The following is a 144,179-nucleotide window of genomic DNA, read 5'->3' as shown; positions in this document are numbered from 1 at the left end:
CTGCTCCAGTTGCTTCCTGCCCCACCGTCCCCTCCTGTCCAGCCCTTCCCTTTCCCTCCCATGCTGAGTTCACCTTGGGAACGGAGAGCAGAGGCAGCGCAGACGGATAAGCCCCCCTCGCCTCCAACTGCCATATGAGGCGTGCTGCAAAGAGTTCATCAATCACTCCAAGGAGTGTTTAGCTGCAATAGCCCATTGCACATATTGCAACATATCATTACATCCCCATCCTCTACAGAAAGTGAGATAACTGTAATAGTCGCTCAGTATGGCTGTCATTATGTGTAGAGGCAAAGACAGCGAGGCATAGTCAGAGCTAATGCACGCTGCTCAGGAAAGCGATTGAAAATCTGCAAAGACAGAGGGTGCACAAAAACACTGGGTTAATTTGCTGCGTCTGAAGATTTGCTTTTCCCACCCCCAAAACAGTAATAACAATGAAGGGGGAAAAAAAAAAAAAAAAAAAAAAAAGGCAGAGATAAAGATCCTGCAATCTGTCCTTTGCTGGAATAATTCATTATTTAACACTCATCACCCACATTGGTATTAGCTTTCTGTGGGGCTTGGCTTCCTGGCTGAGTTGAAATGGAGAAGAAATCGTGGAGCTGTGTGGGTGTGAGTCTGGCTTTGCAGAATGATGGTGCACATATAACCTTGACAGCTAGGCTGCTGCTGAAATTCACTGCATTAGCCTGGAATAACATAGGAAACAAAAAACCCATCCAGCCTTCCCTCCCATACTATCGCATACGTTCTTTCCTGTCTGCTCTGCTAAAGAATTAAATTCAGCACCCTGGTATTTCAGATGTCAGCTTTTAAGATTTTAGAGAATTTACTCCTGGGCTAATTTTAAGCTTGCATTGCTGCAGTTAATTGTTTTATTTATAACTGCTGAGATTTTCAGTGATAAAGGTGCCACCATCTAAATCCTTTCTCAGCTGTCTCTAATGCAGCCTGGCTGGGACATGTAAGCCATGGTTGGATGATGGGGTGGCAAGTAGCACTTGTGTAGCAATTTGCCACAGTTTCAGTAAAGACCCAGTTGCTTTCCAATTTGTTCTTTCCCAGAGCTCTTTCCATATTTTTAATAATTACCGTATCTTTAATAGCATTTGTATTTGTTGCTAATATCCCTAAATTAAAGGATGGCTTTTCCCTATCCGAACAGTTAGACAACTTAGAAGCAAACAAACAAAACCTTGGATAATATTAAGGGAAACATTTTGCCCAAGGCAGTTTGGGTATATGCAGATGGTACTGAACATTTGGCCCTCGTTCAGCAGAGATTTTAAGCGCGTGCCTAAATTTGAGCCTTTAAGTGTTCCAATGGCTCTTCTGAGTCTATTTAGCGACTGAAAACCAGGCACATGAATAGCAGGTTACTGGATGAAGACCAGGCAGTGAGCACTCTGCCTCTTGGCTTGTACCTGTGGGTTTTCTTGCATTTTGTGTTTTTCTTCCTTTCCTGCATGCTCTGCAGGCACTCTTGCAGACTGGCACCGTGGACAAGGTTTTGTGTGTGCGTTGTACAAGCACATGCCCTTTTTTTAATAGGCAGCAAGGCAGAGGCCGTCAGTGAGGTGCCAGAAACGGGGGCTAGGAGAGCAAGGAGTCACAGCCTGGGATGGAAATATTCCCAGACCTTTTAGTGCAGTGGAGCTGGGGGGCATTGCCGGGACTGTTCAGCTTCCCCACTTCTTGCTTTCACTCATGATCTCCCTTATTTTAAYCCAAACATGGCTTGGCCTGAAGATGCATTTGCATCCGTGCTTGGGTTTTAGAGCCTGTTGAGGTGGTTTCGCAGTTCACTGGGTATTTCCAAGTCAGGATCCAAAGTGGAGCAGCTAAAAGGCAGGATATCCAAACGCACCGTGAGCTGTTCGGATGTAACGTAACTGAGCAGAGTTTATTAGGAGGGCGAGGGGAAGAAATGAAGATGAAGGGTCCATACGAGAAAGAGTTGGTGGTTAATCTATAGTCCTCCCAAGGGACTTGTGTTTATTGGAAAACTGAAATAAATGTTTGGCCATCTTGCTTTTTCAATAGTCTGGTTTGCAGCAAAATGATGCCGCAATTTACTTACCAGTAAGTAGCATTCAACTGCATGTAACACACAAAAAAATTAAAGTAGGAGTATCAGGCATCATCAGAACATAAATCTTTTATGGAAGATTATAGCCGTTATTTATTATTTGAAAGCAAAGGATGGAGAAGCAAGGTGGCAGTTTTCTTTCAGTGATGGGAAATACACGCTCTAATGTCTCCATGAAAAAAAAAATACTGCACCAAAGCGTTTGCATTCAGCTTGATGGCAAAAACACTATTCGTTAGCATCTGTTTTTGCAAGGAAACTCCTGTTAAGAGAGGAATTTAAATATCGGAGGAARCATTTCCAACAACTGTCTGGGTTTACTGAAGATTTTTCAGACAGTGTTATGTTTATGGTGCAGATTTCTGTATGCTAAAGGAAAAGGCAATTCAAAATTTATGAAACAGCTGCTGTGTCTTTTGAGCACCTAAGGGACAGAATGACACAACATACATGTATTTCTGAAGTCATTAAAAGAAAAAGAACTTTCCATTATTCCTTTTGAATCATAACTCAGAGTATCTGCAAGTTTTAAAACAATTTCTTATAATTTTTTAATTAGACACAAATACAGAATTTAACATGCAGGTTTAACATGCTATCAGGAAATCAACCTCTTTCCTCTCTTTCTCTATCCAGCCAGTTGTTAAAATGTCCCCCTCTGCTCCGCTCTTTTTTACCCTCTTGTTCCTAATGAGACTTCCTCCTTCTCCACACGACTCTTTATGTAAGCAACCTTAGCTCTTGATTAATCAGTAATTAGGGAAGGCGTCATACTGATTTCAAGTCTCAAGTATCATACTCTCCAAATGGAATTTAAGGCCAAGATCTCAAGGAAAGCCATAATGTCAATATTATGTCATGTCTGAGCGTGCCATGATAAAATCCTATCAGAGGCAGGCCAGGCACTATCTGTTTATATAGGCACATATCTCTCCTGCTTGATGGGCAGGGTAATGTCATCGCAGTTCTCCCCACAGCTGCTCTCCGTGCACATTCCCCATTGCTGCCTTGCTTCGTCGTGCCCAGCATTCAGTATTTCGGCTTAAAGTTGGCTACRCCAGTGTCATCTTAGCTGTCACTTCGCTATTTCACTTTGCTTTGTGTTTACCGAGCAGATAGGGCCTAATTCAAAGTTTAATGAGCCCTCATTAACCTCCATGAGCTTGGGATCTATCCCTTATAGTCTCTCATAATATATGAGTAATAACACCAGGGTATTATGGAGTTAAAAGCTGCCATACAGTGGTCTGAGGATAAAGTCACGGCAGGCGTGCAGCTTAATGGAGTATTAATTGGATAGAGGGTATTCATGAGCACAGAGCGTGTGTAAGAGCAGGAGAAATGCTGCACGGGACCATCCTAAAGCCAGGAGACCCTTGGTTTCCCTGCRCGTGGGTCTGCGGTGTGATTGTGCGGCCGGTGCTCACGGGGTTAATGCAGACTGGCCCAGGTTAGCGGTGCTCCCGCTTGSGATTCATCAACTTCATCAACTCGTCCTCTTCCCTGTTGTCATCCTCTTCTKCAGCACTGCCGTCGCTGGCTGCACCAAACCGCGGCGCGGGAGCGGGGCCGGCCCCAAAGGTGGTGGCGCTGGAAGAGCTTCATCAAAGGGAGCTGCTAATTGCGCACGGCAGCTTTTGCATTTCTCCCGCTCTCGTCTGGGGTCAGGAACTTGCAGCCCGTCKTTGAACATCGTCTGGAACGTCCTTGTGGTGCCCGCGTGTCCCCAGGGCTGGGATGAGCGAGGCACCAGGGCCAGCCCTGTGCGTGCGGTCTGCTCTTAATAGCGCCTTGAGGCTGCGCCCATGGATCTGCAGCCAGCACGTGAGGGCAGCCCCATCACACAGCTTATTCCCATTTCTTCCTTATGCCTTTCCAGAGAAATCCCTCTACATTCCTGCGCATCGGGAGCTCCGCAGTGACGGAAGCGGTGTCTGATCCACACGCAGCGCTTGGGGAAGAGCGGGCAGAGGCAGGAATTAATCCTGATGGATGCAGATTCCCCAATGGGAACGAGACTGTGGAGCCCCTTAGCAAGTCCTGCGTATGCCTAGGGGCCTTCGCAGCGGGGATCTGTGGAGCTTAGGATCGTTTTCCATTTCTTCCTCTCTACTGGGAGATGGGATAAAGGGAGCATCTGGACTGCTCCTCCTTGGCTTTTTATCCCATTTCAGATTTTCARAGGGAAACGTGTGTCTCCTATCCCTCCATTTCACGTTCTTGTCTCCTGCTGCCTTCCCATTTTCATGTTTACCATTCAGTGTGCCTGGGTTGTCCCCATCCTGGGATGGGGTGGCATCGATCCTGACTGGGAGGTCACCTTACATCTCCGCCACAGCTAGTTCTTGCATCTCCAGCCTCCAATTCTATCCCAAACCTTTCCTCTCAGCCATGAAAGGAAGAAATACTAGGAAAAAAAMCATATTTAGTGTACTTACAGTGACTCCCAGAATTGCAAATGTAAATACAGCTCAACCTGCGCTGCAACCTTGAAAATCCACAGAGTCTTTTGTCCTTGGACTTAAGCGCCACTTAAATGTCACCGCTAAGGTATTTTTTTACAGGTTGCTGCGTTACCTTCTGGGCAGCGTGGGTGGAAGTGTGGACGTTTCACAGCTTAGTGTGTTGCTTTGGGGATTGACTCTAAAGTGTGGGAGATTTCATTAATTTTTTTCCATTCAGACTTTCTAGCCATGCTTTTATTTCTAATCATATATCTGATTGAGAAAGATGTTTTGCCATTCAATTTGCTGGTGAGTGATGAAGAGGAAGGTCTGGACAGGATGCTTTTAGAGCCTTTCAGCCCTTCAGTTGTATCCACTTACACTGATAGCTAGCACTGGAAAATGGAACGTGAATCAGAGAAAACATGGGAAATAATAGGAGGAAAATGCAGAAGCCATTTCTGATGAGTTATATTAAACCCAAAGATCTTCCACTTCATAGAGAAATTATTTAAGTTTCATGCAGCTTTTGAGATTATGACAAGCTGAACAACTTGTTCTGGCTTGGTGCTCAAGCGCCATATGGTACTACTTCAGCAATTTGATGTGATATTATGAAAAAGAGTGCATGAGTAGTGAAATGTTTGGGGTTTTTGTATCATATTGGCCTTCTGCMGTAGACGTTAAAAATGAATCCCATTTAGAGTGAGGGAAGAAAAAGCCCAGACCTGCAGGTTTCAATAGCGTAATTGCAGCAAGCAAAGGGAGAATGAATTTGTGGTGATTAGGCAGCCAGTTGCTTACAGAATCCCTTGGACAGGTGGAAGCTATCAATAATCTAAAAGCCAGGCTTTCTTTTTAGGTTGGATCTGATATAATGCTAGTATCAGCTTTAAGGAAAGTTCCTTCTATGGTCGTTCTCTGCATTCAAGACTAGTGGTTTGCAAATAATAATTGCTGTGAAAGTGGAAATTTACTGCGTGTGTGTGTGAGTATAAAAATAAAGTTTTAGGTTAAGCATGTAATCTCAGACAAATATATAAAAATGYTGCAGTCAGCAAAGGATAATAATAAAACCCCAGTGTATTTGTTCGAAGAAGGAACATCACTGTTCCTTATGCCACTTTTCTCCTAGTGATGGGAAGTTCCTTCCTGTCATTGTGTTGCCAAAAGCATTTTGTGGGCAGCAGAAAGTGAAGGATTTTGCAGAATTCTGGAAGCTGAAGTAACATGCACAAAAATATCTTTCAGAACACTTTACTRAAGTGAGCTRTCTTGTATTTACTTGCTCTTTCGASWTCTGTAGTGTGKATATGTGATACAGTTTATGCATCGACTCCTCATGAGGTTAGGTAATGCTGTAAATTTTGCTTGCAAGTACCCATACAGTGCATAATTGATGAGGCTTTAATAATATTCGGTATTCTCAGAGCTCCTTTTCGTTCAGAATTTCAGGAATCTTCAAAACCTGCTGGAGGTGCTACTAAGTAGAGGGAACGTCATAGTTTCCTACTTAAAATTTAGTCTTGCTTTTCTTTATAAAGCAACTCTTTCCCAAAGAGGATCCAAAGGGTTGTACCGTGGGTTATTACTGCGCTTCAACCTGCAGGTAAAATGAGGTTCGGGTGAAATGAGGGGCTTTTCCTGAGGCCACAGGTGCTAGTGGCCAACTTAGATGGAGGTGGGAAGTGCGGTCGAGGCCCGAGGAGCAGCAGGAGCCACCGTGGATGGGCGGGCAGGACGTGAGATTTTTATTGCTGTTCTTGTAGCTAAAGGTCTTGACCAGCTGGGAGAGATGGAAGGAGAAGCTTTGACCTTGCAGCTTGGGGGATGCTGCTGATAGATAATTTTATCTCCTTGCTGTTTTCAAGTGTACTTTCAAGCAGACCAAAAGCAATTCCCTGGCCTGTCCGGAGCAGAGACCCTCGCGGAGTGGCTGCGTGTCAACCGTGATCAGGTGCTGGCTGAAGAAAGATGAGCCCGGGGCTATTGCTGTTGCTCTTGAAGTGCTTGTCCTTGAAGCCAGCGAAAGCTCTCCTGACCCYGGGGTGCAGAGGAGCATTTCTGACRTTCACAGAGACCTTCATCCCCCGCTAAACCTGAGGAAGAAGAGGTCTGCTCCGTGGACAGCGGGAATGCTGCCGTGCTAGGCTGTGGGAACTGGCTCCCTGCAGCTGGTTGCACAGAAGGTTGCTGCCGGGACCCATGTCCATGGAGCTCTGGGTCTTTCCTCGTGCGTGTCCTGGGCAGGCGCGTCCCTGCTGTGTGCAGGTATGGGCACAGCCCTCGCGTGCCCGGCTGCTTCTGCTCTGTCCTAACCCCTGCAGGAGAAGCCTCCCTTGGGTCCATGCCCTGATGCTGCAGCCTCCTTAATGTGCAGTTAATAAGAGCTTTTCTGTTGTGATTTTTTTAAAAAAGGACAGCAGAGAGCGGATTCTGAAACCAATGCATGCACCAGGGTGAAAATGAGTGTGCGGCTGTGCTGCACGGTGGGTCTCAAGATGTGGTCAGTGACTGGGCYGAGGAGCAGTTAGACAAGTGGAGAGTTGGTCGCTTGTCCAGGTTTCAGACAGTAATTTCAGGATGTTTTTCTGAGTTTCTTTTTCAGAAGCTGCTGTTTCAAAACCGAGCTTGAGTTTACAACGTATATATTGCCTGCATGCCACACAGTTGACTGCTTTCCACTAGCTGCTTTGCATTGGTTTTTCTACTCCGAGGAGTCCTTTCTTCTTGTTCTTAATATATTCCCAGTTGGAATTTGCTTTCTGAAGTAATTCTGCCTTGCTGTGGTGATTTTTAGCGCTKGTATCCTTTTATGCATCGTTCTCACACAGTGCGAACATTTTAACCTTTTCTTAATTATTAGCATTTCCATTCCCGCTGTTCATTAATCTACACTGGGCAAGGACCACGACGTGTCACCTGAGGATGCTGCTCTGCTGGCCGCCGTGCTCGGGCTCGCTGGAAGCCTTTGCCTACAGAGATTTGAGTGAGGCAGCTGCCGTTTGCCTTTTGAAGTCTGGAGTTAAAACTGATTTATTTATTTTGTAATGGATAGGTTGGCTTGCCGTCCTGGAGAGTTATCTCCTTTTGTTAAGCTCTTTGAAGCYCTAGATATGCTAAGATGTTATATAAATCCGAGTAGCTGTTACTGCTCTTGAGTAGTAAGCGGTGCATAGCATATTCATAATACAAGTACACAAAACCAATTGCAGCTGAATTATGGCTGACACCTGGTAAAATATAAAACCAAGAATTGATAGGAATTAAGCAGTAAATTCTCCAACAAGGCTGAGGTCCTGCCTCTCCATGGCTCCAATTTTCACTTGCAAATTGAATTGTGGCTGAATACAGGGTTTTAGCTACCTGGCTTTTATTCTCATGTGCTACATGTCTCAGGTGGAAATTCACAGCTGAATTGCAGGCACAAACCCCACTGGTGCTGAGAGAGGCTAAATGACATGGGCAAAGTCAGGAAGGAAACGCAGGGTGTATTTGAGAACAGAACCCTGTCCCCTTCCCTGGCCGTCCCCCGCTGTCCCCCTGCCYGGCCTTCCTTGTATTTGCTCCGGCGTTGTTAAAGTGTTGCCGATGGGAAACTTCTAAGTAGRGCTGAAGGAAAATCCTTATCAAATCTAGTTGTAAAAATAAATTTAAGCCAAATGGGAACTTGCTCTTGGGTCGTTCGCATTTCATACCATCATCACCACTATTACACTTTTCCTAAAAGACCATATTTTTACTGAATCATTAAGATTGTTATTTTTATGTAGGTTTTTGTTTTGTTTTCCATTGTGTTGTACAGATCACCAAAAAGCCCACTTTCTTTACTTTCGGATAAATTCAGGCTGCACTTCTGAAATACGAGATAAGTTGCTGTCTCTCGAATCCTTTTGACCTAGGGGCTTCAAACTTTTTATCCTGGTAATTTAACCACTTTTCCTTTCCATGGGAGCTTAATACTTGACCCAACACTTGGCCAACTGCGCCCCTTTTGCTATTGATGGCAAGGCTTCATTTGCTTCATTTGGCTTCTGATTTTCTCGTCTTCTGTAAAACAACRTCTCCAAACTAATCAGGAATATTTTCACATACAAAGCTAGACAACCTGGAGTTTGATTAAGAGAGAGCAATTTGCTGTGTTCCAACCAGAATGATTAAAGTTTCCATACTCAGCGAACAGCAGTTTAGCACTTGTATTTTCTCGGCCTGTGTGAAGATTGTGCCAAATGTCACAACTTTGTGGTGCCTCCCCGTGCACAGAAGCCGCGAAGGCTCCTCCAGAATCCAAATTCCGTAATTTCCATAGGGTTCCTCCGCAGCCAGGCCGTGTTTGGAGCACGTTGTTGTGCTCAAGTGGCAGGAGGTTGTGCAAAGAGATTGCCCTGCGTATGCTACGGTAGCGAGTGTGTGGCAGGAAAGCAAAATTAGTACAAAATTTCTCAATAATGGAGAAGGAGAGGGGGAAAAATGTGAATTTTGCACCATTTCTGCTGCTTGTGCTGCTAGGAGTGCACCTGCCAGCAGGCGCTAATAGGGCTTAGCTCACYTGACTGAGCACTACTTGGGGAGAGCTTGGGCCAAGCTCCCCTTCTTGCCAACAGTTTCCTTCCCCGCTTTAATCCATTAATTAGCAGCTCTACCTGTTTACATAATGAAGTGTGGGAGAGCTTTTATCAGTGTGCCGCTGTATGAAATGTCATTACGTTCTCTTTATCAGACTGGAAGTGTTGTCTGACCGGAAAGTCTCCTGCATTTCCTGTCACTTGGTGTGACTCATGGAATTCAGCAATTAATGGTGGTGCTATGGAAAAAGGCAGCCAATGCACGTTTGCTACGGTGAGATTTCCCCACGCGTAGTTATTTGAAAGTCAGGGGGAAAAAAATTAATACTTTTATGCATGCAGCATTTAAATTTGTGTTCTCAAATGAGATATTTTAATTCAGCTGCTSAGTTTTACTTGGAAAGCTGGCGCAGTTGCTTGATTGCCCATGGAGGTGGCAGGCGGGTGGCAGTGACGAGGACACCTGTCCTGCCTGGAGGGGCAGAGGTGCTGCCGGAGCACAGGGACACCTGRGGACACGTCGCGTGTGGCACCTCGCAGGTTGATGTGAAGTTGGCACCAACAAGGGTGGAACTCAGGCAGGTGCAGGCTGGACCCTCATGCTTGGACACTAATTCCAGTGGATATTTGCATTTATCTTTTTAATCGTTTTTTACTGGGTGTGTGTTTCATTTCCAGCRGTCAAGACGGAGGTTTATTGGAAGGAATGGGGAATAGGGAGGCTGTATTTCCCTCTTCGGCAGCCTGAGCTCTGGGTGGTTTGTCTGGMTCTCGCTTTCAGCACAGAGCATTTACAGGCAAGAACTCCCCTCTGGGTCTGCGGAAGGGTAAAATCCAGCTTCTCCTGTGGTGTGTTTCAAAGCGCTTCGTTAGGAAACAAGAGCATTTTACATTCACATATCCTAACCAGAGCTCATTTTGAAGACACTTGAAGGCAGTGACAAATAGAAGGGTTTTATAACGTGTAGCTCAGCTGAACTGCTACCGTTCTGCAGAGACATCCTTTGTGCAAAGCAAAACATGTCACRGGGCGAGAATGAAGCCAAATTCCGAGATTTTCCTTTAAATATATACTTCAAATATATACAATAGATCTGTGCTTTTGAATAGCTCAGACCTATCCCCTACAGATTAATTAGCAGCCCAGCACTTCATTTTTAAAAAAAAAAAAAAAAAGGAGAAGACAGTGAAAGTGCCTGAATTAAAAACTTGCCAAATGTCTCGAGAACGCGCGCGAGGAGCCGGGTGGCCGGGAGCATCACCCTCCCAATGTCAACCACAGCCCCACTCCCTGCAGCCTCTTTCTCTCATTTTGGGTATCTCAGGTATGTCCCTCTCTTTCTTTCTTTCCATCCGGACTGTGATACCCCTTGGCCATTGCAGGGCCCGTGAGGTGGGGACACCCGGTCTGTGCCCTCTGGCCACAGCCTCCCYGGGCAGGCAGCCCCATTGGGAGCTCGGATGCATCCCTGCGGGTCCGAGCTCTCCATCCGGAGGAAGGAAATGCTCTCAGACCAAACACGCCGCGTTGCAGAGGCTTAACGTGCTCTCACAGTGACCTCATGTGGAGCAAACCCGGCCGGGGCACCCGTGCCCTTATATTCCAGCACTCTTCCCTATATGTCTCAAGGAAGGGAGACTGATTTCTTTCCAGCTGGAAGGAATTGCTGCCTGTATGAGAAACCCCTTGGTTTTTGTTGCAGAACYGTGAGCTGCTTGTTCTGAGCGCTCCAGAGAACCCAGACCCGGGCTCGCGCTCCGCGGTTCAAGTATCAAATCTTGTTCTCTRCATAATGGCTTTAATAAATGTTATATCAGTTTTAATATCGTGGGTATTTCATTTACAAGGTGATGATGTGTTTGTAGAGCATGCAGTGCATTTCATTTAGCAGTTACATGCACTGAGGGATGCATTGAATTAAATATTACTTTAAAATTAAATGATTTCTTTAGTTCTATATACAGGCTCTCGCAGTCGATGCATATTACATCTGATTCAAATGGTGATGTAACTTCTGTAACCCAGTTCTTCAGGCAGGGTAATTTTTTCCATTGTGTTGTCCGGTGAATTTTTTGAATGTTACTTGTTAATGTGCTCATTTTTCTGCTRTTTAAATAAGAAAGCAAAGAATTCCAGCACAGCAACTGATCCAAGCCRTGAAATTAGTTTTTGAGAGCAAACCTTAAAGAGGAATAGGGGTGTGTGGCTGTTCCCTGTACGGGCTGGGCTGTCGCGGGGGTACCTGCTGTCACGGAGCTGTTCCTAGGGCTGGGAGCTGCAGGCTGACACCATGAAACACCACGAAAGCCACATCCTGGGGGTTATTAACACCCAGAAACCCCATCGTGGGGATTATTAACACCCAGAAACCCCATCGTGGGGGTTATTACCACTGCGAAAGCCGCATGTGGGGTTTCTTAGCATGAGGAAAGCGGCATTGCGGGGTCCCAGGCTCTGCCAGCGCGCCGGTGCCACCCGCTGCGAGGCCTCTCCGCTACCTATGGGCACAGTTTCCAAGCCCCTGAAACATTCATTGCCATGTTGTTTGATATGTTATCCAACAGAATAAAATATTTCCAGTTAATGTTTTAAACATGCGCCACACTAAGCAGGTAGCGTGGAGCCCGCCAGCCGGCACAGCTGGGACGGACTGCATCCCAAGCTCGTCCTCCTTCAGATTTACCAGTGGAGAACTGCAGGAAATGGTCGTCCGCTCCTTTTCTGCTTCTCTGGCTCTTGTGGGAGATGGAGAGGGAAGGAGAAAGAACATGGAAGGGGAGCTAAAGCCACCAGCCCCTCGCTTGGTGTTTGCCCCAGGGCTCTGGTTGATGAATTCTCCATCCAGAAAATGGTTCTTCTCTCTTTAAAATCCTGGTAATTGTGCTGAGAAATTAGAGATGGGCCCCATGTGGGTGCTCAGAGACAGCGGTCTGAGCTTTATTGGGCATCAGATCTCAGTCCCCACATCCAGGTCTCCTTCCCATGTGTGGTTTGGTCTGTGTCAGAACCAAAACTGCAGGTGGGAGGGGGATCCTCGGAGCTTAAGTCTGGATGAGCCTGAAGTCCAGTTAAGCCTCGCAGATTGTCACATTTTGGGTGCAGATCGCTAGGGGACCAAACTAGCAAGGTTCAGTCTTGGAAAAATGCAGTCATCCCTTGTGTGTCTTGAACCCAGAAGGTAGAGAGGTGCTACCGATCTCTGACTAATGCTGCAGTTCCTCCCTTTGGGAGCAGCTTTCATCCATACTTTTTGACGTCACATTGTCATGGTCTTTGATTTAGAAATTAAAAAAAAAAAAAAAAAAAAAGGAAGACTTTTCTTGGAAACCAGACAGCATCTCTGATTTCAGAGGGAAAAATTATTGCCTGAATATAATTGTCTGAGTAGTAAGCCTATCTTACTATTTTAAGCAAATGATACTTCGTTATGTCCTTGTAGAAGGGTTTCTGTGTGATGCAGCAGCAGGTGTGGAGCAGGTTTCAGCGAGATTATTCGTGTTCTGTAAATCAGGCTGCTCTGGTGAAGTGAGGGGAGATGATGGCAAAAATTGACYGCGGTGAAGTCTTTGGAGTTGCCTCTTCTGCTAATGGTGTTCCTTGCGTTCCCAGGGATCTYCTTGGCTCTTTTCCTTGTATTTAAATCAAGTAGAACTTTTTTTCCCCCCTGTTTTCCCCCAAAATTTTCCATTTTGGCGCCCTCAGCCCCCTCCCCAGCAGGGCTGCTTATCTAATCAGCCACCAGTGTTTCTCTGACAGTCTCGCAGCTGTGGTGACACTTAGTCTCAGTCACATCAAACAAGTAAATGACTTTCATTCGCAGCACCTTTTGTCTGATCAAATAGGTAATTACTATGTGAAATTAAAGGCTTCTTTAACCAAAAAGTTCCGTATTGTTCCTAACTGACAGAAGCGATAGAAAAAAGAAAGTGCTGGGACGCGAATACCATGGTGACACCAGCCCCGTCTTTGAAGCAATCAAAGGCATTATTTATACACACTCTTCTCATTTGCCTGGCAATAAAATCGAGGCAGAGCCAGACTGACAGTCTTCCTTTAATCTTCGCTACCCCCCACAACTCTTTCCATCTTTCTCCTTGTCTTTTTTCTGTCACGTTAGGAGAGTATCAGATTATGCAAATAGTAAATACGGCGGGAGGATCCAGATGTTGGAAATGTGTTAGCAGGTTGAGTGAGATTCCCCACTGGTGGCAAGCAGGCTACCGGCGCCGATTGCCAAATGATACCAGGCAACACAAGCCGTGGCTTGTGGGGCTGTCGTTGTTGATTTCCTTGAAGCAGAAAACAAAACAGAGCCCGTCTTTGAATATTGACGTTTGAGTTTCAGTATTTCCCCGCAGCATCTCCCTAAAGGCACCATTTCACCCTCGGCACTCTGGTGCTTTCACTTCCTCCATCCCTTAATCACTGTCTCTCTCTGCTCCTGCATTTTACCTCTGGGAGAGGTGGATTTACCACCCAGGTGCTTTCAACCCAGCTTTTGCAACGGGCTGTGGATGGAAAACAGGATGGATATGGTTCCTTCAGATGCTTCTCTTTGATGAAGGCCATGAGGTTGCTGCATTTAGCAGAACTGATCGGGGCGCCTCGTTCTGCAGCATTAGCTGGTGGAGCAGAGTGARGAGGAAGGTAAACATAAGGTAAATATGCTTGCTTGTCTATCAGTTATTAGTAGCAGGCGMCCACCAGAGACTGAGTCAAGGTCATGTTTGAGCAGGTATCTGTGACAGGAGATTGCAGTTCTGAATTACGCCAACRGGGAGATACAGTTTAATGCACTCGCCTCGTGTGTCATAGGCCAAGTGGGTAAACTTTAAATGTAATCTGCTTGTTTTCCCCCCATGTTTCAGAGGGAAACTTGAATTTATGGAGCTCATTTTCAGCTCGGAGATAAGAGATAAGCGGCAGCGAGACCCGTGCCACGCACACGTGCTCGTACAGAGGCAGTGCCAAGCGGGRCCGGTTCGTGCAGCCTCAGACTCAGCCTGGCCGCTGTGCTCCTATCCGTGCGGTGAGTCACGCYGTAGTCAGGCTGCTCCCGTCGATCCCAGGGTATTAATCACAGAGCCGCGTGCTAACAGAGTTGTGTATTAACCTGACAGATGATGGGAACCCAGACAGTTAAAAATAGGCGATGAATACGGCTTGTAGTAGACTGAAGACGCGTACGCTCCGTTATGTGTGCCTAAGCCAAGGATCTGCTTTGTACCCATGTCGGATCCACACTTTCCAGAAGAGAGATGACAGCACAGATGAAGTTTTTCAGCAACACTCACAGATCTTGGAAAGAATAGATTCCCCTGATCTGCACAAGTAGCACTGAGCTAGCTGAAAGCCGATGCTGCGCAGTGCCGGCAGGAATTGCTGGCCACAAACCACTTTGGATCAAACTGCAGGTCATAAATCCAGCTGGTTCACAGACTCATTTGCCATTCTGCAGGCCTCCATCCTCCATGCCCTCCGCTCTTCGCTGCAGGGTCCCCACTGAGCACAATTGAGTGTGGAGTTTCATTAGAGGCAGGGCTGCTTGGGGAAGATCAAACAGCAATTGTAGCCAAAAATAGGACTTTTCTCATCTGTCTCTAGCTAGGAATAGGAGACCAATCCTTTCTCTGTGGCCCGTGCTGTACATGAGGTTATTCATTAGGACTAGTCAGGAGCTCAAATTAGAGCCCGGCTGGCAGTTGTTCGGTAGTTCATCATGCAGGGAGCAGACAACTTGGTGCCTTCCACAATTGCGTGGGAGTCAAATGAACCTCAAGAGGCTGGTTTCAACCAACAAATTGCAGAATAGTCAGAGTGCAGATTACTTGAAGGATGGTGAGCTACTTGACCACGGCTTGCCCGAGCATTCCTCATCCCTGGAATTCCCTTCCTCCTTGCTCCAGCGGCACCCGGCCACGTTAACATCTGGGGATGCTGAGCACCAATCCATTCTCATCAGCCTCAGGGGAGAGCAGAAGTGAGAAGTGCAGGGATGTGCAGGGCAAAGTGGCCCTGCATGATATTGGCTGGAAATACCTTTTGGAGGAGTTGATTCAATCCAGATTTCAAAGCCAGAAAGCATGTGCATGTGCAGAACATCTGCTTGGGCTTGGGATTTCTGAAGCAGAGGAAGAACATCAGTGTGTGGATGTGAGTTTCCTCTGTCCTTGCCCTGAATGGCGAGAAAAAGATAGCTAAGGTTTAGCAGCATGGGGTATTTTTGCCTGTAAATGGCATGCATATTGCTTCTGCTGATTGACAAAAGTGCCTGTGGTCTTTGTTGCTCTATAGCAAAATGCAGCTGAAAAGCTTAAGGGAAAAGGTGTCTAGCAGACTGCTGAATGGGTGTTAGGAAACATGCTAGGGAGTGTACGGAATAGAAAACTGTAAAAAATTACTTTGTAATGTCCGTTTAATGATAGTTTGGGACTGGAATGAATAGATAAAAAGGCGGTAGGGAATAAAGGCAGCAATACACTTCACTTAACGTAGCCATGGAGGTTCGGTCTGCATAGCTCCCAGTGTCAGAGCGTCGCCCGTTACCAGGAAATGTGCACTTTAGCAATGGAAAGTTTGATTTCTAACCTTAAAGATACAATCTGTTTTCTTGGATTTGTTTCAAACTCTGCAGTGCCAGCTGCATAAAATACCACTAAGCTTTTGCACAAAGAGACATTTATAATCACTTTAGCCTGYAGCAGAAAAAAAAGTCTCCATTTAGACACTCATTTTGAGTTCATAGGCACATTAAGGACAAACTTTAGATCTTAATGAGGTGTAGGAGGGTTTTTTCCCCCTTTGGTTCTGTTTTTTTTGTTCTCTTATATATCATACTATATTTTGGAGCATTAGGAAAGGAGATGCTGAATCTTTAATGTGATGTGAAACAAAAGAAAAATTCCGAACTGCGACAGAGATGAACTTCAGAGCTGTAATCTCTTTAAATCATGATCCAGCTCTCACTGAAGGCAATGGAAAGACTTTTATTGATTGCAGCTTCTAACACTCCGTGGGTTATGTTGGTTTTTGCCTTGTTAGTATAACAACTTGCCCTTCTTTCTTTGGATTTTTATTCTGGTAAGTTTATAAACGTAAGAGCCTTCCCAAAGCCACTTCGATAGAATTGCATTGGTTGTGGTTCATGCCAGCTGGGCCGTGATGCCCAAAGAATGGGTTAAACCTGAGACCTCCATGACCTGGTCTAGTCCTTCCTGGACCACTTCACCCCACTACGTAGTTTTCCAGTTTCCTTGGGATGTCCCAAGCTCAGCAGGGAGCTGAGCTGCAGCACCAGTGGCTCAGAAGTAGCCCAGGGATGTGCAGTGCTCCATGTGCGTGGCCACCATTGGAAGCTGAAGCAGCTCTTTGGGTCCAAGGGTTCCCAGAGCTCCTGATTTTGTGTTTGTTTTGCAAAGGGAAGAAATCAGACATCGTTACTTTGAGGAAACTGAGTTGGAGGGAAGCACTCCCTTCTTAAGCAAGGTCACATTATTTGGGAGTTATATTTTTAGGTTGTTTTTTTCTTGTGTTTTTATCTCTGGTGAGAAGTGACTAGAAAATTTGGTACTGCAGGCGCTTTTCTGTAAGTAAAATGATATAACTGGAATATTTTCATATAACTGGAATATTTTCACGTCAACAAAGACACATCTTTCAACAAAGATACCAATTGTGGAAAAGCACGGTCCTAATTTTGCCTAAGCAATGCAGATCTGCTTAACTATATTAGACTATCTAGAGCATGAATATAAATATTAACCAAAGGCTCTGTATAATTCAATATTTATTTGTCAGCCTATGTCTCCCTGTCTGACTTTTACAACTCGGTACCAAAAGTTTTGCTTTTCCTCCTAGAATTTTGTACTTAGCAGCCGAGAAGCTTGTTGGATTATTAAAAAATGCACAGCTCAAACTTTTATTTGCATCTGAGTATTTTGGCTGTGGTCTTTATGTTGCTGGTTGGCTTTCACTCGCCTTAAAGTTTTGCAAGTAGGAAGAGAATAAAGAACATGAACAAAAAGCTTTTAAGGATATATCCTGCTGGAAAGCAACCTAGAAGTCATGACCACAAAGAGGAAACCTAGTACAGCAGCTTTTATGTATGCTGTCTTTTACTTTTGCAGCTCTTCTTATCTTAAATGTGATTTCTCATTGTGTTTCCTGACAGATTTTACCATTGACTATAGAAATAGAAAAGTTATATGCCTGACACTTGTGTTCGGAAGTTAAGATGGGAATGAAAAAGGGAGGTCACTGCTGACATTGGACCATATCAAACAGAGCAGGTCCTTTAGAACGAAAATCAATCAAATCCCATCATAGCTGGTTTATGCAGCAATTAGCCTTTTCAAATAAAAATAGTTCCTGCTGATACCCATGGGAGAAGTCATATTAAATAAATACCCAGTTAGGACCCAGTGCTACATGTAATTTGTTCATTTGAGAATTGCCTGTGATTTCAGCTGTCTGGTAATGAAGGTTGAACAATTGGAAAATTGTTGGAATCCTTTAGGATTGTCTAAAGAACAGTGCTATTCTGTGAGCATGAGGGAACATACAGTAAAATAAATAGGTTCTAAAGGTGTATCTAGCTTATAGTGCTGGGTAGGTTTAGCTGGTAGACACAAGCTTCTTAGCCACTGTGCAAACATGTATTTTGTTCGTGTGCATCCCAACATCAGGGGCAGTTTTAAGTGTGCAACAGCAGAGGAACAGGTAGATGAATCTGAGGCTGGAGCTGCTGGGAGCTGCACCGTGCGCTGGGTAGGACTGAGAGCGTTTCATCCGGGCAAGAGTAATTGATGGTTTTTGGAAGCTGGCTACCAAAATGTGCCACGCTGTGCAGTATGTAGGGAGTGAGGGCTCTGCTTGGCAGGTCAACAGGGAAGATTGATTCCCTAAGGAATACTTSGGAAACAGCCTGCTGGCTTGCCCGCCCTACCTGCCTCATAGGGCGCTAGCAGGGGCATGCTAAAAATGAGATGTTCAGCTGCATCTGGGGACAAGTTCTGGCACACAAAGCACAAGGCTGCACAGGGAGGTGTAGTCCTGGTCCCTGTAGATATAATCTCGTTGGAAGATGGGCTGGRCTCATGTCCAGGCTCCAGATCCTCTCCATTCCATGGGAACTCGCAGGGTAGAAGCGACAGTCACTGCACAGGGAAAGCAGAGTCCRCTTCCCCACATGGCTGCTGTAGTCACTCGACTCTTGTTTAGCAAGGATATAATATCTTTGCAAAACACATTTACAGTGTTAAAGCTGCTCATAATTATGACCTTCATGAATTTATAACTCTGTATGTTCCAGCAATGGAAAAGCGCCTACATTTGAGTGATGAGATTTTGATAAAACAGGATTTGAATATTCTATTACCAGAAATGTTATATTAAATGATGAGGAAGCATTCAAATATTGCCTGACTGGTGCCACGTGACTGTGAACTACATTGTGCTCGGGTCAATTAGGCTGTTTTAAAGCCTTGGCTTCCTTGCATTAATCCTGCTCATGGGAAGGCAGAGTTGCCTCTGAATTTCAGCATTCCTCCTCGTACCGCTGGGATTATCCGCGATTCCCTAGAAAGAGTTTCTTGGGACTCGCGGCTCAGCCTCCTCCCCGTGTCCAGGGTGAAGTTGTCGTGTCTTTGGCCTCAGCCTTCCCACCTAGCTCCGAGCACCGCATTGGGCAGCAGGTCGGGCCCAGGGGGTCTATAGGGGCCACTAGGGCAACTAGAGATGCCGGGAGGCTACGGCGGTACAGGCAGGAGGGAGGGAACTCATCAACGTCTCGTTTGTCTGTGTGGTTTGTGGTGCTTGAGGGGCTCGGGTGGTTCTGAGTTGTGCACAGCCGGCCGCACACCCGCAGGCCCCCGTCACGCTGTAGTTGTGTGTGTGTCACCCGTCCCGCGCGGTGACTCGCGCCCCGTCAGTGACGCGGCACTAAAGCACAGTCGCATCAGTGCATCTGGAAAGGGATAAATCCGGGAATATTAAACTCTCATAGTTGTACAGTAGATTACAGTATCTCTCCCTAGTCAAATATTTTGACATGTGCTGAGGCCACATAATTCTTAATCTATTTTTTATTCATTTTTCACCGAGAAAAAAACCTGCAAGACCTGAAAAGATTGCTCAGTGATCCGCCACTCAGTGATGTTTTAGGGCACAGTTGGCGAGCGTACAAAGGCATTGGATCAGAGTCAAGACAGAATTAAATTTAATCTCAAGAAACTTTGTTCTAGGTTTTGATTCTCAGAGCTGCTAATCCTAAATTATCATGAGAAAACATGTGAAAAAAGAGACATAAAGACATCAGGCTAGCTGAGGTTTCAAATGGAAAGTCAAGTCAAATGTGCTGTCTGCACCCACTTTGCTGGTTATAAATGGAACATTGTAATTGCATTATGATCGAGTATAATTCTGTTTACCTAAACCTGTGATTTTTTTTCTACTTGCAGAAGTCATAAGAAAGCTATTTCTCTTAGCCCTTGCAAAAAATAACATCAAATAGAATAAATCATCTAAAAAAAAAACCCTACACAAATCAGTTCTTGGGGCAAACTATTTCTGGGAGTTTTCTCACATCTGGTTGTTGTAAATGGTATTCCATGTAGCATGAATACCAAAAGCTAAAACCATCCCACAAAACCCTAGTTGGGATGCCAAAGCGGAAAAGTAGAAGCCTAATGAAATCCAGACAGGCAGCAAGAAAAAGAAGTGCAAATATAAGGAAGTAGGAGAGAAAGCGTTACAAAATTAGGTGACTTTTTTTTTTAACCTCTCCTATTGACATCTCAAGTAATTGTCTGGAATGAACGTTTGTTAGTTTATCCGTACAGAATAGCTGAAGGTCACTCATGAACTAGTCTGCACACCGGCCAGAAAATAAGATGGGCTGTATATGCAATTTGACCAGGCAAGAATAGCCATCGTTACGAGCTAAAAAATCAATGTTTGGATGACATCATGACTTGCAGTTAGTCCCAGTGTATTTAAAATACATGTTTTTAAAAAGCCATAACACATGGAGTGCAAATTGATGATGAAAACTTTTTAAAGGCTGTTCTGTTCCTGCAGGAATGAAAAGAACATTGAGTTCTCCAGCGTGCTGAATTGAGCCTGCCCCGGTGCATGTGTTTAAGCAGTTGTTGTATATCATTGCTTATAATGTAAACAGATAAAGTCCCCTTTATAGCGTGGGTCAAGCTTGTAAAAAGCCTTAAATTGCCATTTCAGGCTTCAGTCTATATACCTACACACGTGCATGATCATGAACAGACAACAGTGTGCACTAAATATTACTTTCCATCTCCATTAGCATTTCTTTGTGTAATTATTATTGTTTGCATTGCAGCAAACAACAAATGTCATCTGATTTCTAAAAAAAAACCAAAAGAAGGCTACCACTAGATCTCTCGAAAGTTCGAGTATTTCATTAGATGGTATTGTGTTCGATATATAACTATGCTGGYGATAATACAGTGTAATGGTAATATAATAGAAGCTACAAATAACATTTTATGACTATTTTGTTCTCTATCCCACTAGTGTAAGTGATTTCCCTTACAAGCCAAGCAGAAGGTGTTTTATAACAGTGTCTTAAAACCTCCTAATTAGCAGCAGTTTTAAGATACACAGTTCCTGGCAATCTTCAGGGGATCGATCGCGAATCRCTGCAGCCGACTTTAAATCTTCTGCCTGGAAAGATTATCCTAATTCTTTTTCTAATTCCTCTGTCCTGGGGCACCGGGACTAAAGGTTTCCTAACACAACATGGCCATGCCTGGCAGGTAGGTCGGGCGCTCCAGGAGCATCATAGTCCACGTCATTCATCCCACATGCTGGTTTCATAGTCTTCTCTTCCACAAACCCGTCTTCTTATCATACCCCAGAAGCTTTGAACCTTGATGTTTAACCACACAATAAAAATAGCAATAATAATAATAACATAATAGTAATAGTAATCTGTGCAATATGCAGTGCTCCAGTTCCTTTGCAATACGTTCTTTTCTCCAGAAGAAAATTTCCACGTGTATTCGCCGTCCACAGAGCCTTTTAACGCAGTAATTTATCATGTCTTCTCAAAATACATCATTAAGGTGATCATGTGCATTTACAGAGGCAGCAAAGCTGTAGATGGAAACTCATTTCAGGCTGACATTGTAGTCCCTTTTTCTGTGGAACTGTTCTGCCGTGATTTAGTACTTCTGTATATCAGTCACAGGGAAGTGTCACATTTGATGTCCTCAGTTTGGTTTTTTTTTCCGTTCTGTGCTGATTGGTATAATTTCTATGAATACTTTAAGCCCCCCACGGTGTGCAGTCTACTTGGAATGCACGTGTAATTACAAACTCATCTTGCAGCTTTGTTTGGCTCTGTGCATGTGCAAGTATTTTGAAGTCTATTTTAGTGCTGCCGATGCATATGCAGCACCCCMTACACACRCACATATTTTGGGTGCGTGGTTGCTTGGTCTGAACAATGGGCTGTGCCTTCTTGCTAAGACCTTCTCCAGAAGTGCACAAAACTTTGTGGCCCCTCCTGTTTTCATGGKTACAGGAATGCAGGAGTATCTACAAAGGCGTCACTTTGGGCAGTGGTTTGTTCCTCTAGTTGCGAATGTCCAAAGCAAACATCAAAATGTAAATTTAAAAAACCATAGCCTTAGATTTTAAAAAGGTCTCCTATTTGCTTTGGTGGATTTATTTTCAGKCTGTCAATACTGCATTCCGTGTTGGAAGGCTACAAACTCCACTTCTAGCACAGGGSCTGGGTTTGCAGCACAACTTGTCAACAGTCAAATCTCTTCGGCCCCATTCCACTTGAAAAGAGGCTTAAAAACAGGGAATTGGTGTCCTTCAGAATCTACTTGCAACACTAATTTATAGAGGATCAATATACAAATGTTCAAGCTCTAGTTCTCTGTTTCAGGGTTACTCGTTTTTTCTGCTCATAGTACATCAGCCTTTAATCCCCCCAAGTGGCCTTCCCTGTTGCATAAACTGCTAAATTTGCATTTGTTTTGAAGAGTTAGTTTGCGTGCAGAGGTTGCAAAAGCTTGAAAATCCAAATGTAGCCCTTGGTCTCTAGATRTTATGAATTCTGCAGTTTATTTTGCTGTTTGAGAGGCTAATAATGCAGATTTCCTTTGCCACATGGTGCATGGTTTCCATAAAGGCTGCGTGCTCCAAGGAGCTGCTTCGGCAGCCTGCACGTCAGCATTGCCCATGGAGGCTCTTCCAAAGAGATGGCCGATGATGCCTCTTATCCACTTGTCCAGCCCCTCTCCCTGTCTCCCTCCCATTATTTTCCTTCGCTGAAAAGCTCTTGGCGGCAACCCCTGTCTGTCCCATGGCTGGAGTCCCTCTCAGGTGTGTGCACCTGCATGGGGACACGAGGCAGGCGGGTGGCCTCGCGTCTGGTCTTCTCTGTGCAGGTACAAATCAAGCGTGAGCTCCRGAGACCATCATGTTTCTGTGGACACTCCGTGGGATACATGTTCCTTAAAGCACTTGAAATCGGTTTGCCACTTCTGGGTTGCAACAGGTGTAAATCTATTCAAGAAAGTGGAGAAATGGGAGTAAAATCGGAGGTCTGTTTAGCAATCAAAGATATCAGCCTGTATTACATGATTTAGGATTACCCGGTGAAAAGCTTTGAGGATGTAAAATAAGGTATCTGACCTTGAGAGCATTTTCAAGCAAGAGCCTGACATAAATTTGACCTCCATGGATGGGTTGGGCTGTTGGGCGAATTCGGGCTCGCTGTGATAGGTCCCCTTCAGGTCAGATCAGCAAGTGCTGAGTGGGATTAGTGGAGACCAGGAATGGGCGGCACTGCTGTTGTTTTCTTCCTTCTTAATGAGGAAATAGTCAGCATTACTTTAAATCCTCATTAGAATTCAAACAGCCCCTAACATCGCCAACTCTGGTTTAGGATTAGAATTTGTTAATTAATTTAATCCTTTCCCCTTCCTCCTCGTGCGCATTCTGCATTAGCAGAGGGTAAATCCTCCAGCCGTCCGTCAGGAGGAAAGGGTTAAAATTCCAAGGCTGGATTAGGCAGGAYGGCACAGAGCAAGGAAACAATTCTCAGTATCTTTGGATTTGCTGCCTTCCCGGGAACAAGTTGATGAAGCGCAAGGTAGACAGAGTCTCTGGGTATTAACTGTATTTAGTTACAGTAGGGAAGATTTGGGGCTTGCATTTCCCGAGCATGTCGCTGCAATAACTCACTTGTTTGTTACAACTGTGTTTTCCAAAATCACAGGATTGTTCCCTAATGTGTTGGTGAATAACGTGTTTATTATTCTTGTCTGCAGTAAAGGGCATCTCAGTGCCTGAAAAATCACTCATGTAATAAAACCGCTGCCATTTTATCATTTTAATAGAATAACAATTTTGTATAATGTTGCAAATATTACTGTCCAATATACGATGGTGGCAGCAACAACGGAAGACAGGCACTTTTATAGCGCAAAATTATTACCTTGTTTAGATTATCGGATAAAATTTTTACCGTCGCATTAAACTGAGAACGAAATGAGCGCCGATAAAGCAAAAGCGGGCGCCGTCAATGGGGAGGGCTCGTGGCCAAAGAGCCGCGCGGGGAGGTCGCCAGGGACGTTACAGGGAGAAAWTTCCCGCTGCACATGGTGCTGCTTCCAGCTCAGGATAACTCCCTTGGATTGCGCTTAGGTATAGGTGTGAAGAGGAGGAGTGTGAGGAAGGTTCCCTGCTGCCTCGTTGGGAACAAGGGTGGAAAATAAGGGCCACGCCTTTTGAATGTGGCTTTCAGGAAACGCACCCTTGCGTGGAGCGATGCAGTTCTCACCTGTTCAGTTCCACGCAGGGGCAACTGCTGGAAAAGCAGCGTGTGCTCCAAGCAAGGGACCCTGCAGGAGGACAGGAGCAGCCAGGAGAGATGGAGATGTTCAGGAGGGGGCTGTCGCTTCAGTCCCTCGTCGTCCACCCCRGCCAAGAAAAGACAAGCAAGAATCAGCTGGGGGAATAAGCAGAAACACAGCAGCCTGCGTTTTTAAAATCAAATTTGTGCCTGCCTCTGAAGGTCAGCACAGATTAAATTGTCACTCGTGGTCCAAGAGCTATAAACCACCATTTTTAGTATCCTTATTCTCTTGCCGTGTGTGCCTTCTTTTGATACCTCCTATTAGTTTTGTCTGATGCTCATTTAAGGTCTTTCCCACTGGTTTGCAGGCTTTTTTTTTGCGCTATGTTCTTCAGATAGGGTGAGATCCTACTGCTTTTTCATGCTCAGCAGGTGATTTCTTTCCCATCTCTTCTTCCTATAGTCTCCTTTGCTTTACTTTTCTCCTATTTTTCCCTGTCACAAATGTGTAGTATGGTTCAGAATTAAAATTGCATTGTGGTTTTGCTCCATGAGCTCGTCTTGATGTTATTCCAGACTTGCAATGAGGAGGCAAGAGCTGCTCCAGTGGTGGAGCCCGTATAGTTCATGTCTTGAGGAATATCGTGCAGTACTCAGCTTCCAAAAGCAAAATTCGTTTGTTAAATTCTTCAGTCCTGGCTTCAACAGTTTAGTCCTTCCTAATGTGATACCTATATCTGAAATGCATTTGAAATCTAAAAATGCTATGTATTTCTTTAGCCTACATTTCTTTCCTGCAGWACTTAGGGTGTTGCGTTCAGCTCATCTGTCCTTTGCAAATGGTGTTTGTGGCTGTAAGTTGTGTTAGTGTCAATGATATCACAGACAAAGACCTAAACTGGAGCTTTATTAATAGTTCCCAAAACAGCAGGGCAGGTAAATATTCCTTGTTGAAAGACATTAGCAAGTTCAAGGTAAATGCTTCCAAGCAGAAGTGATTTTGCCTGCTAAGTATATTTGGCAAATCTCCCAGCACGTCCCAATCAATGCAGACCAAGGTCTATCGAGTGTTACAGAGAACTGCATATATAATATATATATGCAGATAGGCTCAAAATAAATCGCTGTGCGTGATGATGAAGGGGTGAGACACTTCACGACCAGGAGCACGTGGACGCGGTGCTGGCGCCGAGGTCCCAGCGCGGCTCCTGGGTCCCTGAGCTGTGTCCTGCCTCCCGGCCAGGTAGGCGAGCAGGTAGCCCTGGGTCCTGGTCGGAGAACGAGACCTCGGAATAATTCATCTCTTTTGTGTGGGCAGCTCTTGATTTGCCAGCGGCCCTAGCAGGAGGCAGAGATGCCTCTGGAACGGGCAGCGCAGGCGGAGATGCCCCATGGTCCCTCCCCAGGCCCTTGCTTGTTGTTGGGCCAAGCAAGGCACGATCTACCTATGCCAGCAATCTGTGTCCACAAAACTACCCATTTCCACCCTCCTTCCTTATGGCTTTGCTCTGTTAATTCCTAAAAYTATGTGTTTTTGCATGAAAGGCTTCTTTCTAACTTGCAGCCCYGTTTCCCGGGGCAGAGGGCAAAACTCGGCGCCTGCGCTGGGGCCTGTAGCCCCATTGATGCCAGCAGAAATTCCCCGCTTGCCTCCGTCCTGAATTCAGCCCGGAGTGGGGCTTTTGTAGCATCAGAGGGCTTTGTGCGCGCCCGGCTCCGTGGCCGCGCCGCGAGATCAGAGCGGCTCTGGGACAATTGGCATGTGGGTAATTGGTACGTTCCTGCAAGAGAAAATGGTTCATGATCCTTGCAAAGGAAAATAAAATAAAGTAATGTTATTCCCTACTGACATATTAAGTGAATTGATAGTGTTTGAAAAGGCAGGTATTAAATCTGGAAGCAGCATGAGTGTTATGAAGTAGCTAGCAGTTTTATCCCAGCAATTTAAAATTCCTATCGCTCAGCTCTTACCAATTTAAAAGTCGCACGTTTATTTTAGATTGTAGCCATGAATTTCCTGGGAATTACCTGGCATGAAAGCATGGAAGAGTCGCTTGATATGAACTGACAAGACAATATCAAAGAAAACATCTTGATACATTTAATCTGATTGCTAGTGACTATATAAAAGTTTTTTTCATCCAACCGTATTATTCATTAGTGGCATCTCAGTATTTGGAACACMATTAAGTTGGATAAAAACCGAGACATCCTGTAGGACCATAACCTAAAGCATCCCCCGAGATCCGATTTGAGACTCCAAATGGATTCGGTCTCTTGCTCTCCTTGTGCTCCTAGCAGACAGTTTGCTCRGGAATGGGAACAGCCAGGCTCTTAATACCCTGGCTGTGCTGTTAATGTGGAACACGTTACATAAACGTTCAGCATGTCAGCATAAAAACCTGTTACTAAGAGAGCCTGGTGCAAAAATAGTATATTGAAAGTGAAGACAGAGGTTTTTGAGTTTGGGCTGTATCTGTCCTGTTCTGCCTGTGTCTGGTGGGGACCCAGCTTTCACAATGACTAAAAATTCCCCAGCCGACCTGCACTGTGAATTAGTTCAAAATAAAGAGGTGGGCGATGAAGCTGGCAACAAGGAAACCCACGAGCACTAGGCACAGGCTGGCACCGCCAACAGCTAATGCAGAGGGCCAGATGTTCCGGGGCACAGGAGACACCTCGGCTTTTCCTTGGAGCTCGGTCACGGTGTCACTGCCCGAGCTGCTCCGGTGCCCGCGGCTCCCGAGCCGCCTCCTCCCGGTAGGCCACCGGCTGCCCTTGAAGCCGTGACCCTTTTCCCCGGTGTGTGCGGGGACCCCATCAAACACTGCCAGGCTTCATCTGCTCAATTTACTCCTCCATCCTTACAAAACGCTGGTGCCCCCGTATGCCACGTACAAGTGCGGTGGATTAAGGGCTGCCTGGTTACTGGTGGGTATCGATGGTTTATCTGCCCTTCCCGAGGAGACAAAAGCTATATTTCTGTCTTTTCTCTTCTTCCTTTTCTCTGTTGACTTCAACTTTATGGTCTACATCTATCGCTTATGAGCAGAGGGAGCTCTGGAGTGCTGACCAGCCCTTTTCCCAACTCTTTAAATAACCAGAAAGCCACACAAAAGTAATAAAAGGAGAAGAGGAGATGAGGATCCATATTAAAGACATTAATAACTTGAGCAAAAGTCACTATTTAGATAATGTTTCTGAAACATACTGTCAAATGTTTGTTTACCTTCTGGGCACTTGCAAACCAGCTTCCCTTCCCTGAAGACCAAGGGATTGAAAGATGGCCCAAGTCACGCGAGCGCGGCCAGGGTTGCAGAACGTGTTCATGGATGTCCCAGGAGATCCTCACGCTGATCTGCCAGCACTGCCTATGACAACTTTCAAGACCCTGATACAAGTGTGTTATCCAGGATTTAATTGCTAGCATCATGAGAGCTTGTTCTCTGGCAGAACTTCTTGCAGATGTGCTTCAGTATGCGTCTGCTCCTACAAGGGTGGAATGGGAAGGGGGTCGAGGGGTTGGCATTGGTCTTGTCAGGGTTCGTGGCTGTGCGTGTACTGCCTACCTTGCCACGCTGCTTCCGAAGGACATCTGAATTCCTTCTTTTGAAAATGAGATTGCAGCAGCACATYTTTCCAAGAAAGAACAAACGTGTTTGCAGAGGAAGCCCAAGATCTAACTCCTGGTAAGCAGAATTCTTTTCAAGCAGAACAATCTTACAAGCACTTTCCAGGAATTCTAAGTTGAATACTGGGTATACTTGAATATTGTATATGTGGTATCTTACAGACCTTACTGAAGGAACAAGGGTTTTGAAGGTATCTGCTCTGCAAAAAGAAAGAGCCCTTAACTTCATCAATGACAATTGTATATGTTCTCTCTTATTTCAGAGCTGTGGCAAAACATTATCATTGTATTAGTGCCTCTGTACCACGCCTGTATTTGCAGCATCCAGCAACCTGATGAGAACATCACATAGAAGTAGAGTTTTCTTAATCAAATCTATCTGCCAGTTTCCAAGGGAAACACGCAGCTTTTCCCCCATGCATATTTTCCTACTTTCACACATCATGCACACAATGTTGCTGCTAATTTAAGAATTATGACAGTTCGCCCCTTTTTCCCTTCACATCGTAGCACCAATATCGTCTGAGTCACATCACTAGCATTCCTGCTGACCAAGATTATAGCTCAGTAGGAAAACAAGTCATTGCAAATTGTCTTCTGGCATAAACATTTTAGATCATTTTTATATTATGACTGAAAGGGTGGGGGCAAATCTTGGGTTTCAGACTTTTTTGTATTCTTGTCWTATGAAAAATGACAGGGTTGCTATTTTTACAAGGAGCATTACTTTTGCTGCTTCTCCTGCTTCAGCAGTCGCAACTTTTAAGAAAAGAAATATCACATATGAATATGCTGTTATTACACACTTACCTACAGATTAAAGGCTCCTGAGATACCTATCGATACAATAGATAGAATAGCTCCTTTGGAATCATTTCGATTAATCAACCCCATTGGTGATCGAGTCGTTGGTGATCTACACATAACTGGACATTAAGAGATGTTTCAACCATATCTTTCAATCCCAGGTGCAGTAGTTGGAAGCAGCATGGAGATAAGTGCATGTTGGCTGGTGCTCCTGGCACATGTCCTAAGGTGGCCGCGGAGGTGACGCTGGCCAAGCGTCCTGGCTCTGGGTGGTGATGTAGCTGGCAGAAAAGTCGCAGGGATTTCCAGGGAAATCTCTTCCATGATTTCCATTTGTGTGAGGTGTGTGCAGAAAGCCTTGCAGCTAGAGTCGCTGATGGACCGTGTTCTGTCTCCTTTCCTACAAAAAGACTTGGTGTTCTGGTAGCTCAGCGTTTGTTGGATATTTTTTTTCTTCTGCCTTCGATAGTGGTGAGGCTCAAATCTTCATCTGTCCAAAAAAAACCACAAGATCAGGTTCTGATACCTGTACTGACAGATTTAAGCAAATTACCCCATTGAATGCTGACAGAATAAGGAGCTAGTCAAGATGAAATATCAGCTTCCAGAACACAAATATTCCTTCCTTGAACTTCTGCCTCAATTTTCCTTAACGACTGTGTGATGATGAAAACCAGTTTAGCCTTCGCTGCCATTCACAAAGAGCACAGGAGACTTCAAGTGGGATTATTTGTTTACCTGCTAAACCTCTCGAATGAATGAAAGCCCAGAAAGTGTAATTSTGGAGCTGAGAACAGTATGGTGCTGCTAGACCCTGCAAACTCTTTAAAGCTTTCTCTCAGTTTAGCTTTTTAATAGGTAGGAAACTTCTTTCTGCCACAGACTCAGTACTTGATTACACAAACACTGGGAAGAACCTAATATTATGAAGGGCAGTAAAGTCATGACCCGATCTTCAGGTGTGATTTTCTSCTACGCAAAACTTAAAACAAAAAAATAAATCCCTTTTATACCTTTTAGACCTTAAGATTTGTGGGTTTAAATGGAATGTCTGGCTGTCACCTCAATATATAGCTTTAAAGAGAACCAAATGTTCTAAGCAGTAAGAGGAAGGGTTGTTTAAAGAAATTGCTTGTCATGATTTCACCTTTATCTATCACAGAAGATGATGAGGTAGTATGAAGACAAAAGGATAGATAGTATATTTTAGCCAGAAATTAAACATTATTTTTCTACTTAGAAAAATAAGTCTTTCTTCCTTTCTAAGAGAAAAAAAAATTAGTGGAAAGTAAATTGAAATTAGTACATGTATCTATACATATATAAAATTGGGGAAGCTTTTTTCCCCTTTACTGTAGTAAAAGGACTTCCTTGTTGGTTGGGAGAGCTAGAATTTCTGTTTGAAGGTCTGTGGTACGCAGAGCTGACCCATTGCTGCTCCAAACCTGCTCCCTTACTTTTCTCATATCTCTGAATTTTGACTGTTTGAGATGTGCCATGTTTGTCTTGGGGAGAATAGTTTGGAAAAGTTTCTGCTAAAACAGTTCTTTCGTCTGATCAGGTTAGGCTAAAATGCTTTGTTTTCTTCGATACTTGCTTGTTTGCTGTGTAACGGGCTGCTCTGGAGTCCTTTGAAGTCAATGGAAACATGTCCATTAACTTCAATAGCCTCCAGTTTGTCCTTAATCAATAGTAATTTGATTAAAATAGCTCCAAATGTTCAGGATCCCAGCGGCCATGGCAGTTGTTATTTAGGTGGCAGTAGTCCCCAGTTTGTCCAGCACAGGCAGTTCTCTTTGCCGGGAGATTCTGTTGGGTATTTTTTGTGCTTAGTCCATGGTGCTTTATTAAGTTCAGTGCCTTTCCTTTCCTTTACCTGCCTTGGAAGATCTTCCTTGGAAGATGCTCCTGCTCCGCACGGTTTACTCACCATCAGCTCGGGGTGATGGCTGAAGTTAGGACCTGAAATATTGGCTCTTCTTACATTGCAACAGCATCTTTTTTCCTTTGAAATTCTTCTCTCTGAGTGAATGTTCACAACCTCCCATTGCTGTTTATCCTGTGSTGGTGCACAAATTCCTCTTCTTAACCCTTGTGTCTTTTAAACTCAGTATGGAAGTGAAGGAGCAGAAAGAAAAGGCAAGGAAGCTCTGCACTGAAAATGGGGTTCCCAGACTGACACGGGTGCAGTGAGTCCACCAAGTGGAAGAGGATTGATGGGCATCACCCAGGCAAGTTCCCCGGCTCCATCACAACCTGAGCAATGGCAAAATTAAGATCAGTCTGTCAGTTTAATTGCTGCCAAATGCAGCCACCACCTGATTCTGCCCCACACGCTGCAGCCAGAGCCGGCTGCAGGAAAGCAGCAAAGATCCTGAGTCGTGGGGACGCGGGATCAAGGCGCTGTGGAGACGTGTGGCAAGTCACAGGGCGGCTGATGCAGGGCACAGCGTGGACAGCAGCACATGTCGGCCCTTAATTAGAGGAAAAATCCCGTCCTGCAGAAGTGGCCTCTAACCCGGAGCAGTGGGATAAGGAGGGGGCATCCTGTGAATAAAGAGATGAGCAAGAGCACAGGGTCCTGGGAACGGGGCCATGGAGAGCAGGAATGAGATGCCCTTCCAAAGCAGCTTCTTTTTTGTTCGTCTTATTTAAAAAATGAGAAGATAAGCGGCACCCGTGATGCTCAATCCGGTGGTTTAGAAGGTCACGTGCTTTCCAAGCGTATCCCGCTAAGCCCCAGCTATGGTTCATTTGGAATTTGTTAATTAATACTGGCATGGAATTGTCGCCTGCTGCTGCCCAGCTTCTTGCTTGGGAGAACTTTTTCTTTTTAAAGGAGGTATTTTAGCTTGGAACAGTAAGGTGCCTTTTCAGATGTGAAGTCTGTAGAGGTAGGACAGGAAGGGGGTGAAATCTGCAGGATTTGCCCATTGCTCTCACCAAGTTATTTCATCATCAGTAGCACAACCTGAAGATGATGACCAGCAGTAACAGCATGAGAAGTGTTAGCGCTTTTCCTACTCTGATCTTTAAGCACTAAAAGCTGGGGAAGGGTAAATCATCACTTAAACTGTGGATATTGCAGCAGGCAAAATGATTTTTGCCTTTTCTCTTTCTATAAACTAATGCATGGGGAATCTTTCAGAAAATAAACCATCTCTTCTTAATAAAGCTCTGCACATAGATATTTAGCAGCTAAGCACTAAATCCATGGATAGGGGGAAAGTGCAGTAGTAGTGGATTAATATATAAAAGGATGCTTTTTCCCCTTCAAAGCCTCCTTAAGTGCTGAGTGATGGAATAAACCCTGAAAACTTTCTCTGTGCTAATTGTCATGTTCCTTGGCTTGCATCCCATTTGCCGTCCTTCATCCTCGGCAGTTTAAGAAGTTTCACATAAGAGCTTTCTTCTTCTGTTTACAGGCATACCATGGCGCTTATTCAAAACCAGGCATCGTTCAGAGGGTCAGGAAAACTTCCTCCTGCTTCTTATTAAAAAGGAAGGGGAAAAAAAAACAGATTTAGGGAGTTTGTGAAAACATCATTCCCCCACATATATTCAGCTTCTCAAAGGCACAAGGGCCAACTTTGAGCTTTCCTGGAAATAAATATGAAGAAATATCCCACCCTAATGGCCACCAAAACACTGGGTCAGCTTGTCAGCCCGTGGAAATCAGTGTAAACCCATCGGGTTGGAAGAGTCTACGCTGATTTACTCTAGTTTGAAGGGCAGGACTTAAGAAACATCCTCATGATTTTGGTAGGTGACAGACTTTTCTTTTAATTTCCTCTGTTGAAAAAAAAATATGAAATAATAATTATCTGTTCCTCTTTGCTCTCACCTTTTGATTATGTATGGGATTGGTAGCTGAAGATGACCCATAATTCTCTCCCAGTTAAGTGCTGAACRTCAGCAGTTCACAATTTTCTCATTGGTGAATTATTTTCAACCCTCCTATTTCCCACAGGACCRATTCCCTGCCCCATTACCAACTTTTTTTTAGATTGAAAGTATTACCAAGGCAATTTCCTGCCACCAGGCGCTTTCACTTCACTTGCTCGGGGCCCTGCACTTTGAGAGCAACTGCTACGACTAAATCTGCCAGTGAAGAAAAGAAATTGTATGGTGTGACCTGAATTAAAAAAAAAAAAACCTGAAATGCCCCAAAATATTCTATTAAAAAAATGCCTTTTTTTCCTATACTGGCTACTGATCATTTTAAAGGTTGTTCTGGAGAAGAAAGAGGAAGTGTATCCAGAAATAATAACCACATGCTCAAGTGTCAGCCTCTTCTGCTGGGACCATCGCTGGTATCACGCATGAGGCTCAGGCTGGGGAATCATCTACAATTGCTGCCTTTGCTTTGGGGATGTGCCAAGAAAAAAACTCCTTTCAGGGCTTGTACACCAGGACTCGGAGGGTGCAAATGATCTGTGGGATGCACTTTGGGAAACCCATGGCTAGATCTGCTAAAGATACAACACTATGTGGGTACCCAGGGAGCAGGTGAAGTGATTTGACCTTCATCTAAAGTGCTTTGCTGGGAATACAACTGCCCTGAGCATGTGGCCCCAATTTGCAGGCGTTAAGTAACCTGAAGCTGGAGCTGTTAAATACACAGAGCTAAGGCCATCTCCTTCTCATCAGTTTTAGTTATTGTAGCACTAGGTGTTAGTGGTGTTGACTAAGAGGTGCAATTTGGGGCTCATGGTCCCCCTTTAAATAAACACCAGCATGCAAACTTTTGCATTTCCTACATTATTAATCTGTTCTCCATCATCATGGTTAGTTCTTATTCTCGCTATTGCCAGAGATATCTCTATTACACAGCTTGGAAAACAAACAGAAGGTTGGGCTGGTTTTCTGTGCTTGCAGTCRCTCTCTATTTTCCTCTCCTGGCTGAGATTGATGGACCTAGCAGCGTGGAACAATCATTCCTGCAGTAATTAAGCACCGCTGGTGGATGTGCAGGTAACACTCAGCCGTGGGCTTGCACGGGAGCCTTAGCGGCAAACCAGAAATGCCCATAATTAAGGAATATATWGGTGATATACAGGCACGTGTCCCTTTCTGGTGTGCGTTACCTCGCTGAACTCACTGTGGCTCCTCACAGGCATATTTGGGATCTCTGGTTAAGAAATGGAATTAGTCCCTGCTGGTTGCATTTACTGTATTTTGCTAATCTATTCCTTCAGACGCCACAAATAGCTTATTTCATTGTGCTGCTTTATTGATCGAGGGAAAGATGCAATTTGACAGCAGTTTCAGAAAAGCCTTCAAGTTGTCCAAGATGTGGTAGAATTATTAACTATCCTAAGCTGACATATGGTAATTTAGCGTTTAATGTTTGCCCTGATATGCTAAGGAATCTTCATGCCAAGTTCCCAGCTGATGCCCAAAAGTTTATGAGTACATAAATAATAGCTGAAAGAGTTTTCTGGAGCTGTGTTTAGCTTCAGACACTCATACTTTGATCCAGTATGTGCTATACTTAAACTTTCTTTCGCGAGGAGGTGGAATCCCCCTGTAAACCCACTACCCTTGGAATAAATTAATAGGATTTTGCAGCTTTTTGCAGCTGTATTTGTACAACTTCATCTTGAAATAATTTTAATTTCTGTGACTAGGCTTATAATTTTTTCAAGCGTGTTACACAGTTGGCTGTACATAATTATGTCTTACAGCCATAAGCACTAGCAATCTGCTTACCTAAACCATTCTGCTCCAGGCTTGTCATTGTAACTGATGGTGAAGAAACTGCATGTTATTCACCACATGAGAAATTAAATTATCAATTAATAAATAATAACACGGGGGGRAAAAAAGAAAAAGGCAAGAAATGCACTATGGCCATCACACGCAGCCTTAATGGAGTGAATAGGTTCAGAGTAAATGCTGAAGTCTAAGCCTACATTGATGCTCATTAATGGTGTTCCTGTAATATATAGGCATGACTTCACTTTCAGCCTCCTCATAGCTGTTGGTTCCAGCATCCTAACCATTGATATAACTCTTCCATATGTGCTCTACAGTGTAATCTACCTGACAGACCAAACGAATGAGCTTGCTTAAACTTATTAGAGGTTCTTACAAAACTGCGGAGCTCTACAGTCCTGCCTGGCAAGCATCCCAAAGTAGTGCCTGAAGTAGTAGCCTCAGCAGATTTTGTTTTCTGGAATATACACATTAAAGGGGTTTATTGTTGTTTCTCATTGTTAGCTATTTGCAGATAGATCTAAAAGCTTAATTTTATGCTGAGAATAGCATTTGTAATCATACTACAGCCCCACTTGCCTATGATCCGTAATATCTACAGGTGTTTCGCAGCATGGCTATATAAGGGCAGGAAAATGGAAAAATGGGGGAAAACTAGAACTTATTACAACAGTAAAGGTCGTACTAGGACCAATTATATCCCTTGAAATACTCGTTTAAGGCAGGTACAAGCATGTCCGTTGCCCAGTGCTGGCTTTTTCCCTGMGTCCCCGCTTGCAGGCTCATAAAGAGTGTGGCCTGGGCTCCTACAAAAGGATCCTTGCTCTTAGGATACACAGCTCAGTTTCTAAACTGCGGAGCACATTTTCAGCTGGAGTGAATTAGCGTGCCCCTGTTTGAAGCCAGCGAGTCCACACTGATTTATAGCAGCTGAGGACTTCAGTCATTAGTTACAGGGATCAGGTTGCCCCGCTGAGGTCCCTGTTTGTTGGCCCTGTGTCCTGCAGGGAGCACTTCTGTTTTGTGCTCCGTTTTACTCCCAGGAAGGTGCCGAGTCCTCTCTGCCAGGCCAACCTTGTAAGGGAGGCTGCACAAGGCTCAGAGAGGGAGCAGCTTCAGAAAGATGAGCACAGAGTCCCACTGATCTGTATTTTTTCTTTATTTTTATTTGACTTAGTCTTTGTTTAGGCCTAGCTGTAGCAGCGGGCGATAGGGCCAGCTGCAGTAAGGYACCTAAGTATGGGATACAGTGTGTATTCCTCCATAAATAGGTCATGAATAATGTTCTTCACGCATCTGGAAGTCGTGACTCTTTCTCAGCCTCTGTTTTTGACCTCTGGGAGTTTTGCTTGACCTTTCGTCRTGGAATATCTCCTACAGCAGAGGAGGACTTGTCCATGTGGGTCACATCCCCTAGTAAGCAACAACCGCTCGTGTCTCGCACGCTGTGAGCCAGCCTTGGCTCGCAGGGCCACAAGTCACCCGCRCGTGGCACTGACGAATCTCTCCGCTTGTAACCCCAGATAAGGGAGAGACGAGTCAAAATGTGGTTTGTTGCCTCTGCCAGCAGTTCTCTGGCAGTGACAGAACGTCGTTCACGTTGTGATACTCTGCCAATCTTGAAATAATCTTCTCGACCCGTCGTAGCCTCTCCTCCCTCGCTCGCCTTGCTGCACGCTGAAGCGCTGCCATAGAGGAGGGCTGGAAAACTGGGCCTGCTGCAGGGAGGCTGCGGAAGAGCCCGTGTTGCCTTAGAAATTACTCTGCCCTATCACTTATCATTAGATGTGGAAGATCCATTAGCATGGGCCAGTTTCTGATACAGGCACGTTAGCTTCTTGACCTTCATAAGGACGAGTAATGAAAATTGCRTTATTATTTAATGATGAAGACCATGCAACAAATTGCAGTTTACTGAGGTTTTTGCAAGTGAAGACAGAGACCTGGCAGGGCTGGCGTCCTGAGAGCGGCTGCCCCCTCCACCCGGTGTTAAGGTACAGACTAAGATGGGCTTCTTTGAAGGGAGCTGAGGAATTTCAGAGGCTCTTTYGTTCTTTTCCTTATTTCTAGGAATTGGCTTGGGATCATTGGCAGGGGTGATAAAAGGCGACAGAAGTTAATAAATATCACCTTAACCTAATTGGGTCTCTAAGTCTGTCTTTATCTTTCCCTGTCTGCTTGAATTSGGCACGTGCTTATTGAAAAAATACGTGATTCAGTAAGCAATGTGCAGTAATCTGTTCGGAAACACGAGGCTGGAGATCTTTCCCTTTACTGGCTTGTAAACCAACTGGTAAATGAAAATTAGGGACTTTTATACAAGTGACTCTTAAATATACTGCAAATTCAGTTAAAAATAAGTAAATCCTTAGTAGGGATTTCAATAAGCAGTAAGATGTAGCTGAATTAAAATATTTCCACTAAAATTAATGAGCCAGTGCTGGGATGCTTAGACTGACTCTTAAGTGTGCTCATTTAAAGACTTCGAATATGTTTGCCTGTCTGAAGTTCTATGGAGCATTTTGAATGCATGATGGATTRTAGTTTTCAGTTATTTTAATTTGGTTTTCTTAATGGGCAAAATAGCTAAGAGCTTAATAATAAAAGACACTTATTGCTTGTCATTTACRTTATTTTATGTGTTCATTAATAATGGATTTTATTTAAAAAAAAAAAAAAAAATCAGGTCCAGAGCTCCCCAGGTCATGTTAGTGCAGATGTTTCAAAATACTTCATGGGAAATTTGGGAAATGAAGTATTTTCTTCAAGGGCATTCTGTAAAACCATGTCATTAAAGAACAAGTTAGAGAACTTAGAAGGAGATTTATTTTTTTTAGCTTGCTCTGTGAATGGAAAGTGCAGCATCGTATAAATTTTCTGTCTTGTTTTCTGTAGATACATTTCTGTAGCTACATTTCCAGTTACTTCCATATACTGGCAGTGGTGGGCASAGCTGAGACCACTGACACCTGCCTGTGATTTTAAAGGGCTCATGTTTAATAGATTATATAAAAAGAATTGCTGTGTACACCAGAAAGCGTTATATGGCACCAAGATACACCAGCACTGAGCTTGAATGTCTGATAAATTTATCTTCAGGAGACCAAGAGTTAATTCCCACCAAGTGAGCATTAAGAGAAAGGGCCACCCATGCCCTTGCTCCCTGCTCTTACATGGAAATGACTTGGCAGTTTATCCTGGGATTTATTTTAGCAGTTTATCTAGCTTGCAGATTAGTTTTTGCTACATTGCAACAAAAATGCTGACACGGGATTTCATTTTACTAATCCACGTGAATTTATACARCCCCGTTTACTCGTAGGCACCTAAACCTCCAGGAGGGCTTCAGTTCCACATTTACAAGTGTGGAAACAGCTTAAGAAATAGGTTAGCCTGCATGTTACTGCTTCCCCATCATTTGGGACCAGATCATAGGGGAAGAAATTCAACTAAGTCCATTCTGTCCATTTCCAAGAGTAAAATACACATTCCTTCCCTTGCTGCTGCGCCCATGCAAGCTCTTCCTTATGTCGTTTTAGCTAAACTGGCTTTAGTTAATGCACAGAGATGCAGAAACCCTAGGATTTCAGCAGCAGGAGTGGGAGGCGATCCCGCGTCGCAGGCAGGCTGCTTTTCGAGCCCATTTAAATGCAACACTACTACGAGGCAGGAAGCCAGCTTGGCTCCGTGAGTATTATCTCAAGTTTTGCAGCGTTCGTTTTCACACTTTTCGCTTATTGTACCAGAACCTTCAGTGGARAATGCCCATCTGTGAAATCGAATGAATTTCTTGTTTTCCTGGGATGTCCCTGTAGAAACGAGAGCTGAACCAGGGGTTGCTGCCCTCTCTTGGGTAGAGTTACCGTCAGTTGGAGCTGATTTTTATCTGCCAACACAGGGCAGGGTTTCCGCATCCTGGGAATGCGGTCGGAGGGTGCCTGGCGCTGGAGAAGCTCCACGGCTCCTCCGAGGGAAAGATGTATAAATACAAGCGAGGAGAACCATCTTCCTCCCATCTGTTCCCTAACCCAGAACCAAGCATAGCTGGGGACTGCGGTGTAAAATGAAAGATAAATGAATAAAATCCGTGTGCATGTTCTGCAGGCAGAATATTATAATRCAGATATGTTCCCGCCCTCGTGCTTGCCAGGCATAAGTGAATGAGAAAGCAACTCTCTCCTGAGCGAGTAAATTCCCCCAAACAGTAATTTTTTCTCCTGATCTAGTGAGTTCTGTGGGAATAGAGCTTTTCTATCATTATTATTATTATTATTATGGTAAACTGCTGCAGTAATGGTTTCAACAAAAGAAGTAAACCTTACATTGTATTCAAATAATGTTCTTAACTTCTCAATAAGATTTACTAAATTGCACCCCGGGAATTATGCAAATTAAACCTTTGGTCAAAATGTTACAGGATTATTGTTTTTTAAAAAAGAGAGAGAATTCTTTTAAAAAAAAAAAAAAAACTCATTAAGCGTGCCAGAATTACACGTTCCCATATCGAGGGCTCGTGCCTTTGTGACTGTCTCCCTGGTAGGAGTATGTGCTGTGCTTCCCTGTCAATGGTCCCTGTGCCTTTCCATGACAAATGCCACTTCGCCACTRGTGCTTTCTTGTTCCTGTTCCTTGCTGGAAATGGAATTAAGTACCGGTAACTAGCAGAGCATTGTAGTGCATTGGCAATTAACAGCAAATAATGAGTCATCAACGAATATTTGCACCATATTTTCCCCGTGTCTTTATTTTGCTCGATGCAGTATAATTATCTCACGGATTTTTYGTAGTATAATTGGGTAGGTCATGTGGATCTTATGATATATTTCATCTCCTAGATCTGCAATGATTTACATACAGAGAGCTTGGACCTTATTAATGCTAATAAAAGTGCTGCAAGGACAACCCATAGCATACACTTTATTAAACTGTACATGGTTTTCTTAGAGAGCTTCTGTTTATCTGTGTTTCCTGAAAATACAATGCCTTCAGCACTGAATATTTAAATCCAACCTCATTTTCCATGTTTCTGTCTGTCTCTATGCATTTCTAATGCTTCTATCATAACGAAATCTGGGTACTATATGCAACAGGAAATAGAGCATAAAAATGCCCGTAAAGAACTAACCATCTCCCCATCCACAATTCCAGTCAAAATTGCTTCCAGCTGGATTTTGTGGAGGGGGCTGGTGCTCCGGTCCTGGCGGTGGCTGGGGGGACACCCTGCTCTCCTGCTGGTCTTTCCCTCCTGGAAAGCAAGGACCAGTTTCCGAGCTCAAATGACACTGTCAAAATCAAGGTGCCAAAATGCTTTTCCACAGCAAATAGTCCAGTGGAGCAGCAACATTCCCAGCTCCGTTCCTTGACTGCCGTGGGAGCATCCATGTGCACGGGTGGAGGTAACGCGGGAGGCTGGAGACAGCGCTTTCCAAAGCTGGTCATGGCTGGGAGGTGCCCACTGTTCCTGACCGATTTGGGCATTTTACAGGGCCTGGATTTTCAGGAATTTTCTGTGAAAGCACGTGCTTCCACACCTGAGCCAAAACAGTCCAAATTTCAATAATTCCTGGAAAATCATTATGAGTAAAAGACAAAAATGGCTAAAAATCTGTGGTATGCTCTTTTGCTGGCATTTTCCCAAACTTTTGCTGTATGGCTCCYTTGCCAAATTTGACAGCAGCATCACATTTCTGCATCTCTCAGACTCAGATCTGTAGAGTTGTTTAAATTTCCTCACGGCTTTTGTCTCTAACTTACGACTGCTGCCTTTGCTCTTTCATCCAGATCCGTTCGGACAAGGACAAGGAGATCCACATCAGATACAGCATCACGGGTGTGGGCGCCGACCAGCCGCCCATGGAGGTGTTCAGCATCGACCCCGTGTCGGGCAGGATGTACGTGACCCGGCCCATGGACCGAGAAGAACGGGCTTCCTACCACGTAAGTGTGAGATGCCAGGAGAAACAGAAAAACACCTTGAGTTCTGGCTCTGAGGTCGCAAACTCAAAGCAAAAGTGCTCGAAGGGGCATGAAACTAATGTCCTTTCTGGAAACAAAAAAAATCACGATCATTTATTTGAAATGATGCAGCTTCGCACTCATTATATCCCTGGGAATTTATGTGGACTGGACCCCCTCCCCAGAACCATGAGAAACCAATCTCTACTCTAGCATGTCTTGGGAAATTACTGATTTATGAATCATTACCGCAGCTAAACATGCAATAATTGGCATAGTCATTTTTCATTTTAAATCACTAGGAGACATTCAGGCAGTATGATGGGGGTGTGTCAGATACATTTTTAAATAGGGAGATAGACTAATACTAAATATGAGGGAATTAATTAAGATTAATTACACTCAAAGTGCTTCCATACGCTATCCTAGCTTGTAAAATGCTCTACCTGCAGAATACTTACAGTGTAATTGGTCATTAGGTTTTGATCTAAATCGTAGTCTCTATATTGCTCACGATAATTGCACAACAGATACAGTCCCACAAATAGCCTAAAAAAATATTGTTTYTTGCATGAGAGACCTGCAAATTTTCACTGCTTTCTGCATCTGGGCTTTAGTTCTTTCCTGGTGTGGTYGCAGGAGGACATTTCATGGAGTGCTTTGTGTCAGCATTAAGTGCATCCATTGGTGCYGTAATAGCCATTCCCAGGGATGCTCTAATGCCAGCGCCGTGTACGAGTCACTTCTGTTGACACCGTATTCCCAACTGCTCCCTCGGAGCTGCCTGGTCTGCCAGCTTTATCCGGTGTCCAGCTAACCGTGTTGACACAGCTTCTGGGCTGGGATGGAAGGATAAAGAAAATGGATTATCACTTTAGTTGGGTAGAAAAGGAGATTTCCCCTGGGTGAGAGAGAACCATAAGGAAAAATGTTTTAACCTCCATGAACAAGAACAGTTATTTTGCTTGTTGTGCCTAGGAAAATATGAAGATAAACTGTTCTGAAAAGGGAATATTTGAGATACAGTGCATGCCATTTCAGTGTTGATACCGTTTCAGCAGTGCCAGATTATTATAGCAGTGTCTTCAGTAATACAATTCACAAGTTAACACCTTTGATGGAGACACTATGATGTCTAATGTTAGACTCAGTCCAAAATAGAGGATGGACAGGATTTGTTCCCCATAATAACAAATCATATGCTGCTTAATACCAGGCTTGCCCTGCCAATTGCGCTGAGTTCAGTGCCCTGTGCTCTGACCTTGGCAAAGGTGACTGGGGTAAGTCAGCTTCTTACTGCAGGATTCCGAGTCCTTCCAGTTTCCCACCTGGAATTTGTAACCTCCAGACATAAATAAGCATCTTCACACTCTGCAGGTTACACAAACATATAATTTACAGGAAACAGGTAGCTGGTAAATGAGCACTTTGTTAGGAGCACCTTATAGATGACACTGGGCAGCAGAAGGTGATAGAGATCGCTTAAGGCATGGCAGAAAGCAACCCCTAGATCCTCTGGGATCTGTAACGATTGATCCAGGATGGATTGAACCATCAGCTGCTCATTCAAAAACCCTTCACAAAGCATGTATAAATGTATCACGCATAAAACAAGGACATAAATGGGTCTTTACATTGTTCTGGTGCCTACTGTAGAGTTTTTCTTTAGCTCAGACTAGCAGAGCTCTGGAGCTGAGATCTCGRCTGGTGTTGGTGGAGCTGCTCTGTCCCTGGTCCCTGTCCTCAGGGAGCCCTGCATGGGCCGAATGGGGGACATTGGTGCAGCTGCAGCTTCCCTGCAGTCTTAAGCAGAAAAGGAAGCCTTTCCAGCACCTCGCTCACCATTGGGTGTTGCCCTTACTGCTTTCATTTCTAGGTAATCTAAAAACTAATTATAAAAAAATAATAATAATTTGTAAGTGTTTGTGAGGCTACATATCAGAGTTCTATTTCATTAACTCCCACATTTTCAACACATTTTCTTAGGCATAATTACCTGGATTGCTTCGGGACTACCTTTTTTTAAAATACTAGTATTTCAGCTCTCCGCGTTTAGCAAGTTGTTCATCTGATGAAACCTACCTTTCTCCCTGGGGTGAAATAGATTTTTTTTTTTTTTTTTTTAAATTGGTTTAGAAGCTCTGCAGCACAACGTCTCCCCGAGTCTTGGGCTCTCCTGAACTGTCTGGGAGGATCCTTCCAAAGGGGCCTCTCTGGGACTCGCTGTGTGTGTGCAGCTGGAACCCTCCTGCATCAGCTTGACCCCCACACGTGGCAGCAGCAGTGATGGAAGTCCAGACGTGTTTTGGCCTCGTCTCCTTTTGGTCCCACTCAGCAAACCAGAGTGCAAACTCTGCAGGGACCTTCCAGATGTCCCAAGCACAGATCAGCTGCAACTGGGATCAGAGAGGTGCAAAGTTTCAGTGCGTGGTAGTATTTACTGGACATGAATTTTTGGCCTTATTTAACTGAGTTTCCAAAGTCCTGTATCTACTGGTGGCAGGATTAGTGACTCTGAGTGTTTTTTTTCTGGTTCAGACCCCAGTTTCTTACCAAACTGCAGGTAGCTCTGACAAGTGCCAGCAGTGAGTAAATTGTCGGGTTCTTTTTTCAAGACCTTTTTCAAGCTTTGTTATATAGGCCGTCACTATCAACTTGTCAAGAGGTGGTCGGTGCTCGAGCAGGATGCAGTGTGTGGAGTGTGAATGCAGTCCCTGACCCACACATACACCCAGACTGCTGAAATGTTCTCTCAGAAATGGCTGGAGCAGGACAGGCTGCTTGTACTCTGAGAAGGAATCAATGAGGTGCAGAGGGGCAAAAAACATTACTAGAAATTAAGGTAGAAAAGAGCTAATGCCAGTATTTTGCAGCAAATCCTAATGAGCGTTGCCAGCCCTTTGTGTCACAGTACTTTAATTTGTACTTTTAATCAAAATTAAGAACACACAAATTAGGTGTGACATTGTAGGTTATTGTTTAAAGGCTCTGTCACTGATTGATAATGTATATTTGTATTAATAGTATTAGTGCATAAGTAATATTCATATTTAACAGTTTGCTGTGTTGACTTTGAGTAACTACATTCAGATACCACCAGCCTCCAGTGTAATCAATAATGGTGATACCAAATCRTTTGTATCTCAACAGCTACATTTACACTGGAAATTCAGTAGCAAAACCTCCAGAGACCTGTGGTAGCTGCTGCTAAATATGACAGCAGTGAATGTCAAACCTTAAAAAAATACTTGTTAAAGACTATCTAGGCAGGTCTTTGGCTGATGCACAGTGGAAGGATGCACTAGTTAGAGGTTTAACCTCTGTTAGTTTTGTAAAATCCTCTGGAAAGGGTTTCTTTTAAAATGATACTGGTTATTCCTTCTCTACCTCTTCTCCAAGGTCATGTTCTCCCTCCTGGAGGCAAGGTAGATACTGAGAGCCAGCTTTGTAAGTGCTGCTTGTCTCTGCTGTTTGGATAGTTCTGTGCAACCTGTGTCTTGTGGTCCTGGTTGACACCATGTACCTGGTGTGTCCCATCATAGAGATGTTCCYGTGGAGCCCATCTGAGTTTAGTGGGTGGAGGAAAGCACGTTCTGAGGTTCCTGCTGGGGTTCCTGCTGGGCGCAGGTGAACACGGTGGTGTGCMAGGCTTGGGAAGGTCATGACTCAGCCTGAGTCATGATGCTCCTGATACTGCTGTTGGACCCAAGGCCTCCCAAGCCCCRCTGCAGGTTTAACGGGATTGCTGTTAGGAACCTGCAGGAACCTGCTGTGTGTGCCTGGCAGGTAGAAACGTGGTGCTGGGCAAGGCTGTATTCCTGGGGCTTTCAAACAAAAGCTATCAAATGTAATTAAAACTTTGCAGAGGGAGAGGCAGATCCGAGGGGAAAGATAGCAGCKTTGCTCTCAGCTTTATCTCCAAATGGAACTGTTTCCGCTCCTGAAAATACGGCAAGGAGCCCAACGCTGCCGCAGTTTGAAGATAATAACTTTAATTTTAGCTCCGAATTATTTTATTTCAAAGGCAGTCTGACCTTTGACTTGTGAAGTTATTGAATGGCTACATCTGACATGATGAAGGATAACTCAAGAGGCGGGAATCAGAGCAGTTTGTATGCAGGCAAGGGATGCAGATATTAAGAGCATTGCAAATCCTGAAATACGAATGGTACATCCTGGCTGAAAATGAAGCCAGATTCCTTCAGTCATTAAAGAAAAGGTGTTATTTAACTTCCTTTAAAATGTATTTTTCTACTAGCTTATTTCACCTGGCAGTTTGCGCTCTTTGCTTGATTAAACGTTAATCCAACCCRTCATAACAGAGCGCAGCTGCTTTTTATAAGCCCTGAACTTCAGAACACCTACATGAAGGAGAGAGCGGCATCAATCACGGGCGCTGCAGAAGCAGAGGACCGAAGCGAGCACTAATGCAATTAGCACGTTTATTTGTCACGCGTCGTGCGCCAGAGCCCTCCTCGGCAGCGCGGAGCATCCCGAGCCRGGCCGCAACACTCCAGAGGCCGGGAAGCTTCCCGGGGCGGCTGACAGGTCACTGGTGCTTCCCAGCACCCAAGGGACAGGGTCCGTCTGTGGTGTCCCCTCCGTGGTGTCCCCAAGCTTCATGCCCAGCACCCATGGGGCAGGACGGGGCTCTGCGCAGCCCTTGCCCAGCGTGGCCGCCTCCATGCAGCGCACGCTGCCATCTGTTCCTTCTAATGAAAGAGCTATCCATTTGTTTCACCTGATTACTGAGCGCTCCAGACTATTGTTGATTGCTTTGTTTTATTAATTACTCATTTTGACATGCCGTAGCTGTCCGCTTTGTTCGGAAAACAGATGCTCTTGTTTTCCAGCCCYGTTACTGATGGTTTTTGCTAATACAATCGAGCCGCAGCCCCCACTTCAAATGAGGACAGAGTGCTGTGGCTCTGGTTATTGTAATGCTTGAAAATCAGTSTAGCTATAGAGCCTAGATGGAAACCACACTGCTGCTTTCTGCTGGAAATATCTGGAATTCAGATATTGCCAGCTCCGATTTCAGAACTCAGATTTTTCAAGTTATTGGGAAAGTATTTGTGGAGTTGGTTCTTAACAAAACGCAGTGTCTTATTCTGTGTCAGATCCTGCTGCTCACATGATGTTTTCCTTGTGCTTATTCCCAGCTCCGAGCTCACGCAGTGGATATGAATGGGAACAAGGTGGAGAATCCTATTGACCTTTACATCTATGTGATTGATATGAATGACAACAGGCCGGAGTTTATCAACCAGGTCTATAATGGATCTGTTGATGAAGGCTCTAAACCAGGTACGGCTGAAGAAATTCTTAAGAGTTGTAAGCTTTCAAACATGAATCTGACCCAGTAGCTTTGCTTCCTTCTGAAATACAGGACTTGTAGGATTGGTTTTGTGTTTCTGGCCCTTTGCTTTGACACTGATGGAAATTACAGTTATTCAGCTGAAATCTCTTTGGGTAGAGAAAGTGCAGACTTGRGATTAGAAGAAACCTAAACTTTTATAATCTTTTCCTGTACGTGTAATTTGCAGCAGCAACAGTTCTGTAGAGCAGTTCTTAGTGTTGCCCCTGTCAGGTGCATGTCGCGTTTGTTCTGTGCTGTTAACTSTAGCTACAAAATCCTGAAATAAGGAGCAAGTTCTCAAAAGAAACCAGCCCAGCGGTGACCTCTGCCTGGCCGGGTGCCCRAGATGCTCGATATCTCACTGCTTGGTATTTAATCCAGTCGTTTGCAAGCTCAATATCTGGCACCTGGTCAAACTCCAATAAAGGCTGTATTGCAAAGTGTGAAGAAGTTATTTTCTTGCTTGGGGCCTGGTGCAAACCTACAAAGGCAGCTGGGTTATTCCARTTGAAATTGCTGTCTTATCCCCCATTCCCATAGATATTTTCTTACGAAAGGTGAATGGGCAAAAACCTAGAAATGTTCAGAAAATGTACAGGTGAAAAGATGTGTGTGTCATGCACAGAATTCAAGTTACATTAACTTGCTTATATTTTTGGAAAAAGGCAGTTGTTGGGACCTTTAATGTTTTCTTTCCAACTATATTGCTGAATGGTTCTTGGAGTGCAGCTCAAACTATTCCATTTGCGTTACACCAAGGAGGTTGTTTTAGCTTATTGCTGAACACAACTAATATGAATGTATCATTATGGAAGTAGAAATTAGATTGTGAAAATTGAATGAGATTTTTCCTAGATCATTTTGGGTCCAGTTGTTTGCCAGTTGGAGGTTAAGGACCATGTCATTTTTGTTTCGTGCGAGCAGACATTTATCACGGCCTCTCTGCTGCCAGAGGTGTCATAGAAAAGTCTCGAGTGGCCCCTATTTTTAACAGTGAATCACAGTCGTGATTGATGGTCTTCTGGCATTGTGAGGAATGGGCTGCTCTGGTGACATGTATTGGAGATGCAGCATGACATTATTCTGGAGGAAGATATAGGTGCACCTTCCTTCTGGATATGCTTTACCTCTCCCAAGAGGATTCTTCCTTCTTTCAGTTCAAGGCCACTTTGGAGCACATCAAGGTTTGAAGCCTGAAACGCCTTTTCCATAACAAATCAAATTTTTTTTACATCTTATTCTAGTCTAAATCAATATTCAAAGTGTTCCCAAATGTTTTAACTAGCTCTGCTCGTTTGTGTGATAGAAGCAGTAAATTGCATCCTCTTCTTGTCTGAAATCCAGATAAGCCTTTGAGCTATTAAATCAGAACAGGATACATTTGCCTACAAAATGCTTGTGCGTCTGCTTCTACCAGTGCTTTTTGGTATTCTGCATCCCAGACTGGAGTGCCTGCCTTTAAGGCAGGTAGGTAGAAACCAATCTGTTTTTATTCAAAAGCAATTACATTTGTCTTTGATGTATTTGTTTTCTCTCCCCTTCCTGTTTAATCAGTATTCTTTTAAAGGTTTATATTAGTATTGAATTTCTATTCCTTGCTTCTGTRGAGCCTCCTGGGAACACAGGTATCGGAGGCCCTCGTTCCGTGTACACGGCAATAATCAGGATGTTACATCTTGGAGAAAATGATAGGAAGGTCACAGAGTTACTGCATGTGCCTGTGTGCTCATTTGCTTCCGAGTAATGTATCCCTGTTTTATGTAGAGACAAGTCGAGATAATGTATTTAGCTAAGCATCGATCTCGCAGAGATTTGGAAGCTTCCTTTATAGTCCAAGCTGCTTCCGAATATTATAGTACTGAGGAGGTGCTGCAGCAGTCTTTGCAAGAGACAAATATGCAGCCAGAATTCATAATTATTTGTTGCAATGATCGACAAATGACAGCGCTGGTATAGTCTGAGAGGTAGCAGATAGCACGTATTGATGCAGTAAGTTTTATATATATCTATGTCTATGTACACATTTAGAAATATATGTGTGTGTGTATCTGTATAAAGTACAAATTTGCCTCAAGCCRACTAAAAAGCTGGCTCTATGATACAGGAGTTCAGCATCCAGCTTCAYCTCTTTGCAGGGACTTCCCTGGGAACTGGGAGTCCCTCCCTGGATCCCATCCCATAGGATTGTTATTTCACACATACACACCCCTGTAGAAAGGCTGTGGTGAAAGAGACAGTGTTTTGCAATTACCACGGTGTCTGTGATACTTCTAATTATTTTGTTTGCTTCTTTTGAGGAAAGTCACTAGAGTATCCCAAAGAAATGGTAGCTCTGAGGGCAGCCAGTGCCCATTTGAAGGGAGCAGGAATTTTGCCTGCTGGGAAAGAGGACAGAATGGGGGAGAACATAAAGAGCTTGGGCTCTACCCATGGAAATTTCCCAGAGCAAAACCATCAGAAGTCTGCCGTTGAGCACGGAGCGAGCAGAGCGCCCTGACCTTGAGATGCCCATGTGAGGCTGTTGAAGAGGATCAATAGAGCAGATCACGTTCAAAGGGAAYGAGAAAGGGCCCCGCGGGGCCGGGTCCTTGCGGTGACAGGCTGGCCAAGCAAGKTGTGACCTGCAGACCCCAGAGCCAAGACCCATGGGGACGTGCCGTGAACCAAGCAAACGGGAGCGCAGGGAGGGCCGGGTGCTCCGCGCTGGGGCCGGAGGAGAGGGGCACTGCTGGGCACTTAGCCTCCCGAGGAAGAAGGAAGCTTATTTTAGCCCACAAGTAACCTTCAATGGGCTGTTTCCAAGAGCAGAAAGATTTGGCAGCAGGGTGAGGAGACTCGCTGGAGACAGTCGGATACTCGTTTAGGAGAAGCAGCTTCTCAGCCCACGGAGCACTCCAAGTGCCCGTGCAAGGAGAGCTCTGCACATGCAAGTCACCTTGAAACCAGCCCTGGATAGGAAGAAGAAAACAAACATCAGGTATTATTGTTATTATTATAGTAGATTGTTGCTGCTAGCCAGGATTATAATAATTGAAGTAGCTTCTCACACCTGTGTATAGTGTTTTTGAAATCATGGGCTCATCCCTGCGGAGTGGAGTTCTCCTTAATGTGAACATATGTGTCTGGCCCCTGTGCGCYTTTAAATAGGGGCTGGCTGTGGGGTGGAACTGCTTTGCTTTTTTTCCTTTCTTGATACTCTCTGGAAAACTTTTTGTTGTATTTCCAGTGTATCTAGCTTAAGGTTATGCAACTGGACAGTTCAGATGTTCAGACTCAGGCCTTTCCAAAAATGAAGAGCATCAGCAGTGATGCAGGATTTTCTCTTCCCCGGGTCCAATCTTCCCTCTTTCTTCCCCCTACAACTTGTTTTGATTTAATGTGCTGCTGTTTGAAAGTGTATCTTAAAAGGCCGTGTTTTACTCGCACTGAATAAYGTTCTGCTTCTTTGAACTTTGCCTCTAGATGAGGAGCAGAGCCACGTTTTAAAAATGCAGCTGCAAGCTGGAGCTGAAATCCCCCTGCTCCCCCCGGCAGCCTTAATCAGCAGAGTTCTCTGCTCACTGCAGAACTTTCCTGACAAAGAGCTCGGGATCACAGGGCTTCCTTGCTGAACCCCATCYGTGTTGCTGCCGGCCCTGAGGGTTTATGGCAGAAATGTGTTAGGTTTTGGGGTGTTTTTTATCTTTTTGCCCCATTGTGCAGCGCTGTTTGCTGCCTGCCCTGGCCCTAGCCAGTGCAGCTGGGCTGGTAACATCCCGGGTGTAGCCCTGGGGAGGAGCAKGAGGGCTGAATCCACAGAAATTCTCTATAATTCCCCCCAAAATACACTACAAAATAGAATAAAACCACTTAAATATATATATATATTAAAAAATGATAGATTTCTAAAAAAAAAAAAATACAGGAAAAAATATTTTGGTTGCTTCAAAAGTTTGGTCTTGGTAAACCCAGCACAAAGTTTACCTTGCGTTTGAATATGGATGTATCACTTAACTGATAAAGCCTTTTGGCTCTGAAAAGGTCACTGTGAAGCACTCCGTGATGACCGGAGTGCTTTGCTCTGGGTTGTATCTGCTTTGTTTTAACTGAAAGATTGTCAAAAATTAACACATCTCTCCAAAACCATTTGTTCCTGTCAGATTGGCCTTTTCCATTCGCATCCATCCTTTCCGCTTCACTAACTCTCTGGATACATCTCGAACCTTTTCAAGTCAGTAGCAAATTCCAAGTGACTTCTTTTAAACTAAGATTTCAGCCATCTCCTTTCTTCTCAGGGTATTGTGTAGGCAGGAGAGTTTTTTCCTGCCGCCCTCAAAGTGAGCGGTGTGGAAGAGTTCTATGTATGGCCAAAATAAATCCTCCAAAATAAAGGAATATTAGCATTTCATGTATGAAAAATGGGGTAATTTAAAACTGCTCCATCTCCTCCTGATTCCATGGAATTCACGTAGAATAATTGTTGGTAGTGATGCCACTTAAAAAATGAAATAGCTGGGAGCCAAATCTATATGTGGCAAATTGAGTTAAAGAAATCTCATAAAAATAAGCAGTATATATAATACCAGGGATTTTAAAAGCCGATTATTCTATTAGTGTCCCAGTTTGTTTATTTTATTTCTATGCCAGCAAAGATTTCCTTAGAGATTAAGACCATGGACTAACGCACAGATGGGGCCAGAAACTTGAAAGTCATCTGAATATTAAGAATTTAAATCTTTAGCCTCAGTGATTTGAACAGAAAGCCAATTATGAGGCTGAATTAGTTTTTAAATTAAACTGCAATTTAAGGCTTGTGAAATTAATCTTTTAAGGCGTATCGTTGCGTTTGTATATACATTCACGTGAAGAATTTGGATTCTGCATTTCTGACTCCTTCCTCTTTTTTAAGCTGGTAGTACAGTTAATAAAGAGATACTTGGGGTCCTGTAGGTAGTTCTTTCAGTGGAATTGMGAGGGGGAGCGTTGTTGCAGGATTGGAAAATTGCAGGCAAGGGAGGAAATGGAAACGGCAATGCCTGAATTCTGGAATCACTGGAAGAGCTCTGGAAGAGCTTCACTTTCAAAAATGAGTAGGACTCTGTGAGTGAAAACCACTTTCTTCCATTGTGAAACATTCCAAAGAAGCCACAGTGATGCTCGTAATTAAAACATTTAAGATTGTTTTACCAGCTTAGAGGTAAACTGGAGCTCGTACGCTTTGCTGGGCAAGACCCTCATTCAAATAGGCGCCCACACAGGCTCACAAGTCTCGGCTAACTCAGGTTGTCCAAGGGGCAGCTCTCCTGGCACAGTCCATGGTGAGGGCCAGAYAGTCTTCCTGATAGTGCTAGAACCTACTGGGTGTAGAAATAACGTGGATCTCATCTGCTGCAGAGAGACTGTGCAAGGATAGAGTCTCCCTGTGCCAGGCTCCATTCCCACGGTTTCCAAGGGTCTTTCCAGAGCTCCTCATAATTTGGATGTGTTCCTTCTGCAGTGGTCACAAGCCAGCGTACGTAGCTCAGCATGGTGCCATCGTCTGGAGCACACATGGATGTTGGCCTTCTCCTGGTGCCTTGCATCCTGTGAAAAASGGCCCTGTCCAACCCGACACGGCGTTCTCATTCATTACATGAAGAGTACTTGTAATATTCAGGTTCAAGTTCCTTTGCTCAGCCAAGTACAGTTTAAGGATAAGAAACCATTCTGCAGACGCTTGCTGTTAGTGCTTTCCGTTGTGTCTGGAGGTAGATGGATGAAGACTTTGCTCCTCTTCATTTCTATTACAGAAGCACCCAGTCCCAATAGCAGGGATGTGAATTATAGGTCTGTGAGATAAAAAATGCAAATCCCAACTGATAYTTTTTCCTTCCAGGAAGAATGGCCAATTTGATGTAAAAAAAAATGTGGCAAATAATGTTCAGAGACCACTCTAAAAGTGAGTTATAGCACTACAATAGTCCACAAGACAAGGGAAATTTTTTGGACAACTTTGGAAGGGGATGAAGGGGCATCAAGCAAAAGTCCCTCTTTTCTCTAGGACATCCTGTGATGCTTTCTGGCATTTCACAGTGAATCAGGAAAGCGAGTCAGTGCTGATATGCCCCAACTCCGTGTTTTCTTGTTGTCTTCTTCCTCTCCTCGTTCTGCGCTGTACCAAATACTGCTTAGGATAAATTCTAAATAGTTGATTTCATTAACAGTCTACAGATGTCCCTCAAGATTTCACACTGTGCATTGAAAACGCTGTGAAGCTGTGCTATGTATCTGCATGGCTCTTACTCCAGCATTCAGTGGTTGAATTCAGGCCTTGTGAAAGTTGCATTAAGCCTCAGATTTTGTGCAGCCCAGTCTGCATAATTTCACTACTTGCATGTATCTTCAGTTATGCAGAAGACCTAACCRTATTTTTAGGCGCAGTTTATTGGTGGTGTTCAGAATATCTTGTCCTAAACCTTAGTTTCTCCTCTTTTTATTTTTTATTTTTCAAGTTGCCTGTGGGAATCAAGAGGATTCATCTCCGGGAGCTCGGCTGAGCTGAGACTCATCGATTTGCTCGGAGGCTGAATCTGCTTTTGCCTATCTTCAAGTTTTGCTTCTGTTATTTCTCAGAGGTGCTCAGGGTCTCAGCAGGCTGCAGCTGCTGTGCAAGCGTTATCTGCAAAGCTGGGCATGCCCCTACATAAGCCACGTCTGCTGCCTTCATTTATTTTCTGTCCTGAGATGTTGATTTTATTCTTAACCATAAGAACATGCCATTTCAGTTCCAGGTGACAGCAGTCTCTCCAACTTGTTCAGCCGTCTCTCCAGACCCGGTTGCTCTCTTTATTCTCATTAGGGTGTCTCTTGCCTTGTTTGAGGCTGAGATTCTGATGTCTCTACTAATTAAGAAGTGACATCCTTTATGAATTAGGTTAGCCGCTTGAAAGGTCAAAATTTGCCAATGATTATAAAAATAACAGTGAAGAGAGTGACAGAAGCAATCACTTAGTATGGAAGAAGTATCATTTAGAAGGGGAGTCCTGTTTCTCCTTTAGTCTTCTATCTGAAGTGCATGGGATGCAGTTTAATTCAAACATATTTGCATTTTATTACATGTACAAGAGTGTTTTGAGCATTGCTGACATCTTGGTATCTTGTGCACATTTCTATTTACTAAACCGAATCCAATGAACACTTTGGGGAGTCGACTTCTCATTTGTCATTTCAAAGCCTGATTATGGGCAAATGCTTCCAGTCACCTATCGAATACATTTCTTTTTCTGTTTGAAGATGCAAGTTTGTTCATTGATACGTTTGAGTCTTTGATGCTACGRCAGCTCTCTAAATGCTCTTCTAAGTTCAGTTATTTGCAAGGTGAATTTACCCCCGAGGAGCTCTGTGCTCTGACATCTGTATTACAGCAGCACCCCGACCCTGGTCTCTTCTCCCGTCTCAAATGGGAGAATCCCACTCATTTTATCTTTCAAATAAAAAGAGAAATAGCATATGTACACATCTTCATGTTTATTAGCAGCAAAAATCACGTTTTGAAGTGTTTGCTGCCTGCCATACAGAGGCGATACACAATTAATTATATGTATAATTATAGTACTTGGAGACTTGTAGAGGATCCCCTTGTACTTCCCTTTGTAATTGGGTTTTGCCATCTTTCCTTGCTGTCCTTCTGTCCCTGAGACCTTCCTTCCTTCAATGACTGAAATCACGTAAGGGTGAAGTGCTCCTGGTGTGAGTAGGACTGTGAGATTCCTGTCCTCTCTGTAGAAGACAGCTAATACCAAGAAACTGTGTTGAACCGCAATTTTTTGTTTTTAGGAAACGTTGTAAGTTTTGCAGCATTCTTAGATATTCAATTTTCCCATCAAGAATTACCAGCTTCTCTCTCTCTCTACCATCGGATGTGGAATAGGCACTAAGTGAACTTTTCAATTTGGAAAAAAAAAATATGAGGAAGGGGAGGTTTCCATTAGTACAGAGTCATTATTAACTTGGGTTAATGAAGATCTAATGTAATATGGCCATCACTACATGTCTGCGCATAATGAGTCAATCTTTTTCTATGGGGGAATGATTAAATTAAGTATCTTGTAGGTCAAAATTAGACTGAGAARGTTAACCAACCTTTAATGATTCTGCAACCATTTACCAGCCATTACAAAACATAAATTGTGAGATAAAGCTCAATGGAGAACCACTGCTATCAGTGAAAACTAGATGAAGATTTAGCATTTCTGTTTATATCTCAGGAGCAGATAGAAAGGATTGTGTATTTTATAACAGTATGCGGTTATAAAGGCCAGAGCGAAAGGTTTCTTGTCTTTCCTTGCTTTAATTTGGATTCATGATAATTGCCCATTAGCTCCTTCTTTTAACATGCATTAAATATAACTAATGGATATCAAAGCGACTTAAAATATGGCAATTATAAAGCAAAAGTTAACAAAGAGCTTGGGAGCGCAGCGGAGCTGAGGTGTTGTTTGTAGGCCATGAAATCCTGGTTTCATTGGGAGATGAGGCTGCAGAGACGTGAGAGCAGCGAGTGCAGGCTGCGAGCAGCCTTTGGTGTGCTCTGGTGCCATCTGAGCTCCAAAGAATCACCCGGTTCTCGGGTTCCAGAGTGATTTGGGGGAAAATTTTCTCTGTGACTCTGTATTTGTTTGCTCACGTGTAGATAGGGCAGCTGTCTTCCATCTTGGTTGGCGGGGAAGATGTGGGGTTTTTTTTAACTCACTATAACTCACATAAACTGTGACTTCAGATCCAGTAAGATACAGTGAATCCAAGCAGATTGCTATTTTCCACTCTTCTACMAGAAAACACAGTTATTTTATAATTGATCAAGAATCAAAATCCTCATATACAAATAAATATGATTCCCTGTGCTTACTTTTCCCCAGGTTCTTTCGGTGATTTTTTTCCTTGCCAATCCTGTAGAAAACCTGACTAATCCGGTAGGAATATTTTGCAGCAGGGATGCATTCAAGCATCTCGCTCGTATGTCTTGACCATCGTTAGTTTGAAACAAAAATGTTGCGTTTGACAAAATAACATATAGTCTTTGGAAAATAACATGGAATGCATTGTCAAGTTCATGCTCTTGCTGTCTTGTCTTTTATTGATAGATCTGCTTTGTTGTGCCATACATTAATTTTAACACAGGTGATATATGAATTTGGCACATTAGTTAATGAAAAGCTAATGCACAGTAATCTTGTCATCACTAGCTGTGCATGATAATTCAATCTGTTTCTTGGAAGAGCTGTTCAGCGTGCAACAAATTTGATTTAGCATTGACATGATGTACTAGGTTAGGTGTTTTATTTAACGTACCATGTGCTTGATTTGATGAGGAGTGCTTTCCTTTCAACAGGTTATCTACCTGAGTTAGTAGGCCAGATTTGTGATTTAATGCAGTTACATCAAAGACCCCTTCTGGATGGCATATTTGTTATATGATGCACTGCGTAGACTTGGTCAAATTCTTGACTTTCAGTGCTTCACACATTCATTATGGTTAATATTTAGATTTCCCCTGGATCTATACACATCTTTCAAGTGAGTCTGGGTGGTCTGTACAGTGTTGCCTCCTTTTTTCTTATACCCTAACAAAACCAGATGCACTTCTCAAGTGCATGAGAGCTGTACACTCCGCCACTGTAAATGTGCCTAATTTGTGTAGTAATGGAGCAAGAGATAAGGATGTGTTTTCTTTATTTTAACATGAAATATTTGGAAAGGAATCCTCATACATAGGAGATAGATACCTGGTGTTATTTACCTTAATAATAGGTAAGTCATCACTGATTGACTTAGTGCAGTGGGGGACTTTCTGTAGTACCCAGAAGATGCTGGATGCAGCAGATCCACATTGCTCTGCTTAAATATTCTGCTGCCTGGATATATGTGTTTATACCAACCACTGCAGCACACAGGCATCTGGCAGGATCTGCGCTTTGCTTAAAGACAGCCTAAATCTGTGTAAAGTGACTGGACCATGCACGGTTAGTCCGGCCAACCCCGCAGCGTGGTCCTCAGGGACTCGCAGCACGGGTAAGAGCACGTCCAGTACGGCTGTTATTCCTGGTTCAACACTGTGGGCTGGGAATCGTGCAAGTGAAGGAGCAGGGATGCACATAGCGATTCTTCCCAGCTGCCTTCCAGATTGCGGAGGGGAAGAAATAATCTGCAACTGGCTCAGAGCAGGCTGCGGTCGGGCCCTGGCCCCGGGGAGCAGTGGGAGCCATGGAAAGAAGCCACTTCTTAAATGGCACAGCGTGCTGCAGAGCGCCAYGGCTGCTCACGTCCCTTTGCAGGGGACACTCTGTTAAGTTACTCGCTAGTAACTAGTGGTGCAATCCCCAAACCTCTCTCTCTCTGCTCTGAAGTTGGGTTTCATAATCAGAATTGTAGGCATTAGAGACAGACAGGGAGGAGTTGCCACTTGAGATGCAGCAGCCTGATGCCGAGGTCACAACTTGAGAGACATTTGGCCAATCCCATCTTCCCTCAGGTCAAAGTCCTTATTCCTAGAGTGGCTGTCCTCATTCCAGCAGTCAGAATGCTCCGCTGCAGAGAGCCAGCCGGAGCAGCAGGGAAGCACTGGGAAGATCCCATGTACACCGTGTGCCCTGGGCACTCTAAGCTCAGCCTTACCCGCCACCCCTGCAGCCCCTTCCCAAGCTGGGAAGCAGCTGGTTTCATTTGGAAAGGTCCTGGAAAGTCCTGCATGGGTGGGGACCTGTGAGGTGCTGCAGAAGGGGCTTGTCCTCCTTCCCATGTTGTATCCGGCAACATCCAGAGTTCATCAGTGGAGGCTGGGACACCTGGCAAGTCTGCGTGGAGCCGTCCGCGCTTTTGTAAGGAGCTGGTTTTTCTCCCATCTGAACTTAGTCCCACTCACTTTGCTTTCAGAGCTGTTCCTTGGACTAAAACTGAATCATGAAATACCACCTGGTATTTGGAGTATGTCCTAAGACTGCACATACCCTAAAATAGATTCTGTTTTCCTCTTCCACTTCTGTTTCCATTAGCCCCAGGTTTTGACATTCTGTTCAGAGATATTTTCAGTAAAGAATGCATTAAGATAACATAAATTCCAAATCAAGCATCTCCTCATTCAGCATATTTCCTATTTAATTTTCTCCTGTACATTTCTCCTGTACTTATCTGAGGGATGGCTTCTTTATTTGTATCGGTCGTCCTGTGATAACTGGTTTTGCACAAAAGGAATGCTGCAGGAGAAAGGAAAAACCTTGCACAACCTTGTTTCAATTCAGTGTTCCTTCTCTCTGCTGAAGTTTATTGATTGGAAAAATGTTGAAGTTGTTGAATAGTTTGTTTTCGTTTTGCAAATGTGAATCAGGATTATTGCAGAAAGATAGGAATGCATTCATCATTAGAATTTGCCTTACACATTCATTTATTTTTTAATCTATAATTCTTATTGAACTAAGGAGACTCTGAGAACAAAAAGAGGCTGATTGAGCCAGATAAGAGGAGTTGAGCAAAGATTTTTCCACAATGCAAAAAAGACAAATTTATGAGGCCATTTCTTGAGAATGCTGAAAAATGTCGCTTTCCTGAAGTCGGGGGAGATGCTGGTGAGGTTGCCTACGTGCCAGCGTTCTCCTTGGGATGCTTCAGTCTCCTCCAGCCGGCTCATGAGTCCCCTCATCCTCTCCAGAGCTCCCCAAGGGGCCAGACACAGGCAGCACCTTCCAGCCTTGCCTTGGTGCTCATGAGCTGTGTTGGTCATCAAGGCAAGGCCGTGCCAGCTTTCACTGCCTCTCCTTGCTGCCAACTCCTCCTTTTTGAGTCTCATCTCATTAGCTGTAGACACTCTTGCAAATGGCTTTTTGTAAGCAGTGTGTGTCTGCCCTTCTAGCCCTTCTTTCCTCCCAGTATAACAAGTGCAAAGCTGGGCCCAGCGAGCTCTGGGGGTCACAGGACCACGCAGCTGCAGGAGTCCATCCAATCAAGGAACATCTTTCGCCTCATAATGATAATTTCCCACTTTAGCAAAACACCCTGCTGCCAAACTCCAGTGATAATGAGCCTGTCAGCGCATCAATGCACTCCCAACAGTATCTAGAAAGTAGAGATCTTTTTTATTATTTTTTTTTGCAAGGCAAATGAAGACCCTGATGATTAGGAAGAAACAAACCAATGATTCAATACATTGCTGGCCACACATACCAAATCATTGATTTTCTGTCCTGCTGGGCAGCAGCTGTTCCATTTGCTCGGCAGGAATGTTTTTTTCTCCACGAGGAGCTGAGGGGTGGACGTCTCTACAAGACCCGGAGGCAGCAGATTGCTCGCTGCACTGGGCACGGGCTTGTTGATGGGGCCCTTCTGAAGCCACTGAGAACTCGGAAGGGCTTCTCGCTATTAAGTTCTGCAAATACCATTGGATGCCTTTAAATGCAAGGACTGGTAGATGGGAAGAGAATCGCCTGTGAGAATTTTCATGAAATTGCGCTAAAACTTACTGTCCCTGAAAGAATTAGAAGTTAACTGCAGATATGCACATATTATTTGTCTATATACCAGTTCCGTGTAACCAGTATCCTTATGATTTGTTGCTGTTTTCATAATCCTCGCCCTGTCCCCCTGGCATCAAGGGGACATTGAGCTCACGATGTTGCATGGCCTCGAGTCCGTGTGCTGCCATCCGCAGTGCCCTCTTGCTCATATTTTGCCTTCTCTTGCTCCAAGGAACCTATGTGATGACGGTGACAGCGAACGACGCAGACGACAGTACCACGGCCAATGGGATGGTGAGGTACCGAATAGTGACTCAGACCCCGCAAAGCCCCTCGCAGAATATGTTCACCATTAACAGCGAGACTGGAGACATTGTCACGGTGGCCGCAGGACTGGACAGAGAGGTGAGTCTGAAACACAGAATGCAGTTTCCAGTTGCTAGTTCCTAGCCTGTGATGGCCAAATTCTGTCTCAATACAAACCCTCCCCAAGCCTGAGTTATAAGGAACATTCGTGGTCTTTGCTGCTCCAATCGAGTGCAGATTTTTTGCCCCAATTCTCATCAATCAGTGAATCTCTGGGAGAATCTCCTCACTTGTGGTGCTGATACTTTCCTGGTGTAAATTTATACAATTTGAAGTACTTGAAAATACCTCAGAAGGCAGGGAAGGAGGTCGTGGATTTGTATTATTTTCAGAGACATCAATTGGGAACAAGGTGGGATGCAGGTTTTAATCAAATCAGAAGCAAAAAACAGCAGGCAGTATATATAGGGGAAGAGATAGGGCAGAATCATAATCTTTTTTCATATATTTCTCATTGTGAAATAATTTTAAAACTCGTAGGGAAACCATATACGTCATGTTAGTTCCATTGTTGCATCTGGAATCAAGGCAAGTTAGCACTTCATATAGAGGAACATGATGTTGGCTGTCACAGAGCTTGGGGACAACCACCTGGGCAAGGGACAAGGAACAGGTGGATTGAGGCCAAGCAACCAACTCTGGACATAATCAGAGTGTGGCTGCCCTGAGMCTGCAGGACATGACTATTCCCAGAGCTTTCCGGAGCTTTTCAGGCTTGCATCTGGATTTGGAAAAAAGTTTCTGTTTTATTAATATAGAATTATACTAGGTAGGTCTAAACTGAAAATGTGTTTAAGCACTTGTGTAACTGTACCACAGATTGGCTTTTTGTTTTTATTTGTTTTTCCTGAAATCTGGAAGAAGCTTTTGAGGAGTAAATTTGGTTTTGCTCCTGACATTTCCTTTTTGTTAGGAAAAGGAGCCGAAGAGCAGGATTTGGAATGCAGATTTGTGTAAATTAAAATGTTAACAAATCTGACCTCTTCAGCTGAAACTACTACAACCAAGATAAATTCCCTGCAGACAAGTTATTCCTCCAAATGCTTATTGACACACTTATCAGGGCCTGTGACACCGTTAAGCTAAATCGCRTTGAACCAGAACCAGGTTTTCATTTCGAGTTGGAGTTTTCCACCTTGCTGCAGTGCTGGACAGGTGCCTCAAAGCGGGTGTGAAAGGATCTGTCAAAGCTTTYCTGTAGCAGAGACAGGTCCATATTCCTGAGCCAGCATTTGTYTTAGAGGGGAGGAAAGGCAGTTGAGAATGGGCCGGTTTTAGTTCAGCTTTGCTGTTTTATTTGCCCTTAGCATGGCTTCCCCATGACCTCAGCATCTCCACTTAACTTTTGGTTTCTTACCTTATGCCCAATTCATGGAGCATCCAATAAACTGGACGAAGCTTTCCAGCTTAGCTGTGTCATGAGAGCTGTTTCAGTTAACTTGCAGGAAACCTATTCTGAGACAAATTTGTGTAGTTTATTGCTGTTCCYAAACCCTCATTTCCATAAACCAAGGAGGAAATTAAAAACAGCCTCTAAAATGGTGCTGGTTTTTCTAAATGTGCCTGACATTGAAGACAGCAAAATGAAAAGCCAAGGTATTAAAATATTGATGGCTTTAAAGTTATCTTACCTGGTTCCCATTAATCTGGATGTAAATATGGTTACAATGCGCTCTGTCCATTCACTCATTACAACAGCGCTTAATTGAATGGATCCCCAAGGAAGATAAAGATAATTGGACTGCACTTCATAAAAATTATTAAAGGAGGACAGTTTAGCAACAGTCTGATTTAAGCTCCTGCCTACATAAGGCTGAAAAATGCCAAGGGTGGAACAAAGGAACATCTATCCCTTGAGCTAATAGGGAAAAATGATAGGGATTTAGCCCATGCTGGAGTTTCAAAGGTGTGTTCAAACAGCAGGCTGAGATGAAAAGGTTAAAAGTAGATACTTSCTCTAGAACAGGGAAATGGGGGGGRAAATGCAGGGAATTTGTAGTTSAATTAATAAAACCAGGAGGAAGAAAAACAGATAGTGGCTGAAGCAGAAAATGTATGGATTGATAAGGATGACTGTGAACGGGAGGAGGACAGATTATAATGAAGTTCTGGGGAGGAAAACCATGCTAATTTATCTAATTTATGGCAGACTGCTGCAGAAATGGGTGGTGTTACTAAGAACCACTGGCCAACTGCTAGTCRTGATGCCCGCTGAATTTAGCAGTATATCCACATTCCAGATTGTTCTTTCTTTCTGCCTGGGARTGAATATCAGAGGTGAAAAACGGGTCAATTGTCCCCAGCTGGGGCTATTAAACAGGCCGAACTTCTGTATTTCTGTTCCTCATTCTAAAAAGCATCATTTCTCCTTGTCACCATGCAGAAGTGACCAGAAATGTCCTGCTTGTTGGGTCATTTTGTCCCAACYCTCTGTGTGGAGGCAACCAGGGAGCTCTTGGTGCAGGGATTCGATGCGATCGGCTGCTTTGATTTCTGCAGTGGCAGCGTGTCTGTCTCAGCAGCAGGAAACCTGCACGGGGGCTATCACATAGGCAAGATCTTCCTCTGAAGAGCTTCCACTAAATATTTTATGAACAAGGACTTTGAGCAAGGAAGAAGGGGAGGGAAAAAAAAAAAAGGGAAAGAAATGAGAGGGAAGGAAGTCGTTGATTCCACACACTGCAGGCCAATAAGTGTCGAGACATCTCAAATGTCGTCCAGGCTTATTTAAGATAATAAGTATTTTGCCTGTGCAGGGTTTGCAGTGTGATGTTGCTGACTTTTGAGCACTCCTTTAGAAAGGAGGCCCTAGCCARCGCGTTCATCTCATGTTAAAACAGATAAATAAGTAAATGAAGCAAGTCAGGAACTCTCGAGTTGTTTCTTCCGAATTTCTGTGGGTTTGTGTTTCTTTTAGAAGGGATTGGAGGGCAGCTGCTGCAAATGCTTTTAAAAATACATGAAATCCAATTCTGTGATTACTACATTCGCCTTTCTGAAAACGTGATGTAGCTCGTTTTTCTCAAGTGAAGGGAAGATAAAAGGCAGTGCTTGCCAACAACCAAGTTAGTGGCTTATTTTATTTATGAATGAAATGGCAGAGTTTTAGTGGGGAAGTGCAGAAGTTCTTCTCTGTGGCGGGGACAAGTCTCTCTTTTCCAGCACTGTAGTTTTGCTGCAAGTGTTTTGTTTCTGAGAGTGCAGGATTTTCAAGTGTTCTGTTAAGAAAAAACTGCAGTATTCTGTTCTCCCAGAAAGTATGATTTATTTGTGCCATCAGTAATAACTATTTTGAGTGCATTTCTCTCTTGGTAACTACAGGTGTCAGTTGGAAACCTCCTAATTCCTTCATTTCCAAATGTTGGGGCTGGCTGAGAGTAAGGCAGGCATTACACTGGTGACGGCTGRGAATTAATTTAACTATTGCTCCTGCTATGATTTGTCCTTCCCGAATAGTCACATGGATGCCAATACACTAGTCTGAGAATACACAAACCCAGTGTATTCAGTCTGAGATGTTTTTAATATTTTTTTTTTTCCCCAAGCAGGTAGCACACTTTAAGTATAGCAGTCAGATGACGTASACCTAGCCTTGCTTTTGCACCAGGACATTTTCCTCCGAGAGGACAGTCCAGCGGCCTCCAGTCCTTTTTTTACGCCCCTGCAACGTAACAAAAGGAATTTATTCTGTTCTGAATTATGRTTCCCTATGTTAATTATTTCCCCTTGACTGCGTATCAATGCGAAGCGCCGCGGAGCTGCGGAGCGGGCTGCAGCAGCAGCTGTTGCGATGGGACTCTGAAGGATCCTGACATGATACRAGTGATAGATGAGTGAATCTGCGCCGATTATCAGTCGTGTATGTGTGCTGACAAAATACAAAGGATGAGCGAAAGTGACATCTAAATGGCTTGACTGCATCATAAGAATTTCTGTTCCCCATTTTCCTCGCTCAAATTAGCCATCTCCAGGGAGCAGCGAGGACTAACGCAGAATTGGTACGAGTATGTCACCTTCTGACAGGCACAGTCTTGCATGCACAGCGTTWGCTGTTTGTATTTATTAAGGAGTTCTGTAGATTGAGAGGGATTTGAGGTTTTAGGGTCTCTCTTATTTTCTGAAGAACTGAAACAAGGTTATTTGGTGCTGCTGAGCACCAGCACCGTGTGTGTAAAGACAGAGTTCTAGTGTCGCTGCATTAAAACATATGCAGAAAGATGCTTCCCAGGCCAWCCTCATGGGAGGAGGAAGAGAGTGGGGGATTTGTCATTATTTTGCAGCAAGGCACATGCGTTTCTGTGAATTTGGACCACAAGCCTCTGTGTTCAGCTTCTAGACTCAGGCTCCCAAGGTATTTTTCTAAGATTGAGATGATTAACTACTGGAACAGGCTTCCAAGGATAAGTGGATTTTCCACTTCTCTCGGTCTTCAAATAATGCTTGGAAGCCTGTTTGCAGCACGTCTTGTAGTCAGACATAATTTATTCCCCTAACAGGGGCAAGCAGGTAAGATGCTACCGCGTGTCCTGTGCCGCAGATCAGGCCGTGTGTTTTGCTCATCCCTTCCAGTTTTAGCATTTGCAGAAGAATTTTGCTTTGRTGCTATGGAGTTGTCCATGGCACAGCAGCCTGCCCGCGTTGGCTGCCGGGCTGCTGTCCTCCATCCCAGAGATTTGTGGAGCACGGAGTTGTTCTGGGGGATCAAAGCCACTCCATAAATGCCATTTGTCACTGGATAGAGTATTAGTCCTGATACCTTATAATTTTTTCAGGTCCATATAACAGAAATGTAAATACTGAAGCTTTATATATTAATATGCCTAAAATCATTACTTAAGGCTAAAACTGGTTAAATTATTCAGTTATAAAATTATCCCATTTCCACAGCAGCCTTTCCTGTCAAAAAAAAAAAAGAGCTGATTAGCCATAAGCTGAATGTAACCAGTAGATTTATGCTTGATTCTGGTTTATGTTTCCACATTGTACGTAGAACTCATCTGAGCTTGCTCCATCATTCCAGCATGCATTTCATTTTCTCATTATAGGCTCAAATGACCTTTTTCAGTAAATTCTGGCGAGGAGCACTACTACTCATCAATGAAGAAGGTTCATTAGCCCCATGTGCCACATTTGGAAATGTGCTATGCACTCGGCAGTGGGGAGGGCTCGAATCTTCTCCAAGTGCTTTTGGTCCCACCTTGCTCAGCACATTCCTTGGTTGCCTTGTTGCAATGTGGAAACAAAAGTTTTTAGAGCTAGCATATAAGGATAATTATATATTAATTGTTTTCCCTTGCTAGTTCTCTGATATCTAGATAGGATGGAGCGATGAAGCACTTAAGGACATTGTTTAGCAGGTATGGTGTTGAAGAGGTTGGACTCAATCTGGAAGGTCTTTTCCAACCATAATGACTCTGATTCTMTGACTGATATGTCCAGGGTGCTGAGCAGGGCTGGAAGACAGTGGCATGAGGATGTGTTTTGATTCAAAAAAAAAAAGGAAATTTGGAGATGGCAGGAGAAACTGCTAAAGACCAGAAGGGCTTAGAAACTTTGGGAGCCCAGTGAGCAGAGTGGAAAAKAGCCATGGTATTTACCTCTCAAAAGAATCACCAGCAAGATGAACAGGGCACAGATGCAACGGGCTGAAGACCACCTGATTGTACAAATTGCGAAGGTCTTTTGGCACAGTTTGAGTTGGAGTTTGTGTAGCCGATAGCTCAGTCTGGCTCCAGTTCCGTCTAGGCACATTCACTCATTATCCTCCCCGTGCTTAAACGCTAATGGCCCTGTCATCACTGGGGGGTTGGAGAAGTAAATAACATTGACAAACCAAGATAAACACTAATAAAGAAAGTAAGTCAGAGCAACGCRCACACATTTAATCACGCAAGCTGGACAGGCAGAGGGTGTTTTATGCTAGGCGGTGTTGTTAATCCTTGGCTGACGGATGGATGACATTTAATCCTTGACATCTCTGCTGCTGGGGAGAGATGCGCGCTGGAGAGCGCTTTGCTTGCTCCAAAACGATGGGGCAGAACAGTCCCTTTTTAGCAAAGGGCTGTAAAGGGATGTGTAGATGTAGGGGTTGRTAGTTTCCATGAAACCTCATCATGTCCGTCCTAATATTTCAGTGTATGCAACAGAATCTTTGAGGGATTCAGAAAATGGTGGTCAGCTTGTCACCAGAAGAGCAGTCCTGCAGGGCGCACCAATGGTTGCGTTATTGCTGGTTTTGAGCTCAGTGCTGAGGAACTTCTGCCTCGTGGCAGGTAGTGCTGAGGTGCCTTGTTCACATCATTAGGGCACGTTGTGTCTTTGTTGCCACTCCAGAGAGGAGAGCACTGCCCTTGAGGGATGAGGAGGGACACTTGGCTTTGTGGCCGTCCGTCTGAGATGGCCTGGCATTGGGCAACCAGTTGTTGAGGAGGTCTCATCTTCTCAGATGAGGAGTTTTATGCRCAAGGTTGACAGTCCCATTGGTCCAGGGAAATGTAGCTGTCATAGGAGCTGACAGGGAGTTTCTCTGCAGTGAATGTTCATCAGGACAACCTGCCATATGTGGCTCACATGCATCCTTGTGCCTGTTCCTGTCCTGGGGCATTTCATCCTCCATCAGGCAACGCTTTTAATAAAGAGGATCAAATAGAGAAAAACTGGGGCTTTTTATGTAGCTGATTATGCTGTGAAGAGGTGCTTCAGCTCAAGTCCCCGTGCATTTTGTCCTCCCTGAAGATGAGTATAGGAGAATGGTCTGRCCACACAGTAGAGGTTACTGGTGTTCAAGAGTGTAGCCAGAGCCAGTTTACATCCCCATGTAAACTGTAAATCATCCCCATGTAAATCAATCTACCAAGATTGATTCCCACAGTTTGCCTCAAATGCAAAGTCCGTTTGCTTGGGCTCTTATATCTACCTGGCTTCCTTGAAGTATTTCTCAAGTATTCCTGTAAGTGTGGCATTGAGATGCTACAGGCTGTGAAGGAGAATATATGGATTCACATGTTAAACTGTAATGACATTTTCTTACTCGTATTTGGGCAAGCTATCAAAGAGATGTTACCAAATTGAAAAGCTACATGATTTGGGTTTGACCTGCTGAGATAAAATAAACCTTTGAGTTTAATTGGTCCAATTAGAGAGTCTCRACGAGAATAGGACTGATTCCCAACTTAATCAGTTCTCTTTCTTAAATGCGAACATCTTTAGAGCCACTCCTGTAAGAAAATCTCCCCCACACTAATAGTCTATAGCTGCTTTTCTTTCTTCAGACACATTTTAGTATGTTCAGAGAGTTCTGGTACGGTCTGGTTGCACTTGTTTCAAGTTGCTTGTGAAATCCCACCTCTGACTGCAGTGGGTTGGTTTATACATTATTCAATAGTAAAATCCCAGCTGAATAGAGAGAAAAAAAAAAAGTTAAGTATCGGAGTGGAAAGCTCACCAGGTCCTTAGCATAATCTCTCTGGCTCAGACCTGCATTTCTTTTTTCATTTGAGCTTGTCTTACAGTGGAGAATAGTGTATCATTCCAATTTTAGTTAGAAGACTACCTGCTCAGCTCAGATTTAAAGTTTTTCCTCTGGTACATCACATACTTTCCAGCAGCCCCATCCCCTCTCTAAAGGGATTATTGTATAAAGCTGCACCAGGTCAAGAGAAATAATTAARCACAAGCTGGCTCTGCTAATTAACTTATCCCTAGACCACTGTCTGTTATTAGCGTTTTAAAGAGAGACTTACTTAACTCTTTTCTTTCTAGACCCAATAGTATTTTTTTTAATAATACAGCCTCTCCCTATGCTTAAGGCTATAGACATCGCAATGTTTAAGGATACGTAATTAAAATAGAATCTTTGGATATATTTTGCACTAAAATCTTATCATGGACACATTTCCTAGAGCATGAGTGAATTTACCACGTGTTTAGGTTTGCAGCAGCTGCTTTCCTTAGCAGGGCCTAAGAAAAAAGCAGCATAAATTCTGGAGGAATGTAGCTGCAAGACAGGATTTGAAGAATGCTGTATGCTGGAATACTCAAAATGGAAGGTTATCAGGGAAAACAACAGAGATGTTCCTATGTGCTTTGTGAAGCATAGTTAAAATGATGATCTATCTGGTGTCTTTGTAATGTGCATCTCATCAGGAATTGGGATAAGCACTGGGATCATGGCAGGTGTTGTTCCTGGGGATGTGGTGCTTGCAAACAGGCAGAAGTGTGTGCGCAGGGAAGAGGTGTGAGAGCTTTGCTGTTCTGCTCTGTCAAATTCCTGGAGTCCTATGCTAAGTGGTATCTAAGAGGAGAACAACTGTTCTTGTTAGACACTTACAAGCAATACTGGCCTGGCTAGAAATAATAAACAAGTATTCAGATATTGAGACCTGAAACTCTCTCCATTGACCACAGGAGGGTCTCTTGGGTAAGCCCAGCAAGTTTCATGTGTGGGTAAGGAGCTGTGGGCTACTTAGAGCAAAGTATCTGGGTCCTTGCAGTAACACAGGAACGAGAGACTTTGTTCTTTTGTCTTATTAACTTCACAGTCTTTTTTTTTCCTAATTTGTAGGCTCTTTTCATTGTTCTTCTGTTATTCCAGCTTTTAAAACTTGCATAGGTTTAATGTAGGAAATGCTGATAGTAGAGTATGTGTCTATTCAATAATGTTTTATTCAAGCTGCTCTTTTTTTTTTCATTTAAAATGCTTTCTGTTTCAAATGCTTTTCTGGAAAAAATGCTTGTATTTTCAGTTAAAGTAAACAAATTGTATAGAATAACCTCAGATCTGAATCCTCAGATATAAAAGGGGAAATGACTGGATAAAATGGGGTAACTCGTTATCCAGGCATTTAGTAAGTTAGCTTTTCCAGTCTTGATTGGTACACCTCTATTAAAAATAAATAGATTGCATTTCACATTCATATCAATGTGGAATGCATCTCTGTAAGAAGAACCTCCCTTGGTTAAACCTTCCTAAAACACAGGTGCTGTGACCTGACTGATTCCTGTTGCCTGAGGCCCTGGGGCAGGGTTTGGAAATCAATAGCTTGTGAGTCTCGTGGAATCGGGAAAGCTTTTCTGGGAGCTTCATGCTTTTCTTAAGGGAGGATTTGATACCCCCAAGCAAACGTGTGCCAAAAGCCTGCTTGGAAAGCCTTGTCTTCACCTTCTGAAGGTGAATTTCCGTGACATAAAAAGAGGAGTTGTGCATCCTTCTTTCTTTAACGCTTTGCAAACCTGCGGTTTGTTTGCCCAGCCATGGAGATCTGCAGGGTTTCAAACACCACACAATATATTGTATGTTGTAAGCCTGCGGCAGAGCTTGTGCTGAGGTGAGGTAGCAGATGGGAGGATACTCCACGCATTGCTCATTCTGGAAGTGGTTTGTTTTAGAGATGTGCCTCTTTCTGCAATTATTTTGGCCATTAAACTTCAGCCCTGCAAAATGCTTTCATCTTGGCCGATTCCATCTTCCTGTGGCCGTGGCAATGCAGAGGAGCACGGCGGGAAATGCATTATTAGGTTTGTAAATGATGTGCATTCCCCCCCACCGCCACTCACCTTGATGTGYGATATCAGAAAATGTTATGTTTGGCAGAAAACATAATGAACAGTATTTGCTTGTAAATCAGCAGCAAGGTGTGTTTCGAATGATACGTATTTGAGCATTAAGAGAAAATCTGAAAGAGCTCCTGAGTCTCAGAAATGGGCCCTGTGGATGACAGGCAGGCAGCTTCCCCCTGCATGGGTTGGAGAGGCACCAGGTGACTGCAGAACTCCAACATACCATCTCTTCACAAAGAAATCCTCCCTTTGCCCCCAGCTCATATAGACATATCTAAGCTAGCTTTGCACCAAGTAGCTTCACTAGTGCTAATAAAATTGCTTGAAGACGGGGGAAATCTGCAGCGCATGGGATGTATCCTTGGGAAGTTGGCCCACCTGAAGCTGCCTTTGTCATGGCAGCCTTTCTGTAGACACACGGGCTGGAAAGCTCAAAGGTATCTCAGCTATATCCGTGTGAGTAGAACATGAAACGACAGCAGTCAAATGTGTAGATGATCCCGAGGAGGCAGGAAATGACCCACAAGAGTTTCAAAGTCCTAGATTAAGACAAAATAATGAATTTTGCAAAGCATAATTACCCATCAGAAAAAAAAATGGAGAGAATCAACATTTTTATTTCAATAGTTGCAAAAATGTCACACTGTTGTTAGCCTGCAAGAGTGATTCTTAGTATTCTAGAAGATCCACTTAAAAAAAAACAAGTTATCTCAAACATTTTAAAAGGCAGTGTTTGACTATATTGAAATTTAAAAATAAATTCCGAGAGAGAGGTTTCAAATCCCCTTCCTTGGAAGCAGTTTCACTGTTAGCATCTTCTGATGAAAAACCACTTTGTCATAATACTCTGCACCAGTTTTAGTCCCCAGGCCCCTTCAGCTCTATATGGTCTCTGCCACTACTGTCATTCTACCGTAGCAAAACGGGTATTTAGGGATGTTCCACCAAAAGCTAATTCCACTGTTCGCAGTAAGAAGCTGTTAATGTAACTCCGAGTGACCATTGCCTGCAGGATTCACATCTTCAAAGGCTGCCTGGCAGATGGGAGAAACGGGGTTTGCGTTTTTGTGCCCACCGCGGGAGCGGTGCCGGCGCCGGCCCGGAGCGGCACGCGGGCGCCCGGCATTGCTCACCGTGTCCCTTGGGAAGAAGGTGGACTGGATTACGTAGCTAATCCCGGGTGTGCAAGGGAACATCCAGGGAAAACTCATGGAAACATCTTGAGAAAACCCACTTAAAGTTATATACATTATTGTTTGTGTTTTAGTGGGCAGTTACTTTCAAGTCTAACCAGCTGTGTCAGGCTGGAGTGGCCCTAAATAAACAGATCACTGCATAAGCACGTRGTTTGTTTGGGGATGTTTTTCTGGTGAGGTCCAGCCCCTGTTTGCTTCTCAGTTTTGCAGACTATGAGAAGGAGGTGTYTGAATTTCAGTGGGATACTCTGCCTCCAGAAAATCCCATTTTTAATACGTTTTGTGTTTCTAGACGTTAACAGTGACAGGTACCGTAAAAGAAGACACAGTAAATAATAYAGTACCTATCTGCTAGACATAAGTGAATGTAAGCAGACAGTCCAAGGAGGTGATTACATTTCATTTAACATTTTTCACCCCCTTTCAGCACAGCGAAAGGGAAGCCGAGCCCGGCGCGCGGTGATGCGCAGTACGTACATTTTGCTGACAGGAGCACGCGGGTGCGCCGCTCGTTCRGCAAGCTGGATTATTGCTGTGCAAGGGGAGCTGTGTCCTGGTCCCAGTGACAATGCTGCTGCTCGTGCACAGTCGCCTCACAGGATGCCATTACCTGGTAAACGGGGATGCATTTTGCAGCAGGGCACTGGTTAGGCTCGCCTGGAAGCTCAGTGCACCCAGTTGGCGCTGGACTAGATGATCTCTAGAGGTGCCTTCCAACCTTAACCATTCCGTSAGTTAATCTAGTGTTTGGAGGTTCTCAAGTGCCACTAAAATGTGCTGCAGCAGGGCCCTGGCTTTTATCAATAACAGACTAGTTGTTTTTGTGCCACCTCTCTTCCAAGCGAGAATAAAACATGAAAGGCTAATGTGAAAGACACAATGATTTTTTATTGAAGGAWTAATCACAGAGTCACTTATCAGAATCAGGAAACCTGCTTTATCCTTTGTTGCATTATAAATAAGAATTATGTTTGTTCTTGAGGAATCACATCTAAAGCACACGGCAACTYGTTATTGTGAGTGAAGTGCGGAGAGCACCTGCATAAACACAGTCTGTCTGCTCTATTAGCTGGGTTTGTTCAGCTCCTTATGCTTCTCCTCCCTTCCTACCGGGAATGAGCAGCTTTATCCTTTAGAAGTGCAATCCATCTGTATATGGGGTCGCTCCTATTTGTGCTGGGGATTCAGGGTGCTGCAGGGAGGACCCCGGCGTCCACACGATGCTGGGGAGGAGGCGGGATGTGACGGGAGGCCGKGAGCCCCCGACTGTTCCCAGAGTGCCTGGACCTGCTCCCTGCRGAGGCCAAACATGCAGCCCAGTGCCCTGCACCACTGGGAATGCTCGGCCACCAGCAGCTCTCATAATCACAGAAGGGTTGAGGTTGGAAGGGACCTCTGGAGATCATCTAGTCCAACTCCCTGCTCCAGCAGGGACACTAATTTTCCCTTTTTTTCTACTGTTTTTGTGAACGCCACCAGGGATTGTAAGCTCTAGCTTTAGAAGGGATATAGAAAATGCCATTCGAGGTGGGACAGTCCACGTAGCTCAGCATCCTCTAGAGATACAGACACCTCAGAGCTTTGGGTGTGAGCTCTTTGAACTGCGTGTGATGTCTCACGCCAGTTGATTAGATGTAAAATTACACAGTATCAACCTAACTTGGAACACAAAACCACTTCCCTGCTCTGTCTTGACTTTTCATACGTTTCTTGGCAGAAGCTCGTGCAGACACCAGCTTTCAGTCCTTTCAAATTAAATGTCAGCTGATGGCGGCGGCGTTGTCAGCAGGAGCTTCCTGCTAATTCTGCGCTTTCCCGGCTCTGAAGAGCAGCTCGGCACCTCGTGAGCTCACTGATGAGCAGCTCATCTGGGAGCAGTTTCAAAGTAGATCTTTGACTTTCTTTGGCTTCCCAGAGGAATTCATAATTATTTCCTACTTTATCATAGAGTGCAGCTGTAGACTCCCGCTCCATTAGAATTGCCCGGGTAATTTAACCGTATGAAATTTACAGCAAACAAGGGACATCAACGTTAAATAAATTTATGCAACAGCAACCCTCACCCAAGTCATTAAAAGTGTGTGCAATTTTTAACGGGTGGTTCAGTGTGGCATTTGATAAGTKTGTTCATTTCTTTTTCCCGGTCCTTAACACATGCGTCTGCCTGCCCGTGCAGGAACCTTCTCCTGACAGGAGTCCCAATAGACACTGGCCGTGGCCTCGGGTGTCACCTCCTTGCAGCCGCTCTCACGTGGCTCCCATTCCACCAAGAGGCKGTCGCTGGAGAGCGGATTTGTGTGGGTGGGGATCTGTGCACAACTCAAATAATCCAATTGAACTCTGTAGTGATTCTGAATTATGTCTATTTGAAAAGACAGGATATCATAAAGACTGCTAATATGGYGGAAAATTATATTAAGCTGAGACAAGACAAAGTTGATTATGTGYGAGGCTTGTGCAGATGTGCCTGGCGTTAGTCGTTTATGCATATTGATTGATCTTAAATATAGCAGAGCGGGCGGTGGGAGTGGGGTTTGTATGGATATTGATTTGGTTTCAACTCCTTGGGCTGTCATCGTAAGCCTTCAGATCCAGCTATCTTGACTGATAGACCTCCTGATTAGAGAGCTCGATAAGAAAGCAGGCAGTAGGTAAATGTCCTAGCCAAAGAAATGTATCTGTTGTGTGTTTTTAGAAGCAGACTGCTGGCCTTATTTCRTGCAGATATTCAGAAACATGATGAATTTCTATATGAGCTCTCTCTTTAGAGCCTGTTTGGGAAATTCAGTGGGCAAGTGGGCTTCAGTGGCAGTGGTTTTGGACTGACCTTCGATTTGATGGCTGTGTTGATCTGGGCTGCACATTAAGCAGGCTGAAAAAGCTCACGTGGGTCAGTTTGCTGCTAGATAGGCTGTTCTTCAGTTGGCCGCGAGGAAGTTATTTGCTTTCTTAGCTGATTCTTTCCTTTCCAAAGCTGCTGCTGCAGACCCGTGGGTTCTGCAGCTCTGCCGCGCTGCCAGCAGCCGAGCTGCTAGCACGAGGCTTCCAGCACCTCGTGCTGTCCATCCCCGCGAGTCCTGCTCTGTTCCTTCCTGTTCGAAGGAATCCCGTAGAGGCCACTGGCCTCTGCCACCCCAAAACCTGGCATCCGGGGGCTACGTGTTTCCATGAGGCTTGAAACATGTCCAAGTAGGTGCCGTTTTTCTGATAAACTAAGTGTTTGGGAGGGGAGAGAGAATTAGACCTTAAGTGGTCAATAAAATGGATTTGTGGCTGTTTACTCTGGGAATATTTTTACTACCCCAGTCCTGAGCATTTGTGTATTGAGAGTCTGTGTATCTGAGCGGTCGTGTCTCTGTTCTTAGAGGACCCTGGAGCTCCATGCAGAGGAGGAGGCTGCCAGCACGGCCGAGCTGGCAGGATTGTGGCTTCCTTCCGAACGGGAAATTGGGAAGCGTGCTGCTGAGCGCACATCCGTTATTTTGATTTATGTTTGAGCGAAGGTGGAAGAACTCTATCCATGATTATAGACATCAAAGACAATATATTGAAATTCAGTTATTATAATGTACACACCATTTATCAGATCTCTGCCCAATAATGCCAGCAATTGCTGTACAGAAAATATAGCTTGATGGATTGCTTGCCTCTCGCCGTCTTTCTGAAGGCCGAGGAAGGCAGGCACAGAATTACTTTAGAAGTGTCGGAGTCGGGCTCAGGCTCTTGCTGGCTGGAGAGAAGGAACCAAATCCAAAATCCCCAGGGCAATCCAGATAATATATAGGCAGGGTGGGAATTTCAGAGCCCTTGCAGTCCTCAAGAGGAGGTGACTCTTTGATTGCTGCTTTCGCCAGTACCAGGGGCAGGGATGTTGCTCTCACCACATGCAGAGCCTGTATCACCTTTTGCAGAATTTGGCCTGTTTTCATGCCTGCTCTTGAACTGCTGCTGATCTAAAAAAGAAGAAGCTCATTTTTACATCTAAAGCAGCAATGATCTGCATTTGGATCCAAAATAGTCAGTTCTTTCCTGGGATCTAAAAAAAAAGGCTTTAGATTTTAAATATTCAATTTGAAAATGGCAGAAAAACAACTGCAGAAAATACTTATTTCTCACTGAGCTTCTATTGAATTCCTGCTTCCTGTTTGACAGCGTAACTTATACTTGGGCAGGAAAAAAAGGAAGCCCGCAAACATAATTGCAACCATGTCTAATTAGGCAGAGCTATGTAAATTTAGCGTTTCTACATGATTATAAATGTCAGGAGAGCCTTAGATAAGACATGAGAGTTTTGAGTATCTCTTGTGTACCTAGTCTAAAATGTCCTTATTGCTAATCCTATTCATCTGGAGTCGCTTCCTAATTAGAATATTTATGGGCTAATAAGGAGGTGAACAAGACACTCCAGTTCTGTTCCAAAGGTGAGAGTAGGGATTCATTAGACGCAGCGTCTCTGTTTTGATTGCTGTACAATGTAATTAACATTGTGCTAGACAATCATTTTAGATTTGCCTTAACAACAAATATTTAAGAAGATTCCTGTTGTTGTTCTCTCTTTGAGTCTAGGTCTGCTGAAATCAGGAGCAGTTCATGTTGTCAGCTCTGCCTTAGAGGAGATTCTAAGGTTCCAAGATGGATTTTTTCCATTTTATTTTGCAAACCGGTTTGACCTCTGCCTGTCAGTTATCGATGCTGCTGAATGTCCTGCTATGCAGGCTGAAACGGAAGGTCTGGTTTGCATATCTTATGAATGTGCATTATGTCACTTTTAGATATATTTTACTGGAAATGCCTATTTCCCTTTTTTTTTTTTTTTTTCCAGGATTTTCAGTTGCATGTCTCTATCCAGGGACTTGATTCAAAAATAGTTTTTTGAAGTCCAGGACAGCTTAGGAGCTTTTTGGTTACACTGCGGTGGTGGGAGGGCGTTTCCTCACAGGGCCTTCCTGCCAGGAGCTCTGCTGAGCGCCCAACAGCAGAAATCCTTCCCCCATCCCAGTCCAGGTGGACCTGAGATCACCAGGGTGATCTCAGCAATTCTAGCCTGTGGGGTACAGGCCTGCAGGATCTGCTGCTGGAGCAGAGTGAGGATCTGGATTCCTGTCTGCCCTCCTGGGTTGCAGAGAGCATCTTCTAGCCTTGCTTCTATCTTGCTTTTGCATTAAAATGTCTTTTTGCTGCCAAAGTTCCCATTTTGAAGGACTCCTGCACATAGCCCAAGGAGAGACATTCTTCTCCTGAAGCGGTAAAGACCATTGATACCAAACTGTGGTCAAGAGATGAGGTGGGGGAAGCCAGGGTGCAGAACCTCAAGCACAGAGGTATCTCCCGTTAGGTTTTGGAAAGGACCAAGTGACAGAGCTTCCATCCTTCCTCATCTCCCTTCCTTTGAAGTCCTTCTTATGGCTGCCTTGGACATAAGTTCTGCAAAGAGTGTCCATAATGTACAGAAATGCTAAAGTCTTCCCGAAAAGACTTTTGCCAAGCTGTGGTCCATCTGAAAATCAACTGCTTTTCAAGACTAAGTGCTCAAACAAGGTCTAATGGTCTTGAACTGCTCTCCGGTCTTCCCTCCACGTTCTGGGAAGCAGAGTCAGTTGCCAGAGAAAACAACATCCTTTGACTTTAAAGGTATTTTTGGAAAAGTTGTTAAGACGGCAGGTCACGTTACCGCAAGTCTTCTCTGTATAAATTACAGTTAGGTATAAGGATCTCCTAGATAATGATAAATATAGCATCATTCTGCTGCTGATGGAGATCATTATCAGCCATTATCAACTTTAATTAATATATTCACATTATTCAAATACGAGTAGGAGACGTTCTTGGGTGTCAAGGCTGCGACGGTGAGGCTGGTGGCGTCGGTGCCGTTGGGGACGYGCCTGGGGAGAAGCCCTGGGGAGGGCTGGGGACGAGGGTCCCCCATGCCAGGTCTCGTGGGGGTCCCCGGGGGCCCTGCTGTGGAACAGGCGCCGCACGATGCTCACTGGAACAAATGTGCTTTGCGATGAAGGATGATTGAAAGCAAACAGAAAATATGGGCTAAATAAACGTTGGCGAGTTGGAAATGGAGTGTTGCTCGGAAATTTCCATTAGACCTTCGCAGCTCTCTGAATAAATAACCACCCCGTCCCCTTCCATCTGAGAGCTTCCATCTGTTGATTTTGTTTGTTTGTGTCTTGCCTTTACGCACAGAAATACCAGGGCCTGATCCCGCCTCGTGCTGGGTGCTCAGCACCGCGGAGCAGCCGGGGCAGCTCAGGCTCCCCTTCCTCCAAAGAACTAAAATCAACGTGAGATCTGGAGAGCCTCGGAGGCCAAGTCGCTTTGCAGGAAGCCTGTCTAGACCCCAGGGCTTTCCAGGAGAGGCAGAGGGATTTCCTGCAAGCAGTTGTGCCCTGGGAATAGGCTGAGAGCCCCCATGGAGCTGAGGATGCCGTGCTTGGTCTCATATATAGAGTGGAAGGAAGGAGAAAGGGACAAAGCGAAAGGGAGGAGCAGGGGCATCCTCCACCTGGGATTCTCTGTCCCGCTGCACCAGCCTGTTGGAAGCAGGATCTCRGGGCTGGGCATGGTGTTTTCCACCCCTGCTCCTCCAAAGTGACAGCACTTGCTGCGTATGGGACAAGCGCCATCATCAAAATCGATGACTCCATGGGCTCATGGTTTTGTGCGAGACCCTCCGGACTCCAGGCAGGGACCTGTTACAGCTCCTTTGAGTTAGCACTTTGTTTCTGCTGTCAGATAATACGTTTCTAAACCTAGACTGCTCTGACATTTGCTACAAAGAGAAATAAAAAATCCATACAGCTCCCATTAACCAAGAATAAGGTAAACACTGCAGTTGGTGGGATGAGATAAAACCTTTTCACCTCTGGGATACAAATGCAAGCGCAGCTTATGATAAAATTAAATACATTTCGTGATCTCACCTTAGTCCTCATGGGGAGTTAATCCATCTCATAAAATCTCGACGCGTAGTTTATCACGACCTGCAGCTTTCTCTGAGGAGAGGCCATGGAGCGGAGTCCGAAATCCCACACACCGGCCCGGAGAGGATGGTCCCAGCAGGTCAGCACRGAGCCCGGTGCAAGAGCTTCTTGCTTGCAGTCAGGTCCATCAGCATCCAAGCCCTTTATTTTCACAACAGTTCTGCCTGAGAGGTGGAGGAAATGAAGTGCACAGCTAACACTTGTGTAAGTTATACTTACTATGAGGTTGTACAGCACCTCCACAACCTGGGGTGAGAAGCTCCATAGAAGGTTAGCATTATATACTGTCACAAGAGCAGCGGCAGAACCTGCTTTCTTTACCAAACGTGTTAGTCTCACCAGTACCTAGGAGAGCATTAAACTTACAGTGCAGTCCGTCCTTCCTAAATCTGCCACAGAGGTAAGATTTTAAACTAGATTCTGAAGAAAATACTGATGCAGTTTTGGAGACACTTCCCTCATATCATACAAGGGATTGAGATTATACGGCATGATCCTGTTTCCATATCCCAGCCAAAGTACTTAATTTGGAGGCAAAGATGCTATTGTCTTTTATTTGACAAAAAATACCAACACTGGAGTAGGAAAGTAAGCTTGGAAAAGCAGCAGCTTCTCAATGATAACCCAGAGCAGGATGAGTCCAGCTCATCTCAAGTCTGAGTCTCATCTCAAGGATGAGATAGCTTRTTGCAAGTTCACGAATGCATGGAAGCAGGTACTAAGGAATGGCTGAGGCTCTGTAAAGCCAGACCTCAGCTTCTCGCAGAATGAATTTTTTATGCACTTATATCCTTAGTCTGCAGTTAAGTTTTGCTGGGCTAGTTCTGTCAGTTAAGAGAATCAAACAATGAATTGCTGCCAAAAAAAACGTGCAGTAGACTGGTTACAACAGCAAAAAGAATCCTTTTCTGCCATAACTAATTTGCCCTGGAAGCTGGTACTTCTCAGCAAAGCAACTTTCTTGCACGTATAAACAGGTCTCTGCTGGAGGGTGGGGAAAAGGAAATAACATTGCCCATATGGGTTTGATCAATACAGCTTGTGTGGATAAAAAAGGCTTTAGACTGTATCCAGCCTCTCAAACTGGACTCCCCTAAATAATGAATGACTCCTCTTACTTTCTCTCTGTTTGTTCCCCACTTAAGAACTGCGGATAATTCCCAGTTCACAGAAGTTTAATGAGGAGGAATTTGTCAATATTTATGCCTATAAAGAAAATAAATTATGCTGGCTGTATTTTTAGCATTTCAGTAAGCTCGTCAGCGCAGCATCATACATGATCAGGTCATGGATTAACAGGGATTAATTATCTTGGCAGAGTTATGCTTTACAGTCATTTCAGCCYGTTACTTTTGAATATCTTAGAATTTATGCAGCAAAATTCAACTTTAAAATTCAGGKTCATCTTCCTTCTGATATGAAATTTAGCTTTTCCATAACTAAATGTTTTTTAAATTGAAATACAGCCAGAACTGGAGAAAAAAATGAAATACTGAAACTCCCTCTTGCAGCTGGTAGCCAGGGAACCACTACAATTCTCTATTTTTATAACTATGAAAGTCGTATTTTAATCACATCAAGATGGTAAGCTAGTTCCCCTCTCACACCTAGTGGCAAAATGAAGTTAATTCCCTATCTCAGGAATCTAGGGGGTTGTCAGAGGGGTCCCTACAGTGCTGACTTCTTTATAAAATGTCCCCTGCTAAGAGTGAAAGCTGCTGCTGGTCACTTAGGAGCCTTTGGCACTTACAAAGATCCAGTGCATCCCTTAAATGGCAAAAAGCTTGGAAACGAAAATCTGCTTGATTAAGGCTTTGATCTGAGCAAATTAAATTCTGCCTTCAGTTATTGCAATGACTCATGGCTACTGCTTACTCCAAGTTTAAAATAGTCACCAAAAAGGGCCTCATTTACCTTGCCAGGAGTCTCCCTATGTGGTTGGGACATTTTAGGACTGAAGAGAATCCTTCTCAGTCGAGTCTCCCTTATTTCAAATTAATATACATGCCCTCTTCGCTTGGCACTTTGTATGACAAGAGGCTTCTTGTGCGGTACTTACCCAAACCTCTTGGGACCAGACTTTATTTCCAGCAATTGGAGTGCAGGAGTTTGGGGGCTGTGTTGATTGCTCTTCTCGTAGTCTCACCTGGACATACATTGACCCCGCTAAAGGAGATCTGATTAAGGCTGACAGGCCCAATATGGGAAAAGAAAACATCCTGCTCGTCACGAAGATTTCTCACAGTTGCAAGGAGCCAGGGCGGCATTTTCATCATTTTTTGGCACCAGGAAGCTTTTTCTTTGCATCAGTTTTCAGAAGGGCAAAAACTGACTCAGCCAGCAGTGTAGACCRTCCACAGCAGTCCAGGTCTCTCCAAGGTGCCTGTGAGAGCATTTTTGGGGGCAGAAAACAAGCTTGCGCCTCAGGTACAGTGTTAATGATGACTGAAGTATTTGCCTGCAGGAACTGGAAGGGCATATCCCTCTTAAAAGACAAGGAAACAAAATCATCTGCATTCCAAGCCCTTGCTCCACAGAAGTCCCCATTAGCGTTTCTGACTTTGCAACCAGTCTGAGTTCCCTTTCCAGCAATCCCRTCAATCACGTTCCCGCTCCGCAAATTGGCATGACACGACCCTGCCCATACTGCATAAAACGGCTCTTAGGAGAAACACAGTGGGAGCATCTCGCATTCCTCTCTTCTCAGTTATTTGACTGTTTTCCACCAACCTTTCATTCTGCCAAATGTGATTAAACGGGATGCTTTTCCCGACTCCGGCCCRTTCCCTCGCTGTTCTGGATGTTCCCACTGACGCACACACGATACGCCACTAACCGGAGCCTCGTGGAGCTGCTCGCTCCGAGGGAGGGAATTCTTCCCCACCAGGGATAACAAGTGACACGAGATGAGCTTCTTTTGCCCSTGCGGTCAACGCGCTCCAAATCCCCTTGTGCTCCTGACTTCTAAACCCAGCGATCCTGGCACCATTCCCGCTTTGTTGCACAGGATGCTGTGCAGGTATCTAGARGGAACAGTTTGGAAAAAGGGTTTTGATTTCTTTTTATGGCTTCCTCAAAAGGCTTTAGCAACCCGGCTGCTCCTAAAAATAAAGGGCCTGACTCTAGCATTGGTGCCACGAGCGGGTTATTTGCAGCCTCTCTGCAAAACCCGAGGGGAAGTATAAATTATGAGCAATATTGTGAATATTTATTGACCTACACTGATGGCCTTGATGATCTTTTTCAATCATCCAGCCCCACTGAGCTGAAAGAAGGAGGCAGTTTTACCTGAATTATGGAAGGTTTCTCTTCCTGGGTTTAATCAAGCCAGATACAGCAGAAAACAAATCAGGCCGATAAAAACAGGAGTCAACCCTATGAGGAAAACAGCTGTAACAGCTAAATGGCTTAAAGCAGAGAAAGTAGGAAAACAGCATGTGGGGCTAATGATGGGTGGTTTTCAGGTTTCAGAATACATTAAGGCATTCTCTCTGTTTATTAAATTGCTCTGGCAGCATTTGACAGCAAAGGTTTTGCAGATTATAAGAGCACAACGGACAGAACTAGGATTTTTTTTCCCCTAAAGCCTGGCCTTTGGGTAATCACCGAGAAGTTACACACCATAAAGAAGATTCAGTTTGCACAGGTCCAGAGAAGGTCAGCTTTTTAATTTAAAAAAAAAAATCCTTTTCTTTCTTGAGTAGTTGTTGACTTTCCCTTCTCTGTGGGCTCTGATGGGCATTTTTGGTTCTCCCCTTTTCTCTCTCTCAACCCTGACTACTTTTGTCAGGAAGTGACAGACACAAACCAGAAGCGGCATCAATTTAATGCCGGCATATTTACCGAAGGGCACGTCTCGGCACTGACAGCTGCTCAGTGACCACCTACATGTCAAGCTTTTACTTGGCAAAGAAAAGCCCGACATAATTTCATGCTTTTTCCAAAATTGCCTCAGCCCAAAGTTGGGAGGCGTTCTCCTCGGCACTGCTTTCAAGTGCTTTGTAAGATGACCTAGAATTTCTGGGGCAAAAAGCCTACAAACTGTTGACATCAATAGAGATTGGTGGCCGGGTGTGAGATGCCTCTGCTGAGATCCTGAGGAAGACTCCGGTCTGCATCGGAAGGCTGCCGGTGATGGGTTCTTGTGCTGTCCTCACTGCACCCAGGTTCTCTGGCAGCTAATGGATTTTATTCTCACGATATCACTGTGAGATAAGAAAGTGTTTTCATTTCGTTTTGAAGTGTTATTTTCAATTTCTTTGTGGCACGGAAAAATTAAATGACCTACCAGAGGTCACTTGGGAAATGTTTGGGAAAATGCTAAAGAAATCTGGGTTGTCTAACCTGCAGCCTCCAGCCTTAATCACAAACTTGCTCTTTTTTGGCACTGACTCATTGGATGTAGTCATAATCAAAATATATTATCCACGATTCATCATATCTCTTTTTTAATGAAATGTACTCTCTTTTTTAATGAAATGTACCTATAGCTCATGCCACCTCAGTGACACGTCCATCTGTAGTGACAATCAGAAGCATATATTTCATTTTCCATATTCCTGTTCTGCTTCATTGTGGACCTACCTCTGACCTATAATTTTCATCATGGAAGAAGGAGATATAACACGTTTCTAATGAGCCTGGATTCCCATTTTGTCATTATATAAGAGAACCATCCAAGAAGCTTCTTTGCTAACAGTCTTATCTAAACAGAGAAGACGGTGCTGTCTGGAACTAAAGTGTTCTCATATTCTCTTTAAACTCATTCAATCAAATTTGGAGTTGATCTTCCTCTTTCTGCACGACTTKGATGTCCATCCATAGTGCCTGGGTAGCCTGAATGGTCTGTGCACATCCCAGGTGCCTTTATGAGAGTCCTTGAGGTATGGAAACCTGTTAGGTCCATCAGTACATATAACCTTGGCACCTAACACGTGCTGTATAGCTCCCTGGCTTCTATTTGCTGCTACTACTGCATTCATACTTACCTGCTGAAAACAGCCTGGCCTTTATTTTCTCCTTGGTACAGGCTTGGTGTCTTATTTGCCAGGACTCAGTCAATAACAAAGAACTTGCAATGTTACAACTGTGTCATAAAACCTCTGGAAACTAGAAAATACTGTCACAGTCTTAAATACAGGGGCACAGTCTTTTTGTGTGAACTTGAAAGAATGAGTTTAATTTTAAAGCACTCTTTCAGATAGGAAAAGAATTCTTCGGGCTCCAAAGTTCCTCAAGCAGCTAAATGCAAGTTCTGACATGGTCTTGTGCAAAATTCAACTGAAAAAATGGTGACCTCTGATCCCCGCCCTTTGCACCTCATAATCTAGAGCAAGTACCAGGTAAAAAGAACATACTTCACTATTAACCTTGTATACAGCAGTCTCCAAAACATGTTGTTGCCTGAAGTGGTGGCCAGCCGGGGTCAGAGCACGACAAACACTCGCAGGGCATGTTTGGGTGACTGATTTCTCTTGTTCTTGTGTTTGTCGGAGAGTCCCCTTCCTTGGGCAGAGGTTGCTTCTCTGGAATTGCTAACGTGTCCTGCTGCGATGGGGTTTCAGCTTACCTGCTTTTTGAATACCATGAGAACCTAGGTTCAGGGGGTGATACCTAAGAGATAAAACTCATTCACCCACCAAAAAAATAAAACATGTAGTTGCAGTATATGACATTTAAAAGCATTTCTGCCTCTGTTTGATACCCTTCTTCCTATGCAAAGCGTTGCTGCCATCGGGCATTAAGAATGTGAAAAGCTCATGAAGATGATCCACAAGGCTCAGAAGTCTGTTGTGAGAAAACCCCTTTCAAGTTATTTTGATTTGTCTGCTGTTTTCTTCTGTTCTTGTGTTGTTGGTGGTGGTTTTAATGTTTGCTGGAGCAAAGTCATGACTCACAGTGAAATTAGGTGGATGAGCAATTCTGTTCAGCTCTCAYATCTTCAGCCTGGGAGGCTACAGGGAGGCAGAGCGAGGAGGYTGCGAGGCCACAGGAGCTGCCCTGCACCCAGTGAGTGCTCAGAAAGGTTTCCACTTTCACAGCTTTCCCTGAAAAACGCACAAAAACCGACCAGGGACAAGAGGCACTGAACCATTTTGTCTCGCAGTACTAAGACAGAGCGGCCTTTCTTGCCTTCTTTCATTTTATAACCTTTCTGGGATAAAAAGATTGCATTCACTCCCCTTCGGAGAACTTTTCAATACTCCTCCTGCTTTTGTAGCAAAGCCAAGTTAACTATTGCAGCAGCAGTTGTTCTGCTGTCAAGATCTACCCCATACCCCAAAAGCACTCACTGATCTGGAGCAGCCCAGATGTGCACTGGCACGGGAGATTTGACACCCCCCCGGGGAAAGAGATATTTGCTTGTTCTGAAGGGGTTAAAAGCAAATCCTAGCACATTAAATTACTTAAAGTGCAGTAGCTTAAGAGAGAGAAGGGTGAGGAGGGTAAGTGCAAGATCACACACGCTTTTGGGGTCTCAGGTGCTGAAAGGGAGTGTTAAAGTGTCGGGATTGCCTGGGTGGTAGCAGTGCAGGAGAGAAGCCGGCGCAGTGCGGGTGGCAGCTGGGGTCAGCGCGTGGCCTGGGCACCTTCAGCCCTCTCATTTGGCCGGGTTGCACTGGTTTATTARGATCTGTGAAGCACTTCTTGCAGTGTGGTTTTTGTGGGCAAAAACCTTCTTTGCTTTGGCCAGTGATTCAGAGCAAACATTTGAGTTGTTCCCGGAGTGCTTCCTAAGTAAATATTTTCCTTCTCCCTGTTTATGGGTTGCACAAGCTCATTGGTGCTGGCAGAAACCCTCCTCCATGCAGAGGGAGAAGCAGGAGAAGCTTCTTTMAATTGCATTTAAGTTAGGGAGGTAAGTGCTGTGTGAGCCCAGGATGTCCCTGGCCCGGGGACGTGTTTCACCCTCCGTGAGCAGCGGAGAAAGGGAATACACTGAAGTGCTTTGCACATCCCCACATCCTCCTCTTTGCTAGGCACYGAGTCCTGCTGTACCAGGAACCCACGTGCTCCAACCTGCGTGTCAGGAGTCCAGGATATTCCCACTGACACCTTTTTTAAGGTGAAAACTCGCTTAATTAACACATACCRGTTTCCAGGAGAGCAAACTGTGCATTGCTAGAGGAAGAGCGACCCAAGGTGCTGCCACGCTCCAGAGTGCAGCTGTAGCACAGAGCAGAGAAAATAAAATACACCAGGAGAGAACATGCTTTGCTGGGAAAGGAAACAAATAGAACTCCAGAAAATAAACTGGTTGCCTCAGGGCTTTGCTGTTCAGGCTCGTGTGGCTCTAAGTGGCAGGGTTTGTTTTCAAAGCAGCTTTGAACCTGTCCCTGGTTGCAGATGTGTCCCAATGATCCCTGGTGCCCTGGGATCACTGGGATGGGTGTGATGTCTGCTGCGGTGCCAGGATGCTGCACTGGGTAAGGGATGGAAAGGTTCGGGATATCAGAGGCTCTGCTCCGGGCTGGTGCACGAGCGACACGCGCCCAGCTGTGACCTGGAGCAGCAGGCAAAGGGTGGCTGCTGTGGTGGTCAGAATGGGAAGTTCTTCTGAAAATCTGTTTTTATTTCAATGCAGGTAAGCAGGGAATAATATGGGTTAAGTGTTTTAAAAGCATTCCTTCCAACTTTGCTTGAATGATGGTCTGTTCAAATGAAATATTTCCACTGGAGCACATAAATGGCAGGATGAGGATGCATGTGTCTATTGGTTTGCAATTGGACTCTCCTGACCCTCGTGCAGTATTTATATTACCAGCATCTTCATGGGCAGCCAGGTGACCTGAACTGTCTTCTTCCAACAAAAGTGAACATCGTAACTTCATTGGCCTGTAAAGAAATGATTTAGGAAATGAGGAGGAGGAACTTCCCATGCCTTTCTCATTGGCATTCACCACTACTGCTGAAGTGAGGGGAGATAGCCAAACACATAAATATAAAAAAGAAGATAGAAGCATAGCCATGAGAAGAAAGAGGATTTTTTAACAGCGTTAGATTTTCTATCATCTCCTTTGCYAATAGATTCCCAGTCAATGCATCCTACACCAACATCTCTGTAGCCCTATTTGCTTTAACAGGAATGATGCTAAATTTAGCTAGTCATACATTTCTCAGGAAGTGGTAATTAATTGGACAATATTTGTACAGAGCTTTGAAAATGTAGGACCTAATTTTGCAAACCCTTTGTCCATAATGCAGATTAATTTAATCACGTAATTACCGCGTTTCTGGAYTTTGGCATGCAGTTACCCAGTTCATATGTGAGTTATAATAATTTTCTGTGTAAACCAGGAACAGTTGTATTCCTAAAAATACTGTGTGCGCACATTTGAAAATTGGGATCACAGATAGCACCTCATTACTACAGTTTGATTTAAAAGGTATCTTGCACTTTTAGACCTTCTTTCTGAACGTGATCTACTTTTGCTTATAACCTTTCAGCAGGAATTTGCACAGCTCAGTTGGGTGTTTGGAAGGGTCTCCTAACGTGTTAATCTCTCTCTTGATGGGGGGAGCTTTTTGCAATAACTAATTTTATTTGGGGCAGCTGCTGCTTTCTTTGTGGCTGTGTAACTTGCTGGCTCAGTGTTATTGATCTGTGTTAAGTCTTACGCCATCTTCATAGGAACACACTTTGCTATGTGAACTGAAAGGGCTTTTATTCTTCCTCAAAAATTGTTTGGGCATAACTAGRCCAAAAAGATTTTATACTTAATTTAATTTATTATTTCAAATATTTTCCTCCCTAGGCCCTGCATTAGTTAGTTGCTCCAGCACCTTGCAGCTTTAGCAGTGAAGGACCTACTAATTTCAGCCTAAATTTATTTATGGCCACTTCATACCCATTTGTTCTTGTGTCAACATTGTCCTTTAGTTTAAATTGCTCTTTTGCCTTGCTGTGTTGATGCTGCTGCTGTATTTATAGCAGCAATCATAACTGCTCTGAGCCTTTCTGTGCTGGACTAACCAGTCAAGCCCAACCATCCTCCGTCAGAGCAAACATCTAGTAACTATTTATCGTAGCAATTTCATTTCTCTGCTTTGGTCCATTTTTTGTTTCCCTACTGTAGTTTCTGCCCCTGCTATTTAAAATGTGACTTTTATTAAAGAAAAAAGAAAGGGGAATAAAAAGGAGAATATGAGAATTATTCTGCACGATGAAAACCCCATCAAGAAAAATGTMTCTTATGCTTGAGGGCGTGGGGCTGCTTGGTTTTTTATAAATGGTCATAATGATAGCAATAATAGTAGGATAACAAACTAAGATGCCCCTGGAGATGTTGTGACAAATTGGAGAGACATGTTGAAATTAAAATTGATTGAGTAGTTCAATAAAATCAGCTTAATGCACAAAAGCAAAAAGGTTAGCTGGAGAAAAGCAAAAAAAAAAACCCAGTAATTTCGTATCTGTTGGGGCCAATCTGAGTGAAGATGGAATTAGATAAAAACCAAAACAAAATACATCGAGGTGCAGCTCTTACATGCCCAGGCTTGGCGTTCAGTTGAAATTGGACATGGATGCCAACTGCGTGCCATAATGGCTTGACAAATCCCCATCTCCTCTCTTGAAGGTGTTTCTCTGTTTTATACAACTTTACATTACAGTCAAGGTAATGCAAAGTCTCCATTTCAGTTTGCATTGTGAATAAGCCTTTTGTGGCTGGTATCATTTGTACATAACTGATTTGGGATMTTTTCATTCTTGGCTGTGTTTGCAACAGGCTGCCTTTTATGCTCTTCCTTAAATTTAAGAGAATTGTAAATTCTGGCTTGGTTTGGGGCATTTGATTAACACTGGGCCAAGATACTCAGTGAAATGCCTTTGTTAAATAAACATTACAGCCCCGACGAGATTAATAAGTTGGGGTCTTTGCATGCCCACACATGCACAGGCATGTGTGCCGTTTTTATATATAAAACCTCATATTTGTTTGGTTATTTATTTACGGAGAAAAGTAGTGCAATTAACACAACTTTCAAACGAGGCTTCCTCGTGCTCATGCTGCTCTTGTCCAAGATGATCCATTTCCCACTGCGAAGGAGCCCCATGTAGATGGAGCTYGACCTTCCGCCAGGTCTGCACTCCCTGGAATCACTTATATCGCTCTCCTAAAGCCCTAAATCCTCTAGAGGTAGAGATTGTGTTCATTAATAAAGGTACATCAGCCTTATGATTTGCCTGTGCTTTACAAATAAAGTAATGAGTAGTATCTTTTTGTGTGGTGGAAACGGGATAATGATCGTTTCCTCTCTCATGTTTTACTATRGAAGGTGACAGGAGACATAAGGGAAGTGCATTTCCGTAATATATTCTGAATGCAAGTCGCTGATGGAGTTTTATGTCTGATGCCATGTCATTTAGCAGGTTAAAATCTGTCAATTAAAAGTCCTGGAACCAAGATAAAGCAAAAACTGAGGAATCAGTGTTATTCCAGCAACTCAGCAAGTATTAAACTATTCACCRCACTATGAGAATATTTATATAGGAGAACGAGATCTAATTGACCCAATTCTCACATTTTGAAATGTCAAAGGAGCTACACGTAGCGTCGGGAGAGGAAAGGAGCAGCTTATTCTCTGGTGTCTGAGCAGGATGCCAAAAGCCAGATGCAACACAGCGCACCGGCGGCTCCAGCAAAGCCTTTCCTCCCATTTAACCCACCGGCCATGCTTTAGTAAAGCTTTTCCTACATCACATTTCTGCCTCTACTTCCACATCCTTCAGACTGGCCCTGCCAGGTGCCCTGCTCTTCCTTCTCCGGCCCTTCCTTGCCCTAAATCGGACTGATTTTGCTGGACCCCTCCTTGGTTCTTTGCACATCACGTTGGCTGCTCTTATTTCAGGACAGGAGCTGTGATTTCCCTCCTGCCTTTTAAGTGCCTGGTGTGCTATTAGTGTGAGGCGGGCAGGCATCAACACTAAATTCTGCAGATCCAGATGAAAATTTATGGTCAGGGCCAGTTAGGAGATTTTTCTCAGTGCAGGCAGATATTCATAAGTAAAGAGGCATCCCAGGGAGATTTACACACATGCAAGCTGAGATGTTGCTCTCTCCTATTTTATTCAAATGTATTTTCTGGCTGCATGGACATACAGCATAAGTGTCTTTTATAAGAGCTTTAGTGTCTGCTGGTTTGGCTTTCTTTGTGAGACTTTTTTCTTTGATAGCCAACTTGGTTGGGACATTCAGGAATTTAAAATAGTTCAGCTGAGCTTTTGTCTRTTATATTTGAAATTCTTTTTCATACTGGACTTTCAGCATTGAAACATGGGGAGTGTTACAAGCATCAAAATGCTTTCTGGGCATCAARCTGCGTGAGCAGAGCTAGCTGAAAGACTGCTAGGCAACGTTGCTAGCAATTTGTGAGTGCATTGCTTTTGGTGCTGTTTTCAGTGAAAACAAATTAGTCTTTTTTTACCGATTTGAGGAAGATGGAAACTAATGTAGATTAAAATGCTTAAAAGCTGGCCATAAAGTCTTCTTCAGCCAAAGATTTTTGCCCATAATATTTTTATTTCATGTAAAACCGGTGATACCTGCATTCCATGCAAAAATGCCTTGCAGACTATGATAAACAATTTTATCTGTCTTTGCCATTAACATTTTGAATCTGAGTAACTTCCTAGTCTGCCTTAAGATTGGATAGAGGGAAAAAAAAACAGATTTTTTTACCAAATTCATTTTAGTTTCTCCTTTTTTTTTCTTTTTTCCAGAAAGTCCAGCAGTATATAGTGATCGTTCAAGCCACGGATATGGAAGGCAATCTTAACTATGGTCTCTCGAACACGGCCACTGCGATCATCACGGTGACGGACGTGAATGACAACCCGCCCGAATTCACCACGAGCACCGTAAGTCTCGACACATGAACCGGCCGTGCGCAGACACACGGGGTGTTTGCAGCACAGCAGTGTTTGTATCACCCCTCTCTCTCGGCCGCCTTGTCAGGCAACGGGAACTTGATGGATAACTCTGGAACAAGGGTTTTCAGGGAGAAAAAAAAGGAAAAAAAATGATTCATGAACTAACAAAACTTTTTGGTGACCARTTTCACTGAGGAGCTAAAATAATGTGGCAAACAGACTATGTCTGATTGCACCAAAGAGGATACAGTTGTTTCACAGCAATTGACTGTAGACATATTTGAGTTATTATTACTTACGAGCAAGATCCTGAGCAGTAAGAGATTTGGGGAGTTTAGTAGCCTGGATACAATTTCAAAGAAGCAGTAAATACTCTAAATGRGAACGGTTACTCAGTAAAATTTATATTTCACTGATCACTCTAACAGATGTATTTGTGTGCGCCGGCAGTAAATGTGTAGGCATACTTCACTACATGTGTTTTTAATCAGTTTAAGGTCTTTCTAATATGAGTACAATATTTCTCTCCTCCATTCTCATGTGCTCCAAGTCTTTATCACTGGGGAAGAAGGAGAGAAAACATAAAAGGTTGCAAATGACAAACTCTGGAGCTGATGAAGGTGATTATGAAAAGACAGAAGGTGAAATGATGTGGGTTGTTTCTTTGCAGCCACATAATCCACAGAAGTAGAGCATCCTAAATGTAAATGATACTTCTGTATACCATTAAACAGGAATCTATATGATGATAAATGACAGCTCGTTGGGTATCCACAGTCCTTATTTACATAAAGGTTAACATGGAAAGGGAAATGATGTATTTAAAACTGCTACCAAACCTCTAGAAATGCAGAAAGTCAAACTGCATTATGTTTGCCACTGAATATCCCTTCAGAAATATGTTGTTACTTACGTTACTCCAAATTTTCGTTCCATATTAAAGGTTATACAAGTCCTTATTCCTATAGTGGCAGATTTCCCCTTGGTTATGCCCTTTGCATCAAAGAATATTCAATAAGACTCAAGGAACTGATGAAAAATCCAACTTATACCCCATGGCTCATGGGGCCCTGGGCTCTGTCTTGGGACATGCCAGCTCCTGAGCACTGCCAGCACCTTGGATCTAGATTCTCAGAAAGARGGAAGTCCTGAATTCATCCCAAATCAGATAGAAAAGGGCATTTGTGAATTGGGACCTCAGTACAATTGAGSTGGATTGCTCTTCCAGAGGGCTTACCTTGCATTTTACAGCCACATGTGTGCTCTCTAGCGCTCACGGTGCCTACACTGAGCTTTACATTCTACATTGTCCTTAAATATCTCCCAAAGTACGATCCTAGAAAGACATTAAAATCTGATAGGAGCCATGGTCCATATGGTCCTTTCTCCTGCCAGCTCAGGATATTCCTCTGTCCTGAAAAATTTGTAGTGGTTGGTCCAAGTCTCCAAGCCCTGACACCTTCTACTGCCTGCAGTCCATCTATGTGCTCCAAATTGGGGGGACCTGTTTTCTGCCAGGTAAATGCTTCTTCAGCCTTCACGTGAGTGAAAAAGTMATGACATCTAGTGGCCATGTCATTTAAGCACAGGTTCCTTGGGGTGACCCTGGTTTCCTGGTCCTTGTCCCCAAATGGAGCTGGAAGGGGAGGCTGGAGATACAGCACTGGGATGGGTAGGTTGGGTTGAGCACACGCTCCCCCATGAGCTTCCAGGGGTATGGTATATTTTTAAATCTTTCACATTTTCCCAATGTGAAAATGTGGGATCTGAGGGAAGGTGAGATCCAGCAAATTTGCTTTCAGGTGAATTCTGAATATTTAATGCCTCGGAACGTGGTAGAGCTAGAAGGAATAAAATCCACCAAGACAATTACCTACAGAATCAAGTTAAATGGATCAGAAAATGCTACTCTTCCTCTAAGCAGGGTTGATGTTTTCCATTATTTCTCTTAATTTCAATCACTGAGGAAGATTTTTTGCAAGGGCCAAAGGGCTTTATATAGTAGCACATGGGACTTTGAAACCCAAGGACATTTTCCAGCATTATTTTCTGGTTCTATGGAAACAACTATCTTTGCTATACTCCCAGGTACATCCACAATGCAATTTTACGTGAGTGTGAATGTATAATATAGTTTTTCCTGTGATGGGCRTAGAGAACAGCATCAGACTAATCAGTCTCTTTAAACTAAATCTTCTTGTTGTCCCCAAATAGTCTGATCTGCATTTKAACACCTTTAGAGAATAGCCAAAAAAAATTATTTCCAAGAAACCCAGAGTTCCTTGCAGGGTAAGAAAGCAAAGGTTCTCTTGAAAGACTCAGAGCTGTTGGAGGGATGCGGTGTATTGCTATTTAAAATATTTCTGTATTGAAATGCCCTTGTAAAAACAAAGCCAGCTGAATAAGTGAAATAGTGGTTTTTTGGAAAGTTTCCAGGTRAAAGGAGCAATACCCAAGCACAGGAACATACACACGCTATCGTGTGCCTAAATTACCTGCCATTCAATCAGAGTGAGTTTAGACTTAATAGTTTCTGGATATAAATATAGCTCAGGAGGACACCGCACCATGCTGGTGCCACAGCTCGTGTGTTGAGCAGCAGGAATTAATGGTACTGGGTAAAACTTAACAACTGGACAAGAGAGGAAAAAACAGCCACAGGGAGGGACAATAATGTCCGATGGGCCCCGTAGTCAGCGCCCTGCTCGTCCATCAGGCTGGTGAGACAGTGCATGGAGCAAATGAAAGCTCACAGACAGGGAGATGATGGTGCCAGAATTTCCTGTCAAGGGTTGTGGGTGACCCRTGGAGATGTTTTGGTTAACAGGCGTCCAAAATATCAGATTTTCCTGTGATAAAAATTCARTGCTAGATGAGAAATGAAAAAGGAGCAATAAAAGCACAGGAAGATCCTTAAATGTACCGACTGAAGGTACTCCAATAAAACTCAGAAATGACTGTTTGCTAACATGACAGCAGATCGATAYGTTTTTCATATTCTTTAGTACCTCACTTGAAAGCCCGGGGAAGGATCCTGTACCAATAACAGGCGAAGAAGAAACTCTTCAGAAACAAAGGGTTCTGAAATGATATTAAAAATATCACAGTCTCTAGAGGAAACAGCATTTTCAGCTAAAGTCAGCATTAAGTCTCCGCACAGAGTCCTGCCTGCACGGAGAGGCCACCATCAGGCTGGGCTTTTCTGCATCGAGCTCGCTGGGTGCGGTGGCCTCCTCCAGCCTGCCCAGGCCTGGCTTTCGTGCTGGGAATATGCCCTGTTTGATGGGCAAATAGGCTATTTGGTGGTGCTGGGAAGCATCAGAGAGCCACCAGTGGTGAAATGTCCCTTCCAAGCAGTAAACGAGCCCATCTGCACAAAAAGAGCAAAGTGTGAAACATTGTTAGCATCACAGACTGTTCTTTTGGGCAATTTGGATGATTGAGTGTAGGGCTGTGGCCCAGGGARCATTCTCCTGGCTAGTTAAGGGTCTGAGCAACTCTCATCACTGGATATAAAACCATGAAGTTTTGACTGAACTATTTCACAAAAGTCTTGTAGGGAGTTTTAGTAGAAAACTGGCCCAGAGACTGTTACAAGATACTGGAATCAGCAAATCAACGTGCCCCCTGTTATCCATAGCCCCAGTTACTCCTACCAGGGTCATGTCCTCCCCCATTTCTTCATCATGTGAAAATTCCTCTACCCCCCAAATACTTATCTGCTGTGCACAGACAAGTTGAAAGGTTTTTTTTCCATATTAATATAGATCTGTAGCTGAGCTGCTATCCAGATGCTCACCTCAGATAGRGAGGCACACACCAAAATTAATATCAGTGTTTCCAAGATTAAAAGTCAGCCGAGAYAGGGCAGTGTGGCTGGTCTCAGGTGGGGCTCTTGGCCAAGTGGAGGCTCCTCTTTGCTCTCTGAAGAGCTGCCTTTAATTCCAGGGCAATCTTTGGCTCCTCTCAAGCAGGATGCCCTTTCCAGCCTGACCCATGATACTGTTAATAGCCATCCAAGGGTTTCCACTTTATCTAAGGAAATGCATAATCAGAGGGGAGGAGAAGTAGAAGAAATCCATGCCTACACTTGACTCATATAAAGTCTATTTTTATCGTATTCAATCAGGAACAATCAGGCACAGAGAGGAGACGCAGATGAATTTGCATGATCAGACTTCTGTGTCTTAAATGTTAATTAAAAGTTATTTTAAATTTGCCTACTGTGCAGAACTTGTTTTTATAGTAGCCCATGCAAGGGAAATATTATTTCGCAGGACTGAAGTGCCCATGATTAGTTGAGCTTGTGGGTTCTTGGGAAAACCTGCCTAGCAATCAACCTTTCCTTTAAAAAAATGAAAGAAAAGGGGGGAAAAAAAGAAAAAGAAAAAGAAAACTGGGCTATTCAAGTTCTTTAAGCTTCTGAGCCTTAGGAGGTCTTATTTAAAGCTACTTTAAAATTTGCCCTTTGGCACCGCTTTGAGAATCTCTTCTTCCGAGGCTGAATCCAGTGGAACACATTTTAAAGAGCCAGCTCGAGGAGCGCCTGGCAGATGGCTGCAAAGTCGGAGCAAATCCGCTGCCGCAGAATAACCTCGGCGAAGGTAGATGCCCTTCTTCTGGAAGACCTTCAGGAATGGCAGTTCCCATTCAAATTCCTTCCTTTTGCCCAGATTTGTATATAGTAATCCAGATGGGATTGATGTTGTCTTGAACAAGAAAACTGCTATTTTGAGGGTTCATTTTTGCCTTTTTCCCAGCCACCGACTGCAGTCCCCGTGGTTTACTTGCTCTGCAGACTTTCCAAAATGCTGTGCAAGGATATGCCAAACTTTTGTTCCTTACTCTGGGTTTGTTCTCAGTGTTTGAGGACAAGAGKCAGCTGTGCATCAGGCAGGGAGAGCACACAGCTTCCCAGCGCTGCAGAAATTACTTCAGCTGTGAAAATATGGTGACTTTTTTTGCAAGTAGCAAGGATTTGGGTGAATGCTTCACTCGGCCTCTAACTGCCTGAGTCGAATCCTGCTGAGCTGCGTTTCTAGGAGTGAGCTCAGAAGAGCAAATGTCAGGGAAAACCAGCAGCTTTTCGGTCAGACTGGCGAATAGTGACTTTGAGATGGTTACGATGCAAAAATGAAAATAGGCCCCATTTTGGGAGTCGGTCTGGAATGGTCGTAGGAAACCAAAGCCGGAAACCAAGCGATCTCGCTCGTGGTTTGGGGTTTCCTAAGCACATTTACAGCCAGATGTATCAAGAAGMATTCACTACATGTGAGTATTATGGGAAATCCCTTTTACCTGCATGTGAATGTTTTACAAATTAATTTTAGATAGTGARGGGAGAAGCCACCAGGAATAGGACTTTAATAGACTCTTTCAGACAGAAGAATTCCCATGGAGAAGGATAACTATYGAGGACTGCCCCTGAAAGAGCTCTTTAAGATGGCTAAGAAAAATCATTGGAAGTGGATAGCTTGCTGCCTTTTGGATTCTGGGCACATGTCCAGAGCTGGAAAAGCAGGGGCTTCAACTTTGGACACTTACATAGTCGTGAAATAGTCCCTTTGCCCATTCACAGCACTTTCCCTGTCATTATACTCAACGGTTCAAAATGCCTGTAATTACATTTCAGTATTGATTAGCCTGGGCTCCATAGTGTTTTAAAATCATTGAAATGCCCAGGCCGTAATTCTTAGAGGCCGTTGTCACAAGAGCTGGAAATGAAGGTGCCAGCGTGGGGCAGAGCTGGCAAGGGGAAAGCCCTCGCACCAGTGGGAGGACAGTTACAGGACTATGTTATTCTACCACCAAAGACACACCCAGGAGTCCTGTACGGTCCTGCGGACAGGATTTAGCATTTGAAATCAGCTGTGCCTTCATGGAAGGTCCCAGGTGAGTGTGCTGCCTTGCTCATTTTCAAGTCAAAATGAAGCTGAACCAAGCTGCACAGTGAAACTTGGGCAGTTATAGAGCTGTCAGCTTCTAACCTGGATAAATTATTATATTCAAGTGACTCCAGTACGCCTGATAGTGCTTGAGTAAGTGAGCATCCACCTAATTCTGTGTGCGTTCCAATTAAATGTATAGTCGGGGAAGTCCAGAGACTACAAATCAGTTTGGTTTGCCTAAGTAAGGATTCATTGTTTATAAATTGAAATGGGCTTTCCGCCTTTCATTATATTGCAGGTCCTGATGAAAACCTCTGTCATAAGCAGTGAATTAGAATAAGGATGTTAGGTCAAGAAGTAGCAGTAATAAGTAGAGCAAGCACAAGTGCAGAAACCGTTTTCTTGTCTGCTTGTCTCARCCTTGCTGAGGACCCTCCACGCTAATGCCAGGTGGCTTTGCTGCCACAGGCGAGCAGATTAGCCTTCGTTTGCATGTTATTTACATCTTGATGGRAATTATTTACTTCTTGATCTGTCTCTGGAAACAGACTGGCCTGTATGAGAGAGGGAAGGTGCAGTTGGATCTGGATCTCTACTTAAACAAACACTGARTCCATCCAGCAAAGCCACAGAGCTGTGAAACCTCCACGGGTTGGAGCCTCATGAAGCCCTTTCAAGGCCATCTTATGGAAAGCAGGGTGATTGCTAGCTTCTTGTAGATATGTCACTTTAGTATTTGATTTTATCAGCRCTTTCATCTAAATAGAAGTCATTTCCCAGCTTATGATAAGAAAATAATTCTTCATGTCTTAATGAAGAGCCTCTCTTCTGTCATTCCTATTCACTCTTTACACCCGTGGAAAGGATGAAATACATCCAAGGCTGTTTGACGGGCTGCTCAGGGCTGCAGGCTGGATAGGTCGATACAAAGATATACATATATTCAAAGTTAGATATCTAGATAGATGCGACGCAGAGGTAGACATTGATATAATGCAAACAGCCATCAAAAAATACACAAATCACTGCTCCTAAATAAGCTGTAGTTATCTGAATTACTCCATTGCTTTTGTGTCTGWGTATATATTTATTAAAACTACAAGGGGTCTGCTTGATAAAAGTCTCTTGCTAATAGCCCCCATTAATCAAATCCTAAATTTACAGTAGCTTCTCCTTTGTTTATTTCCTTTCAGTACATTCATTTTCAAATTATCACCAAATTAATCATCTACCGTGTTTTAAACCAACTGCCATTCAATGAAGCAGCTCTGGTTCCTATCCATTACACTGAGCATTAGTTATCAAGGCGTAGTTCAAGGCTCTGTTTAGCCTGATTCTGTCCTGTATCTAATTGGAATCAGCTAGATCATTCTTTGTAAATGGGTCAGTCACACAGAAAAAAAAACATCAAATGTAATCTTGAGATTGCAAAAGAAAGAAGAAAGAATGTAATTTTATTTCTCTTCATTGATACCTGCCGGATGGTTAAAGGAAGGATTAAAATGAGGTCATTAAACTTTCCTTGGAGACAAACCCCAGACCTCAGTGGTAATATGATTAATCAAATATAAAAGTGAAGCTACCCTGAATGAATAACTCATTTTTATAAAATATCTAATTACTGAAATGTCGTCTGCTGCAGAAAAAGAAGGGGGGAAATTAATTGCAATAACAATTCAAGAAGATAAAGTTTTTCTGAATTAGGTCTACACAAGAAGCTAAATTGAGTTGATTAAGTAATTTTGGTCTCAGGAACACCCTTGATGGAAGTTAGTAGTAATGAATTTTTCAGACTTCGGAGTTTAAAATTGCCCAAGACCAATGCATTTAAAATATGGGGGGACGATAGTTTCATTACAGATTTCAATTTTATGTCACACACAAAAGAAAGAGAACATTGGGGGGAAAAAAATGCCCTATCGGTCTCTCGCCAATCAGACACATGGAAGGAATGGTTTAAAACCAAACTCATGCAATTTTGTGTTTGCTCATGGAGAGCCCAGTCCCTGCCCATTATTGCAGGGCAGGCAGCCAGGAGGTTGAGCCCGGGGACCTTCCTGCATCTCCCAATTCCAGATTGCTGGAATCCGCAGTGTCGGCCCAGCCGCCCGGTCCCGACCACGTGCCCACCTGAAGGACAGCCCRGAGCGCTCCCGCATGGAGCTGGCTCCGTGATGGGATGAGTGTCCCGTCCGGCTCCGATGCCAGAAGCTCCATAACGTGTCTTGGCGTCAGGTCTCGGCGCCTGCCGTGCTAAGCTGGGTCRTGTAGTCAGGTCAATGTTGTCAGAATTGGGGTAGTGCTGGCGAGAACACACTCGGGTGCTCAGGATAATGCCACGCACCGCTCTGCTGTCACCCTGCCGTAACCCATTTGTCGTGAGTCATTGCCTTTGCAACATCTGGCAGCCTTATATCTCCTAGCGTGATGTCTCATTTAACAGTGACTTCTCTCCTCCTCTTTCTTCTCAGTTTAGTATATATGGGATCTGGAGAGAGAAGCTGCAAGTGGCAGCGTGGAGGAAATGGAAATGGCCGGTGCAGCAAACGTGCTGCAAAGCTTGAGCTGCACGTGTGCAACAAGACGTGACACATCCAGATGTTGCTGATGCAATGTCCATAGCTAAATATAATGTCCACAGTAAAATGCCCACCCTTGCTGTGCTGTGGTGTGCTGCAGTGGGGATAAAGTGGTCCCCATCCACCTGATAGTGTGTCTGTATGGGAGACACCACTCCTGTAAAACGTGGTGCATTTGCTTACTTTCAAGAAGAACATGATCTATTAATGCTCACGTATCTACCTGGCCCAGCATTTCTTCTGTAACACCCAGCTGGAGCATTTCTCTCAAATCGGGGGAGTTTATGAAGATTAGATACCTCGCTCTGCGTTTGCATCCATGCTTAGGATCCTAGTGCTCCATGAGGACACCCCAGAGCCTGTGCCCTTCCCACGGGATCCAGCACTCACAATGAAGAACCCCAAGACCCCACTGCCTCCAACCCACTGCTCTGCCATGTGCTCAGGACAAGCACCTCCTTGTGCTGGATTATTTCATTATCTTAAAAGTCCACAGGCTCTCGAGCATTGATGGGAGGCAGAGAAATTCAGATGCAGGCGGTAACTCCCTTATTGCCAGGCGTGGAGATAAAGCTTTGCCTGAAATTTGCTGCCTAGCTTGGGAGGGCAAGGTTTTAATTCCTTGCCATGCTCCTGCCTTAAAAACAGTTGCTTCCAAAGGATGGCTTTTTAAGGGGATATGGATCTGAACTGTCATTAAGCACATTTCAGTTAGGAAATCTGCGGTGACATACTATAAAAAAAGAAGAAAAAGAGAGGGACTTAGCAGAGGATTTAGTAGTGCTGTGAATTTTCTCTTATCAAATATGACTAACTGTCCAGGATGCCTTAACGCCTCTGGTTGTAGAAGAAAGGGTCAGGATGCTGCATGCAGCCAGAACTAGAAATGCAGAGATTTCATGTAGTTTTAAAGGCTCTGCATCATTTTTTTTCAARCATGATGGAATTTTTCAAACCCTTCGGCTTAGAGCAATAGTGTTTTAATAGCCAAAAAGCAGTGGAGAAGCAATAATGTTCCCCCTGCATGGCGTGGTGTGGCCCAGGGTACCTCTTTCACATCTCAGTGCTGGGATATTCAGTCGCAGAACCCTTCAAACGCTCCCTTTCCCAAATATCCGTCTTCAGATCCCAGAGGCACTCGAGCAGCTTTTATATGCCTTAAAATCGGGAAAAATTAAATTAAAAACTCATTATGTGAAGTGGGCAGTTAATAAGAAAAATCCTAAAGCAGATTTATCAGCTTAAGGCCGTTTCTCTGTGAAACTTTATTACATTTCAGCCTCTTCGGTACATGTTTCACCATGAAACCACAGGGGAAGCTTTTGCCAGCAACGGACTCGTGCTCTGTCACACACTTTTTGTTGTTCTTACTGGTTCCTATGAAAAACATTCCGCTGGGGCCCGTGCAAGCCCATCCTCCCAGCACCGCATCGATGCATCAATGTACATATAGAGAGAAATACAACTTTCTTCAAGAATTAAGCTTTAGTAAGTATTAAAGAATAAGGCTTTGCAGGCAGTTCCAGACAGTTTCAAACCTATGCCTTTCTTTAAGAGATAACATTGCTAATTACAGCCGACGATCAAATCGGCAGCAGAAATGTATCGGCTGCCTCCTCCTGCTGTTTGTTCTGGAGGCAAGAAACAAAGGTAGGTTAGACAAGAGAGCAAATGAAATGTTCAAAGGATTCTTGTTGAAAACCTGAAAATAAAAGGCTGCGCTATCAGATCGGAATTTTAACATACACTGTTTGCATTGGCTCCTGCGATAAAATCTTTTATTGTGGAGTATAACCGTTGTTAAAGGTCACTGTTGCAAAGGCTACACCATTTAGACGAGATGAGATCCCATTTTGGATAAATTCACAATTTTTCTTCCTAACAAGGAGATAGGATCAGGATTTGAATGTACAAGAGTGCCAGGTTACAGATTAAAGGCTTTTGTGTTCTAGAAACCACACTATGCCAGATTTCATGAGTTTCAGTGAGACGTGCAAGTCCCCAAAGTCAAGTAGGTTGATTAAAGTGGTTCTTTATAGGCTTTGAAATACAGATAAAGTACATCATTCCTGCACGGGGTTAATGTAGATTTTTTTTTCCTTGGCAAGACTATATTCCTTTCCAAGGACATAATTTTAATCTCTTCTTAAACCTTTCATATGAATGTCGTAAAAAGCTTCTTTGTGTTGTAATGCATTTTTATAAAATACCTAAGTTTCTATGCAAACTTCAAACCTCATTTCAGGAGATATATTTATCTGGAAATGGTTATCTTGCAGCAAAGTAGTACTTCATGTCATCASTTCTGTGGCATCTTTTCATCCCGTCACAAGAATGTAACATCTGATAGTGAAAAAAAATCAGCGCTCATTGTCAGACTTGCAAACTCCTTTTTTTTTAATATCCTTTTACCTTTACGTCTCTTGCCTCTGAATCCTGGCAAGTTCTCTGAGAGTCTTTGGACCAAGGTTAAGGCTAGATCTGCACATTTCTTTCTTGAACCTCTGAAGCAAGAGAGTTTTCTGTTACTGGTTCTGGAAGAAAAAATATTCTTCTCTGCTAAGAAAGAATATTCTTTTTCTCTGATGTTGCATTGCCTTCTTATTCCAAGAGTAAATCTTGCATCTTAATCCAAGCTAGCTATTACTTGAGATTTTGAGAAATACTAACTGTAAAGAAAAAAAGAGCAAAGCCCGAATGGTTGTCATCAGCTGCAGGAACAAAGCGGATGCTGCCTGCACCCAGTCGTAAAATGAGCTTTGGAAAAGGAGAAGTTCCAGGTTTTTGCTGGTTTTCCACCGCCTCCTGGCAAGGAGCAAAATCATCAGCAAAGGGCCTTGCTTGGAGATACTAGCTGGAAAAAAAGGCAAGCAAGGCTTTGGTGAGCTGCATACGGAGGGAGTGTGGCCACCGGTGCTGGGAAGATGATCATCGTTCGAGCGCACAGGAGAGTGAGTAGTTMTTTAATAAAACACAATAAAGAAATTAGTATTTCTAAATCTGATTTGCACACAAAACAGGATCGACTTTGTGTATTTGAAGAAATTTTTTTGCAACGTGGAGATTTGAGCAAGCTGGTGATTGATGTTTGTTGCACAGCGGTGCAGGTGGAGGGAGATGCAGTGTTTTACTGACAGCCAAAGCTGACCCCGACCACTTGGATTGGGTAGGATAACTTACAGACTGAGTACAGTCATCCATACAGCAAATGATATTGGAAATTAAAGGTCAGAGAATTGATGGTAAGGCTTAAGAAAACAACAATTAGGCTGCTAGGAAGAAAAGCTAAATTACCGGTAGTAGGAGTAGGAAAAAAAATAGAGAATTATTGATCTAAATATCAAGTTGGCAGATACACAAAGTACAATCTAGAGGTTTTTTACACCTCTGGGCTTATTCAGCTTCCACAATAAAAAATGCAGGCCTATAAAGATGGAATAAGAAGCAATCAATTAGGATGGCATTTGGTTGTTCTGCGCTGCAGCTGCGCAGGCACATCACAATTAATGATTTATTAGGAGATTTTTGCCTTTTTTTTCCCCCATTTACACAGATTGCTGCAACCAGACTGCAGTTGTTTATTAATTTGCTCTCTAGTCAAGCATCTTTGTTAAATATTGGGTGGAAAAGGTAAACATTTGGCTCGCATGCCAGCACTTCATTGCGAGTATGCCCTTAAGCGTGGAAAAGCTGTGATTTGCTGCGAATTCGGGGTGAGTGGCTGCTCACACTGTTGACAAGGGCAAATGCAGCGCGACGTGCAGCACTGGGTGCCCTGCGTGCACTTGTTTGCCCTCCAGTTTCTCCCTACCTAGAGAGAACACACGGTGCTTTGCAGCAGCCCTAGTTGCTCTGGGTGCAGTAAGTGAATGGAGATGCCCTAGGAAATCCGTACTGGTCAGAGCGCTCTATTTTTCTAGGTAATCCAGCCTCCATAAACTGCTTCTGCCGGTAACAAATTCTGCATCATCATTGTTAGGAAGTCTTAGAGATAATGCCAAGACCCTTCTTGCAGACAGGCATGCGGAAAAGGCTTTCCTTTCACAGCTGGTTATGAAAAATGGCTAAAAAAAAGCATGAAAGCAGGGAAAAAAAAAAGGAACTCCCTTTAGAAATAAGCCTGAGTAATTATCTTTGTGTTCATCTATCTCAATTCAGCACCTCCTTAGGAGTGGCTGCACGAGCTAATTGGTTTTACTCTGCAGCTGCCTGGGCCGAGCTCTGGATTTATGGCACTCCGGAAAGTCACCGTATGGATTCATCATTTGTCCCCTGCATCAATCCCTTTTGCTTTCTGAGTGATATTTGTGCACATGTTTATATGCTCTCAGGGACCGAGTGAGACTCTGAATTAAATGATTTTAGTGTAATGCAATGCAGCTTGAAAATCCAAATGAATTATTATTACCTTTTCAGCAAGATGTAACTTCACACAGGCCCGGTCTAGAGGAATGAGAGGAGTGCTCTCTCCCAAATGCCTTTATGGGAAGGGGAAGCATAAGGACATTTGGGAATTTAAAAATCTAGGAAGATGGCAGGTTCAAAACCAGTGCAAGTCTCCAGAAGGAAACAGAGTTTGCAACAATCAACCCGTAAACTATTTGTGAATGGTCTTAAAAAAGCACTCTGGAAATTGCAGACTTCAAATGCAACAATTGAAAGTGAAATTAAATAAATTACAGAGGAATACAAGTAAATGCTACAAGTGTGGGTCAAGCGCTGCCTTATCAATCTTCTGTTTATTCCAGCAGCTCCTCCGCTACCATTGTTTTACCTTGTTTGAATAGATAATGCTCCTTTTTAYTTGAAAATCAATTGTAATCTTATGAAAGAAAACTTACAGCATGGGGAATGCTGTAAAGCAGCAGGGTAAAAGATGGCAATTGTTCATTATCCCAAATTGCTGCGGAGTAGGGAGGGAAGGACATTAAAGACTGTACTTAGCTTCGAGCTGCCATCCTTCCGTTAGTAGATGGAGTTTAATGTCAGTACTTAATTTTATTTAAGGTAAAAACAACTGTGGACAATACGTGTTACAGCATTTATTTAATATTAATGGTGTTGGAGGAGTGTTAGAAGGAAAGCGGGGCCAGGGTTTGGATTCCTGGTAGCTGCTGATCCGGCGCTGATAAAAAGCTATTCTCTTCTTCATGCTTTATCTCTCAAGATGTGCCCCTTAACAAGCATGTCTTTGTGCAGGTCTTTTGACTTCTGTGCAGCTCTTCCCTTTCCATCAGATAAATATTTGGCTGTACATGCAGAGCAGACAGTCCACCGACTGTACATGCATCCACCGACAGTCCTCGGTGCCGTGCAGGGCCACTCGTTTCCTATTTGTGCCCGGTAGGCAGCACCCCGAGGAGCTCCTGGCCTGCTCGGGCTGTGCACAGCTCTGGAATTTGTCTTCTACTGGAAAAGCTTCCAACAGCTGCTGTGAACCTCCCTCGACCTCATCTTCGCGGCATCGGGTAGGATTTTCCATGTAACCCGAACTCCTCGGCAGCACCTGGGTTATGAGCTACCCAAGGATTTCAGCAGCTTGTAGGACTAGGGTTCTTAAAAGTCTTAAATACAGCTGGTGAGAATTAGCTGAACGAGCTAATTCTGTTGGGTTCTGCAAGAGATCAGTCTCAGATARTAGACAAAACTGTAGTTACACTCGACATTCGAGATGATAGCTGCATAAAACGCTTAACTCCTTTGAAATTACAGTAAATATGATAGTTGTTAGCAATGCAGTCATCTCCTGAAAGAAACTGGGAGCCCATCAGGTTGTTATTGCTGACATGACGTACAAAATTAATCTAATCTAATGGGCGGTAACTCGTGTGGATTTAGCGAGAGACGATCCCGCTTAACTAATCTCCCCGAGTTCTTTGGAGCGGGTTTCAGACAAGATTGATAATAGGAGGGTGCACATGACATAATCTAATGGATTTTTCAAAAGGCCTCTGACAAATTCCCATACGATATTTCCCCTGCTTAAGCTGCATGCGGCCGACATCCCAAATTGAGTGAGAGAATGGGTAAAGAACCAGTGAAATCAGGGGAATTAAAGAGAGAAGAGCTGTAGCATAGACTGCAACTGGAATTATCTAGCAGCTTCCCACTGCGCTTCCACGCTACTCAGCATGGCTGGAAAGAGATGCCATCTGCATGCGCTAATGAAAACTTGTTTAGGACAGGTGCATAACAGAAAGGAGGGCAGAATGCCATTAAAGTTATCACTAAAGGGCAAATTTAAATTTACGTTAGCATAAGGCAGATAAATATTTTTGCTGCCGGCAGTGAAATAATATATACTGGCTGTAGGCACGCAGAGCTGGAAGACTCGAGTGAGTGGATGTTGGTTAGTACTGGAGAGGGACTTTTGAGCTAACAGAGGAATGATTTATTAGCATTTACACAACCTGGCATTTGTGCATCCCAAAAGCCAGGTTTTGCGACGTGCTCTGTGCCTGCAGTTGGGGCCAGGATTTCAGTTGCAGACWCGGAGCCAGCCCCTAGTTTCTCCAGTGTTTAATTTGCCATATGTCAATCAGGGTGTTGATTTGCAAGTGCCGATAATAGGTGATGTTGGGAGATGAGCGCTATTGAAAATTTGGGAATGTGTCTTACTGGCAGCTTTGGAGTCCCTAATGCTGGAAGTATTCAGCAGCCAGGTTCCCTGATCAGTCGTATGATAAATCAAGGGCTCGAAAGCAAAAAAGAATGCAGATAATGCATCAGAATATGCTTAAACTGGACATGCTCCATGAAAATCAATGCTAAATGATAGAATTAAGCACCAGGAAAGGCTATGGCAAAATCACAAGAAACACTTTACATAATGAGGCAAAATCAAATCAAAAGAAAGAAAATGGAATAAAATCACTGAGGAAGCAATAAAATGCCATCACTGAAATCTGAACGAGACAAAATATCCTATGTCAAAGGGACAGAACCATCAGAAAGATGCATGTTTTAGTCTGCCATTTTCACCTGCCCTCGATAAGTAATTCTTAAGAGAGAATGAGAAGCGTTTTTTGGTTTGTTTGCTCTGTGCAAATGTGGCTGGGTGGTAGCTGGGTAGTTCTTGCTTGGGCTGAGGGGTGAAACTAGATGTCAAAAGGGATGAAAAGATATTGCAAGCAAAAACCAGAAGTGAGCAAGGGACATATGTCACCCTTGCAGCCCCAAGGTCCTGTCTGCTGGACAGGTTTCCACATGGCCATGCTGCTCGTGGCGCTGTGGATGTGGCCGTGATCACCACACGTGCTCCTGTCTCTCCTTTGCAGTATTCGGGGGAAGTTCCTGAGAACAGAGTGGAAGTTGTGGTCGCAAATCTGACGGTGATGGACCGGGACCAGCCGCACTCGCCCAACTGGAACGCCATCTACCGCATCATCAGCGGGGACCCCTCTGGCCACTTCACCGTTCGGACGGACCCCGTCACCAATGAAGGCATGGTGACTGTCGTGAAGGTAAGGGGGAAGCCACAGCAGAGCCACRTATGTCACCATTCTTGCTGGCTTGATCCCCAGGGATACTCAGAAGTCTCCAATTATTTTGTGTCTTCCCTACCTGGGAGGGCAAGCTTGAACTCTGAAGGAGTTTGCAGCAGGGATCAAGTTCTCCTTCAAGTCCCAAGCAGCATGACTTTATCTTCATTTGAGAGTTCGTTTCCCATTCAGTTCCCCAAGACCAGCAAGCAGGCAGTGCATGCTGCTGCAGTAATTGCATGCAGTCAGAACATAGCCGAATTCATTCAGCATTCAGAGAATCCCTTCCCGGATAAGATCCCTATGGATGTTCCCACGGACTACCAAGAAAGTGAAGGAATCATGAATAGGCTGCTGCGAGCGGTAGGAGCTTGTGCTGCACGCACTGCGCACGGCACCTGAAAAGAATAATACGTGCTGGGAAGAACAAAGGCTCTATCTTTTGAAAAATCTGACCTTCTCCAACAAAAAAAGTTTTAATCAACTACTTAGGATGAAACACTAACGTTTAAAGAGCAATGTGATTAAAGAAAGCTCTGTGGGGAAAAAGGAAAAAAAAAGAGCCTTTCTCCCTTGTAGCTAATAAGTTGCAGTCRTTTTTAATGCATACAGTTCGGTATTAGGAAAAATGACATTGGTGAAATGCCGTAGAGGTTAGGCTGCTAGCAACGTGTGAGCTCGTCCTGTTCTCTGGCCCTTAGGCTGTCTGTGTGTGCTGCAGATGCCACTTTGTTGAAACTTTAAGGGAAACATCATCTTACCTGCTAGATGCTATTTCAGCAAGATCTTTTTATTTATCACTCTTTATTGCTCTGTAATGACAATTGACAGGCTTACCTGGTGCAACGTTACAAAACCTTGTCAAGCTCAGCTGTAGTTCTAGACACGCACATGTACGGATGCATAGGTAGGGAAGCATGCACAAATCTAAATGTGTGTACTTGATGCTCAAAGAACATTCAGCAGAGTTAAATGAAACAATTGAAGTTTCTTTGCCATCAGCAGCCAATCTGAAATCAAAAAGATACTACTTTTACTAAAAGGGGGAGGGAGGACCCTTTATTCTTAATCTAGTAAAGTGTCATGGCTGTAAATTAAAGCTGCATCAAAGTGCAAAATGGGATTTACATGATAACACAAGGACTTTTGCATAATGAGCCATCCTTATTCAGAACTTGCAGGGAGAAAGGCAGGCAGATTTGTCAAGATCCCACTGATGCTGGTCTTGACTTCCCATTGCCGTGTAACCCAGAGTGATCACAAAGAGGAGAACCACATGAAAATCCTATCTTGTCGTGTTGAGCTCAAAGCCTGAAATTGCACTGAATGCCTTCGCTGTATAACCTCACCTGATCCTCCTGGGTGCCCAGAATTTCTTACCCTTATCAAGCCGGGAGGCTTTCTGGTAGATTTTCAGCAAGGAGAATGAGCAGAATTGCTTGTGATTAAATTTTCATGGTGAAGAAGGGAACACTCTTAGGATTCCACCTTCTTCTTTGAAATATTTTGTTCTCAGTTAATAAGTGATTATGCTTAAAGGTGGGGGAGATGTATGCAAACCAAACTGGGTGGCCATTCAGAGCTCAGTCTTTGCAGTGTGCAAGGAATCACTACCTATTTGATCCCAATAATGATGGAGAACCTATATAACGAATCAAGTTAAGTAATGAACCTGCTATGCACAGCGCCTGCRTGACTGGATTTCATGTGGCCCTTTGAAACTAAGTCATTATGAGACTCCTGCAAGGAATAGGGTTCACAGCTGGGCCTGCAGCAAGCCAGAGACAGGACACAAAGGGACATTTGTGAAGAGTCCCCTTGCTCTRTCAGCAGACAAAAGGACCAGAAATACTTCCAAACCAAACAACCCTTTGGTAGTGAGATGATGCCCATAGCAGCAGTTTAGCAGCTGCTCTCAGCAAACCCACAATTGCCGCTCCAGTCCGACCATCCAAATGTAACGTTTCCTTTTTCTGCTCATGCGTTTTCCAAACCATTTCCATAACAGTGCAGGACCCCAATCTTCAAAGGCGGCCGTGATCAAGGGGAGAGAGTCCTTCCCACTCGGCGGAGCGGAGTCGGACGCTATCTCCGCAAGCAGCAGTGGCTGCCCCTTGGCAGTTGGCTGAGTAAAATGTTATTATAAACTCTGCATGGATCAGAGCCGTGAATTTATTATGGAGGTGCTTCCGAAAGCTTCTGTTAGTATTTGCCTCAACAGTAATGTAAGGCAGATTTGTTCCCTTTTAATTAAAAGTACCTTGAGAAAAGACGGACACCTGACAAGCCCTCTGCTTCCTCCACTGCCTCTGGGTAGGGGAAGCTCGTGATGGAGGAGGACATTGAGCACCTGCAGATCAGGAGAGGTTTCAGAGCCTTTTAGGTCAGCTCAGACACTGAGCAGCCMACCCAGGATGGCTGCAAAGATGCTCCCCATTTGGTTGGAGCAAAACTCACATTGGGGCACCGTGTCTTCGGGATGCCTCAGTAGCAGGTCCAGGCACTGCGCGGCAGACGTGGCCTGATTGCCATGCAAATTATAATAGGCAAAATCAAAAGCTGCATTACAGCAGCCTGTAGATTCCTGACCTAACCTGGAATTAATTAGCAGAGGCAACCCCAGCGGCTGACCCACAGCACCATTAACRTCCCACTGCCCACTTGCCTCGGCTCCAGTTTATGGCTGTAACAGGCATCTCCTGTGGCAGGTTTTTCTGGGCACAACCTGTACAAATGCGTGTGCTTCTTGAACATGAAATAAGAAAGGAGCTGGCACGCCAACACCTCCTCCTCCTAAATGTAACGGCTCCGTGAGCTCCTGCTCCTGCTGTCACCTAATCGATGTGCAGCCTTTCCAGTGACATGACTGGGGACGGGAAGTGTTGGCGCGGGGTGAAGAGCCAGGAACACTGTGTTCTCCCTGCACCTTTACCCTCCRCTTTGGTCTCCTCGGAAGGAGGCAGCTCTAGGGAGCAGAAATGTCAACTCTCCTGCTAGAAATGTGTGAAATAAGCCTGGGTAGGACTGGTCTCCTGTCCCCAGCCCTGCGCTTCGAGTGCAGGCCTGGCTGGCTGTGCACAGCGCTAGCAAATGGGCCAGCATGGAAAAAAAAGTGACAAATGAATGAATATAAATTAGAGGGACAAGAAAGAAATTCAGGAAGTGCATTAGTCAAATTGTCTCAAGGCCTTGAGTAGTATTTAAATGAGAACTTTTACCATGCATCTTTTTTGAATGCATTCTCGTCCATGAGTCAGTGGGTGTACTGGGAGTCTCTGTGCTTCCTTTTATTTATTAAATGTTAGCCCTGCCTGTCAGGAAACCGTTTAGCGCTAGAAACATTTGCACTTCAAACAAATAGAGATTCTACTGTTTTACCTTTTGCCCCTGAAATTTGTTTCTCTCTTGTAGCCTCCTATGATTTGATTTGTCTCCTGATAATACTGTTTTTTAAACAGAACATGGGCCCCCGGTCTTCAGCTGATGCAAATCAGTATCGTGCTGCTGAAGTCCACGTAGCTGTGGCATTTTACACCAGTGAGTGTCYGCCTTGCAGGTTCAGCGCCGGAGAAGGTGTCAGGGAGAGTGGTTATGCTTCTAAAATCATAAATTACAGCAAAGTATTTTTGAACAAGCAGAGGTGTGATCCTGCATAACTCAAGCCTCCCCGCCAGATGATTAGCGACTTCCCTCATAATAATTAGTGGGATGGTTTAGAGATTATTATTACACTGCAGTTCAGTCGGTTGTGCCAACTAAYGCTCTTCACTTCTGCAGCTCCTAAGGCACCCAGGAGAAATCTGTGTGCGCTCAGCAGCAAAACCTACCTGCAGCCATAAGACATGAGGTACCAGGCGAGAGGGCTGGAGGTCCCACCTGAAGGCCCACCTGATTAGCAGAACCAAGCGCTGCTCCTTGCAGCTCAACCCTTGCCTGTAATCTTCCCTAAGAGGAAAAATGAAGGACACTTCAGGCTCAGGAGTCCACGCAGACTGACCCAGTTACTTAGCAGCTCTAAATGCTAATAGCACCGTTAAGTACTTGTGCAGTTCCTCTGAACAGGCTCTGCCTGTTGCATTTGTAGCTGCTCTGGATGGATCTGCTCGTTGAATGCTCAGCTAAAACACAGGCATTTGCTTTTTACTTTTTTTCCACTTAGCACTGGAACAAAATATACATCTAATGCTCCCTAACACTTGCAWTTTTATTTTGTGTTTTTGTTTTCTAGCCTCCCAAACAGCGGAGGACCAAATCCTAGCTAGGTTTCCAGAAGTGTGACTGCACAGTGGCACTATTGATTAAATTGCAACTGGTTCGGATTTATGCCTGCAGGAGAACAGGGTTCAAAAAGAAATGAGATGAGACAATGATATCATCTGCCTTCTAAATCCTCCAACTTTCACCCAGCAGGTGGAATTTATTCTCTGCGTGGATCTATCCTTGCCTGTTTGTTTGTTTTAGGCAGTCGATTATGAGATGAACAGAGCTTTCATGCTGACAGTGATGGTATCAAACCAGGCTCCACTGGCGAGCGGGATCCAGATGTCCTTCCAGTCTACGGCAGGAGTCACCATTTCCGTTATGGATGTCAACGAAGCACCGTATTTCCCAACCAACCACAAGTTAATCAGGCTGGAGGAAGGGGTGCCCACAGGGACGGTCCTGACAACGTTTTCAGCTGTGGATCCTGATCGCTTCATGCAGCAAGCAGTAAGGTGGGAGACCAGGCAGCCAAATGGAGTCCTGTAGGATCAAGAGGGGGATTTCAGCTGCCAAAGTCTGGGGAGTAAAGCAGCTGAAATCCAATTCATAAACTGTCTGATATGATAGCACTAAAATGCTTGGCAGGTATTTGCACCCTTGGCMTTACACTTGCAGGGCACTCTGCAAACGTGGCACGAGCAGCTCCCTCCTTGCAGAGGGCAGGAGCTTCTCTGTTGCAGATTAAACCAGTTGGTAGCAAGGCCTGCTCCCCTCCATAAAGACGAGGATCAGGGCTGGCCTGTGCTGCTGATTTCATCTGTGCCTTGTCAAGGATGCCTCTGCCTATATAGTTTAAGCACTATATAAATACAGCACACAGAGAATTACTGAAAGACCGTTTTGTCATTTCTGTAATACAGAATGGGAATGGAGGCACCTAAAGGGTTAGAGGACATATTTCCAGGGGGAATGACTGGGACTTTTAATCATGCCTGGTGTTGCTTCCAAAGGTTTTAGCCCCAGCTTCAACCTGTCTTAAAAAAAAAAAAAAAAAAGGCACACTGAGAGATTAGCTGTCAGCCTGTTAAGAACAGGGCTCGCTTGTTTACAAGTGGCTGCTAAACAGCTTCTGGGATGCTCTGTAGTTAAAAATTGCCCAAGCAGTCGGACACCCATGGGCAGGGCGTCTCGGCTCGATCCTGGCTTGTGCGAGCCAGGTTTGTGTGACCTTCACCTTGCACCTTCAGAGCCACTGCCAAACTGATGTCCCTGACACCTGCTTTCCTGGTGGATGGGATTCAGCACCCACAGTTTTAGTCTTCTAAAAGTTCAGTGTCCGTTTTAGCAGCCTGAGACCACAGAGGAGTCTGTGCTGGGGCAAGAGGCTCTGTCACTTGCTGGGGTCTATCCCATCCGAAGCTCTGGCCAAGCAGGGGCTGAAGCCACATTTGAGATCAAGCAGTGAATCACAAGCCTCCCCATGCAGAAACACCTTGGCACCTCATTTCCTGCTAATACACAGATATTTCTGTGTCCATAGAGGTTTGTTTTATCCCGAATGTTTCAGGACTGCAGTATTTTTGGCAAACAAGCCAAACGTACTGTTTGTACTGTGTGACCACAGCYGGGGCCACGTAAACTTACATCAGTTGTGACATGTCATGTCAGGAGGAGTTTGAAGTCCTTCACCTGGCACAGAGCTGTCTGCTCTAGAAAATAACTGTTTATTCACTGCCTGGTCTTGTAGTCTTCAGACAGGTACTGCAGCATTTAAGGAGAGAGCCTCTCCTAACTAACAAGCCAGTTTTGCTTAGTTTCTCTGTGAAATACTGCCCTTTGAAGGGGCTTTATTTTCCCTGACACTTGCATTAACGCTGCTTGCAGAGGAAGGAGTAGCTTGTGCTTGATCAGATGCTCCCTCTGATCTGGAGGTGGTTGGACTGCAAGCAGGAATGAATATTAGGGAGAAGGATGGGCTCCACAGGACCATTCCTGCCATCGCACAGTGCCTGCATAGGACAATCTGTAAATATGAGCAGCAAATTACTTGAGTTGCTGTTTTTCCTAGGGCTCCCGGGACACACATTTTTTGAATCCAGCAGCACGTGGTTTCCAAACACAAGTGCAGCGCGCTCTCATCTGCTCTTCATTGGGACAGCCTTTGCAAGAAGCAGTGGGGYGTTGTTAGGCCCCAGAGCAGTCTTTGTGAGCTACACAAAAGAATATTTTGTTTTCTTCTTCCCAGTCGGCGTTGTTGAGATAGGAAAAAAAGATGCACTGAAGGTTAAGCATACAGATCAATGATAAGCAGTTCTCTGAGAACAGGATCCAGCTGCTATATCCTTGCATACGGCTTTCAGAGACTCTCTAAATAGTCTTTGATGAAATACAGTTTTTACAAATGGAAGATAAGGAAGTGGAAGCATCTCTCAGCAAGGCACAGCTTGGCCTGGCCAGTGTCACACCTCAAATATCTTCATTAACTGCAGACATATTCACAAAGCCAGCTTTGAAGCTGGATCCCTGGTCAGTTAGCAGTGAAAGGGTGAAAGATCAGCAGTAATATTAAAAAGGAAAGAAAATGCCCCATATAATCTAGCTCCATGAAGTGTAATTTTTTCCTTTGGTAGGGACTTTTGCAATTTTATTGCTGCTGTCCTGTCCACGTAGATTCACGCAGCTCCAGTTTTGCTTTGAGTTGCGCTTCAAACAGCCTGTTTCTGGAAAGGGATATTCACAAAAAAAMCAGACTTTCTCCTGCATACCAAAAGAAAAAAAGTCATACAAAACTATCACCAGGGTCTGAGATACCCATGAAACAAAAATGAGAAAGATAATCAGAATGTGTTTGGTAGCATGTGGAAGAGGTTTGCCCAAAACTAACTGTACTTCCTCCAGTTTGCTCTGCTGGTTGGAGTAGGGTCCACTGGGCTCTGCCAAAACCTGTGCCGAGGTCCGTGCTTGCTTTTTGAGGATGCTGCCCAGTCTCGAGCCAGGGAGGTGACTTCAGGTATTTAGGGCTTTGACACAACTGTAATGAAACAGTTTGAAAAAGCCTATGAGCAGCTAAGGACTTCCACAACAGCCCTCCCATAAGACAGGGTCAGTGGCCGAGGAGGAGTCAGGGYCAAGAACCACCACAGCCTTCTCCATCCCATGGCCTCCCCAGGTTCTCCATCCCACGGCCTGCCAAATGCTTCCTTTCTTTGCTGTCATGGGCATTGCTGATGCAGGATCTCATGAGATCTCTGTGCTCCAGCGCCTCTCTTCCCGCTTGCAGCCAGTGTCCCTGCTTGGAGCTTGGTGCTGGCCATGCTCGTGTCCCAGCACCGCTAACCACTCACTAACACAGCTCCTACCTGGCCCAACAGCCTCCTCAAACCTCCCCTGTTTATGCCCCTGTCTTTGCTAGTCAGGAACTTATAAAAGTCCTGCAGGAGAGCAGAGCTAAAGCTGCCTCGCTTCTGGCTCGATGCCTTCATACCACTGTGAGCTCCCCTTACGGTTATTACCAAGGCAGTTGCTGCTGAATGCACAATTTTATATAAAAGAGGTGGCTTGGTCAAAGTGATGTTTAACCTGTTTTAAGACTGCCTTTATTTTGCTGTGGAATTTCCTGAAATGTTATTTATTAGGGAAGGATAGTAAAAAGGGAGAGGGCAAATTTGTCCTTCAGTTCAGGCATGGGATTGCAGGGTCATCGCAGCCCCGGCTGCTCCTTCCCTGCAGAGCCCTCGGGCTGTGTCCACTGTCAGGAGCAGGAAGCCGCCGCGTTAGTCTCACTTAATGGGAAGAGAACCCTTTAAAAGGAAGGAAAGGGGAAAATTGAATAATTGTTGAGGTCAAAAACGGGCTACTCAATTAGTATTTTGTTTGTCAACAAAACCAGTTATCCAAAGGTCCTTTGAATCATGCGGTCAGGAGTCCAGAAAAACCCTTATTTCAAACAATATTAAGGATGTGTCAGTGAAAAGACTGCCATGTATTTATTTCCTTTCTCTGTAGATACTCTAAGCTGTCAGATCCTGCAAACTGGCTGAACATTAATGCCACAAATGGTCAGATCACTACTGCTGCTGTCCTTGATCGAGAGTCAGACTACATTAAGAATAATGTCTACGAGGCCACATTCTTGGCGGCTGACAACGGTGAGCCCAGGCTTCACATTGTTCATGCTTCAATAAGACTCTAATGTGATGCATTAAGAGAAATGATGCCCTGACAGAGTTGTCAGTATAAGTTATCTTTTTTTCCAGTTTTTTTATGGTCAAAAATGTGAAAGGGGGACGGGAAATTGCTGGAGTAAATTAAATGTGCACAGTATACGAAGAGTGTTATTAAGGGAAAGGGAGTGCAAATGGAAAATCGATTTGGGGAGTTCAGTGTTGCGGTGTAGGCTGAACTTAAAAAGAAGTAGGAAAGGGAGGTGATCTGTGAGTGCTGGTGTGATCACACCCGTCCTGGTGATCGACCCGAACTGCTGATCAGGGCATGCGGGAAGCCTCCCACCAGGAAAACAGAACTAATCACAGGGGAAGGGAGGAGGATATTAAAAACAAACCAGTCCGTTGAATTGCCACAGCTTTCATAAGAGGCATCTGTCTGTCTGTCATCAGAGCTAATCTCTGTCTGTCCGTTTTCATTTCTGAAACGTCCAGCTGTCATCAGAGCATCTGGATGCTGGTGCACTTCATTACTGAAGTCGCTGAGGCCCGTGCAGATCTGCTCTCTGAGATGCCCCGTTAAGGCTTGCTCTTCTGCAGTCATTAAAGATCACACAGCACTTTTGGTCAAATCAGCCCTGTGAACCTTAGGGCCGACCGTGATTAAGGGCAAGCAATTCATTGATGCCACCCTGGACTTCTCTTCCTAATTCTGATTAGTAAGAGCTGATGACTGTTACAATCGAGGCCTGGATATGTCATTTTACGTGTCGGTTCCTTCAGTTAGAAAATCCTTGGGSATGCTCAGCAGCCTCCATGAGCAAGGGGAACACTTTCCTTCCCCTCTCCCACCCTCACATTCCTCCTGAAGGGTGCTAGGTGCCCACAGAAGCTGTGTACAAACTGGGGCTGTTCTGGAGCATCAGCACGACGTGGCTGTGAGCGCCTCAGTTATTGCTCATACAGCATAGGTGCTTTCAGGACAGTTTGTGCATCAAGCCCTCTGGCTGAAGGGTGCTCTGCATGTGCAAGTAGATACAGTGGTGCCTGCAGYACTAATGAAAACTGCTTTCCTCTTCCTTCAGGCTCTAGCTCTGTCATTGCATCCTGGTTTGCAAGGGCAAGACAGACTCATAGGGGAGCTTTGATGCCAAGTAGCAGTATGTACCAAGGAGCAGATTTCCCCCCTTTCTTCATGCCAGCAGTGGTAGGGTCAAGGTGGTGGTGCCTCCTACTGTCACCCATCATCGGCTTCCCTTGTGGGACCTGGCTGCTCCTTGCAGTGCAGTCCAAGGTGCAAAGTACAACACGAGCGTGGGTTCACCCCTTTCTTTGTCCTTGGTGCTGGTGCTGCAGAGCATCACTGCCTCCACATCCATCTTTCCATGGCTCAGAAAGTGAGGACCTGGGAAAAAACTTTATTTTGAAAAATTAATCTATCTTTGGTATGTCATAGCCATTAGAATGCACACAAAGCAACACCCTATTTAAAAACCCATCTAGAGTGCTGAGGATACCAGCTAAAGTTTCCTCTAAGCTAATAGATTCCTTTTGCATTAATCCCAGTCTCCAGCTTCATCATCACATATGCAAAGCAAGGCTTGGGGCTGGGTTTTGGGGTTGGTTTTGTGTGGATTTTTTGTTTGTTTTTGAAGAAGCAACATTTTGTCGTCTTGTTTCCTTAAATTCTTCTTGCTATTYTCAGGATATGATAAAAGAGCTGTTCTGCTAAACACTCTTTCAGACATTCTSTCTATGGCCTGCACTGCAGAGACGTTCACATAAGAGGAAAACTTGGCTGCAGTGCAGTGGGGAGAGAAAAGGGAATCCTAAAGTGGTTTCTTTAGCCTGTTTTCAGAGGAGAGTGAGCGTCTTGGACCACACTGTGTCTACACGAGTGTGGAGGCTAKTGGGGCCTGAACCCTTCAGCAGGGCTCAGCCAATCCCACAGAGAAGTTTAGATTTCAGGTATATCACATTTCAACAGGTTTCATAGTGTTAGGGTAGAGAAGACATCGGAGAGTCCCCGTGGGGACTAGCGGCTGGGCACGMCGCCGTGGGAGACCTGGCTGCAGCAGTGCGTCTGCTCCTGGTTTCAGTCACCCACTTACTTCTCCCTACTCAAGTGTGGCCTTTAGGGAGATGCCTTTTCATTCTACAGGCACACAGCAAAAAGGCATTACTTGTTAGCCATGAGTTTGCTTGAGCTAGCCCACAAATCTGAAAACTGGCTGGCAAGTGCTACAATAAGTGCTGACCATAGTACACTGTTTTCTTTTTTTTTTTTTTTGCCACCCATGCCTCTTTTCAGCTGATGGTTTTTCCTCTTTAAAAGAGCATTTAGCAAAACTTGGCAATAGCAACTCAGCCCCTTGCATTTCTAGAGCTTGACTAAAGACATTGCTGTAGGCTGCAAGCCTGCAGAATTCAACATCTGCTTTATGCAGGAGAAGAAGACAGAAGAATCATGAGGTTTGGGAAGTTTCAGTAATGTCTGTTAAAGCAGACTATAAAAGTGCAATTTGTCCCCAATAAAGTCTAAAGAGAGAGAAAAAATACTGATTTCTTGAAATTAGAAGGCAGAGAGGCAGGGGACCAGTACCTGGAGTTGTCCTGCCTGCTGTTCCTTGAGTGACGCTCATCAGTCGTGGCTCATGTCTGCCTCTCTCGCCCAGGGATCCCCCCGGCGAGCGGCACCGGCACGCTGCAGATCTACCTAATCGACATCAACGACAACGCTCCAGAGCTCCTGCCAAAGGAGGCACAGATCTGTGAAAAGCCAAACCTGAATGTCATCAACATAACCGCGGCGGACGCTGACATCGATCCAAACGTCGGGCCCTTCGTCTTCGAGCTGCCAAGCGTGCCATCTGCGGTGAGGAAGAACTGGACCATAACACGGCTAAATGGTAAACGGGCAGGCCATCCCGAGGATATTTGGGCTCTGATTCACTAACAGGACCACGTGCAGTTTCAAACTTCCAAACTTTCCTACTTTTTTTTTTTATTCTGATTGGTATTTTTTTAAGCACATTATGGCTGACATTATAGACAAGATAGTTAATCAGAAATGATTTGTATCAGACCTGCAGCATAACTCTAAGAGCCTTGGCACTTGGCTTTTTTTAATGCAGTTCATAATTATGAACAGTTATCAGGACTGAGCAGAGTATAAATCATCCATAATGGCCAAGGGGAAAAAAGCTATTATCAGTCTTCCTTATGTTCCAGTGTAATTGTCATAAGCCACAATCAGGATCAATGTTCATTTCGCTGACCATAATTGCATAAAGGCAGCCTTTTAATTTACCAGGGAACCAGGAGGGCTAGGTAAGTGTGAAGATTACCAGTATGTGAAGGATTTTTATATCACAGCATGCAACCACAATTGGCCCTAATTGGTCCTCTTATTGGTAGTTTCAGCAGAGGATTGGAAGTGTCCCAGGGCTGTTGGCCTTGCTGCAAAGCTGCTCCATCTCACACCCCTCGCCAGGTTCATGCCTTCACCTGCTCAGTCCCTGTACAGTCCCCTCTGCTCCTRTACCTACCAGCTTGGAAGGCAAGGAGTAATGGGCATGGAGCAGCTCCTCACAGGAGATGGGATTCCCATCAGGATGGCTGAACAGGGTGCCTGCAGCATGGCCAGGTGCAATGCAATCCAGAGCAGGGGGTGGGATGCAGCCAGTGCATCCTAAATACCATATGTGATTGCCAACATGTCTCAAATACATTCAGCTGGCTACTCATTTGCTGATAGGATCAAGCTGAGTCAGTGTGGCAGTAAAAAACATGATTTTGGAAAGTGTGCGTTGATTGTTGGCCAAGCTGTAGGAAGTGGGAAGCTGGGGTGTGTTGGCGGTGGCCTCTTCCTTGGGGTTCATCTGCCCAGTGAGACAGAGGAATGGTGCAGATGCAACCATGGGACCCAGGCACGTGTCTGTCACCTGCCTGTCTGTCTCTCTCTCTCCAGGCGATTATGCCCAGCTTAGCTTGCGAATCATGTACCTGGAAGCTGGCGTGTATGACGTCCCCATCATCGTGACGGACTCAGGAAACCCTCCCCTGTATAACACATCCATAATTAAAGTGAAGGTGTGCCCGTGTGACGAGAACGGAGACTGCACCACCATCGGGGCGGTAGCCGCAGCCGGACTGGGCACGGGTGCCATCATAGCCATCTTGATCTGCATCATTATCTTACTCAGTAAGTAGCATGGGAGGTGACACTGCTTGGACATGTCAACCAGAATGGGGCCATTCAAAGCACAAAGGTGCCAGGTGGTCCTTCTCTCAGTTTGCCACCAAAGCTCGCTCGTCGGTGGTGGTTTGGTGGTGCATGGGACTGAYAGCAGGAAAATCAGCCCTAATTCCAGGAGTGCAGCTGCAGTTGCTGCTCTTTTCTTGAACCTGCTCATCAGGAACTTGAAGTGTGTCCTACCTCAGAGACCTGCTTGTTGGTGACACCGTGGTTTGTTTTGGTGGAAAACATAAGACTTAATGCCAAGATATGATCCCACCTTATGCCAAGCTGTCCCTAAAGCCAAGTTCATTTTTCGGGGAGGAAATACTGCAGTATTTTTATCAGTAATGTGGGGATGTGGAGTCCCATCTCCCATAGCGTCCTCCCTCATCCCATTCCTGAGCGCTGTGTTTTTCGAGAGCCAAATTCTCCTGGAGAGACTCCCCTAGACCAAGAGCCCCTCACAGGCAGCTCGGGGTGCCCAGGAGCTCTCTGGGCTGTGGAGAACAGGCGGGGTACGTTAAGGGGCACCTGCAGACAAAGAGCCACCCTGCCAGGCCAGCGGGCACAGAGACCCTCACACACGAGCACGTTGCTGCCCATTGGGTTTTAGGCCATCCCCTTCCACACGAGCATTCGTTAGGGATGCAGGTACCACGATGGAACGAAGCACACGATGTTCTGCTGCATCGTCGCTGTTGCTCTGACGTGGGGTCCACATGTCAGATGCACACAAGGAGAGCAGGGCTTCAGGTAGAAGTTTGGCCCGGGAGTCACAGAGGCCATAAAACCTAAGACTTCTTCTTGCTGCTGTCATATAAACCCAGTGCTAAAATATGATTTAAATAGTTGAAAATCCTATTGACTGAAATTAACTTCGGCTGAAGGACGTTTGATTTAAGAGATTCCTCTTTTCATTTTCAGATACATTATCCCATTTTAAATTATGGTTTTTATTACAAAAGCTTATTTTTACATTTATTGTAATTCTAATTGACTTTTTTTTTTTATCTTTGAGAGCTGCAAAGCACTATATCAGTGATGAAAAATGTAATTTGTGATGAGCAGAGTTTTTTCAGTTAYCTCCTTCTAGTGTTTTGCCTCCTTTAATATCTGTTTTATACGGTGACCTCTGAACACTAGCCTGGAAAAGGCAGATGTGATTTTTTCCTTTATATGTCCATTTTAGAGTCAGCAGGTCAAAGTTTGATGGCTTTAAAAGGAAGAAGAAGCAAAGAGACAGATCTGAGGTGGCTCAGGTGAAGAAAGTTTCTGCCTTTACCTTTACTCCAAGTTTTTTTTTCTTCCTCGAACCTGATGTATTAGCTGCACGAATAGCACATTTAGGAGAAGAGCAATGCAATAAAAAATTGTGAAGGGTGAAGACAATAGATTTCAAGAAAAACTACATGCAGAGTGAAAATGGGTCTAACAGCAGTAATAGCACTTCCCATTCTGCAGAGTGAATAAAGGAAGGAGAATGCACTACGTCCGCTATTGACACTTTGAAGGTCTTCTTTCTTCCAGGTAGCGGTGGTAAAGGCGTTAATGGCACAGTTTTTTCCACAAGCACATGAAAAAAAGTAGCATTTAAAAAAAATGGAAGAGAGAGAGAAAAAATAAACCTTAGTATAATATTGTCTTTGTGGGCTAGGCAGGTATCTTGTTGTGAGGACTTGAAAAGCAAAAGACAAGAAAAGGACTTCAATAGTCTGCTAAATAGCTGAGGTTTTATATTGCAGATAAGAATTACATTTTCTTTCCCTGTCTTTTTTTTTCCTCTCTCTCTTGAATAGCTCTGGGATAAGCATTAAAGAAATGCTGAACTCTCCGAAAACAATTCTGTTAGGGAGCAGGCAGGGATGGCGGCCAGTCGGCCCTCGATGGCAGTAATGGGCTGTCCAGTTCTCTTCCCTTCACTCCAGTGAGTCCTGGCTAGGGATGAACACTTGGGAGCAGGAAGGGAGGACTCAGAGCGTCCATCCCACCTGCTGGATCTGTGTCCCCTTGGCTCTGCACAACCCCAGAGCACCCTTCTCCTCTCCTGCAGTAAAGTGATGCTGAGGGTCCTCAGAGAGGCCGAGGGGAAAAAGTCCCCAGAAAAAAAGTGAGATGGTGGAAAAACAGCAGCTCCTTGTTCTTCTTATGTAGCTGAGTAATGTAAAGGGAATTTGAGGCCTGTGTCCCACTAGAGTCACTTGTGGTAACTCCGCTGGTCCAGCATGGGAAACGGAGAGAAATGGAGTAGAGGGTGAAGACAGTGCACGGAATTCCCAGCTGGATTCCCATCTCCTCCCATACCCAGCTTTTGAACACAACCACAAGATCTGTCTGTTGGCAGGTTTTTTAGAGAAGACAAAGGGTCAGTGGGGATGCCCTCGCATTCCCAAAGCAGCTACCGAGTGTCACCGGAGCAMGGCACAGGGAATGCCCATGGACACGGCCCATAGCAAGCTGTGCACTGGCAGCCTGCACTCCCCTCAGGCAAAGCTGTTTAAGTGCAGAAACTTCCTTGTTTTTTCACAAACTATTAATCCATCGTGGTGGCCGAGTTGCCAGGGCTCGGCCAGCGCCTGGTGTGGAAATGCCGGCATTTGAGCCCGTTTCCAGGTTTCCTCTGCCAGGCCTGCCGCGCTCGCGCCGCTCCCTGCAAGGCTCTCACACCACCTCAGATCTGCTTTGCAAGCCAATGCCCAAATGCACATGCTAATGTCTTGGCTAATGCGGCTTTTGAAAGACTCCCTCGTTACCCAAAAGGAATAGGAATGGGTCCAGATGGGATTAGGTGACCCGGTGCTCCCCAAACCAGGCTGCTTTAACAAAGTGCAGGCAAGTGAGCAGGCGATTAACGTGCCAGGGGCTYGCAGGCGGCGCTGCCAGCGTGGTGCCCTGTTGGCACCGCTCCCGTGGCACAAAGGCCAYGGTCATTTGTCCATCCCCGCCGCTYGGCACCACAGCAGCTCACTCTCCTCTCCCTTTTCGTCATGACCCTCATAGGAATTCAAGATTTAGATCAAATGCTTGCAGAAAACTTGGCGTTTCCACGCTTTCTGTCGCTTTGCCTTTGATTGCATGTTTTACTCCTGGTAAACATCAGCTCAATCAAAGTTGATGATGGATCTTACAGCCTTGTTTGTAGTGGCGGCTTGTCAGACTGTTCACAGCCCTCACTGATCTCTCCTTTAGAAATTAGAACGTGCAATAGGATAAAATCTTATTCCTCTTAATAGAAGCTAGTGAAGTTTCTTCCCCAAACCCGCTGTGGTCTGTAAACTGTGCTAGAAATTACACAACACACGGTTTATTCCACATTTGTTCAGCTGGAATCCACACAGTGACACACACAGGAATTTATTGCATGGGAGATTATTATTTGCAGTATCATAAACTGGCAAGTTTTGCCATTTTAAAGGGGCCGCTCGGCCCCGCCGCGGCGTTTGCCGCGGCTGATGTCGCGTGCTCTCGCCGCAGCCATGGTCCTGCTCTTTGTGGTGTGGATGAAGAGGCGGGAGAAGGAGCGCCACACCAAGCAGCTCCTCATCGACCCCGAGGACGACGTCCGCGACAACATCCTCAAGTACGACGAGGAGGGCGGCGGAGAGGAGGACCAGGTGAGAGCGGCCGGCGCCGGCCGAGCGCTTGGCTCCGGTGCCGGGTTTGCTGTTGGGCATAGAATGGGCATTGGGACAGGGAGGAGGGCTTCCCTGACCCGAGCAGCTCCCCATGGAGGGTTTGGAATCAGGATGGCCCCACTCCAGTTCCAGCMATCTTTCTGCCATTAAACATGCCCATTTTCTGTCCCTCCCTGCAGAGCTCCTGGTAAAACCAACCCAGACCCGTGGCCACGGGTGCTTGCTTTGGTTTGTTTGAGCCCAGGATTTCCCTGGGTTTACCTGCCTTTAATTTCTTTTAATTGCTGTCCCTCATTTGTGAGAAACATCCAAATGCATTTGAGCATTTTTATTTTTCACCACGAAGGTGCAATACCTCAAAGCTTTGCGCCCCAGCACAAGCTGAGGCCAAAGGCTCCCCATGCCCACCCCATGCAGTGCCAGGAGGTCCGAGCATTGCGAACGCGGACACTTGGAGCGAGGAAAGTGCAGGGCAAATAGATCCAGAGTCTGATGTCATGATGTCCAGGGATGATCCATGGATGTCCAGGGAGCCGTGCACACTCAGGAGGGTCGTCTGCAATGGAAAAAGCTTTTCATTTTGCTTCTCTTTTTCTCCTTTTTTGTTTTTTTTTTTCTTTTCACTGACAAGTTACTTATAAATATTGCTCCTGGAGATTCAGTCATCCCCAGCTAAGCACAAGAATAGTTTCACCAGCAGAACAAAGTGTTGCTATAAACATTCAAACTAGCTGAAGTGTCTGATTTCAGGCAACTACACTGTAGGTTTAAATATTTTAGGAAGAATCTGTTAAAAATAACAGCAAAAGAAGAGCAGCAAAACACCATTACCTACTTGAATACATTTTAGAAGAAATATTATCTGGCTGTCGGTCCTTGATAGAAACCTATTCTTTAGGGATTTTTGCAGTGCAGGAAAAACATAATTACTTGAAAATAAAGTCTGAGTGTATAAATGCAATGCACATTCTAATGTTTTTACTTCTGYACAAATTTAATTACTAGAATATGTCTGCAGACATTGCGTCTTTACATTATATTTTGTATTTGATCAAAGATGTTATGCACATATMCATGCACTCACAAACCAAAGCCAGTACACGATCCTAAAGATTTGGACACCATGTTAAATATTGAAAGAGCATTGAGCTGTTTGATTTAACTTACCTCTTAAGATACACCCTGGGGAGGTCAATTTTACAAGTTACCCAGAGATCAGTTTGGTCTATAATTAAGATAGTTAGAAGTGCTACATATGTAGGGATAAGATTTGGTATTGAACTTCAGCTGAAAAAGGGATTAGACCCCTCAAGTTCTTTGTCTGTTGATGTKGTGTGGACAATCTGCATGGAAGCTCTTGGCTTCACCCTGTGTTTTTCCATTTGTAACAGGATTACGATTTAAGCCAACTTCAGCAGCCAGAGACCATGGATCACGTGCTGAACAAGGCGCCCGGTGTCAGAAGGGTGGATGAGAGACCTATTGGTGCTGAACCACAGTATCCTATAAGACCAGTAATCCCCCATCCTGGGGATATTGGTGACTTTATTAACGAGGTAGGTTCCTGAGGGCATCGTGTGCTCCATCCTTAAAGCTGTGGCAGTAGCTGCGCATCAGCTATGCAGCATTTTCAGTGCACATTATGGACCGGGCGATGCTCCTGCCCATGCCAGAGGGAAGCCAGGTTGGCCTCCCAAAGGCACCAGCGCTGTGAAAAGGCRAAGTGCCAATACACAACCCATAATTTCTGATTTGTGGGTACCTCAAGCACCAGCCTTGCCAGCCTAAGGCCAAAGGTGCCATTTGTGGCTCCTGGGCTTGTAATTATTTCACCAGCCTCTGTCTTCTTAGGGAGCTCTATTTSGTCTAAAACCTCAAAGAGTTTGCAGAATAGGGAGATTCTTCTTAGATCACACAGGGCCTCTTTATTTTATGTTAGATTACTGTTGTTTTTTTGAGGAGAAAGAGGGGGTTAAAAGTATATATCCATTTAGTATTTCCCATCTCTTTTGTTTGTTTGTTTTAGAATGAATRATTGTGCGGTTGGTTACAAACCAATCAATGTGTTATTTCCTCGGAGATAAAATACACTCTCCATTCCCTAAGTCAGAAAAATAAATGTTATAGCAATTTAATTCTATTATTACATCAATTTCCTGCTGTGCTTTTTCTCATTTCCATCATTAAAGTCCCTCTTTTTGTCATCGTCCTCCCTTGGCGCGCACACAACCACCCGGCATCTCCACCCRGCCACGCACGTGGATGTTCCCCCTTGCACGTGCTCCAGCTGCTGCTCCCTGCCATAAAACACTCCGGCTCCCTGCGCACGAACGTAGCTCCGGAAAGCAGGAATGCACCACGTTGTTCCTCAGTGCCAGCCCAGGCTTCCTCCAAAGCTGGGCTGGAGGGGAACAGTTGGATTTCGCTGCATCCCGAGGCTGTTTCCGTGGGCTGCCTGCAATGCTGCACAGCGCAGGCAGCAGCAGCAGGGCTGCTCTTTGGGGGTCCCCAGCCCAATTTTCCCTAAATTAAACAGGAGTGGTATTTTCTTTATCCCAAAGGAATAAAAATAATCAAAATAGCTCATTAATGTAATGAGAGAATAGCTGGTAGAAGAGGATGTTTAGGTGGTAGATGAGGAAGAATGGCTGGTAGATGAAGAATGGCTGGTAGATGAGGAAGACTAGCTGGTAGAAAAGGAATAATAGGTGGTAGATGAGGAAGATGAGCTGGTAGGAGATGAAGATTAGCTGGTGGAAGAGGAAGACTAGTTGGTGGGAGTGGAAGAATAGCTAGTGGAAGAGAAGAATAGCTGGTGGAAGACGAAGAACAGCTGTTGGGAGAGGAAGAATAGCTGATGGGAGAGGAAGAATAGCTAGTGGAAGAGAAGAATAGCTGGTGGAAGAGGAAGAACAGCTGGTGGGAGAGGAACGGGTGCTGCTCCTTCTTGCATTGGTCAAGCAGGAAAGTGCAGCCGGCCACCCGAAAAGGAGCAGGTCAACAAGGAATGTCTCCCCGGGAATAACCTGGGAATGGCCGGGAATAAGCTCCACGCAGCAGCCATGGGAGAGCGCAGGGGGCGGCCGGGCTGGGCGCTCATGGCTGCGTTTGCCCCCGCAGGGCCTGCGGGCAGCCGACAACGACCCCACGGCGCCGCCGTACGACTCCCTGCTCGTGTTCGACTACGAGGGCAGCGGCTCCACCGCCGGCTCCGTCAGCTCCCTCAACTCCTCCAGCTCCGGCGACCAGGACTACGACTACCTGAACGACTGGGGGCCCCGCTTCAAGAAGCTGGCGGACATGTACGGCGGCGGCGAGGAGGACTAGGCTGACCTCGCGTTATTTAAGAGAAAAAAAAAAAATAAACCCAAACAAAAAAGGAAGAAAAAAAAAATAAACGATTTAAAAGAAAAAATAAAAAACACAAACCCACAGATGACAACATTAACAAAAAGAGCCGATGCAGAAGCAGGAACTGTACAGATGTGGCAGCTTTTTTAATTGATATCCCCTGCTGACTGTGTTGTTATTTTTAGTGGTGATTTAGGAGGTTTCTTTTCCCTTTTTTTTTTTTCTTTTTTTTCTTTTTTTTTTTAAGACTATCGAGCTGTCTCGCATGAACAGTCGTCTCCGCTGCGTTTTGGGTTTTTCTTTTTTTCTGTTTGTTTGTTTTCCCCCACTTTCTTTTCAATGTCAGCTGGGATATTTGCTCGTTTATCTGCTTTACGACTAAAGAGAGTGAAAGGCACTCTGTCTTAACTTGAATTTCTTAGAACAGAAGCACTGTTTTTAAAATATATATATATATATATTTGAAAGTGCCTTTTGGTGCATGTATCAGATTCCCTTCGATCTCAGGAGTGATGAAAACAAGCATACAACCATCGCGGGCAGCACTCCCTTGACCCTAAGCCAGTCCTAGTTGGGAAGGCGATAACAAAAAGGAACTGTGGAGATTGGTTCAGTTTTTGCCTTTTGTTTCCCTTTTTTTTAATTTTTTTTTTTTTTAGGGGGTGACTCGTTTCGGGGTGCAGAGGATGGGGGGGGTGGTCTCRAGTCAATATCTTAACAGCCATCTCAAAGCCTAAGCAGGTGGTGAACGTAGTCGTCACGTTGTACATAATTCCRTGTTACCAGGTGCAAAACAAGGGACAGGATGGGATGGGGGGGGTCCTGTCCTGGCCGCGCTCCGTGCCGGACCGTGCGCGGAGCCACCCCGGGCGTCCCGGCCCCGCGCTGTCCCCGAGCCTCCCGCGCCGTCCCCAGCCCAGCGAGCCGCTCCATGGCCAGGAGCTCCAGGTCCCTGCGGAAACCCAGGGGCTTCTCCACGTATCCGTGACATCCCGCGGGACCCTGCGGAGAGGAAGGGCAGCAAGAGCCCATCGGGATCCGGGCCAGGCCGAGGCTCCGCGGCGGCCAGGCCCGACTCCACATCACTATCACAGACGGTAGCATACTACCTAGTTTATACGTAGGGTCAGTTTAACCAGTAACAGGTAGTTATTAGCTTTTTTTATTACCTTTTTTCCTTTACTGATTTGGACTAGTGGGTTTATGTCTAATGTTTGTAAAATGATTTAGACTGCATGGATGTGTAATATAAACCACATTTAATGGATTATGAGCCACTTAATTAATGTGCTATGAAATCTTGGATTACCTGTGTTTTATATTCTGCAGACGATTTTGCAGTGGGTTCGCTAAAAAAGAAAAAAAAAACATGTAAAAGTGCTTAGATATATTTTCCTTTAAATCCAAGAATGTTCACAGTATTGGAAGGCRATTATCCAGGGGATAATCGGCGCTTTTTTGATATCTTGATTAATTCTCCGGTGGAATGCTAAGAGTTGCAGGGGGCGGGCGGGCGAGCGCATGCACGAGAGCGCGAGTGAGCCGAGCGAGCTTGGGGGGACGCGTGGACGTTGTCTCGGAGGGTCGACTAGGCTGCAGGATCGTCTCTATATAGATTTTTGAAATGCTCCTAGTGCATTTTATATTCCATTGTATCATATTTTCTATAAAATGCGGTTTCTGTAAATGAACGAGCATTTGAACCGTGTCTTGTATGAAGTGGAATGTGGTAAAAGTCTGCCCGAGGGGTCTCAAGCGTGGCTGGAATATCTTTGATCGCCGAGCACGCGGGTCGCGTCCGCGCCACGGGTGGCCCTGGCTCCATGGGCGCTCCGTGCGGGCGAGATGCACACGGCGCCCGGCCCTCGAGGGCAGCGCGAGCGGTGCCAGAGCCAGCGCGGATGGAGGTGAGTCCGGTGGCCACAGCAAGACGAGATGGTCGTGAGAAGATGGGTGGCCATGGCAAGAGGAGATGGTCATGACAAGATGAGGTGGTCATGGCAAGATGAGGTGGCTACAGCAAGACGAGATGGTCATGGCAAGACGAGGTGGCCATGACAAGATGAGATGTTCATGACGAGGTGGCCACAGCAAGATGAGGTGGCCGTGACAAGACGAGGTGGTCATGGCACGAGAAGGTGGCCACTGCTCATGGGTGCTGTGACCAGTTGCTGCTCAGATGTCTTTCCAGAAGGTCATTCCCTAGCGGTATCTCGGTCACCCTCATGCTCCCATGGGTGCTGGGTGGCTCTTGGCCCTTCTCTTCTCCTCTGTTTCTGCAAGCAGTGACCAAGGGGACTGAGCGCCACCAACACCATGACCAAGAGGTGACTAATAAAAATGCACTGAGTGTTTCTGGCTGCTGACTACACGTCCATGTTTGGTGTCTCTCATTGCAATCCTATTGACTCGGGAGAGGTCTCTCAAGCTGGGGGCTGCATGGTCAGTGATGCCCATGGTGTCCAGCTGCCACCCGCAGCTCCCACTAATGCCCCATCAAACCACCATGTTCCAGCAGGAAGCGGGTGGCCATCTCCTCTCCAGATCCTAGGGCTCTCTGTCCCTGGAGGCTGGGGCTGGGCTGGCGGGTAGGGAAGGGCTGGCAGTGGGATGCAGGAGTGGGAAGAGCCGCGGGAGCATCAGCAGGTGGCCTCACCTGGTGGTTCCGGAGGGTCCAGGCGGTGGGAGCCRCTTCTTCCAGGCAGTCAAGGAGGCACCAACAGAGTCAAACGGGTCCAAACACCTCAAGGGTCCAGAGCACTTGTGCAACCTGCGCCAAGCAAAAACCTGCTGGGAGAAACACGAGCTCTGTGACGTCTTGTGGAGCTCTTCAGTGTCTAAGTGTGAAGAAAAAAATAAAAGTTTTTTGAGGGGGAGATCATAGAATCATTGACTCCTTAAGGTTGGAAGGGRCCTGCAGAGCTCATCCAGTCCAACCCCCTGCACACGCAGGGTCACCCAGAGCACRGGGCACAGGCTGCATCCAAGCGGGTTGGGAAGAGCTCCAGAGAAGGAGACTCCTCAGCCTCCCTGGCAGCCTGTTCCAGGGCTCTGCCACCCTCACTGGCAAGAAATTTTTCCTTAAGCTCCTGCAGAACTTTTGGTGCTTCAGCTAGYGAGCAATGAATGCCTTTACATTTAAAAACAGCAACTGGACAATGTAGTTTTATCCCAAAATTAACACAGTTTCCCAAGTGAAACAAAAGTTACCCCAAGTGCTCAGCAAACCCACGCGCACTCACTCACCGTGTCCCTTGCGTGGTCAGTGCTTGAAGCTGCAAATCCCATAGGGAGAACGTCACCACCCCTGTAGCTATGTGTCACCAGGGCACTTTCCTTGTGGTTGGTTTTGCTCCCGGTTTTCCATGTCTCCTGGGGCGATGGAGCAGCTGCGCAGCGGCCCACAGGACCCSGACTGTGGAGAGAGGAGGGTGCCTCCATTAAACACGTTCCAAAAAAACAAAAACTTTCTTTTTTTTTTTTTTTGTAACCGTCAACAGCACAAATATTTTGTATTGTTGTTTGTACTGTTTTTGTACCAAAAAAAAAAAAAAAAAAAAGAAGAAGCAAGTGAATGTTTTCGGTGTGTTTCCAGTGCTGCTGCTGTCTTGGTCTCCACACTAGCAGCTTTGCCGAGTTGTGTATCAAAGCTGAGCCGGCGCCCAGCTCCCGTGTAAGAAATAAAGTCCCCCTTTTGAATAGTCTCAAGTGCTTTTTTTTTTTCTTTCTTTTCTTTCTTTCGTTCCTACTTTTCCCGCCCAGGAAGGGCCGCAGGCGCCAGGCTGCAGCGGAGGCGCCTGCTCGGGGCTTGCACAAGGTGGCTGCAATTCAGCACAGCCCATTAGGGCATCTTTCCCTGCCAAAGTCCTACCAACACTTGCTGCTGGTGTCCRTCCGTCCGTCCATCCTTCCTTCCATCCATCCTGAGCTCAGGGAGAGCAGCCCGGCTCATTTTTAATAACCACGCCGATGAATGCAAATCCTGCACGTAGCCATTTACTTCCTCCCCGGAGTCAACTAAGAATATTTTATTGCTAATTTTGCTAATTCTCAAGCTGTTCTGTTCCTTGGAATTATCTTTAACTCCTGAATAATGCGACGTGGCCGCATCACGGACGTTAGCTCGGGTTGCCCGTGGCRGTGCTGGGCTCTTGTTCCTACAGCCTTTTAGCCCCGTGCTCGAATTTGACCATGGGAGTAGCTCTTGTTGCTGGCAGGACAGCCGCCCTCTCACAAATCCCTGGAAATTTGTGCCAAAATTGAAAACGAAGTTTGTTCCTGTTGATATCAGCTGTTAGGTCTTATCCCAAGTCAAAGGCTGACCCTAGATTTTAAAAGAAAATTTAGTTTGGGGCAAACCAGACCACACTGAGGGGGCAGCTGTGTTTCAGTTAAATAAACAAAACAAAAACAAACAAAAAAAAAAGTATTTTGTTTCAGATTAAACCACTGTGGTGCTGAGTCTTTTTTTTCCCCCRTCTGTCCGTCCCATCCGTGGCTCTTTCCCACAAGGCTGGTGCATCCAAGGCAGGAGCTGCTGCTCCAGAGGCTGGTGGATCCAGCGCAGAGGCACCTGTGTCCGCTCCAAAGCTGCTCCCATCCCGCCTGGACTCRCTCCCTTTGGAGCAGCCGGCCAGGCTGGTGCTGGGCCCGGAGCAGGACGCTCCGCGKCACCAGAACACGGGATCTGCTGCTCATCAGCTCCGCAGCCGCGGGAAGCCCTTGGGAAGGGAAGTGTCCCCTGCCCTGAGCAGAGGCAGCCGCGTGGGAGGAAATTCCAGGGGACATCCGGGAGCCTTTCCATGGCCTCATCCCAGCTCCCAGCAATGTCCTGCGCTGGGTTTTGCAAAGAGAGACCAGCCCAGGCCAAGGTAAATTCCAGCCCAGGGGAATGGAAAGGTCAGGATAGGGCAGTGGGAGATGGAGAGCTGGGGAGATGGAGAATGGGAGAGGGCAGTGCCRCCCAAGCCACATTCCCACCACATGACCCCCCCCGGGAGCTCCAAAACAGCCTCTTTATGCTGTTTTTTCACTTTTTTCCTGCCTCACCGTAGCTCCCGGGAAGGCTAACCAGGCAGCTTAACTCCTCGCTCAGTTAAACAAACAGAGAAATCATCTCAAAATCATCTCCCGTGCATTGCAGTTGCATACATTCGCTTATCCTATGGAGCAGAAACGCGGGGCCGTGTTTAATTAAAAGCTGTGGGTGTACGGGCTCCGGGAGTGCCGATTTAGCATGCAAATCCGTGTGCTCGGAGCCGGGATGCACACGGAGCAGGTTAATGCCGCGTGCAGCAAGCGCCGCCGCGCGGGGAGCGCCGCCGAGCCCCGCTCCGGAGCTCCCAACTTGACCTGTTCCCAGGGGCGCATCCTGCGGGAACGCCAGGGCACCTTCCCGGTGCATCCCGGCCCCGCCGGCATGGACAAAAGCAGCATTTGCAGCTTGCGTTTCCTGCAGCAAARCACAGGTGCCGAGAATTGCAAAGTGTTTCTCATCCTCACATAAACAAATACTCACCCCCAGACAGGGAAACGCCGCCTCCGGGCTCCGCAGAGCCTGGATGCTTTAATTACTTCACAAAAGCTCCATCCTACCTTCTCTGTTTGTTTTTCCGTTTTGTTTTTCCTTTTCTGCCTCTTTTTCTTTTTTTGTCCTCTGCTGCTACCTTAGGAAAACCACAGTCCTGGCCACCCTGCACGCTGCACGAGGCTAAAAACCTCATTATTGGGGACTTTGGTTCCTAGGGGCCAGGCAGAGACCTTCGCGGTGCCGGGAAAGCAGCACATCCCATGGGAAAGGGAAGGACACCAGGGAAAGTGCTCAACCCCTTAGAAAGCAACTTTTTTTCCCCCAAGAACAAAGGTGCAAGTGCAAATGGCACCATCCATTATTAAAATACATAGTGGTACTGCTGCCTCCGTAGCTAGCACAAAGCGAGGCAGGACAGGGGGGCAGTTCACTGAGTGGTTTTAAAAAGAGCTTGTTTTTCCACTCAAGAAAATCTTTAATGGGAAAAAAAAAAAAAAAAAAGAAGAAGAAAAACGTATTTTTAACCATTGCTTTTAATAAAGCAAAATAAGAAGTTACCCGTGGAGCCATCCAAGGTGCAGAACAAGGCGTGTTGGTCCCAGGAAGCCTTGGGTAGAGGGCAAATAACCCTCGTGCCCGGCTTGGCATGGACTGTCGCTGCAGCCAGTGCAGCAGGATGTAAATGTAACGTTGGCAGAGCTCTGAGTACATAAATAAAACATGCTTACTGCTCRCCATCAGCAAAAAAAGGGGAGGAAAAGGCAAAAGGGAGAAAGGGAGAACGGGCTGTCAGTGTGTGGCTCTCACSCGGCACAGGGCACACGCAGATCCCAGATGCGTTTGAGGCCGTTTTCCCAGRGGGCTTGCAGTTTAGCTGATATCTAATCAGACAKCAAACCAATATGTAAAAKAAGTTCTTCATTAAAAAAATAATAAAATAGATGGAAAAAAAACCCTCTCCGAAGTTGTTCCTGGTTTTGTCGCAGGCGGGTTTGGGAGATCCCGGGCACCTGGAGGCGTCAAGGAGCCTCTCCGGCGGCACGCGGGCGTTCCCGGGTCCCGTTCCGCCGGCACTGGGGCACGCTGGGCTCTGCACYGGGCAGGGGCTGGCGAGAGCAGAGCGGTTCAAGCAGGAGCTGGGAAAAACGAATTCCTCGGCCGCAAAGCTCAGCCCGGGAAGTCGCTGTTCTTCCGAAACCCGACACGGCTGCAGGCAGAGCAGCTGCAGGAGCCTGTCCTGCCTCCCACCTTGGCTCTATGCAGACCCTAATACGCTGCTATTGAGGAAAAGGGGGATGTTCCCAAGGAAATCCCATCTAAGCCAAGTGCTGAGCAGCCTCCTGCGTCCACAGCCCTCTTYTATTTACTCCCATTCCTACTCTTCACATAAAAGCACCTTCTTCTTTCAAACTGTTGTTGTTCTGGGTTTTGAGTTGTTTGCTTTTGCTCTTTTCCCCCCCACAACACATGCTAGTTTTAAGATGCCTTTAAAGAAAATTCCCTACAGAAACACACATTAAATTTCTTTCCAGCTCCTGCTCCTCTCTGTAGCAGGAGCATGTTGTCATACACCAGATGGAGCTAAATAAAAATACCACAGGAGCTCGCGAGCAGACTGATGTGATAGATATATAATAATTAGGATGTGCCGTAGAGGCATTAAGGCTGCAAATCTGAAATATCTATTATATATTCTCTATTTCGCGGTCTGTAGCGTTTTTCAGAGCACGCTGACAACTAGCAGCATCAGTGCTCAAACACCCCTCGCTAGGGCACATACAGGCAGCGAGGCTGGTGTCATTCACGCCAGGTTATATGTTGTCAGATGCTTAAATACTGTGTGCGTTAGATACAGGAATGTAAAGACTTGAGGGATGTGCCAGGGAGGGCAGAAGGAGCAGGACTGCTTCCCCATGCAGCTGCTTTCTGTCCTGCAGCAATAACCGCGCTCTGGCGTCCACAAGATGCAGCCCAGCGCTGTGCACTCTGAAACCTATCRATGGCTCTTGGCATGCAATCGAGTAAGGCTACTGCGGAGCAAACGCTGCAGCTGTGGTTTTGTGGTGAGGCATACTTGTCCCATGCATCATCCCATGCACGGGATGAGCACGGGATGAGCTTGGGGCCCAAGGCAGCGGCTTTGCCTGCCCCGAGCGGGGCTGCAGCACGCAGGGAGCTGGCTGCATGGATGCAGAGCTGCATGGATGCACAGCTGCAKGGCTGCACGACTCCCTGCAGCAGGGAAGCAGGGCGGCCGTGTGGGCATCGGCCCCACGCTGCTCCAGCCACCTCTGGCACCGGGAAAGAGGCGGCCGGTCACACACACGCTGAGACCAAGGGGGAAAAGCACCAAGGGAAGCTAGAGAGGAAGCTGCATCACAGCTACAGGTTTTATGGAGTCTGGGGATACATTAGGTAGGATAAAAGTTATATCAGGGAAATATTATAGGTTTTTATGGGTATAACCTTGCAGTGGCAGAATGAGAGCCTGGGAGCAAGGAAGAAACTCTGCCAGGGGTGAGACAGCCCAGCTGCTACTTAGGGGTGTTGCAGGCTGCTCTACACATTTTTGCCAAAACCCTCAAGTTTCCACATTTCTAAATTAAAAAAGAAGTATATATATACACATATACATATATATATATATATATATAAAGTCATTTTGCCTGGTTGTTGTACCCTAAACCTCACTGCCCCAGGCCCTGCACCAGGGTTTCATTCACAACAGCAACTCCAGGCACTGACTCACTACACAGACCCAGCCCCTCCCTGCGTCAAAGCCTGCTGCAGCACACGGGGCTGCCCTGATTTTAATTATTTCAATTATTTTTCCCTATCTCTGGATCCATCCTCTCTCCCTCTTGCCGTTCTCTCTTCTTTAACACCCAACAAATGAATAATCCCCACTTTGTGTTAAGGAGAGGAGCAGCAGCGGGGCGATGCTGCAGCGCGAGGGGCTGCCCAGCCTGAGCCACGAGCACCATCTGCTGCCCATAGAGCCCCGAGCCTCCCTCCCCGGCGCTTTTGAGGGGATTTATGGTTATTTTCTTACCTTTYGGGGGGGATTGATGGTTATTTACTTACCTTTGAGGTCTGCGGGGGTAGTGGGGTGGCCCACTGGTCTGTCCTGCAGCCCTTGGACATGGGRTCTGGGTTTGGGCAGTGCTTTAATCAGGACCACTGAAGTGTTCACATTAAAAATAAGCATAAGTTTAGGGAAAATGTAGCCCCAGCATTTGGGAATAAAGAGTAAGGATGAAAAAACAACTGTAAAAATGAAACACACCCAGACTTGCCCCTGCTCTGCATCACTGTCAAAGCAAAGAGTCTTTTTTAAAGGCACTTACTATCTCTCAAATTCCTCCGTCATGACTGACCCAGCCCCTCAGCCGCACCTCTTGCCCACGTTCCGAGGACGCTGAACCTGTTTCTGTGCAGTTTGGCCCTTTACTCCACTTCGGGCGCAGCGCAGAGCCTGGCTGCTGCACAGGGACACGTGAGAGGCACCGTCGCTGCGTCTGCTGCCCTTGAGGAGGCTGAACCCGAACAGCTTTGCACCCGTCCCGGGGGAAATCAGGCACRTTGTTCTTCACGCCCCAACCTGCAATAACCGGGCAGTGCTCCAATGTGCTCGTCTGGAATGAGACCACCAAATGCATCACAAGGAAGTCGAAAATGCAACTTTTCCTGGCAACTGAATTCTGACATTGGTTTGAACGGCACCTAGGTGCTGGAGTAAAACCATGTAAGTGCTTTAATAATGCACAGATATTGTGAAAGCAGGATGTGTCCCGTGTTTGTTCCTTGCCCCACGCACTGCTCGCGGGTCCCTCGGCTTCGGAGCAGGGCAGCGCGCGGGAGAGGCCGGGCTCCGTGCGGGAGAGCAGGACCAGCCCCAGGACGGCAGCTCTGCGGCTGCACGGAGCGGGCCGGCTGCCGCGGAACACGAGCAAACCCCTCCGGGACCTCGGAAACACACGGACGGCCACCTAACTCCCAAAATAAGCACGAAAACTTGTTAAACAGCTCAAAAYGCCTACGTAGGGTGCTGCTTGCACAACGTCTTCAAAAGAGAAAGGCAAAGATGAGGATCAATCTACAGCATCTCACCACTCTTCTCTCCATCTATTTGCTTTAAAAGCTTCCTTTGCCCAAGTCCTGACGTGCAGAAATCCTCGCACGAGCTCCGGGACTCTTCGCAGAGGGGATCCCCTCAGCTCACACACACTGGTCTCCGGGCTTGTGTTCCTACAGGGAACCTCGTAGGAGGTTTTCCTGGGAAAACCTGCACTGAAGCTGCACCAGCAACTGGGCAGCCACTCAAGATCTGTCCATCCTACCTCGCTTACCCCACGGCGTTAACATCTTCTCTGTAGATCAGTGAAGAACTGGAAGCAAAGAGTTACGATGATCATCGCACTACTTTATACTTTTAAAAATCATATAGCATTATTTGTAATTTAGACAATCTCAAATAAGGGGAAAGCTGCTTTGGGGGTCAAATTAAAGTCTCCAATAAATTCCTATTGCGAATTGAACAGCATTTATCAGAATATCCCTGCATGCAACTCAATTTATATTTCAATAGGTGCCCKGAGAACAAACCTACTTAACTATATAGCCATAAAAAATGAAAAAACAGGTTGAATTCAGAGTGCCTTATTATACCCTAATTGCCCTGCTTAATTTTTGCACTAGAAGAAGAAAGGCACCACAGTTCAGCACCGYTACAGCTACACACCAGCTAATCAAGTGCATTAATAGGGAGCCACCGAGACCATAATCTGCTGCTATAAAACGGGGTGYGAGGGGCAAACACCCCTGATGCAACAGGGTGGAAGCGAGATGAGAGAAAAGGGAAGCGCCGTGTACTGCAAGAGCAGCGTTGGAGCCACCAGCAGCAACCAGTTGAGKGTTGAGCTCAGTCGGACGCTCTGTGAACCTTGGTGAGGGGCCACCAGCTCTCCAGACTAAGACAGCAGGGACTTTAAGAGCTGGAAAGCGCTGAGCATGCACATAAATAGATGTTACTGAGAAGAAAAACAAGTTACACTCTTGCAGATCTTTCCCTTCTAATTTCATTGGTTTATGTCGCCTATTTCTAAGCTCCTATTTCTATTCAACATGGAAATGCACAGTATATCACAAAATAACTTGTATTTCCTCAAACATTTCTTACCTCCAACTTATTCGATGTAGCAGCTGAAGGTTTGTGTCTTCTTGACATCTGCACGGCTGCTGCAGACACTGTGCTTGCTCGCTGAACGGTCAACAATGCTTTAACATTTACAATAGACATTTTWATAATTAAGGACTTTGACAATCCTTTGGCAAACGCCAAAGTTGCTTCTTTCCACRTARTAACACTGCATAAACATCTGCAATGGTTTAGAGCTTATAAACAACTAAAACATCCAAATAAGGGTGGACGATGATGTCAGGCGAGTCCCCACTCCAGAAGCCAGCSCATTTTTCAGCAAGACCGGAGTCCTCCTGCTGCTCAAGTCATTGCAGGCCCCGTGCCACTCACGAGCAGGGTGCTCTGCGCAGCAGCCTGCAGGCAGAACTGTCTGTATGCAAGAAATAGTGTTCAGATTCATGGGATTTTCCCCTATATCCAACAGCAGGGTCAGGACCTTGCAATTGTGATTTATTTTTTTCTAAATCTATGATGCAGAGAAAAAAAAAACACCTAAATAATCAATACAAAGTGTGAGAAATTCACTTTTTCTGATACTCATGTTCAGAGTAAAAAAATGTGCTCCTGGTTGCATTTTTTAAGTGGKGCTCCAAATTGTGATTTATGTCATACTTTCTACTCAAACCATTGCTCTTAACTGTGTTTGAGGGACTAGCCTTGCTCTCTGTAAACCTATTTCATTAAACCTTTACCAGACCAAAACAAAATGCTTCTATCAACTCTTAGAGGAAGTTTCCCTGCTTRAAAGCAAACGAAAAACCCACCATTCCTTCATCTTTGTCCAAGATCCCCAAGATAATAATGAAGCTTCAAGACTCAACGTTGCACATCTCCAAAACACTGACAAAACTATACAAAAGAAATAAAAYGCATCTTTAGGAAACAGCATCCCCTCAAACAGGCTAGTCATTTACTGTACCAAGAAAAATAAATCCAAGAGGAGAAAAGATTCAGAGAGAAAAATACATTAGCAAATACAGATAAATTTGTTTTTAATAAAGGAGTTAATTTTCTTTCAATCCTATATAAAACAATAGCAATTAAAAACTTCATTTTTGAAAGTAAAATATTTACATATGAACAAGTAACTGTGCAAAATTTACATGAAAAAAAATGGAAAGACAGGATTTCCTAAAAGACAAAATAAAAGGGGTGTAACAGTTGTCAGGTGTTGATAAAAATACTGATCAGCATTCAGTTTACACGCAAGAGAGTTAAATTCTACCATGAGAGTTCACACAAAGAAAGCCAAAGTATTTACAGTCATAAAAGTACTATCAATAGACAATTTAATACAATAACCTCTGAAAATATAAAGAACCAATTAGTATATTTGTAATAAAAAAATAGGTACAAAGAAGGGACTTTGCTCTGGACATCTTTAAAGTAGGCCCACAGCTTGCATACAGTCTTTTAGCAAAATAATTATAGTTTACATAGCCATTTTTATGTTATGTGCCAAAAATTATGTACAATTACTGACAAAATACACCAACCATTTTCAACACTTGATTCACACTGAGAAACAGTCTTTTGATGATTCCTCTCAACTTTGATTTTATTTAATCTAAGCTTTCACTTTAGCTAAAAAACACAGTGCAAGTAAAATATATTTATGCTGAAAAGGTTTCTCTTTTTTTCCTTTTTTTCCTTTTTTAACTTTACAGCTTTACAAACTATAGCAAATAAAATGCATTTTTACAGATGCTGCTAAAACATTCAGAAGTAACCCTCCTTTATGGGATTTCAGGGCCTCTAATAAGCAATAATGTGATTAAAATTGAGGTTATGTTTAAAATTAACTGTATATCCCTCTAGCTTTTTGAACATTTGGGGGGAAAAGATAAATATTCTTAAAAATCAGTTTGCTTTGCTAACTGACTGTTTAAAAAAAGCTAAATGAAATGAGGTCATCTGCTGTAGACATATGCCTATATAATTGATTTAGTTGARTAAAACTGAACTAAAATGCACAATTAATGTCGAAACTGCTACAGGGCTGACAAAGGGTAGCTAGTTATTTGCTAAACGATTCCATCAGTCTTTATATATGGCTTGTTTGGCAAGAAGGCCACTCAATCAAGAGATGAGTTAAAATTTAATTGTCCTTTTATAGTATCCACAGGCCTTGTAAGTATCCTCACTGTTACAGAAATGTATTTCTCTTATACTGAAGAGTTTATTTATAAACAGGAATATAAAACTGTTCCATGTAAAGAGGTGGTTGTTTTTTTAAACAATATCCCATTTGCTTGTTACAAAAAGGCGTAATCTGCAAATATATAAAAAAAAGTCCTCAGGCGGCTCTCCATCAAAAATACCTTGATCTTTTCCATTTTACTTAAGGAATGCTTTATATAGCAATAGTGAATGGCTTGTCTCTCGCTCATTTTCTAAACAAAATATGAGGTCCCTGAGGTTCACCCGCGTTATCCTTTGTCGCGTAAACTGTCTGGTTGTTCCGACTCCGGAGCTGCCTGGGACTGCTGCACTTGAACCAGATCCCTGGAAAGGAGAAGAGCAGGAAAATCAGAACACGTCAGTGGTCACAGGTAAAATTTCTTAGAGAAAACACGTAAGGCAAGGAATAACTGATCATGGACACGAAACTATTAAGCAGTTGAACAGCTGACCAAATCAGAGGTATTTTTAACTAGTATTTATAAATACGAGYTGAATAATCAAAAGTTTCCAGTGAGATTTAATAGAGATATATTCAAAATTAAAAAGCACTGATCTTTTCTTCAAGAAGGCACTACTGACATGSAATCCCACCAATCAAACCAAAGCCACAGGCAGGATTCTCAGTGCTCTTCACCAGGTTGGCACACGGATCCCCTGGGTGGCCTCTGGAATCCTTGAKGAGGTGAGGAACAGCCCTATCTACCTGAGATCTTAAATAGTGGCTTAGCTCCCCCCTGATCTTCATGGCAGGGTGCCACCAGCTCTACCTTCTGGTGGCACCRGCTGCAGCCAAGCTCAGGGTTATATTAGGAAGCAGCTGTTCTGGACACTCTTCAGATATTCGCTAACAACCTCTGAATTCCTCTCTTTCAGCACCACGTTCCCCACGGTACTTGGCCACGCAGACTTGCGAGAGAAGGCAGCAGCACGATGTTCTTTGCCACTTGCAGGAGCAGCAGGACAGATGTTGGGATTTCTTCGGGGGTCTCTGCATCCCTTCTGCAACTGTATGCTGGATGATCACTGAGTTTGCAGAGCAGCGCTGCTCAGTTTTAACATTTGCAGAACAAAAGACAGTTCCGATGGGATGTGTATTAAAATAGTTCTTATTATAGCTGTTAAGTTTTTACACAAGCAACGAGATCTCAGAGCACTCTGAAGACATCAGCCACCCGCAGAGGAAGGAATATCACCCAGTAACACAGGGCCTCTTTCCACGAGGATGAGGCTTTGACCACTGCCTGAGTCCTCTAGAAACATAGATTTGATGCCAGAAGGACCCTGTGCAGGATGCAGAGCTGGAGACAAGCACACGTGGGAATAAAAATRCAGTTGGGAGGCAGCGTCCGGCTCCTCCTGACAGCAGGGTGGGAGCAGTACAGCACAGTCACCAGTAGATGGCAAGAAAAGACCGAAAAGTCTCCTCACAGCCCAATTTTAAGAGTCTGGGATATTTCTGGCAGTTCCCTCTTCCACGTGCGTATCGTGGGGTCACAATGTGGATTAGAGACTTACGTATGGATTGCACCACACTCATATCCTCTGCATGTTGAAGTAAAATATTTATGATCAGTGCACTTTACTGTTTGCAGAGTTGTTGGAAATTMGCATCTCCTGGCTAGTGCCACACTACACTCAGTGCAGCTTCTCTGCTTCAACACAGCTCTAATAATAAAGTCAGACTGTTGTTTCTCAAGGAAAATGTCCACTGAAGCAGAAAACATCAAATCATTAAAGTCTTGTAGTTAGGAGACCTGTTTTCAATGGGGCATTTTWAAACACTTGTACAAATTAGATGCCTAATTTCCATCAATTTCAAAGGATGCAGGATAACATAGGATGCTAATTAAATTTTGTCAAATACTTGCCAATTAACGAGACTACAGAAAGAATGCYTTTTTCAACGTGCAGGAAAAAATATATTAGTAGAGTTTCAGTAGAATATCAGGCCTGGTTTAATAGGCCRTAATATTTTGAACTCAAAGATAAAGTTTCAAATACCTTTTAAAGGGACACTACTATCCCACTCCTGTAGCACAGAAGGAGTCACGATGCTTTTTGCTAACTTTCAATTAACCCTTGGGAATATAAAATTCTAAAACAGACAGCAAGCTTTTTTTTGAATTTTGAAACAGTTACTATTTAGAGGCGATTTTACATGAAATAAAGATTTGGTATTCCTAGGCATCAAAAGCTTACATTTACAAAACTGTGTCTAAGTAGTGACAAACCTTATTTTCCACACTTCTTGTAATATGCCTTAACTACAAACTGCATACAAATGGTGACAAGTGGAGCTCAATTTAAAAATGTCAAGTGACACAGTTGCAAAAGCACAGCTGCGAGTCTATCAGATCAAAAGCAGCTGCTTCTTAATTAAAGAACCAAAAAGATTAGATTTCCAGGGAACCTGTAGTTAATTGGTTAACCAGTGATTAATCTAGGCTAAGTAAATGAGTCAGATTTAGATGAAATACAAACAAGCATTCACAGTAGATGTAAAATAAAATTCCATAGTCCATAATGTCACTTAGGTTATTAGGGTTACACAGTTGGGCACGAGTAAGGAGGAGTCAATGCCATTGCATGAGACACTAACAGCCTTCAGAGATCATATCATTTGTATAAGTTTATCTTTTTACTAATATATCACTCTGCATGTTTTATCTTTTAAACTACACTTATAAACCAGCCTTTCAAAAAATAACTTGTATAAATAAAAGACTTACTCTTCCCAATAAAAACATCTTCGTGGCCTTCAAAACTCAAGATTAAAGATGACCAGGAGGCTTGAATTTCTTTCTTAGATGTAAGATTTACTACTATTAGGATTTTTAAACATTTCTAATCAAGCACAGGGAAATTATTCCTCCCAGTAACTCAATATTAAAAAAATACTAAGTAGTAAAATCTAGGATGTTCAGAAAGTAATAAACGGTTATAGAACTATTGTTGTCAGACAACAAAACTTTACAGTGAAGAAAACTCAGGCTATGGAAGGAGGTTTTAAGCCTTCTTAATGACAATCTGYTAAATGATTTTCCTCTTTCTAAGCATTAGAAAACCCTGCATTTTCACTATCTTCCACATGGAAAGCAATTTGATGCCCTTTACTAAATGGTTTACAAACACAGCAGATAGGCTASCATTCAACCTGAATTTAAATGAACATTAAACTAAATAAAAAATGAGCATATTGATAATAAAGCCAGCAGAGACATTTTTAATTCTTAGAGGCCTGGCTTGACTGATATGGAGAATAAAGGATATACAAGAACATTAAATTTAAACTGAATTAGTCAAAAGGATTGTTGCAGATGTGCAAAACAGCTACGGCAATCTCCTCCAAAACTACAGAAGTTCAGAAAAACGAGAAGTTTGAYAGAGGTGCGATCGCTTCCTAACGTGCTTTCTAACGTGCAGTTCTATGAATACAACAAATGTATTATCCCTATGTCATGGAATTAGTGCTAAAAATCGACCCTGGTTTTGGAGCAAACAAGTTACACTTTGGAATATGTTTCTGCTTCTCAGAAGACTTCCATGAAGAAAACTCTGGATGGGAAGACTGTCACAGAGGCTGATGGAGCAAAACCACAGCACGCAAAGATGACTCCGTACCTCTGTCCCTGATCCAGAACCCGGTGAATCCACTTTCCTTTTCTTTCTGGGACCGATGGCAGCTAACGCAGTCAAGTTGGCATCCCTCTGTCTCATCTGTGCTAGCTCCTGCTGCTGCATCTGTGTTTGCCAGAACAACAACGGTTAATGATTCTTCTTTACACTTTCAAAAGAATAAGTTTATGTTAAGGTGAAAACTTACCTCCTTGGCCTTCTGTTTCAACCTAAGCTGTTCTGGATCTTCTTGTCTAGATCGAGACTATGGTGATAAAGGATGCAGGGAAGGATCAGCAGAAAAAGAAGAAAACAGTTACAAAAGTAGGTAAAGATGATACATTTAGCATAACTTTTATGCCAAACTCTATTGCCTAATAGTATTAGCACACATTTTCCAATTAAAATGTTTTTCTCCTTCTTGGTTTCTCATTTCTGAGTTAAGCAATAAAGAAAACAGGAGGAACTGAAAGACAGTTTTTATCCATATTCTTACATAACAGAAGACTAATCATAATCAAAAAAGCTGACTTTTTTCTCATCCATACCTCAGACATGCAAAATAAATGACCACCTAATTGAGTGATGAAGTACCCTTTAAAAGTTAAGGTGCACTTCTGTCTGCTGCACTCCTTCAGGCATTACATGAGTGCAGGTTACCTTACAGAGTAAGGTAATAAAGACTCAGGTCTATGTCTCATTATTCTCTCTTCTGAAATAAATGGATTTACCCTCTAATCTTACTTCACAGGTTACATTTTCTGGACCTCCTTAATACTTTTCCTCTTTACTGCAAATCTTTCTTGATCTGCAGGACCCAAAATTGGAAGGAGTATTCCAGCAAAGGTCTACCAGGAACTGAGTGGAATTAAGGTGTTAATTCACCTGTCTTACGTGAGAAGATTTCAGTATAAATCAGACTTTAACTTTATTAACTCATGGTGAATCCTAAATTCAATAAAAATCCAGGTTTGCTTTGTGAATAGTCTCAGTGAGAGCACCTGCCTCGTTAGTCACAGTCCACCTATATTTAGATCGCTGAGTACAATCACTAAGTCTAGTGCTTAYATATGAACTTACATCATCTGGTTTCTATTTATTGTATTTCTCCAGCTTGTCAACATTGTTCTGAATTCTATTCCTATTCTCCAAAATACTTGCAATCTTTCTATTCCATCTAAGAATATCAGTAAGTTTTAATGCATATGGATCTTTTTCACTATGAAAAGTGTAAAGAATAATTTTTAAGGCCCACTTAAAATAGAAATTGCAACAATGATAGCAAAGAAGCTATCTCACTTTGTTTACTGTGGAAAGCAAAACAAAGCTGTAGCTAAACCCCCATTCATCAAGCTCCATCTTTGAAGATCACAGAGCCCTCTTCTTTATTGCGTGTCCCTTAGAACGAAAAGGAGCTCTGTACTTTTGACGTCAAAAAGTGACACATTGCAAATTTAAGTGTGAAATCCAAGCACTTGCCTTTGCTGCACGCATTAAAATTTCCCTTTCTTGTTCATCTTTACGTTGCTTTTCTATTTGATCAAGTTGTTCAAAGAACTTGAGCTGTGCTCGAACGTCACTTGCTTGTTCGTATCTTTCATCATCCTGAAAACACAGCAAATAGGTTTCTCATTACATATCTTAAAAACAAAGCTGTTAGCTTGTACTGTAGCAGAACATATACATTTAAAGCTCAAATGTTCACTTTGTCCTTTTCAAACAAACAAGTGTATACTTAAACCAGTCAAACCAGCTAGAATTCTTAAAAGCATCTTGTTCTATTCCATGAATTCATCAATTTTTGACTTTTAAAATAATATCACAGCTTTAACCTCACAAACACACCTTAGAAGTTTTTTTCTTTTTTTTTAGCAATATTTAGAAGTTTACATCTATTAAGAACACACATCTGTCAGGCAGCAGTGGCTGGAGAATTCAAAGTGGCGCTAGTCTTGCATCCACCTCAGCAGCATTAGTAGGTACAGACTAAAAGGACATGGCCACTTGCATGAGAAATGGTGACCACTGAAGTTCCTTTAATGTTCAGGTACTTCTTCCCATACAAAGTCCTTTCATCAATGAGTTACCATCAAAACAAAACAGAAAATATTTTTCTTCTGTGTGTTGACAATGGGGGAGCAGGGACACCAAATGGTAGCAGTCTCAGTGCTAAATTTTACAGTATCTTCTCCTTGATAAGGTAGTTATATAACTGGAGTTTCATAAGCTGTGTAGCTTTTTTAGAAGGTCTGTATAGTCAAAGAATATTTCCTTTTTAAAAAAATATTAACTCTGCGTTCTATGATTCACCTTTCTCCCTTAAATCTCCTTCCAGTACCCAATGGGCCTACACAGGCTGGATTGTAGAACTAAAGGAATCCAGGGACACTGGAACACACACCAGCATGGGCAGAACGCCCACCCAGCCAGTGCTTCTGGGGTAAGTTTCTACAGGTAGGTCAGGAGGCTGTTATATGCATCATATCTTCAGCTTCACAATGGGAGATGGGATGCTGAACCTAATGATATGGAATTTAATGCTTAAGGTGTGCTGAACCAGACATCTTTTTCCTGCCTGATTGTGCAGTCACTGAACACAGTCTAAATGTTTAACATAAATTAATAAAGGGGGAGATAGAGTTCCTCTGTGTTTATTAGACCATTTTGTATGCACACACTGAAGCTTTCTAGTTATCCACTTGTATTAATACATCTTAATTTAAGATGAATCAGTCAAGGAGAATAAATGAATGAATTTTGCAAAATGAAGAACATCCAAACACAGGAATAAAGGCCAATATGAGGGCCTGATGAATGTTAATTTTTGTTCAATTACAGTTACCTTGTAAGAAATGTTCTTTTGTTGAGCCGTCTCCGATAACTTTTCCACGAGGTTTTGTAGTCTTTGCTGTGTAGCATGTGATACATAGCTAACTACATCAGGATGTATTTCTGTTATTCCGTGTTTTTTACCTATAAGCAGAATAAAAGTTAGTTGTRAAATATGATTTTATAATACAGTTAAACATCTAGCTGATTCTAAATCATGGAAATTTAAATGCTGTTTCCAAAATAAGGTTTTCATGTATTTCTTAGGCACTAAACAGGAAATGGTAGAGTGTAAAAGTTTATACTAGCTTAATAAAATTCTTACTACTGAAGGCTATATACTGCAATTTAACAAATAAATGATGTTTTTTTGCTATCACAGCAATTACAATCAGTAAATGAGATGCAATGGTTTCTGCTTTCATAAGCTGAATGACTGCCTACATGCACCAAAACATACAGAATATAAGTAGTCTGGCAGGTTTTAAAATATCCAAAATCAAGACCTTCTACTATAYCCAAGATTAATGAACATTCTGTATATTAAAGCTCAAAAAGCACCAACATACCTATTTCTAATATCCTTCTTTGTAAAGGTGCTGAGAAGAGGAAGGTTTCATCTTTACAGGACCTTGTTAACGTGCCCACTAGCTCAGAGTTTGTCGCCAATATCCGAGCACTCTCCTCTGATAGGTTGACCCCRGCCATTGATGCAACATCATTGATGTCATCGTCATCCCTTAGGAAAGGAAAACTCATTACAATCGTATCATTTAGGGCTTATGTCTACACACGCTGCTACCGTGCAACAATTGCATGTAATCAAAGTTCCGCAATAAATTGCTTAGAACAAAAAGTTTTAAATAGACATTTGTGTACTACAGGAAACAAAAGAAAGCTTGATATTTTATTTCATTTCTGCATTTCATTTTGTAATAAAAGCTAACTAACATTATTTCATTCCTAAGAACAACACTTGAAGGACTTATGCAATTTTGCTCCTCCTGTTTCTCTAAAGATTCTTTGTTCTGTAAGACTTTAATGTATTGAAAAATCAAGAAACCAAATATTGCTACTGCAAAGCAATAATAAACTGCGCTCRTCAGTGTCTACACCTCAAGACAGGCATATCAGAGCAACCTGAGCAGAGCTGGGAGGAGCAGAAGAATAAGACTGATTTGATTGTTTTACACAAGATTTGTTTGTAAGTTTGATACTTCCCCTCAGTGTCAGCTGAATGCTGAACCAGCCTGACACAAGTATATCCATAGATGTTTGTAAAAGTCTTTAACAAAATAGATCATCTGGTCAAAGAAAATCCATCCCTATTTCTTGTGGGTTTGTCTATCCTGATTYAGTGCCACTGGAATAAATGGAAAGGCTCCCACTGAGTTCAGTGGGCTGTTCAGGCCATAT

The 144,179-nt window shown here is 44.4% G+C and overlaps 2 protein-coding genes across 2 annotated transcripts in view; one reads left to right on the top strand and one right to left on the bottom strand.

Moving 5' to 3' along the window:
• The first annotated feature begins 33,160 nt into the window (after positions 1-33,160).
• CDH4 (cadherin 4) lies at positions 33,161-123,391 on the top strand. Its single transcript, XM_026042099.1, has 13 exons — positions 33,161-33,175; positions 39,888-40,043; positions 45,224-45,368; positions 58,117-58,289; positions 87,719-87,856; positions 103,613-103,798; positions 108,278-108,531; positions 112,025-112,167; positions 114,858-115,091; positions 116,153-116,386; positions 119,894-120,033; positions 121,446-121,610; positions 123,175-123,391. Exons 1-13 carry the CDS (start codon positions 33,173-33,175, stop codon positions 123,379-123,381), a joined length of 2,178 nt encoding a protein of 725 aa, XP_025897884.1. The 5' UTR covers positions 33,161-33,172; the 3' UTR covers positions 123,382-123,391.
• Positions 123,392-135,250: 11,859 nt separating this feature from the next.
• The window catches only part of TAF4 (TATA-box binding protein associated factor 4), a 31,207-nt gene continuing 22,278 nt past the window's right edge, over positions 135,251-144,179 (bottom strand). The window contains exons 10-15 of the mRNA XM_026042150.1: positions 143,333-143,502; positions 142,777-142,907; positions 141,414-141,539; positions 140,143-140,199; positions 139,941-140,060; positions 135,251-136,640 (exon numbers count right to left, since the gene is read on the bottom strand). Coding sequence (XP_025897935.1) covers positions 136,473-136,640; positions 139,941-140,060; positions 140,143-140,199; positions 141,414-141,539; positions 142,777-142,907; positions 143,333-143,502 — 772 coding nt within the window. The 3' untranslated portion in view covers positions 135,251-136,472. The remainder of the gene's footprint in view (positions 136,641-139,940; positions 140,061-140,142; positions 140,200-141,413; positions 141,540-142,776; positions 142,908-143,332; positions 143,503-144,179) is intronic.

Source organism: Nothoprocta perdicaria, unplaced genomic scaffold (assembly GCF_003342845.1).
Source record: "Nothoprocta perdicaria isolate Ctin4 unplaced genomic scaffold, notPer1 scaffold_3, whole genome shotgun sequence".
In the NCBI taxonomy this organism is placed as follows: Eukaryota; Metazoa; Chordata; class Aves; order Tinamiformes; family Tinamidae; genus Nothoprocta; species Nothoprocta perdicaria.
This window is presented reverse-complemented; position numbering and strand designations above follow the sequence as displayed.

Coding starts and splice junctions, on each gene's coding strand:
- CDH4 (XM_026042099.1), top strand. Junction 45,369..58,116: donor TGATGAAGGCTCTAAACCAG/GTACGGCTGAAG, acceptor TCTTGCTCCAAG/GAACCTATGTGATGACGGTG. Junction 115,092..116,152: donor GACCATAACACGGCTAAATG/GTAAACGGGCAG, acceptor CTCTCTCTCCAG/GCGATTATGCCCAGCTTAGC.